Source organism: Peromyscus eremicus, chromosome 20, assembly GCF_949786415.1.
Source record: "Peromyscus eremicus chromosome 20, PerEre_H2_v1, whole genome shotgun sequence".
In the NCBI taxonomy this organism is placed as follows: domain Eukaryota; kingdom Metazoa; phylum Chordata; class Mammalia; order Rodentia; family Cricetidae; genus Peromyscus; species Peromyscus eremicus.
In genome coordinates, this window is record NC_081436.1 from 1,470,860 (window position 1) to 1,611,501 (window position 140,642).

General features: G+C 48.6%; 5 protein-coding genes across 8 annotated transcripts in view; 1 reads left to right on the forward strand and 4 right to left on the reverse strand.

Moving 5' to 3' along the window:
* Positions 1-5,681: 5,681 nt before the first annotated feature.
* On the reverse strand, positions 5,682-10,221 carry Igfbp6 (insulin like growth factor binding protein 6). Its single transcript, XM_059247691.1, has 4 exons — positions 9,695-10,221; positions 6,936-7,075; positions 6,698-6,820; positions 5,682-6,005 (listed from the first exon to the last, which is right to left on the reverse strand). The coding sequence occupies exons 1-4, from the start codon at positions 10,017-10,019 to the stop codon at positions 5,883-5,885; spliced, it is 711 nt and encodes a 236-aa protein (XP_059103674.1). The 5' UTR covers positions 10,020-10,221; the 3' UTR covers positions 5,682-5,882.
* Positions 10,222-20,635: 10,414 nt separating this feature from the next.
* Positions 20,636-39,041, forward strand: Spryd3 (SPRY domain containing 3). Its single transcript, XM_059248093.1, has 11 exons — positions 20,636-20,737; positions 23,327-23,473; positions 24,720-24,795; positions 26,129-26,253; positions 26,493-26,628; positions 28,232-28,417; positions 36,175-36,324; positions 36,676-36,733; positions 37,192-37,311; positions 37,398-37,567; positions 37,839-39,041. The coding sequence occupies exons 1-11, from the start codon at positions 20,715-20,717 to the stop codon at positions 37,971-37,973; spliced, it is 1,326 nt and encodes a 441-aa protein (XP_059104076.1). The 5' UTR covers positions 20,636-20,714; the 3' UTR covers positions 37,974-39,041.
* A 161-nt stretch (positions 39,042-39,202) lies between these two features.
* Positions 39,203-55,086, reverse strand: Tns2 (tensin 2). The gene is made up of 29 exons (XM_059248094.1): positions 55,012-55,086; positions 50,975-51,083; positions 50,529-50,566; positions 49,602-49,624; positions 49,253-49,307; positions 49,066-49,115; positions 48,684-48,855; positions 48,334-48,384; positions 47,952-48,074; positions 47,802-47,866; positions 46,943-47,026; positions 46,458-46,570; positions 46,308-46,368; positions 46,046-46,121; positions 45,670-45,799; positions 45,510-45,575; positions 45,315-45,428; positions 43,994-45,205; positions 43,716-43,863; positions 43,071-43,624; positions 42,879-42,968; positions 42,479-42,604; positions 42,180-42,272; positions 41,981-42,058; positions 41,752-41,829; positions 41,200-41,368; positions 40,033-40,101; positions 39,879-39,908; positions 39,203-39,763 (listed from the first exon to the last, which is right to left on the reverse strand). Exons 1-29 carry the CDS (start codon positions 55,084-55,086, stop codon positions 39,625-39,627), a joined length of 4,191 nt encoding a protein of 1,396 aa, XP_059104077.1. The 3' UTR covers positions 39,203-39,624.
* Positions 55,087-58,449: 3,363 nt separating this feature from the next.
* On the reverse strand, positions 58,450-84,640 carry Eif4b (eukaryotic translation initiation factor 4B). 2 transcript variants are annotated; one of them, XM_059247043.1, is made up of 15 exons: positions 84,319-84,640; positions 75,615-75,752; positions 73,516-73,724; positions 73,106-73,222; positions 71,734-71,788; positions 70,951-71,085; positions 68,150-68,287; positions 67,880-68,053; positions 64,912-65,140; positions 63,704-63,801; positions 62,423-62,636; positions 61,860-61,915; positions 60,971-61,076; positions 60,700-60,772; positions 58,450-60,327 (listed from the first exon to the last, which is right to left on the reverse strand). In XM_059247043.1, the coding sequence occupies exons 1-15, from the start codon at positions 84,329-84,331 to the stop codon at positions 60,247-60,249; spliced, it is 1,836 nt and encodes a 611-aa protein (XP_059103026.1). In that variant the 5' UTR covers positions 84,332-84,640; the 3' UTR covers positions 58,450-60,246. The 2 variants fall into 2 exon arrangements, with proteins under 2 accessions (XP_059103026.1, XP_059103025.1); XM_059247042.1 differs by having other exon boundaries at positions 63,689-63,801; positions 84,319-84,639.
* Positions 84,641-139,852: 55,212 nt separating this feature from the next.
* The window catches only part of Krt18 (keratin 18), a 4,011-nt gene continuing 3,221 nt past the window's right edge, over positions 139,853-140,642 (reverse strand). For all 3 annotated transcript variants that reach the window (XM_059247498.1, XM_059247496.1, XM_059247497.1), the window contains 2 exons: positions 140,357-140,580; positions 139,853-140,034 (listed from right to left, as the gene is read on the reverse strand). In XM_059247498.1, coding sequence (XP_059103481.1) covers positions 139,914-140,034; positions 140,357-140,580 — 345 coding nt within the window. In that variant the 3' untranslated portion in view covers positions 139,853-139,913. The remainder of the gene's footprint in view (positions 140,035-140,356; positions 140,581-140,642) is intronic.

The following is a 140,642-nucleotide window of genomic DNA, read 5'->3' on the forward strand; positions in this document are numbered from 1 at the left end:
GATGATAAGAACTGGTTGTAAAATCACAGATACAGTGTCTTGCTTCTGAACACCTCCACATGAATCTCATTGGTGCTTATGGATGTATGAATGTGAATGCACAGAAAACACTCTGTGGCAAATTCAAACTATTAAACAAAGAAATCCAGGCCTGCGGGTCTGTGGTGGCGCACACCTTTAATCCCAGCACTTGGGAGATAGAGGCAGGCAGATCTCTGTGAGTTCCAGGCCAGCCTGGTCTACAGAGTAAGTTCTAAGACAGCCAGGACTACACATAGAAACCCTGTCTTAAAACAAAACAAAACAAAAACAGACCAGGCCTGGTGGCTCTCACCTATAACCTTAGTTACTTGGCAGAAGGCAGAGACAGAGGATCAAAAGTTCTAGGCCAACCTAGGCTGGGGTGTGTGGCTCAGTGGTGCAATGTTTACCTACCACGGTGATCTTGCAGGTTTAATCCTCAGTGCACAGAAAAGTTAAGACCTGTTAGTTCTGGGGAGCACACTGGGATTGATGAAGGTGGCTAAGGACTGTATATTTGTGGTAAAATGTATATTTAAACTTTAGAGGTGATGCTGGAGGTAGAACCCTGGGCCTCATACTCAATAGTCAAGTGGTCTACTACTGAACAATATCTTCAGCCTGAGAAGGGTGTGGTGGTGCACGCCTTTGATCCCAGCACTCAGAAGACAGAGGCAGGTGGATCTCTGAGTTCCAGGCCAGCCTGGTCTCCAGAGCCAGTTCCAGGACAGCCAGAGTCACACAGAGAAACCCTGTCTCAAACAAACAAAATAACTTCAGCCTGATTTGACATTTTACTGAGATTTGATCCCTATAATAATACTCTTATTCTTTTATTTTTGTTTGTTTGTTTGAGATAGCCTCTTATTATGTAGCCCTGGCTGGCCTGGAACTTTCTACATAGACCAAGCTGGCCTGGAACTCATAGAGATCCACCTACCTCAACCTCCTGACTGCTGGGATTAAAGGTGTGCACTACTCGTATATTTAATAATAGGCATTTTACTAGAGTAAGGGCTTGTAGCTGAACCTGTAGGTCCTTCATCCTCTCCCTTTTACAACTCCTTAAGCCTGTCTTTGGGATAGGTTGGGAACACCAAAATACAGACCTCCAAGGGAAGGTCTTCCTCTGAGGTCTGTGTCTGTCAATCCTCTCCAAGGGATGGGAGGTAGTTCAAAGGTGGGGATGGACTTCACCCTCATCTATCTGGACCTGGCTTGTACTTGGTAGAAAGTCAATGGAAGTTACCTGAATTGAGTAGTTGAGAGCCTGTGTGTGTGTGTGTGTGTGTGTGTGTGTGTGTGTGTGTGTGTGTATGTGCATGCCTTACATCTGTTTTAAGGCAAGATTACCATGGAGAAGCATTTGAGAGGGTGTAGGCCATTCCAGGCTAGGGAAAGAAGGTTCAAGACAGGTATGGGAGGTAAGGGGGGGCATGTGATTAGGTCACTGTGTCTGTGGGAGGGACCTACCTGCCCTCATCAATGAAGTCAATGGCCAGGGTACTGATGATCAAGACACATAAACCCGCGATGAACATGTGGTAGATGGTTCGGAAATGCTGCACCTCCATCAGCTCACTGGAAGGAAGGAGTCCGAGAGTCAGGATGGAAGGGTCTTCAGCAGGACTGTACACGTGAGGGGTGTGGGGCCCCGGAATCCAGAACTCCCTGATGAGGGCAAGCCTGTGGCTGGGGCATCTCCTCCTGCTGATTTGTCTCCCTCGATAACACCGAGGCAGAGACCTCTCCAGACCCTCCCAGCAGACCACCGAAGCCCGTGCATGAGAACTGTGATGTCTGTGGGACCCCTAGTCAAACCTTTTCTTGTCCTTTGTCCTCCCCGCCACTTACTCGAGCAGTGACTTTCGGGTGATGAAAACTTTCCGTTTCACATGGGGTAATTCCCGGGTCCTAGATTGAGACAGTTTTCAGACCCCGGCCCCAAAGGAAGAGGGTGGAGGGCAGTGCCATGTGGACAGTAATAGGAGCAGGAGCGGTTTCAGGAGAAGGTCAGGGTTGGGGCAGAGCAAGACCTGAAAGATGGAAGCCAGCGCCGTGAAGACCGGGTAACCGGGGGAGCCAGGGAACGCTGAAGCCAGGGTCTCGCCAAGGCTGGCCAAGGGGCATACGGCCGGAAGGGCACCTGTGCGGGACCCTCAGACTCACTTGCTTGCGGTATCTGGGGCAGTGGAGGGAACTGGTCTGTCTTGGGGGTAAGCTTGCACAGCCTCCCACATGGCCCGATCCAGCAGCTCCGCCAACTGTCTCTGGGCTTGCTCCAGAAACTGGGTCTTCACAGCCTACAGGACAGAGCCTGGCTAGAGGCGTTGTTCCTCCCGCCAGCCATTCCTCCCTTGACCTGCATTTACTGAGCTGCTCTGAACCATGCAGTGTTTAAGTGCTAGGAACAGGAAGAGGTAAGCATGACCCCAGAGCTTCCCCAACTCTGTCTATCTTCTTGGCGCATCAGTGAGGACAAAGAGCCTTAGCAGAGGCTGAATATGGTAGCATACACCTGTAATCCCTGCTGCTCGGAGGCCGAGGCAGGAGGGTGATAAGTTTTTGTCCAGCTTGAGCGAGTGACTCATCTCAAAGAAAAAAAAAATGGCAGTAGGTGTGAGGCTGCCACTCACTGAGTCAGAATTTGAGACAGATCACCTCCAGTCCTCACTCCATAACCTCTGAACTCTAGCCACAATAACAGTAAGACCTCACCAGCGGACTCTTGGTCCTTGCCCAAAGACCTATGTTTTAAACAACTCTGTCTTAGCCCAATTATTTTTTCTCTCTCTTTTTTGTTTTTGTGTTTTGTTTTGTTTTCTGTGTAGCCCTGGCTGTTCTGGAACTCACCCCATAGACTAGATTGGCCTTGAACTCAAGAGTTCTGCCTGGGGGCTGGAGAGATGGCTCAGTGGTTAAGAGCACTGACTGTTCTTCCAGAGGACCCAGGTTCAATTTCCAGCACCCACATGGCAGCTCACAACTGTCTGTAACTCTAGTTCCAGGGGATCCGACACCTTCACACCAGACCACATAAAAATAAATAAATTAAAAAAAAAAAAAAGAGTTCTGCCTGCCTCTGCCTGCTGAATATTGGGATTAAAGGCGTGTGCTACCACCGCCTTGCTAGCCTGATTCTTTTTAATTTATAAGATGTAAACAAACCTAATAGATTATTTGTTTTAAATTGGGGGTGGGTGGGATCTAGGTTGGCATTATCTGAACAATGTTACCAGACAACTTAACTGAAGTTTTAAAATATTTATAACAAAAACTGGGGCTGGTGAGATGGCCCAGAAGGTAAAAGCATTTAAAGCATTTATTGTGCAAGCCTTGTGACTTGATTCTGATCCCGAACCCACAGTGGAGAGAACTGACTTCTGAAAATCTCTCTCTCTCTCTCTCTCACACACACACACACCACCACCACCACCACCACCACCACCACCACCACCAATTTTAAAAGAGAGGTCTTATCTCTGATTATTACTAGAAATTAATGAAAAAAAAAAAAAAAGCTAAGCAGTAACTGGTGATTTAGGCTTCAATGCCGCCCTCCAGTTAACCTTAATTCTAACTGTGAGTTTGAAAACTTTTTTTTTTTCTTTTCTGTGTAGCCCTGGCTGTCCGTGAACTTGTTCTGTAGGCCAGGGTAGTCTTGAACTCTCTAACTCAGAGATCCACCTGCCTCTGCCTCACAAGTGCTGGGATCAAAGGCACACACCACCACACCCAGTCTCAGGTAGCCCAGGCTGGTTTGGAAGTGTAGCCAAGGATGACCCCAAACTTCTGATCCTCCTGTCTCTACTTCCCAAGAGCTGGGATTATAGTTATATGCTGTCACATCAGGTTTATGTGGTGCTAGGACCAATCCCAGTCTTCATTACGATAGGTTAGCACTCTACCAGCTGAGCTCCAACCCCAGCCCAGACCACCCTCTGTGACCCTCACCTCCAAATGTCGGGTCCATTGCACCAAGTCTGGGGTTCTGTGCGTCTTAATGTTTCCTAGGAGGAAGAACCAAAAGGGATACCCCAGAGGGAGGAATTAGGGCTCTAGGCAGAGCTGACCTTGACCTGGAAAATGTGCTGTGTGCTCACCAGCCTCTGTTCCCCTGTCAATATTTAGAATCGTGAGTAGAGTCATTAAAAGGGGGAGTGATATGTGCAGTGAATGAGGCCATTGGCAAGAAAGAGCCTGAATCAGTTGCTGGAAACAGGGGACCCAGAACACAGGAGAGTACTCCATTCACCCTCAGTGAAGGCAAGGCCACGCTCTGAACATCTCTTTCCTCCATTGCCAGTCCTAGTAGTATGGGGGATAGTGCAGAAACCGCCTTCTCTGGCTTCCCAGGATAGCAAGGAAGGGGCTCCCAGCAGCACACCCAACTCTGCAAAGCAGGACACACCCACCTCAGGCCGGCGGGGGAGGGGCGGAGGGGGCTCACCTTCCCCACAGACTCCCTTCTGCTGCTCCTCCCCCAGCCCTTCTCTTCGCCGCAGTTGGGACCCCTTTGGCTCCATGGTGGCAGTCTGGAGTGGGTGGTGGGCAGCGGTCCTCTTCTTCCTTCCCTTCTCAGCCTACCTACGGAGCTCTTATCCCACTCGGAGAGCTGACAGCTCCAGAGACTAAAGTCCTCTCTGGAGGGGGCTGGGGGTTATAGGTTATCAGAAGGCAGCGCTTCTCAGATCCTGGCTCTCTGTCTGCTGCATGTCACAGCCTCTCTGCCCCCAACCAACAGCCAGGTTCATGCTTGCTATCTCACTTTCAGGGGTGAATCTGTGCCTAAGACTGGGTGGCAGGGGGACTTTGCCTCCCTGAGGCTTATCACGTAGCAGGGCACCTCCTGGCTCTCTCCATGAAAGCTGAAGGTCAGGGAGGGGCCAGAAACATCTTCATTCACCTCATATTCAGCTTTCTGAGGGTACACATCGAGGACTGTAGTTACATGTGTTCAACGGTATTTTTGTTGGGGGCTGCATTTGTAACTTGTGTGATGTTGAGGTCCCTCAATGCCCCTGAATGTCAGCTCTTCTGTACACCTTGGGTTCCCACGTGAGCAGAAAGGTCAGACGCACACTTATTCAACACTAAGTGGTGCCGGGATAGCCATGCCTACCTATGTAACTGCAGGAAAGTGGCCCAAATTTAAGTTTCTAAGGGGGGGGGGGAAATGGGGCACAAAGTCCCTACCTCATCAGGTGAGTGCCAGCATAAATAAGGTAGCCTGGGTAAACCACATAGAGCCTGAATAATTTGTTTCTTCCTTTTGGGTAGGAAGTAGGGCAGGTGAGCACTTTGGGACTCCCCTTTTGGCAAGTTCCTGCTAGGGATTAACCATTAATCCTTCGCCTCCATCAGTCCAAAGATCAGCAGTGGAAACAAGGCTGCGGCCACCACAATCTCACCGGTAATCAGGTGCGGCAGTACTGATTTGCATGCAGGCCATGATCTCAATCAGTCCCCACGAGGGAACTCCAGGTGGGTATCTGGATGAGGCTAGAGGGCTTGAGGCCCATGCCAGTGGCAGTCTACTGCATTTCTAGGACAGCAGAAGAGACCAGCAGTGGTCTGCTGGGAAGGCAGAATACTGGGAGTGATGGTAGAGAGCCTGGGGCTCCAGAGCTGTAAGGGAAGGATGGACGCAAAGATATAGACCAGAGGCGCCCCCAACACAGCTTTATTAGTACCCCAAGCCAACAACAATTTTTCTGACTAGATGTGAAAGGCCCAAGGGTGAGGGGAACAATGGTACAGGGCCTGAAGGCAGGTCTTGGGGCACAAAGCCCCTGAGTTACTCATCACCCCACACATAGTTCCTGTGCTCTGGAAAGTATCCTGGAGGCTCCCGCCCTGCTTTAGCCAGTGTTCCTGGCAGAGCACTGAGAGCTCCCATGGCCATCTGGAGACACGGGCAAGGGTCGGCCCGTTGGATCCACACACCAGCAGGGACCACGGCGATTCCCCAGAGAGGAACGGCACTGGAGAGAGAGGCACAGAGCAGGGTGAGGGCTGAGGCTTCCAGCAGGAGAAACAAATTAAGAGTTCTTAGTCCCTTCACCTGCTGAACAGGGCCCACCCTGCTGGGCCAGAACAATAGTCCCAAATCAACAGCACCCCGCATCTCCTTTGTGTTAGAAATGGGTGTTCTCAGCCTACCCCAGAAGGCCCAGTTAGAAGATGCAGATTGGGCTCCACCAGCTCACATGCCTCCAGAGGATTCCCAGGGCCCTCCTCTGACAGCCTCTGCCTAAAGGTGACTTCTAAGTCCTCTATTGAAATGGTTGGCTTTTTTCCCCCCTTTCAAATCATACTTCTTTCTGTTTTACCATTTGTTGTGAGGCAGAGGCTCACTGTTTTTAGGCCAGGCAGGCCTTGAACTTACAATCTCCCTGACTCTTTTCATGTCTCTATGGGTCTTAAAGTTGGAAGATCCTGAGAGGCAGGGGAAGTAGTTTGTGTGTGTGTGTGTGTGTGTGTGTGTGTGTGTGTGTGTGTGTGTGTCCTGGTTTGTTTGTTTCTGAGACAGGGACGAGCTCCTATCTACCTAGCATGCCCCAGCACATCCAATATCCTTTTTGTGGTTTTTTTTTTTTTTTTTTTTTTTTTTTTTTTTTTTTTTTTTTTTTGCAGCTTGGTAAGTTCTCTTTCTCCCTTCCCAGCTTCTTCTCACCTGCTGCTTTCTGTAGAAGCCTCTGAGGTCACAATTCGGCACATAGATCCCCTGTGCCCCGCCTCGGAAGACTTCAGTCTGGAGCTGCCGCAGTACTGAATCCAAGTGTCTGCGACAAGGGCCCTAGAAAGGAACAGGGGTGGGTGGGGGTGGTGCTCAGAATTCCAGGAGCCTGCCTGGTCCAGACTTCCCCAGGGAGAATCTCCAGTCCTCTGAACCCTACCAGCCCTGCACGAACCATCTCAGAGTCTTGAACACCCCCTGGATTGGGCCTTATAGGGGTGGTGGAGGTCCCTGGATTCTTCTGCCGGTCTCTGTGGCTTGCATCACGTTGGCGGGAGGCACCTCCGTGAGGTTTACTTTCCTTTGTAGTCTCTTCTGTGGTCACAAGAAGAATGGGAGAAGAAATCAGAAATCAGTCAAGGCCAAAGGCTAGTTCCACATGAGCCCTGGTGCATCTCTACTGGTTAAAATGAAAGCAACTGACAACTTTAGGAACTAAAAGTAGACAGTTTTTCTCCCAGCCTTATCCTGGCTGCTGTTTCTTCCTCTGACAGATAATTATATTGTTGGGTATGGTGGTGTGTGCCTATAATCCCAGCACTTGGGAGGCTAGGTAAGAGGACCGCCACAAGCTCGAGACTAGTCTGGTCTACTCAACAGGGGCTGGAGAGACTGTTCAGCAGTTAAGAGCACTGGCTACTCTTCCAGAGGACCAGAGTTCAATTCTCAGCATCCTCATGGTGTCTCACAGCAGCTGTCTGTGACTAGTTGCAGAGGATCCAAGCCCCCTTTGGGAACCCATGTGGTACACAGACATATGTGCAGGCAGAACATCCACACATGTGAAATAAAAATAAAATCCTACAGGGCTGGAGAGATGGCTCAGAGGTTAAGAGCACTGACTGCTCTTCCAAAGGTCTTGAGTTCAATTCCCAGCAACCACATGGTGGCTCACAACCATCTGTAATGAGATCTGGTGCCCTCTTCTGGCCTTCAGTCATATATGCTGTATATGTAATAAATAAATCTTTAAAAAAAAAAAATAAAAAAAATAAAAAAAAAATAAAATCCTACAAAACACAGTTAGGTTACTGCTCCTGATAATATTTCCCAAAGCAACCGCCTCCCCCCTCCCCTCACTCCTCCCCCGTTCCCCCCAACCCCCCCCCCCCAGGGTTTTTCTGTGTAGCCTTAGCTGTCCTGGATCTAGCTCTGTAGACCAGGCTGGCCTCGAACTCACAGAGCTCCACCAGCTTCTGCTTCCCGAGTGCTGGGATTAAAGGTGTGCGCCACCACCTCCCGGCCTCCCAGAACAATTTCAAGTCTTATAAGGGAGAACATCTTGGAAAGCAAAAACTTGGAGTGAACATGGAGCATAATTTCCAGCCTTTAGGCTTCCTGTGAAAAGACTTGCCTATTCCACTAGGGGCCAGAAGAGGGCACACCAAGCCAGGGAGATGGAAAGAAAAAGTGGCGTGTGGGGTGGGGGGAGTCAATAGGGACCCAGTGGAATGTGTGACCCTGTAGTGACCCCTCCAATGAGTCAGTCCGCCCCTCCCAGGCCTGAGATGTTACTTTGAGGGCCTTGCATAGGGACCTCTTCCTTTTTGTCCCTGTTCAACTCTAGTGGTCCAGGAGCCTCTGGATTCAACCTTTAACCAGGATGCCTTGAAGGCTGCAAAGGAGCAGGGAATAAGAGGCTTCCAACCTGCAGGTTGCACCTGGTTCTGGAGAGTTTCTGGGTGCTCAGGACTGGGAGGGGAGACAGAAGTAAGCCAGGGCTAGGACGAAGCTAGGGAAAGTACAGCAACGTGTCAAAAGATAAACTTTCATTTTTTAAAACTCCACTTCCTCTGTAGTCTTCTTAACCCTTATTCCCTGGGTACCACATGTTCCTCAGACCTTGTACCTTACACTCCGTGCATTTAGTGCAAACTGTGATGATGCTTCAAACTGCCTTTTCCAACCAAAACACACCTTCTAAGAGGAGCCCTAGAAGCCTGGGCTCTGACACCAAGGAATGGGACTCCAACCCCCTCCCACCCCTCACCCTGTGTGTGTGTGAGACAGGGTGTGTAGTTTGGGCTGGCCTGATATTATGTAGCCAAGGATGATGCTGAACTGACGACCTTCCTGCCTCCACCTCCTAAGTGCTGGAATTACAGGCATGCAGCACCATGCCCAGGGATCCAAATTAATTTCTCTTCGATTTCTATGGAAAAACCAAGGGCTCTTACTACCTTCCAGCGTCCAGTCGCCTCCTCACCCCCAGCTTTTGGGTGCTGACTCACTCTGGTCCCACCCACCCAATGACTCAGTCTCCTGTGCTCATCCCCGGGGGTAGTAGGGTGGGGCAGAGAGGGCACGCAATTCTGACCAGGTTTAAATAATAAGCCTGATTTGGTAGATTCCTTCTTTGCCCACCTGGCTCTCCCCGGGCCCTCCAGGGCCTGCCCACTGTGCCTGGTCTAGCCTGTTACTACTTAGTATCTTTTCTTCTAGACTTCGGGGATCAGGTGCTCCCAACACCGTCATTGAAAGAGGAGCAGGAGACATTTCTCAGTGTGGGGAACTCGAGTCTGAGGTTCCCTTTCCTCCTCCTCCATACGGAACCCACGTCCTGTCTCCATCACGGGCCATTAGTGATGGAGATGAGCCTGCCAGTTTACAAGGGATAGCTAAAACGAAAACTCTCCATCCTCTTCCTACATATGCCCCTTTCCCCCAGGAGAAAGTAAGTAGGGGAAAGGGAGAATGGAGAGTCCGGACATCTCCCTTCCGTGGTCTCAGGTGCCCCTAGCCACAGGCAGCCTCATAATTTTTCCCCTGATCTTTCCGCTTCACGTTCCACTCAAGGCCTGGGAGGAACCAATAGGCCGGTCCCAGAAAGCTCAAAGAGGCTGCCCATCTGCGTCGATCCAGGTTCTTACCAGGAAAGACTAACTTCTCCTATCTGAGGTGGGCAGGTGGACGGCGGGGTGGACATGAACTCACCCGACGGCCCCCTGGGGCGGAGACAGCGACCCTGGCCCATCAGCAGCGCCCGCAGAGGGGTCTCTTCGTTCTCTCGCGGTTGGCACTGCAGTCCTGGGGCACACTTAGGGATGTAGACCCCACACGGCTGCCCCTCTCTCCTGAGACAGCCCCCGGCTTCTGCACAGCCTTCTGCAGGCGACCCCGCGCCTTCCTCCTCCACGCAGCCCCCGCGACAGCTGCTGGCCTGCACCCCGCGCGTGGAGGCAGACCCTGAGCCCGCAGCCAGCAACAGAGTTAGCAGCAGCAGCAGCAGAGGCTGAGGGGGCAGCCTGTCCTGGGTCATGGTCAGAGGTTTTTGCCCAGTGCACTCCTTCCAGAGAGCGAGCGTAGCGCAGCGAGCCGCTGCTCCTCTGCTTTGTGAAGCAGCTGGCCGGGTCTGCCCTTAAAAGCCAGGTGAAAGGGGAGGGAAAGAGGGCAGGGGCATACCCTAGACTGGAGGGACTGGAGGGCCACCCACCTGGATCCACCCGGCTTTCCGCTCCCTCCTTCTTCTCAGCTGCTGTTTACTTCCAAAATTGTTCTGATTTTTTTTTTTTCTTCTTCTTCTTCTTCTTCTTGCTTTGTTCCTGGGAATCTCGCCCAGAATTTGGGAGCTGTACATCTGGCTAAAGGGACTGTGGGATAGGGGGGAGCGAAGGGGAGGACAGCGAACCTGAAATCCAGTTAGCATGCGTGTACGTACAGGAAGACGAAGGACCAGTAGGTACTCCTGCAGATAAGATGGGGGGCTGGGGGAAGCTAAATGTGAACCAAGAAGAGATCGTGATATGGGGGGGGGGGTCGGTAAGCGCTAGGAGAGACATAATTGGCATCTGGGCAGAAGTTCCTACCACAGGCAAGAAGTAGACCCAAGAGAGGAGAGAGAGGGTAAAATGGGGAAGGGGCAAAATAAAGTCTCCAGGCCTGTGTCTGTGAAAACAAAACAAAACAAAACAATAAAACCAGAGAATCTGGTCTGCGGAGATGATACAAAAGGTTGCCAGAGCAGCAGTGAGATGATGAATCAATCACCTTGAGTAAATTGTAGCAAACCCAGCACTGCCTGAGAGTGGGCTGAGCGCCCAGTTCAGGGAAAGGGGGTCCTGAACGCCTGCAGGGTGTGGGTAAAAGTAGGGGATTATATTCTAGATGCTTTTAGGGACAGTCATCTGGCCGCAGACCAGGTGTCCTCCTCCTCTCTGCCCTTCAAGCTAACTCGTCCCTCCATGACTCTCTCTTCCTCAAGCTTTCTCCTGTCTCTGGTCATTCCTTGGGTCTTCTGGATTTCTCAGACTGTTTTGTGTCCACAGGGTTTGGGAAGGGACTGGCCTGAGAATTTCAGTCCCTCTACACTCATTTGCCTGGCCATCTCCAGTGGGTCCATCCAAAGGCAGTGCCTGCTCATCCCAAGGCATATTTCCACCCTGGGCAGGGGTGAGCGAAGTCTCAGGGAAGAAGTGGGACCGCTGCATTGGTCCACCCCGCCAGCACAATCCTGAGTTATGCAACAGCAATCTCATTCTTTCCTAAAACAAGGGCTCCGGACAGTGACTAAGTTTAAATTCTGGGCCCCCAAGCAAGAATGTCAGCAAGGGCTTCCTGAGCTTTTAAGCAAATACAAAATAAAAAGAACCGCCCGTGGCTCCTCTGAGATTTTAGGACTAGCCGCGTTTGGAAAGTGATGATTTCCCGTTGCCAGGAGTTACGGACACAGATTGAACAGGCAGGAAAAAGTGACCACTATCTTCCACCAAGGCCCTGGAGCGCCTCCTCTGTGTTCTGACCCCAGAGCGTGGTTCCTGTCCAAACCTTTATCCCTATTATTTATTAACTTTTTTCCACTGCAAATGCTTCTGGCTAGGGCCTTTCTTATGGACTCCTGTTTGCTGCTTCTGAATATGACTGAAGAGCCTATGGGAAGTTGGGAAGGAGGAAGATGACTCCCTGCTGGGGTCTTCTCAGTGGGTCTTTTGAAGACGTTGTACTCCACTTTTGTAGAGAAACCCTATTATTCCGCTAATGTCTAACACCACTCCATCCTGGCGCTCCCCATTTCCCCTCCCTGTGATTCTCTGCTCATGGGGCTCTCTTGGTCCCTCTCTGCAGCACTACACAATGCAGGAATGCATTTATCCCGGCAGGAAAGTCCCCTTTCCTCATCCTTCCAGAGAGGCATGTTCATTCCTGCCTGGGCACAAGTCTCCTTGCAGGTCCTTGAATTCTGCTTTTCCTCCTTTTGGGATGCCATCTGCCTTAGCACCCAGAAAAGAGACGTGGAGCACATGGTGTGGGAGTCTGCATGAGAATCTTTGCTGAGAAGCTGGTGCCAGGGCTCACATAGATTAGCCTTGGCCTATGATATAGGTTTGTCCATAAACTTGGTAGGGACTCCTTTCACACACCACACACTTCTAATCACTGAAGCGCGAAGCTCCAACGTCCCGTGCATCCTCAGGCACGGACTTCCTTTTGATAACAGGAGGCAGAAGGAGAGGACTGTCTGGACTATTTTCAGCTTTAAGTTTGACAAGAAGGCTGCATACCTGGGCTAGGAAGACTCAGAGAGGAAGTGCAGGGAGAGAACATAGGTCTGGCTGGAGTACTGTGACAACCATAGCTGATGTCCAGCCTGTTTCCTGCCGTCTGGCCTCCCACAACCCTCAGCATGCTCTGCTGAAGTGCTGTCTTGGTTAAGTCTCCCCCTCAAAAGCCTTGAGGGGTACTCTATACAGATCCCCTCACCACAGAGCCCAGCTCTCATTTTGGCGTTCTTAACCCTGAGGGTGGAGCTCTGTAATTACAAACAGTTCGGCCGGCTATCTGGGTCACCTTCTCCAGCACTGTTTGACAGTTTCTCATCTTAGTTCTTGAATTGAGACAAGAGGAAGTGAAGGTGTGGTGTCATTGGTTTTTCAGGGGTAATTTCTTTCCCAAGTCTCCAAGCTTTAGGCTCAGGAGAACTAAACCCTTTCTGGGTTCTGCCACCTCTTGCCCATCTGTGTGGCCATTTTATATCTTTATACCTTTTTTTTTTTTTTTTTTGCTTTGTTTTTCGAGATAGAGTTTCTCTGTGTAGTCTTGGCTGTCCTGGAACTCGCTCTGTAGACCAGGCTGGCCTCGAACTCAGAGATCTGCCTGGTTCTGCCTCCCGAGTGCTGGGATTAAAGGCGTGCGCCACCACCGCCCAGCTACAACAGGGCTTTTTAATGAAGTCAGGAGAAAAGATGGGCAGGGCTTGTTGCTGTGGGGTGTTCTGTATGGCAAATGTGTTGCTAATTAGTCAATAAATAAAACACTGATTGGCCAGTGGCTAGGCAGGAAGTGTAGGCGGGACAAGGAGGAAAATAAAGCTGGGAAGTGGAAGGCTGAGTCAGAGAGACACTGCCAGCCGCCACGATGAGAAACAGCATATGAAGATGCCGGTAAGCCATGAGCCATGCGGCAAGGTATAGATTAATGGAAATGGATTAATTTAAGCTGTAAGAACAGTTAGCAAGAAGCCTGCCATGGCCATACAGTTTGTAACCAATATAAGTCTGTGTTTACTTGATCGGGTCTGAGGCTGTGGGACTGGCAGGTGATAGAGATTTGTCCTGACTGTGGGCCAGGCAGGAAAACTCTAGCTACAGCTTGTAACAGGTCATATATATATATATATATATATATATATATATATATATATATATATATATCACTAGTTCACTAGTTCTCGAATAATGACATGGAGAGTTTTTACTAATTATGAAATCTTGGCCTTAGCTTAGGCTTGTTCCCAACTAGCTCTTAAAACTTAAATTAACTCTTTTACATTCATCTCCGTTATGCCGCCTGGCTCATTACCTCGCCTCAGTGCCGTACGTCCAACTTCCTCCACATCTGGCTGGCGAATCTCGTGTCTGAGATTCTTTTCCAGAGTCCCTATCTCTCCCTGAAAGTCCTGCCTATGCTCTCCTGACTAGCTATTGGCCACTCAGCTCTTTTTTAAACCAATCAGAAGGTGCCTTAGCGGGTGAGGTTAAACAGAGACACTCTTCACGCAGCATATAAAAAGATTGTTCCAACAAGGGCTGGAAGGGCTGGAAGGGAACACAGGCAGAGAGTCCAAGGAAGACACAAAGGTGGAGGACGGGGAAACGGGGAAGTGCATATGTATGTACATGTGTGTGCTTAACACGTTCTAGGTTCCCAGGGCCTCGGAACATCAGAGAGAGGAGAGCTGAGAATGGAGCAGAGTTAAGCAGTTTGGAGTTGGGAATGATTAGTGAACAAAAAGTAGCTTGTGGGGATCTGGAACTTTCTTTTTGTGTAGTTAAATGAATAAAAGCAGATGCAATTATTTTTAATTGTAATTATTAAAATACATCTATAGAACATCTGTTTATGTGACTGTAACTGGGAGATGTGGACACAATAGGTTTGTGCTCCCAAGGAATTTAGTGTTGACATTTGTGTGGTGATATTATGTTCCCCAAAATATTGTGCACCCTAATAAACTTATCTGGGGTCAGTGAACAGAACAGCTACTAGATGGACATAGAGGCCAGAAAATAGTGACACATATGCCTTTAATCCTATCACTTGGGAGGCAGAGATCCATTCGGATCTCTGTGAATTCAAGGCCATACTGGAAACAGCCAGGCATGGTGACTCATGCCTTTAATCCCAGGAAGTGATGACAGGGAGCAGAAAGGTATATAACGCATGAAAACCAGGAACTAGGGCCAGTTAAGCTTTTAGGCTTTTGAGCTGAGACCCATTCGGATGAGGACAGAGGCTTCCTGTCTGAGGAATCAGGATCACCTGAGGAACTGTCAAGGTGAGGTGGCTGTGGCTTGTTCTGCTTCTCTGATCTTCCAGCGTTCTCCCCAATAACTGGCCTCAGGTTTGTTTTTATTAATAAGAACTTTTAAGATTCATGCTACACATTTGTCCATCCATTGCATACTTAAAAAATAAACATTGACTTAATTAATATGCTGTACATATTAATGGAGTGCCAGGTGAGATTTATTACATGTACATGCTGCTATTTGGCTAAAGAAATCTCTTCAAACATTTATCACTTCATTAGGACATAGATATTTGAAATCATTTCTTTTATCTTGTGGACATGTAGTATACAAGCTATACTCATCCACACAGGATAAACAGCTTAAAAACTCAGCTGGTGGCACTGGGGATGTAGCTCAGTGAAAAATAACTCACCTAACATGTATGAGGCCCTGTGCTTGAGCCCCAGGACTGAAAAATCATCTGTCTGGGATGCCAGAATATTCTGGGATAGAATGTAAAAAGTGACAAATTAATCTAACCATATTATACATTTATGACATAAACACACTGCAGGAGTAAGAATTGTTCTTACTGGAAACTGTCAGGCAGGAATGCTTTTTTTGTTTGTTTTGATTTTGTTTTTGGAGACAAGATTTTTCTGTGTAGCCCTGGCTGTCCTGGAACTCACTTTGCAGACCAGGCTGGCCTCAAACTCACAGAGATCTACCTGCCTCTGCTTCTCTGCTTCCCAAGTGCTGGAATTAAAGGTGTGCACCATCATCCCTGGTTTCTGGGTTAAATGTATTTACTTTGTGTGTGTGTGTGTATGTGTGTGTGTGTGTGTGTGTGTGTGTGTGTGTGCCTGCATATGTGTGAGACCATGCACGTGCCTGGTACCCTTGGAAGCCAGAGGAGGGCATCAGATCCCCTGAGCCTGGAGTTACAGATGGTTGTGAACTGCCATGTGGGTGCTGAGAATTCAATCTGGGTCCTCTAGAAGAGAAGTCAGTGCTCTTTTTTTTTTTTTTTTTTTTTTTTGGTTTTTCAAGACAGGGTTTCTCTGTGTAGCTTTGCGCCTTTTCCTGGAACTCACTTGGTAGCCCAGGCTGGCCTCGAACTCACAAAGATCCGCCTGGCTCTGCCTCCCAAGTGTTAAAGGCGTGCTCCACCACTGCCCGGTTTCTGTCTATCTTACTTTCACTGCTTCTCTGTGTCTGCCCGGCTTTTTGCCCTGAGCACCTCCCTCATTCTCTCCTCCTCCTCCTCCTCTTGAGCCTAGATTTCTCCTCCTATTTGTTCTCTCTTCCTGCCAGCCCTGCCTATTCTTTCTCTGCCTAGCTATTGGCAGTTCAGCTCTTTATTAGACCTAAGGTGCCTTAGGCAGGCAAGGGGAAACATATGTAACACATCTTTTCATAATTAAACAAATGCAGCATAAACAAAAGCAACACACCTTTACACAGTTAAAGTAATATTCCTCAGCATAAACAAATGTAGCACATCTTTGCCTAGTTAAAATAATATTCCACAACACATGTGATTCCCCAGGTGGTGCTGTTTTGGGAGGTCAAAGAACTTTTAAGTCTACCTATCAGGAGTGGGTTATTGGGCAGGCACAGTTCCTAAAATTGTTACCTGATTCTGGTGCGAGCCCAAGCTCTTTGCTTCCTCATCTCCAAGATGTGAGGAACACTGCCTCACACTCCCACCACCAGAGGCATTCCTGGTGCCAAGCCCTCCCTGCCATGATGGGCTACCAAGTTAAAGCTTATGATGGTTCCCAATCATCTATAATTCCAGTCCCAGGCTCTCCAAGGGCATCAGGCATGCATGTGGCACACACACGTAGACAAAACATCCATACACACAAAGTAAATAAATAAAATTTTAAAATATGTAAACAATTACATTTATTTAGTGTGCTTGTGTGTATACACGTGCACACGTGTGCTACATGTGTGAGGCAGTAAGAGAGCAACTTGTGGGAGTTGGTTCTTTCCTTCCACCTCGTGGGGTCCAGGACTCACACTCAGATCAACGGGCTTGGCTGCAAGTATCTTTACCCACTGAGCCATCCTGTGGGCCCCCTTTCCCCTTCTTAATTTATCTGTCATCTGCTACAATAATTGAAACTGTATGAGTGCACAGACTTGTACAACATGGACAAATCTCAAGATAACTGCGCTGAGTGAAAGAAAGCAGACACACCCACCAAAGACAGCAGTGTTCGATTTCTCTTACACAGAATTTTAGGAAAATGCAGGGCCAGGGAGATAGCTCAGCAGGTGGAGGCACTTGCTGCCAATCCTGATGGCCTGCGTTCTACCCCTGGGACCCAATGTTTGAAGGAGTGATCGCCTCCTGCAAGCTGTCCTCTGACCTCCATACCTGTTCCACAACGTACTTGTGTGTATGTGCATATGCACACACACATATAAACTCATGTACAGAACGAATAGCCGGGCGGTGGTGGCGCACGCCTTTAATCCCAGCACTTGGGAGGCAGAGGCAGGTGGATCTCTGTGAGTTTGAGGCTAGCCTGGGCCACAGAGTGAGTTCCAGGACAAGTGCAAAGCTACACAAAGAAACCCTGTCTTGAAAGAAAGAAAAAAAAGAAAAAAGAAAAAAATGAATAAATGAATAAATATGATTTTTTAAGCAAATGAGTGGTATCCTGAGGAAGGGGGTGGTAATGGAAGGGAGGGATTACAAAGGAGCACAAGGAGATCTTTGGGACTGATGACATGGTCGCCATCATGATTATGCCAACACTTTCTCTTTTCTTTTAAAAAATATTCAGAGAGCTAAAAACATATAGACCAGCCCAATGATGGGATCCTCAATTTTTAAAGATTTATTTATTTTATGTGCATTGATGCTTTGTGTGTGTGTGTGTGTGTGTGTGTGTGTGTGTGTGTGTGTGATGACTCCTGGAACTGGAGTTACAGACAGTTGTGAATTTCATGTGGCTTCTGGGAATTGAACCAGGGGACTCTTGAGGAAGTCAGTGCTCTTAACCACTGAGCCATCTCTCCAGCCTCTTTATTTTTTGACAAATTTTTATATACATACATACACTGATCAAACCCATCCCTAAATCCCCCTCTCCTTCTTCCAGGTTTATGGCTGAACTAGGAGGTGGGCTAGTTAATCTCTGTAGGGATAATGAAATAATTAAACAGGACTGGTGGTGCATAACCTCAAACTCAGCTCTTGGGAGGGAGGGGCAGGCAGATCTCTGAGTTCCAGGCCATTCTGGTCTACACAGTGAGTTTGAGGACAGCCAGGGATACAGTGAGGACTTGTCTCAAATTTTTTTCTTCTGTGCTTGGAATTGAACCCAGAGCCTTGAGCTTGAACTTTGAACTTGCTAGACAAGAGCACTCTGCTAGTAAGCTAGATCTCTAACTGTAATAATTCGTCTTTTTTTTTAAGATTTATTTATTTATTTAGTATGTAGACAGTGAGTGTTCTGCCTACAGGCCAGAAGAGGGCACCAGATCCCATTACAGATGGTTGCGAGCCACCATGTGGTTGCTGGGAATTGAACTCAGGATCTCTGGAAGAGCAGCCAGTGCTCTTAACCTCTGAGCCATCTCTCCAGCCCCTGTTTTTTGTTGTTCTTTGTTTTTGTTTTTGTGTAGCTGAAGTTTTCTCCAGTCCTGCCTGGCCCACAGTCAGGACAAATCTCTCTCACTCGCCAGTCCCGCAGCTGCTCAGACCCAACCAAGTAAACACAGAGACTTATATTGCTTACAAACTGTATGGCCGTGGCAGGCTTCTTGCTAACTGTTCTTATACCTTAAATCAACCCATTTCTATTAGTCTATAAGTTGCCACATGGCTCATGGCTTACCGGTACCTTACATCTCGCTTTTCATGGTAGTGGCTGGCAGCATCTCCCTGTCTCAGCCTTCCACTTCCCAGAATTCTCTTCTCTGCTTGTCCCACCTACACTTCCTGCCTGGCTACTGGCCAATCAGCATTTTATTTATAAATTGACTTTAATCAGTGAGGTGCTGGGTCTGGCGAGATGGATCAGAGGGTAAAGGGATTTGTTGCCAAACCTGAAGACCTGAGTTCAACCCCTGGACCCACCTGGTGGAAGGAAAGGACTGAGTCCTGCCAGTTGTCCTCTGAGCTGTACACTTGGGCCATGTCAGCATGCATTCTCACTCACCTCCAATAAATATTTAACAAAAAAGGGTGCATTTCACCACACCTGACATTAAAAAAAAATAAATATAGCCTGAGGTGCTGCAGAAGAGGGTATTAGGATGAGGCTGTGCTTGCTTTGAAGTTATTCTCTAGTGTGTAAAACAGTGGCTTTTAGGCTTTGTCTTGCCTTGCACAGCTCTTACAAGCATGATTTGGCTCCAGCTTGAGTGCAGAGGCAGGATGACTCTGCACATATATACCACCAGCACCACCCGTGAGACCTAGATTGATAACTTATTCCTAAGTGAAAAGGCTTCGCCAGAGAGATGACTCAGCGGTTAAGAGCACTGACTGCTCTTCCAGAGGACCAAGTTTCAATTGCCATCGTCCACATGGCAGCTCACAACTGTCTGTAACTCTCACATATGGTGCATAGATACATATGCAGGCAAAACACATAAACTAATTTTAAAAAAGTGAAAAGGTACCACCTATTAATGTATGCAAGTATAATAGATTGAGAACATATGCTCGGTATGTGTATTAAAATCACTCAAGTATCAGTAGGCTCAAGAACTTATCAAACATAATCAGACCTAGAAAGGGTGCAACACCCTCAGTGGGACCCCATAATGAGGAGGACATCTAACACTGAGATGACAATGGTCCCCACCCTACTGACCACTGTGTGTGTGCGGGGCTCAAAGGACAAGAGAGAAATCCTCACTGTTTCTGGGGCTTCAGCTCACTCAGCTCAGGTGCACTGTTGATGAAAACTACTTAGATTATCCAGAAAACCCAGTCCTGCATTTTGCCTCTGAGGCTGGGCTCAGCCCTGTGACCTGCTGCTTGGAGGTGAGGCAGCGGCTGTGGCTGCCTTCGAGGCTGTATCTCCGGCAGCTCTCTAGCTGGGTTTGTTCTCTGGCTGTGGGACCTGGTAACTTTGCCTTAACTTATCAGCTGTCTTGAATTATGCTGTGGCTTCTTTAACCCCTTTGTAGCCACAGTATAACCTACGTATGTCTACACGTGGTGTGTAATGTGTGACCCAAGAGTTAGTGATTAATATTAAAAAGAACCTGTGCTTGCTTTTTAGTCCATTATTCAGAGAAATCAGGACTAATTAGCAAATTGCGGCCAGTGGAACCGACATAGCTTGTTAATTGATTGATAGTCAATAAATTCAGATGTGGAAAGACACAAACATATTCGTTCATGTTTCTGACACAGGGTACTCAAGTCTCTCTGGAGAGAATATTCAGTCTTGGGAGCAAAACATGGAAGCCATCCAAGGATCCCAATTCCTCCTAAGCGCAATCCCACCCTTTATAGGAGATGCATGATAAATGTTGGTGTCCTTTCCAGCATATTCTGACCTGGCCTAACTTTCCTAGCAAGCCCTCTGTTCCCAAACAGCACTGGGTTTCATCTCACTGTGCTTTTTTTTTGCATCTGAAGTTCTCTCCTGTTCTGGAATGCCCTTCCTGGAGTGAACGCAAGGGATGCAAAGCGGTGCTCTGGAGAGAAAACCTAAGGTATCAGCTGAGGGCGGCCGCTGTGGAGCTCGGCCTCTGGCTCCTCACCTGTAAAAAGGAGATAAAATTAAGAATCCCCCCCACCCCACCCCGAAGGCTGTTACGTGTATCAAAAAACATTCCAGTAACGCTTTTAGCATCACTTCTTGCTCCAGTAACGTGACGCTAGCACGCGCGGGCACAGCGACCTGCTCCGCCCCAAGGGAGCCGCCCCTTGACCGCCTCCCGGAGCTCCTGGCGCCCACGGTGGCGTCGGTGCAGCCACGTCGCCTCTCCCACCCTGCCGACACCGGGGTTTCTCCGACGCCGCCGAGTGTTAGGTACCCGGCTCACCGGGCCGCGCCCCACACCGCCTGGGCCCTGCGATTGGCCGCTGTGGGTGCCCGTCTGCAGAGACCGCCGCAGATTGGTCAGATTCGGCGTGGAGGGGCGGGCCTCGCGGAGCATAGGAAGGGCGGGGACCCGGATGTGTGTGGTGGCGGCGGCGGCGGCGGCGGCCGAAGAGCTACAGCACGGAGCTGAGAGGCCTATGGATGAGGAGGACGCGGCGGCCCCGGTAGGCGGGGATCGGGGGCGGGGTCCCGGAGGCCCGGGTCTCTGCAGATCTCCAGGCGGGGGTCCTGGAAGGCGGCTCCGGGCTCAGGGGCGGGGCCAGGGGCTCCGGTCACTGGCGTTCCTCCCGCCGCGCACCCTCCCCTAGTGCAGGGCCTGCGGAGACCGGGCGTAGCCGCATTGACAGGTGAAGGCCGGGTGGCCCCTGGGTCTCCTCCGAGTGACCCGACCCTGCTGAGGCCGCGCCAGGCCCCAGCGCCGCTGCCGATGGTTGGTGCTGAGGCTGTCGGGTGCTCGAGGATCAGGTGCCTTCAAGTCTGGGGCTCCAGCTTCTACCTGGGTTCAAGGCCCGGCCCCGGGCCCAGGAGGGGCATCCTAGTGCTGTGCTACAGGTGTCTGCTCGCCTGGAGCGTGTGGTGATGTGTAGCTCCTTCAGAAGAGCCCTGATGTGCAACGTTGGAATCGAACTCCGCTAGCCTAGATTTGCTAAGCACCTACTGTGTGTGTGTGGTGTGGGGGCACTGTGCCAGGTGTTTGGGAATGGGAAGAACAGATTTCTTCATCGTTTTTCCATGTTTGGCTCTCTGGAAAATTTTATTCATTCATTCATTCGTTGGTCTTGAGGGTTGTCTAAATACCAAGAGAGTCCTGTGGTGGTATTGTATTCCCCTGAAATATTGTGCATGCTAATAAACTTATCTGGGGTCACAGAACAGAACAGCCACAATATTAAACATAGAGGATAGGCAGTGGTAGCACACGCCTTTAATCCTAGCATTCCAGAGGCAGAGATCCTCTGGATCTCTGTGAGTTCAAGGCCACATTGGAAACAGCCGGGCATGGTGACTCACACCTTTAATCTCATGAAGTGAGTCTTTAATCCCAGGGAGTGATGGCAGATAGCAGAAAGGTATATAAGGCATGAAGACCAGAAACTAGAAGCTTTTGGCTGGTTAAGCTTTCAGGCTTTTGAGCAGCAGTTCAGCTGAGAGCCATTTAGATGAGGACACAGAAGCTTCCAGTCTGAGGAAACAGGATCAGCTGGGGAATTGGCAAGGTGAGGTTAGCTGTGGCCTGTTCTGTCTCTCTGATCTTCCAGTGTTCACCCCAATACCTGGCTCCAGGTTTGTTTTTATCAATAAGACTCTTTAGGATTCATGCTACAGAGTCCCATTCCTTTTCTCCTCCTCCACTGCTGCCCTCCTGGTGGCTGCCACCCCGTGAACTGCTGTCACAACTGCCCTTGGGAATGAGAGTTAAGATCTGATACATTCTTTTTCTTTTGTTTGAGACAAGGGCTCACCACGTAGCCTTGGCTGGCCTGGCCTCCCGCTATGTAGACCAGGCTGTTCTAGAACTCAGAGGTCCATTTGCCTCTGCCTGGGATTAAAAGTGCTAGAAGGATTGCTTGGTGGTGGTGGTGGTACGTGATGCTAATCCCAGCACTCGGGAGGCAGAGGCAGGCGGTTCTCTGTGAGTTCGAGGCTAGCCTGGTCTACGCTGTGAGTTCCAGGACAGGAAGGGCTACTCAGAGAAGCCCAATCTCAAGCCCCACCTCCAGAAAAAGAGCACTGGCTTCTCTCCCAGAGGACCTAGGGTTCAGTTCCCAGCACCCACATGGCAGGTGGCTCACAACTGTAACTCCAGTTCCAGGGGCTCTGATGCCCTCTTCTGGTCTCTGAAGACACCAGGCATATACAGTATGCATAGACATACATACAGGAAAACACCCATACACATAAAAATAATACAAAATTTAAAAATTGCTAGGATTAAAGATGAGTATCACCATACCCAGCATGTTTTAAAATTATACCATTTCTTGTTTACAATTCCAATTTCTCGCTATCCTTGAAATAAAATTTAAACTCCTGACTGGGTAGTCTTTTGCCTTATCCTATTCTTTTTGGTTTTTCGAGACAGGGTTTCTCTGTGTAGCTTTGCACCTTTCCTGGAACTCGCTCTGTAGCCCAGGCTGGCCTTGAACTCACAGAGATCCGCCTGCCTCTGCCTCCCGAGTGCTGGGATTAAAGGCGTGCGCCACCACCGCCCGCCTGGTCCCTTATCCTATTCTTATTCACCTTCCCCACATACCAGCGGCTCTGGTCTTCTGTCTTTCTCTACGGTGACACCTTTCTTCTACCCAAGGCTCTGTGCCTGGACTGTTCCTCTGCCTCGAATGGTTTTTGTTGTATTGCCATTCATGCTGCCTGCCTGCCTTTCAGTCACACGCAGTCCCTCCAAGACTGTCCTCCTCCAGTGTCTGTTACATCTCTGTGCTTTTTTCTTCCACTGGCTAAAGTGGCCGTTTGTGCTTATTATCTGCTCTGCTTCCTCATGCCCACGAGATTGGAAACGAGAACATGAATCCCATCTGTCTTGCTCACAGCTTTGTTCCTAGCCTCGATGACAGTGCACATGGAAAAAGCCCAATAAATATCTAGTGACTGAGTGAGTGGCTGAGGCTGGAGTTATCGGGATGCATTTGGACATCCGGCCTCAAGTCGGGGGCACTCTGCACATTCAGGACTGAGCAGGCTGAGGTACTCTGTGCTGAGCCCCAGCTTCTCCTCAGTCATTTCTTTCCTCATAGGTTTGTTCTCATGAACAAGATGGATGACCTCAACTTGCACTACCGGTTTCTGAATTGGCGGAGGAGGATTCGGGAGATTCGAGAGGTCCGGGCTTTCCGGTATCAGGAGAGGTTCAAACATATCCTTGTGGATGGTGACACTTTGAGGTGAGTGCAGGGAAATGGTTCCACCTTGCCCCTTTCAGTGATTTTCCAGGTGTTTTGGAGGGAGGGCACCCCGGTGGCCTTTGTGCATTCCTTGCTGCCTCTGGTCACTCCGTGTGTCTCTCTCACTCGGGTTGTCCTTTGTTTTTGTTTATTCCGTGTGTGTACTGGGGGATGGCTGCTCAAGGACAGCTGGAGGAGGTTGGTCTTCTCAGGTCAGGCGGGACCCAGGGATCAGGCTGGTCATTAGACAAGTGCTTTATACTGAGCCATTTCACCGCCCTGTGCTTTGCGTTGTCTTTGAGACGGGCAGGTTGTCCTAAAACTTGCTGCAGCCCTTCTCCTCGGCTTCCCCAAAGCTGGGATTACAGGCATGTACCACCTCAGCCATCTTGGCTCGCTGTCTTCTGGTCTGGCAAGGAAAGGATCCAGAAAGGCCATGTTCTGATCTGGAAGTTCCCATGGCATGTGTAGGAGGCTGCCAAGACCTGCCAGGACGGTGGGTCTGTGTGGTCTGAGTCCCCGTCTGCCTACATTTCAAAGACGGGTTCAGCAGGGAGTGACTGGGGAGTGCCAGTTTATAGTACGCCATCACCCACCCTGTGCCTTTCTGGCCCTTTGGTTTGTATTTTTCTCTCTTGTCTGGAATCTTCCCTGCCTCCTTCCTGCCTCCTAGATAGTTATCATCTAAAAGGAGAAGGAAGTAGCTGAATTATGGGAACTGAGTGACTCTGCCAGTGGGAAGGCTAGTTGTCTAGCTCTACTGAGGACGGGGCTGAAGGGAAGGGCCAAAGTTGCAACGTGAGGGAGGGATTGAGGTTACACAAGACTATGGGACCCCTAAAACACAATTAAGGAAGGCTGTACATTTACCCCCTGAAAAACGAAGAAACTGGACTGGATTGATCTAGTATAGGTTGGGTCCTGGCTAGAGGCAGTGGGAAGGGGGAGTGTTTAAGTACCTCATGTGTGTGTGCATCCACACAGATTAATTTTCTCTGGATAGTCCTGGCTGTCCTGGAACTCGCTCTGTAGACCACACTGGCCTCGAACTCAGAGATCACCTACTACAGCCTCCCAAATGCTGGGATTAAAGGTGTGTGCCGCCATGCCTGGCTATGTGCCGATTTTCTGAAGCGTGCCTTGATGTTCTCTGTGCTAGTCCTCACAAGATTGGGGTTTGGAGTATTGGGACTTCCTCCTAATCCCTGGGCTTGCCTGCTCATAGAATGTTTCCATATTCCTTTAGTTACCATGGAAACTCTGGTGAAGTTGGCTGCTATGTGGCGTCTCGACCGCTGACCAAGGACAGCAATTATTTTGAGGTGATCAAGCAGTAGTTGGGCAGAGCTGGGGATCCGGGGTGCGGTGATGGGGTTGGTGATGAGGAGTGAGTATATTTGCTCCAAGGAGCTCTTCTCCTGGATTTATGACCTGGCCTTTGAAGTTTTCCATCAGTGTTATTTTGGGAGAAGGGTGCAGAGCAGCCTGACTTTTGATCTGAGAGACAGGCATCTTGGAGTCTCATCACCCTTTGCCCTTCTGCTCTGCTGTCCCCTTGCCTAGGGTGACTTTGACTCATGTCTCACTTTCCTAGCTCCTAATACAGTGGTCTTCAACCTTCCTAATGTTGCGACCCTTTAGTATAGTTCCTCATGTTGTGATGACTCCCAACCATAAAATTATTTTCATTGCTACTTCATAACTGTCATTTTGCTACTGTTATGAATTGTAATGTAAATATCTGTGTCTTCCGATGGTCTTAGGTGACCCCTGTGAAAGGGTCACTTGACCCCTAAGGGGTCAAGACCCACAGGTTGAAAACTGCTGCCCTAATAGAAGCCCAGAATTGATTGTGTGCCTAACTTCTTCTTCTTATTGTTACTATTATTATAAATGCTGTGTGTGGGTATGTGCATGTGAGTGTAGTACCCACAGAGGCTGGAAGTTAGAAGTGTCAGAGCCGGCAAGGAGCTGGGGTTACTGGTGGTTGTGAACTACCTGATGTGGGTCGTGGGGACCAAACTTAGGTCAGTATATACTCTTAACTACTGAGCCAGCTCTCCAGCTCCCCACCCCTACTTTTTTTTTGAGACAGGATCTCCCTAGATAGCCCTGGTTGGCCTGGAACTCTCCCTGTCTCTCTATGTATACCAGACTGGCCTGGAACTCTCCCTGTCTCTCTATGTATACCAGACTGGCCTGGAACTATCACCTGTCTCTGCATCTGGAGTGCTAGGATTAAGGATGTGAGCCATGATGCCCAACGAAGGCTTAAGAATGATTGTCTAGGGCTGGAAGATGGCTTAGTGGTTAAGAGCACTGACTGCTTTTCTAGAGGACCTGGGTTTAGTTCCCAGCACCCACATGGCAGCTCACAACTGTCTGTAACTCCAGGATCCAACCCCTCACACAGACATATATGCAGGCAAAACACCAATGTACACAAGATAAAAATAAATTTAAAAAAAAATTCACCTTAAAAAAAAAGTGATTGCCTCAATAACCATAGGAAAGGGGCCCTGCCCTCCCCTGTTCCCCCGGCAGGGCCTATCCTCTCACCCCCAGGTCTCTTTGAGCATAACCTCCCTTTGATCACTCCAGAAGTTCATTCAGTTTTCCGTCCCTGTGAACTGTTTCCTGCTCTCTTCCCTCCAGGTATCCATTGTGGACAGTGGCGTTCGGGGCACCATTGCTGTGGGGCTGGTCCCCCAGTACTACAGCTTGGATCACCAGCCTGGCTGGTTGCCTGACTCCGTAGCCTACCATGCTGATGATGGCAAGTGAGTGGGTCCTTTGCTGTGGAGTGGAAGTCTAGATATGAAGGGTAAACCACTTCTGAGTGCTTTTCTCCACCACTTCCTGTCTTGGGTCTTTTAATAAACTGAATTAGGTAAGGTGTGGGTGTCAGGGTGACGGAATACCAGGACAAAGGTGGATGCCATCAAGAGTGGAGCTACTGAGAAGATGTTGTAGAGGAGCAGGTGCCATAGTCCTGAGTCTTATGCCACTCTCTCCATAGGCTGTACAATGGCCGTGCCAAGGGGCGCCAGTTTGGCTCAAAGTGCAATTCTGGGGACCGGATTGGCTGTGGCATTGAGCCTGTGTCTTTTGATGTTCAGACTGCCCAGATCTTCTTCACCAAAAATGGGAAACGGGTGAGTGGGAAACCCTGTCTGAGAGGTTTCAATGGCTTGGATCTGCCTCAGGATCTGTGAGAGTGACAGTGGAGAGTGATGACTTCATTCCTGTTGCCTGTCTAGCCTCAGGCAGTCCCCTGGCAGCTGGAACATGACCCAGATCCTAAGGTTAGAAGGATGGGGACTATAGCCAGCAGGGGTAGAAGTACATGATTTGGAGGAAGACTTTTTCTTGTTTCTGTTTTTTTTTTTTTTTTTTTTTGGTTTTTCGAGACAGGGTTTCTCTGTGTAGCTTTGCGCCTTTCCTGGGACTCACTTGGTAGCCCAGGCTGGCCTCGAACTCACAGAGATCCACCTGGCTCTGCCTCCCCAGTGCTGGGATTAAAGGCGTGCGCCACCACCGCCCGGCTTTGTTTCTGTTTTTTGAGACAGAGATTCTTTGTGTAGTCCTGGCTATCCTGGAACTCACTCTAGACCAGGCTGGCCTCAAGCTCAGAGATCTGCCTGCCTCTGCCTCTGGGATTAAAGGCGTTCACCACCACTGCCCAACGGAGGAAGACTTTGAGCAGACAAAGGGAGGGAAAGAGTTTGTGACTGTAGCTCAGGTGGTAGGTAGTGTGTTTGCCTAGCATGCTTGAGCTCTGGGTTCAGCTCCCAGCACCGCATGGGCACTCAGGAGATGGATGATGCAGGAGAATCAGGAGTTCAAAGTCATTCTTGCTACATGATGAGTTCAAGGACAGTTTAGGTTACATGAAGCGCTATCTTTAAAAAAGTTTTCTTTTGGGACGTGGCCCCTGAGAGGCTGCTCATGCTCCAGTAGATGGCTCTGCGCCCTTGCACGTAATGCTAAGCTGGCTCAGTGGGTTTGAAAAAGACTACATGAAGTTAGGAGGGGGGTACATGGTCCGGGTGGGGGTAGGGAAGAAATTGGAGGGGAGGGAATGGGGTTGGGTTTGATCAAAGCACATTACGTGCATGTTTGAAATTCTCAAAAAATAAAAATGTAAAAAGCGGGGCTGAAGAGATGGCTCAGTGGTTAAGAGCACTGACTGCTTTTCCAGAGGACCCAGGTTCAATTCCCAGCACCCACATGGCAGCTCACAACTGTCTCTGACTCCTCCAGTTCCAGGGGGTCTGTGCTGTGTCAGCTGCAGGGTTTTGGGTTGGTTTGACTGTTTGGGGCAATATGTCCTTTGGTTTTCTTTTCTTTCTTTCACTCCGAGAATCCTTTTCTCTTCCGAGATGGTAGTTTTGGTGAGAGAGAAAGACACGCGACTCTCTCCCTCTTCTTCCCTCCTCCCACTCTGCTGGGGGAGATTGCTTCTCAAGGCAGGCAAGAGGGCAGCTCCCTTTGTAGCCTTGGCAGATGTGCATTGGTGCTGCTGTGGCGCTGACGCAGGTGTTTGCAGAGCCCGAGGCTTGACTTCTGGCTCCATGTAACTTGCTTGGCAAGGAGTACTTACCAATTGTTAAAACTCTCCAGGACCTCTGTCTGTCTTAAGTCTGTGGGTGTGTATGTGATAATAGTTGCATCATCTTGGAAATGCCCTTTTGAGAACTGGATGAGCTGTGGGAAGTGACCCACATGGCAGCTCCCTCCTCTCTCCCTGTGCTGCAGGTGGGCTCCACCATCATGCCCATGTCTCCAGATGGGCTCTTCCCAGCAGTTGGCATGCATTCCCTGGGTGAGGAGGTGAGGCTGCACCTCAACGCCGAGCTGGGCCGTGAGGATGACAGCGTCATGATGGTGGACAGCTATGAAGATGAATGGGGCCGGCTACATGATGTCAGAGTCTGTGGGACTGTAAGTAAAAGGCACTGAAGGTAAATGGGCTGGGCAGAACACAGGTGTGCATCTAAGGACATTGGTATTGCTTAGAATGAGGAGGAAGAACAGTGTTGCCCCTCGACCCCTGCCCCCACCATTCTTTCTTTGAGACAGGGTCTCATTGTGTAGCCCTAGCTGGCCTGGAACTTACAGAGATCCACCTGCCTCGGCCTCCGAGTGCTGGGATTAAAGGCGTGTGGCACCACCGCCCAGCCTGGCTCTTTTTCTTTATCTTGCTTGGCCTTGAGTTTGCATTCTGCCCACCTTGGCCTCTGGAGCATCAGTCCTGTGCTGCTGTACCCGGCAGAGGCTTTTGTGTGGCTTTGGGGGGTGGAAATTTGGGTAGAGCAGCACTGGGTAGGCCTTGGCGTGGTTCTTGGAGTCCAAACCTGTGTTAGGAGGCTAATCCCCTCCCCTCTTTCCCTTCCTTTGGGACCTCAGCTTGGTTGTTGATTCCCAGAATAAGTAGAAGCTCTCCTTTGCAGGCTCCTCTTTGTTCAGTGTGGGGATGGATTTGGAAGCCCACTTCTGCTTCCCTTTGGCTGGATTCAGCTCAGCTGGGCTCTCTGGTCGTAGAACTGAGGAACAGATGTGGAAAAAGACTCGAGGAGTTGGGTGTAGTCAGACTTTCTCTGCCAAATAATGACACGGAGACTTATTATTAATTAGGAAAGCTTGGCCTTAGCTTTAGGCATGTTCCCAACTAGCTCTTAAAACTTAAATTAACTCACCGGGCGGTGGTGGCGCACGCCTTTAATCCCAGCACTCGAGGCAGAGGCGGGCGGATCTCTGTGAGTTCAAGGCCAGCCTCCTCTACAGAGCAAGATCCAGGACAGGCTCCAAAGCTACACGGAGAAGCCCTATCTCAAAAAACAAAACAAAACAAAAACTTATATTAACTCGTTAATATTAATCTAGTTCTGCTGTGTGGCTTGTTACCTTTCCTCCATACTGAACATCCACATCTCTCTGGCAAGTTTCTGCTTCTCTGATTCCTTCCTAGAGTTCCTATCTCTGCCCGGAAGTCTCGCCTATCCTCTCCTATTGGCCTTTCAGCTCTTTACTAAACCAATCAGAAGGTGCCTTGGCAGAGACACATCTTCATAGTGTACAAAAAAATTATTCCACAACAGTTGGATTATTGTTGTTGTTGGGGACGTGTGTGTGTGTGTGTGTGTGTGTGTGTGTGTGTGTGTGTGTGTGTGTGTGTTGTGTGTGTGTGTGTGTGTGGTGTGTGTGTTGTGTTGTGTGTGTTGCTGGGTATTTGAAATAGAACATTGTACATGCTGAACAAGTTCTCTTCACCAAGCTGTATGTATCTCTAGCTCTTTCATTATTTTTTTGAGATAGGGTCTTAACTAAGCTGCCCTGGCTGGTGTCTGAACTCAGTCTCTAACACAGCCGGTCTTGAACTTTGAATTCACATGCCTCTGCCTTTCAAGTAGTAGTGGTTAGAAGCCTGCATGCAGGCCCAGTTTTGGGGATCACGAATAAACTTCAGTGTTAATCTCTTCTGTGTTTTTTGTAGAAGATGACAAGGCAGATGAATGATAAGTCAGGGGGGACCTGAAGCCTCCAAGCTTGCTTTCAAGCCTTTCTCTTCAGACCTGCAGTGTTCTCTCTTTGGGGTGTGAGCTTTCTTGGGAAGCTTGAGGAAGGAAGTCTTCCAGCCTATCCTCTGTACCTCTTGCTGGGTTGGGAGTGAATGGATTCAAGTCCGGAGTCTAACTCTGATCTCTTGTGAGATGCTTAGTCTTCCCACTTAGAATTCTTCTCTGCAGCCTTCTTACTGTTCCCAGCCTGGCCTTTGGCCTTCTCACCTCAACACAGCCTGTGATAGGAAAACAGGCAGTGGGGTGGAAGTGGGTTATGAGCAAGGCCTTTCCTTGTGGAGTTCAAGGTGAATTGAGCTCAGAGAACATGGTAGACTGTGCCCTCCTGCTGCTCTGATGCCCCACTTCCCTCTGGCCCTGGGGTGTGAGGGCTAGGTGGTTGTGAGCCAAGGCCTCAGATGCTCACGCCTTGATTCATCGCTTCTTTCTTTCTCCTTCTACCATCATTTTGACAACATCCACAGAGTTGCACTTGGGCCTGAGCCATGGCTGTGTTCCAGCTCTCATCTCTGACCTCTCCTCAGTGTTTTCCTGGCATCCTTTCCCTGCCTGGACCTGTCCCTACGCTACTCCCAGCTCCTCCCAGGCATCTTTTCTAACTGAGGTGGAGTCCTGTAGACATTATAAATAGCCTTCCTTCCTTCCCTCCCCTCAGGGTCCTCAGTCCACTCATTTAGGAATTTTCTTCCCTTAAGCATAGCTGTAGAGTTTGTTTGGCTGTTTTTAAACCCTCACCTCAGCTTAGGACTGCTGGCAGGGTAAGTCCACTGCACCGTGAACACAGGCTCCTCTGCAGTGGAGTCGGGCAGCTGTTTGTTTGTGTGTTTTGAGACAGTCAAAACTGAAGTCAGTCTGCCCTGGAACTTACTATTTAGCTCAGGCTGGCCTTGAATTCTTGACAGTCTTCCTACCTCAGCCTCCTGAGGTTACTGATGTGAGCCACCATGCCTGGCTAGCAGTCAGTCTCTTTCTCCCTCCAGTTTTCTAGTGTATCTTTTATTACATTTATTTATTAATTTGTTGTGTATTTGTATTGGTGTGTGCGCATGTGGAGGTCAGAAGACAAATGTGGGAACTGACTCTCCCTCTATCCTGTGGGTTCCAGGAACTGAACTTTGGTGGTTAGGCTTGGCAGCAAGTGCCCTTACCCCCTTAGCCATCTCTCCAGCCCTAGGGTGAGTCTCTTGGAGAATATAGGTCCTTCTAGGTTTGCCAACTGTGCCATCTTTCAAATGAGGATAACCTGCCTGGTTTTTTTCGTCTTCTCTTTTGTACCATCCACTGTATTTGTGGATGTCTTGGATCTGTGTTGTCTTGGAAGGAGAGTTTGTTCCTTTAGAGATGACTAGCGTACATTTTCATCCTTTGCCCTTGTTTTTTACATTCCTTGCTGTTGGGGACCCGCCCTTGTACCCAAGGCCTTCTTCTGGAGTGGATGGTGGTCTCAGTAGGATGTCCCATAACCATGGAGATTTGGGAAGGCCTCAAATCTGACCTAAAGTTTCTCAGAAGGACATAAGTGGTATTTTAGTTGGGACAGTTATTTTTTTTAACATTTCTTCATTCATTTGTGTGTGTGCACATGTGGACACATAACATGCATGTGGAAATCAGAGCCTGATTTATAGGAATCATCTCCTTCTACCACCACCATGTGGGTCTGGGGGTCCAGCTCAGGTCGTCAGGCTTGGCAGTGAGAGTCTTTACCTGCTGAGCCATCTTGCCAGCCCAGGACAGTTCTTTCATGTGCAGGACCGTGGGCATCTTTAGCATGCAGACACAAGTTATTGGTAGTGTTATGATAGTACAGCATGAACACACACATTTTCAAACATATTCTGTGGAGAGCAGTGTAGATGTAACAGTCTTATTAAATAAGAAACACAGAGCCAAATGCAGAGTTAAAAGCCCAAGAGGTCAGAGCAGTAGCTAAGATCTGAGACTTAAAACTGCCTTTCTTACCCTTCACTGCCGCTGCTGTCCTTCCCCTCAGAAAGAGACCTACTTCCTGTGTGTCTAACTTTTTGTTGACTTTCTGTTCTGCCTTCTTATTGGTTGTAAACCCAACCACATGACCTCCTCGTCACTGCCTTTCTGTATAGACCTCCAGGTCTTCTATGGTTGGTATTGAGATTAAAGGCGTGTGTCTCCATGCTGGCTGTATCCTTGAACACACAGAGTTCTGCCTGTCATGTGATCAGGATTAAAGGTGTGCGCCGCCGCCGCCGCCGCCGCCGCCGCCGCCGCCGCCGCCGCCACCACCACCACCCGGCTTCTGCTATTAGCTCTGACCCCCAGGCAACTTTATTTATTAACATACAAATAAAATCACATTTCAGTACAAATATAGTATCACCATAGAGCAGTCCCAGAGAAGTGCGAAGGGACTTGCTCAAATTGTCAAAGAGCCAATGAATAGGAAAAGTAGGCCCAGGTAGTCGTTCCTTGACCTATCTGTGGCCTTTTTGATAGTTTAATACTCATGGTCTTTGACTTAAGATTCTCCAGTTATGATGAGATGAGAACTGTATGCTTTCAGTAGAAGCTATAGTTCAGAGATGATGATGATGATTATTATTATTATTATTGGTATTATTATTATTTAGACAGGGTCTTACTTTGTAACCCTGGCTGGCCTGGAACTCTCTATTTCGATCAGGATGGCTTTGAAATCACAAGGATCCTCCAGCCTCAGTCTCCTGAATGCTGGGATTAAAGGCATGTGTAACCCTGCCAGACTGTACTTAAGATTTTGCATTTTGAGGTCGGTCACTGTCAAACATTTGCTTTGCGTGCATGAAGCCCTCAGTTCATTTACTTCCTAGTACTACAAGGGGGAAAAAGTAGATTTTGAATTTTGATCTTGTCCAAGGTCATGGTATTGGGCATTGACAGCAAGCTCCAGATTCCGGTCAGTGCGAACACGAGAGGAGTCAGCTGCAGCACACTGCGGGTGGTGCTCTGGTCAGGCGCAGTCAGTGCGCTTTCTTTTTTCTTCTTTTCTGGAGGCAGTGTCTCATGTAACCGAGGCTGGCCTTGAACCTGCTGTATAGCCGAAGCTGACCTTAACCTAATCCTCCTGCCTCCACCTCCAAAGTGCTGGGATTATCAGCACACCTGCTTTCTATGATGGTCAGGGATTGAACGCAGGACTTCATCAATGCTAGGCAGATACTGCCCCCTGAGCTACAGTTCCAGTCGGCCTGTCTGCCTTTCTTGGTGTTTTGCCTGTGTGTATATCTTTGTACCATGTGTGTGCCTGCTGCCCTTGGAGGTCATAAGAGGACAACGGATTCCCTGGAACTGCAGTTACAGATGGTTGTGAACCAACCTGTAGTTGCTGGGAACTGAACCTTCATCTTCTGGAAGAGCAGCAGGTGCTTTTAACTGAGCCATCTCATCTACCCCAGTTGTAGCTCATTAGAGTGAGTTCTTGACCTGCTGTCTGTAGCCTCAGTTTTCCCTGCTTTTAAAGAAGTCCTAGGTCCCCTTGCGCCACTCTCCCCCGCCCCCTCAGGGCTGAAGATGTTGAAGAATGGCTGCTGCCCCTAGGGCCTGCACAGTGAGGTCGTGTGGAGAGGGTTCTAGGAGCTGTCTGTACGTTTGCATTAGACTAATCTTGTCTTTGTTCACTGTCCATGGCTCTTGACACTCCTCCCAGTGGCAGCCTCGGTACACAAAAGGAGAGGGTCCTCCCTAGATTCAACTCGAGGAGTCTGTGTTGAGGCCTGAGCTGGGAGCTTGTGCTTGATTCCTGTTTCAGCTACTCTGGGCCCTCCAGGCTTGCTCCAGTTGAGAAGAATTAGTCCGTTCTGGCCAGCAATGAGAGAGTGGGAATCAACAAGAGAAAAGAGTGAGGAGGGCTTGGAGTGTAGACCGAGTTCTGATCTGCAGCGTCAACTAAGTACTCGGTGATCTGCAGTCCCTGTGACGGGGGATGGGTGGTGGAGGAGGTGGTGGTGGTGGTGGTGGTGGTGGTATACTTGAGGCTTCTGTGGAAAGGGTTCCCTCTACCCTCAGCTAAGATGCACAGGAGGGGTAATTGGGACTGTAGCTATCTCAGTAGAACTCTCAACTATGGTGCACAGTGCCTGGGTTTGATACCCTGCACCACAAATACCCATCCTGGTTGGCCTAAGGGTGGTTTGTTGCCCTAGTGGGAGGTACAGGCTGAAAGGTCATGGCCATTGTGATTGGTCAGTCCCCATTTCCTGACAGAATGTGCATTTTCATCAACTGGGTGTGGCAGGCTCCACTGACACCCTGATCTCATTTTATCTTATCTTTTTACTATTTTTGACAAAGTAGTATTGTCCCCATTTTACTGATGAAGACATTAAGGCTTTTTTCTTACATGAATGTATGATGTTCAAGCTTCATGGCAACCAAGCAACACTAGTTAGGGTTTGAACTTGGTCTTTCAAACTAAGAGGCAAACAAGGCATAGACTGAAGGACAAGTGAGGCTTTAGAAGCCAAATCTCCAGTTCCCAACAGTAGTACCCAGAAAGGATCTGCCAGAGAAGTGACTCCCTGCTCTGGCCTGTGCATGCCGAAGGCTCAGGAGGGCTTGCGGGGAGCAGGAGAGAGCCTGTGACTTTGGGTGGTTGCCCTGAGACGGGATGTTCCACTCTTGAAGAGGGCCTGTTGCTCAGGGCCAGAATGTCAGCAGACTGCCTCAGTGCTCTTCAGGAGCCTGTGGGTGTGGGTTGAAGTTCCATGTCAGGGCAGGTCATCCCCATGGCCTCTTGCCCTTAGGAAGTATCTCCACCCTGTCAGTAGAACTGTCTTCTGTGGGCTGAGGCAGAGGGAATGGTTGGGCGGGTTTTTCCCAAGGATGAGGATCTGGATCGGTTGCCTTTGGCCACGGAACTAGAGAACACCCTGTTTCCAGCATAGAGGCCAGTTGGATAGGATGGGTCAAGGGCAGCTGTGGGGTCCCTGATCCAGCTCTGCAGTACTGGGTGGAGAGAGTGGATCATAGGCTGCTAGATAGATGAGGTTAATAAACACTAATTGACCCTTCTCCTGATTCTGAGCAGAGCCAGGGAGCACTCTAAGGGTAGAATACATGGTGGGCTGGGTGTGGACCTGGTGGCTCCCATGTACCTCTGGCCCGTCTGCATCTGTCCTCTCTTGTCTTTAGAGGACAGGAGCGCAGACTAGGAGGTTCTGGAGCTGAGCAGAGTGAGATCTTCTTGTCCACTCTGAAGGGAGATGAGGAGGGCTGGCTTCTGCAGGAGATGCCTCCAGGCCTTCATGCTTTGCAGGCCCATTCAGGCAGGAATGTTAGTGGGGTGAGGCCATTGTCTTAAGGTTTGCTAGGGATTAGTGGAGGAGGTCCCAAGGAACATGTTTTTTTGTAGGGCTACAGGGCTTAAAGAGTAGAAGAAAAGTCTTGAGGGGCAGTTAGGTTGATTAAAAGGGAATTAAGGAGTCCTAGGTGATGCTAGGTGGGTGAAAGAAGAGCTGGGTCTGGGTCATAGCCCCGCTATTACTGTGACATCTGACAGGTAAAGTTTCCAGACCGAGGTTGTTACCCTGATGTACACCCAACTCCAGCCTGAGTGGGGGTCGGGAACTGGAGGACTGCCAATTGTCTTTGTTTTGACCTTTGCCCCGTGTAAAGTGAAGGGTGGAGTTGCCGTCTCCAGGCTCCTGGCTCCCTTGAGCACCTCCCTGACCCAGCAGTGAATGGCTCAGTTCAGGCCAAGGAGAGCAGGTCTTGAGAAACTATGCCAGTCCCGTCTGTGCAGCATTGGCTCCTGAGCCTGTCCCTTCCCCTCCTGTACCTGCGGTTGGCTCCTAACTTCTGCATACCCCTTGCTCTTCCCTCTTCCAGGAAGGCAGGCAGGCTTGGGGTTGTCCCAAGAATGGGATGTTCCAGCCTAAAGACCCCCAGGGGGCGTCCCAGACAGTGGCTCTGTAGGAATGTGTGAGACATCTCACACTAATCACCTTCTTTCTGCCATCCTTGTCCTCTGCCTGCCTAGAACTTGGAGTCCACTGTACCTTTAGAATCCCTTTCCATTCAGCCAGGGGATTCTGTCAGACTCAGAAAACTGTCCCGTGTCCAGGGAAGTGTCCACCTGACCCCTGACCTCTAGCTCTTGCTCCACAGCTGCTGGAATATTTGGGGAAGGGCAAGAGTATTGTGGACGTGGGGCTGGCTCAGGCTCGGCACCCACTCAGCACCCGTAGCCATTACTTCGAGGTGGAGATCGTGGACCCTGGAGAGAAATGCTACATCGCCTTGGGGCTGGCCAGGAAGGTGGGCGCAAGTACTGTCTTTGTCCCTGTGGGGTCAGTTTGGGGCTGTTGGGATGGGGCCAGGAAGTGCTGAGAAAACCTGGGCAAGGAGCCATAGAGGAAAGTTGTGAGCTGAGGCAGAGCATGGTTCTAAGTGTCTGTTTAGAGGACAGGCCTTGTGACGTAAGACACAGTGTCCTAAGTGTGTCACCTTGTCTGGTCCTCAGCCCCTTCCTGTTCTTGTTCCTGTAGCCCCCAGTTCCTGGCTGGGGACTGCCAGCTGTCTGGGTTGTCACAGAGTCAGATGCCCCTCTCTTCTGTCCTCTTTGGTCATGTGTGATGTCATAGATTTCCTTTTGTCTTCCTGCTGTAGGATTATCCCAAGAACAGGCACCCAGGCTGGAGCAGAGGGTCTGTGGCATACCACGCAGGTAAGTGGGACCTGCTGATGTGGAAACTGAGGGACACAGGGCCAGAGTCACCCACTCCCCTCTCACTCACATGGGACCTCTCCTTCCTTTGTCCAGGCTGCTCAGGCTTTCTCCTCATCTTGTTTTTTCTCTCAGTCCTGAAAGCTGGAGGCACAGGACAAGGCAGGAGAGCTGGGCCCAGAGTGAACACTCCAGGCCTCTGACTTGGCTCCCCTGTGCCCTTCCTGAAGATCACTCAGATTTCCTGTAGGGCTGGCTTCCTGAGAATACTGAGCCTTGTCGCCTGGACTCCCCTCCCTCCCTTCCCTGCTTGCTCATCCCTGTCCTTTCTTCAGACCAGTTCAGTCAGATGGACATTGCTTTCCTTTGTAAAGCCTAGTGTCCTTCCTGCATCTGCCTCCTCCCGAGGACTGTAGAGTCAGTCCCTTCAAGTGTGCCCTTTCCTCCCTCTCCAACAGATGATGGGAAGATCTTCCATGGCAGTGGTGTGGGGGACCCCTTTGGGCCACGCTGTTACAAGGGGGACATTATGGGCTGTGGAATCATGTTCCCCCGGGACTACATTCTGGACAGTGAGGGTGAGTGAGGTTGGGCAGCAGCCAGACTGCTCAGGGCAACTGGTGGTAGGTGCCGCACGCAGGAGCTCATGTTTCCTGTCTCCTAGGGGACAGTGATGACAGCTGTGATGCAGTGATCTTGTCCCCGACTGCCCGGGCTGTCCGGAACGTCCGCAATGTCATGTACCTGCACCAGGAAGGTGAAGAGGAAGAGGAGGAAGAGGAGGAGGAGGAGGAAGAGGAGATAGAGCAGGAGCATGAGGGCAAGAAGGTGGTGGTGAGTAGGAGGGGCCATTCTGGGGTCCTGGGGCGGACCACAGTGAGGACAGGGCCGACAGGTGGGTGGGGTGAGGGTCGGGTGAGGGCAAGATCTGGAGCTGCCCGGGCTGCAGTTCCGGCCTTTGTCCAGCCTCAACCCGCCCTCTTGTGGTTGCTTCCCGTATCACGCCAAGTGAATCCTAAAGCCTGTGGTGGGAGTCGGGGTGTCACTCTAAGTATCCCCAGGGAAGAGACCAGAGTCCACTCTCTTCTCTCCCCTCCACTACCAGGTTTTCTTCACCCGGAATGGCAAGATCATTGGGAAGAAGGATGCTGTTGTACCTTCTGGAGGCTTCTTTCCCACCATTGGGATGCTCAGTTGTGGGGAGAAGGTGAAAGTTGACCTGCACCCCTTAAGTGGCTAGAGGCTTCCCCAGCACATCCACCCTGCTCACCAGCAGGCTCTGGGAAGATATCACCCTGCCCCCACCAGCTCAGGGCCCAGTCAGGCTGGACCTTCTGTCTCTGGGCCCAAGCCTTTGGTGATGGGCAGAGAACAGTGTTGATATACGGGAGGGTCCCCATGCTTTGGTTAGTGGGGCACTCGGATCTCCTTGTACCTCACTGGATCCTGTGCGAGTTGAGAGGTGTGAGCCCACCTGCTATTTGGGCCAAGGGTAGAGTATAGGCAACCTGTCCCTATTCACCACATAGTTCCCCTGAAATCTCTTCACTCTCTGCCCTCCTGGGAGCCAGATGCTGCTGTCTCCCCCTGGCTGGGCTAGGGGGCCTGTCTTGGCCATCTCTCTCTCCTTTGACTGGCTGCTGTCCTAAATCACATCTAGGGTCTCCATTCTTTCCTCTGAGAGACAGCCCCACCCCCACACTCAAGCACCACAGAAAGCCTGAGCCTGGCTCCCTAACTGGCCACGTACAGATTGCTCAGTACGTGTGTGTGTGTGTGTGTGTGTGTGTGTGTGTGTGTGTGTGTGTGTGTGTTAGCATGGGACTGTGGCCTTTGCTCCCATCTCGTCTGCACTCTTCAAGGCACCCCTAGCCCTGGCTCCCTGAGATGGGGCTAAGGCACCAGGGCATGTATTATGTTGTGGCTGTCACTCAGAGCCACAGCTTGGCCCCTCACTCCCCTTTCCTGCCCGCCCCGACCCTGTGCCCAGCTTGGCCCCTCACTCCCCTTTCCTGCCCGCCCCGACCCTGTGCCCAGCTTGCTGCGTGTGCCAGTTGACTGTCTTGGCTTCAGTGTTTGATTCTAGCATCTACATAGACCCTGCCCCTGCAACCAAGCCCCTGTCTCCTCCCCCTTTTCAGGGGCTCTTGGTCTCAGTTTGCACAGAGGGTAGGACTGGGGTGGGGGGCTGTGCTGCTGGGGCTCCTCGGCCCCTCCTTCCGGGCCTGCACTATGATGTATGAAATGTATGTACAGACCAGAGATGTTTATACACCCAATAAAGACGGAGTTTCCGTATTTATCAGGATGGACAGAAAGGGAATCCTTTCCAGTCAGAGGGCCAGGGCGGGCAGGTAGAGACAGCTGAGGGTGGATGGCGTCAGGGTAGCTGTGGGACACAGGCCAGCAAGGGGAATGTCTCTGGGAGATGTGCGATTTCTTCTTCCTATGAAGTAATCAACTCAAAAGTTTATAGAAATTCTTTATTATTACACAAAAATAGACTCTCTTTTTTCCTCTGTTTGTGTGATCCCACTCTGGTCTCTGTTCAGAGGGGAGGAAGAAAGCTCCCATGCCTCTCCCCTCTCCCACCGTGATGGGACCTGCAGCTGGGTTGAGCTGGCAGGACCATTCCCCACCAGGCCTCCACTACTGATAGCTCCTCACGCCTCACACCTGTCTCTGCCATCTGCTCACATGCCACGTCATCTCATAGGCCCACTCACTTAGCTTAGCAGGCAAGGGCAGGAAAGAACAGTGCCCAGGCTGGTGCCACTACATTTTCGTAGGGTGGGCACCGGCTCTTAGGGCTCCTGGGTCCAGGCCAAGGCAGTGAGAGCTGGGTGCTGGGAGGGTGCAGTGTTGGTGTGGACTCAGCTTGCGGCCCTCCTTCACTTCCTCTGGCCCAGGAGGACTTTGGTGATGAAGGTGACAATAGCGCTGGCCGGCTGGTCTGGGTCAAGCTCCGCAAAGAGGTGGCACACGTTCTCCCAGGGACTTCCTGGCTTCTTGGCCACGAAGCCAAAGATCCTACATGGACAAAGCCAGGGGTGGGCTAGCCTTTGCACCCCTTTCGCAGGAGGATGTTGCTGGCCATGTGGGGTGGCTTGTGCCAGGACAGGGTTGGGCTCGCAGGGAGACTTACTTGGAGGTGGTTCCATCTGGGTTGGTCCATCTGTAAAGAGAGAGAGCGAGCCCTGAAGGAGTACAGCCCAGGACACGGCTCCGGAAGGGCGAGCTGGGGCTGGCTGAGGCTGGCAGGACCACAGGATGGGAAAGGGCTCTGAGGAGGGGCTCACCTGCGGTCCTGGGGGTCAGTGCTAGAGAAGGTAATGCTGTTCACTGGGTAATGGCGGCGAAAGAAGAGCCTGTGAGGAGTAGGTTGGGGAAGGAGTGTCACACTTAGAAATCCAGGTTTTGCCAGTGGTGGCGGCGGCGGTGGTGGCAGCAGCGCACACCTTTAATCCCAGCACTCGGAGGCAGAGGCAGGCTGATCTCTGAGTTCGAGGCTAGCCTGGTCTACAAAGTGAGTTCCGCCTTGAAAAATCAAGGGAGAAAAAGGAAAAATCCAGGTTTTGAAGCTGGAGAGAGAGATGGCTCAGAGGTTAGGAACACTGGCTGATCTTCCAGAGGACCCAGGTTCAATACCCAGCACCCACATGGTAGCTCACAACTGTTTGTAACTCCAGTTCAGGGGATACAACACCTCACACAGACACGCATGCAGGCAACACACCAGTGCACGTAAAAGTAAACACGTGAGTCCGGGTTCTGGGTTGGGGAGGCGGCCCAGAGACTCAAGTACTAGCCATGCAAGCAGGAGGACGAGTCTGAGTGCCAGAGCCCGTAATCCCGGCTTCGGAAGCAGAGCCAGAGTCCTAGGAGCAAGCTAGCAACAAGTCTAGCACATCTGTGACTTCTGGGTTTGACTGAGAGACCCTGTCTGCCTCAGTAAGGAGGAAGAGTAACCAGAGAGATTTTTTTGTTTTTGTTTTTGTTTTTTCAAGATTTCTCTGTAACCCTGGCTGTCTGTCCTGGAACTCATTATGTAGACCAGGCTGGCCTCGAACTCAGAGATCCACCTGCCTCTGCCTCCTGAGTACTGGGATAAAAGTCATGTGCCACCACTACTTGGGACCAGAAAGATTCTTTTTTTTTTTTTTTTTTTTTTTGGTTTTTCGAGACAGGGTTTCTCTGTGTAGCTTTGCGCCTTTCCTGGAACTCACTTGGTAGCCTAGGCCGGCCTTGAACTCACAGAGATCCGCCTGGCTCTGCCTCCCGAGTGCTGGGATTAAAGGCGTGCGCCACCACCGCCCGGCCAGAAAGATTCTTAATTATCAAACTGGAGCCTTCACACATAAATGCAAACATGTATGTACACACACCACACACACACATGAAAAGGAAAAAAAAATCCAGGCCCCCGGTCATCCTTGGGACTTGGGGAGGCTGGTGCCTGGGCTCACTTCCTCTGGTTGTCTGTCAGTGTGATGCCTTGAGCTGAAACCTTGAAGTGGACAATGGCTGGGACTGGGTTGGGGCTGCAGCTCAGAGCTGCAGAGCTGGCCCTGGCCACAGCTGGAGGGCCAGTCAGTGACTCTGTCTCCACGGAGGTCAGGTAGAGCACGCTGCAGGCTAAAGAGACAGGAAGTAGGTTGAGCTAGCGTGGCTTTGCCAGGACCAGGACTTCTCACCCAATCATCCCATGCATTTCTCTGATGCGTGCCGTCTGAATGCACTAGCATCACATCCTGGCAAGTTAGAGAGGCAACTCAGACTCCAAGGGGTCTACAGCCAGCAAGAATGGGAGTTCTTGCCTCTGCTGCAGCTGTGACTCCTGTATTGTGCACCCTGAGAACTTAGCCTGTGACCCCCTTCCCTGCCTCCTGGAAAGATGGGGCTCCTCTGCCTTTGCAGGTTAAATGTATCTTATCTTCTGGGTCTATCTCCCACAGGCCTGTCCATGCCCCTCCCCTCCCTCTGGACCACCAGGGAGAGGGAGGGGAGCGAGTCTCTACCTGCTCCCTGACGCAGGAGGTCTGCTGCTGTGCTCATGTTGGAGGGCACTGGGGCCTCTGGGGCCTCTTCCAGAGGATCTGAGGAGATGAGGGCCACCAAGGAAGGTCAAGAGGGGGAGGCTTCCTAGGTGCTAGAGGACTTCCTTAGCCACCCTAAGGGAAGCGGGGGTGGTGGGGTTGGAGGGGGGACCCAACCTCTGTATTTGGCTATAGGGGTGACATCACACACCTTTACTGGGGATTTGCAGGCAGCAGGGCAGGGAGATGGGAGAGATGGAGTGTTGAGAGACCAGGGCAGAGAGGCTGCCTGCAAGGGGAGGGAAAAAACACCCTGAAGGATGCACGGATAACCAGGGCTTTCTCTCCCGCCCTCTTGAGGCTTCTCCCTTAACTGACCCCTAGAGCCCTCTCAGACTCTTGTTTCTCACCAAAATAGGGCTCAGTAGGACAACCCTTTATCTTCACGCCTTTGGGCCCAGTCTCAATGAGGAAATGACGAACCAGCTGTTCTGAGGGGTCTCCTGAGAGGAGGGCGGGGTGATGAAAGTGAAGCTTTCCTGGATTCCAGGATCTCAGCCCCCCTCCCCCCCCACTCTTTCCTAGGCTGGGGTGGGGGCCGCTTTCCTTGCCCCTTCCCTTCATGGAGATGTCCTGTGCATCTCTCTGCTCTTGGTTCTGCAGCTTCTCCCCTGTCCACACCTGCTCCCTCAGCTTGAGCAGTCTGTACCTTTCCAGGGCTGGGCGCTGGGTGGGGGTGTAGCCACCTTGAGGGCTAGCCCATAGGCTCCTTGGAATGAATGGCTGTCCCTGATCAGGAAGGCCCCAGGGTCCTTTTCTTTCAGCAGGGCAATGGCTGCAGGGCAAGAATTAGAGATGGCTGCAGCCCACAGAGCCCCACTGGCAGGGTCCCAAGTCTGTCACTCCAGCAGCTGTGTGGACGGCAGGACGCTGGGACCATGGGTCATAGGACTTAGGACTAGTCCGAGGCCAAAGCTTAGAGTCGCTGCTGGTGAGCAACTCGGCCAAGAGCTGAGACAGAAGCAACCAAAGCCCCACCAGGGTGAGACAGCCACGACAGGCCTTGGAGGGGGGGCGGGATGGGCACACTACCGTTTCTGGCTTCATACCCTGGTCCCGGGACAGGTGCGGCTTGTACCAAAATTTGGATGTGTCCTGGACGAACTTGGCGTTGCTTTGGTTCTCTTGTAAAGGGTTCTCTAGGAGAGGGAGGGACTGAGTTCAGACCCCAGGGGTCCCCACGGTCTCTCTCTGGGAGGTGAGGTTCTTTAAAGGACACCTGATGTCCTACACCCTTATACCTGGGGGTTGGGTGACGTCTGGGAGAGGAGGCGCAAAGGTGACATGTTGGTTGGCGGCCCTGGCTGGTGGTGATGGCTGTTGCCCAGACCCGGGCAGGTGTCGTTTTTCAGGGAGTGGTGGCTGAGTGGGACCATTGGCATCATAGGAGGCAGCCAGTGGGAAGGCGGGGGTGGACGAGCTCTGGGGTGGCTCTGGGCTGGCCACAAGCCAAGGCATCTGGGTAGGCACAGGAGTAAGGGGGGAGCCATCTGGGCTGTCTGGGGGACCCCGCCAGGGGGCATGGCGGAGTCCGGGCAAGGTGGTTGGCACAGGACCTCGAGGACTGGCACTGTTGGAGTGACCCCCTGGGCTCCTTTCCTGAGGCCAGCCATTGGGTGAGCTGGGTGGGGAGGTCTGGGAGAAAGGGCTAGGGTCTGGCGGCTCGGGCCTGGTGCTGGCCGGCAGCTCAGGGGCCTTTTCAGTGCCTCCCTGGACAACAGGAGGTAAGGCCTCGCCAGGACTGAGTCTCTGAGTTGGTGCCGAGGAGGGAGACCTGGTGTCCGGCCGTCGGGCGCTGCAGGGGGAAATGAAGATGGTCACACGGCCCTGCTTCGGGCTGCTGACACCCATAGAATGTGCCCAAGCAGCCTTGGCCCTCTGTGTACCTCTCTTTGCCCTGGACTGGGCTGCTGGTGTGCAGGGGCGTGGAGGGCCCAGACAGCTCGGAAGACGCACTGCATTGGGCATCTCGGGGAGACCGAGGCAGTGTGGTGTGCCCACTGGAGCCATCCCTCCAGGATAGCTCAGGTGACTCTGCGGTAGGGAGAGGGCTCTGTGAACAGGAGCCTGCTTTCTTTCTGGCCCAGTTCCCTCCCACCATAGCATCCACAGTAGCATTTAGAATCCTCCTCTACCCTGGACAGTACCACTGTAGTGTGCTCACCTGTAGCTGTCAAGGGTCCTGTTGTGGCCAGGTGCCCAGGCAATGGGTACTTGTCCCTTCCATCCTCTGCAGGAATCTCATAACCCAGCTTCCTGGACTGCAGGTAGGGTGGACTTCCCGGGGACACAGAACCAGCCCGTGGTGAGTGGGCACCAGGGCTAGGATACCCTCTGCCCTCGCCTGGGGATCCACAACTGTGAGGTGCCCGGCCATATGCTGGGCAGTAACTGGGAACTGCTCCTCCATAGCCATAGGTTACCAGGGCAGGGTACCCTGGATGCCCATACCTGCCTTCAGGGCATATGGCATAAGAACAGCCATCATGCCCTTCTTCACCCACCTTGGGTGGCTTCAGGCAGCTGTAGTCAGGCATTGGGGCATGGTGATGCCCACAAGCAGGCACCAGCAGAGGCAACGGGTGTCCAGGCCTCACTGGGTGCAGGAGAGGCTTGCCTGCTTCGCTGGCCCACCCCTCTCCAGCCTCCCTCTCTAGTCGCAGTCCATACAGGGCTGCCGTGGGCAGTGCCAGCTTCTCCTCACAGGCTGGGCATGAGCATAAAGCAGGTGCTCCAGGGTCCTCCAGGATCACCACCTCCCGGTAGCCTGCTGAGCGGTAGCCAAAGTCCCCATTGGCTGGTTTCCCTAGCTCAGATGCATAGGGGTATGGCCCTTCTGACAGTGACCTGCAGAGGCGCCTCTTCTCCACAGAGGCTTCTGCGTAGCCCTGGGGGTGTCCCTCATAGCCCCCATAGGGCAGTCTTCGTCTCTCCAGGGTCCCCTCAGGCCGGTAGTAGCCCCCATTGGGGACTGCACAAGGCTCCCGGTAACCTTGCCGGCAGGAACAGTGGCGGCTGAGGCCAGGCCTATGGCCCGGATACACCCCAAGGTGCAGGCCCCCACCTACAGAGGGCTGCTCTTCGTCATCGAGGATGGCTGTCTCACGCCCAGCTCCACGGCCCCCACTGGCCACTCCACAGCCCCCCAGCAGACGATCCAGCTCCTGACGTTCAGCAGCGGTCGGGGGTGGTCGGCCAGGGGATTCTGCTGTGGGTTCTGTGGTGAGTGTGGATGAATGGCCAGAGTCACTGCTGACAGAAAGCATGGGGGGTGGGGGGAGCTCTGGAGAAGGTGCTGGTGGAGTCTGGCGGGGGACCCGCTGCACCTGGGCGTAAGGACTGCCATCCAGGGGGCCCCTTGTGTGGGCCAAGGAGCCTGGGTGGAGAAGAATTAGTGAGTGGGGACAGCACTAATGCCCTAGTGTGCCTCCCCCCACAAGCCACAAAGCTCTTATCTCCCGTCTGCCCACCACCACCCCACACACCATCCATGCTGTCCTCATGGCGCTGGTTGAAATTCTCGTAGGAGTCCCAGCGTACGGCGGGCTCCGCTGTGTTGTAATCCACCGAGACAGAGGGGTCGTTCCGTGGGGTACTGCCTGTGGAGAACCACCTGGGTGCTGAGGATCAGGGGACCCCCAACACCTTCAGCACCCTACCCCTCCAGCTCCCACTCTTACCTTTGACCTTCTCAGGGCTGGAGGAGAAGACAAACTCCACTGAGGCTTGGAAAGGGAACCGCTCGTCTGTGGAGGTGGTGGTGGTGGTGGTGGTGAGGAGCCAGGCCCTGTTGGCATCCCCTTCCCTGCCCACTTGCCCCTTCACTGGCCTCTGACTCACCAGCCCAGGCCTCATCTAGCTGGTCCTTGGGGAAGGTGAGCCGTGATCCATGGATGGTACACGTGTGGAACTGAACCCGGAACACAAGGGTCCGGTCTGTCCCCTGGCCACCCTTGTGATAGCAGGTTACCTGAAGGAGGGCAGGAGGCTGGGGGTCAGGCCTTCACATCCATTTTGCCTTATTTGTGCCTTTACCCCAAGGGCTGCCAGGTCACAGCTTCTGCAGTGCCCTAATCTCAAGGTGAACTCTCTTGGGATAGCAGGGTAGGATTCCCTTTGGGCCCTCCAGTCCTGCTTGAACCGATGACTGGTCAGCTGACTACATGGCTAGAAGCCTCCACTCCATTGCAGTCCCCATCCTCAGGATCCCCCTCACCATGACATCGCCTTTGAGGAGGAGAGCTGGCTCTAGGCTGATGCAAAGTTGCTGGGGTCCTGGGCCTGCAATGTGGCTTTGGGCAGAGAGAAGGGCAGAAAGTCAGAGGCATCCAGGGAGGGCTCAGAGGTGGCTATGCAGAGTCAGCCCCCAGGGGGTACTTCAGCATCCCTGGCTGGAGCCAGAAGGCTGGACCTGGGGAGGCTGGGGGCGGATGCAGCAGGCACAGGCAGGTATCAGGGCCTGGGAACAGAGCACTCACTAGACTCCAGATGTGTAGACCAGCTGCATAGATTGGTAGATCTTGAGGAAGGGCTGGAAGCCTGGAGGGGTGGAGGAGGATGTGAGGGGCATGGGGTGAAGTGGGTCAGGAAGTGGCTGTCCCCACGGGATGCATCTCAGGTGGACTCACCTGTGTTGGGCTCAAAGGCTGGCAGCATGGGCACAAACACGTAGTGCAGGAAGAGCGGGCTGCTGTTCATTCTGATGGAGCCAGACAGCAGCCCGCTGAAGTAGCTGACGTAGCTGGGGAGACGCCCAGGAAAACATCAGCACCACCATCCTCACACCAGCCCAACGATGCAGACCCTCCCCCCAGCCTTGGGAGACGGAGAATGTTCTACACTTCAAGGAGGCAAGCTCCGCTCGTCCTGTGATGCCCTTCTTACAAGCCTCTGCTTTACTTTCTTCACAGACCCTGTCATCGGCTAGAATGATCTAGTCTGTTTACGCACAGCTTCTTGCCTTCCACGCCACTAGCAAAGGAATGCCACGAGAGCCCGACCCTGTGTGTCCTGAGTTCCCACAACTTGGCCCGGTGCCTGGCTCCCTTGCATTGTGGGATTCAGGTGTGCTGCCTGAGCCAGAGTACCCGCCCTTCCCCACTGGGCTGCTCACCGGCGCTGGGATGGCTGCAGTTCGGTGGCCACCTTGTCCTCACAGAATTTTCTCATGGTGAGAGTTGCCAGTGCCTGGTCTGCCCTGGGGAGAGCAGGGCAGGTGGGGTGCTTAGGGAACAGTCTCATTCTGGCCTTCCATGCCTAAGCCCCGGGGCAGGGAAGGAGGAACCATGAGATCCCTCAGTGCAGAGGGGACCCCATGGAGAAGAGAGCTAGAAGCCCTGTAGTACAGTTTCCCAGTTGTTGGGCCTCAGGCAACCGTTCCCCGAATCTGACTTTCCTCATCTGTAAAATGGGGGCAGCTAGACAACCTAATGGGCTGAGTGGTGTCCCTCCCCCAGAGAAATGTACCTCAGAGGGGGCCTTATTTAGAAAGAGGGTCTCTGCAGACGTGATTAGATAGGTTAAGCTGAGATCATGCAGGAGCATCAGGGTCCTTAGAAGAGGAGAAACAGAAACAGACGCACAAAGAGAACACCATGTGATCACGATTGCCACTGCAAGCCAAGAACTGCCAAGAACTGCTAAGAACTGCCAAGAACTGCCAGCCACCACCAGAAGCTGGAAAGAGGCAAGGAAGGTGTCTGCCTAGAGTCACAGGGAGAGCAAAGGCCTGCTGACACCCTGACTTCGGAGTTTTAACATCTTAGAACAGGGAGACAGTTCTCTTCCGCCAGTTTGTGGCGTTTTTGCTGACAGCCCTAGGAAACTAGCCCAGCTCATCTGTTGCAGAGGGCTGGGCACCCAAGTGGAGACAGGTGATATCACACCAAATTCATGGTGTAGGACTCTCTGACTACAGGGAGAAGCTCAGACAGAGCCAGATGAGGGAAGGCCACCGGGCCAGGGAAACTCACCCTGCAGAGATCCTGCTATAATGCATATAGGCAGAGACAATGACGCCGAGCTTGCCCTTGCTCCCCTGAGAGAGAAAGAGGGAGGGTGTGGGACCTGTGAGTTCTAGGTGGAGGCTGCCTCAGCCCTATGACCCCAAGGTCCCAGCCCACCTTGCAGTACAACACGACCACGTGCTGAGGGTCAGCACTGAGCCACGTCTCCATGGCTTTGCAGATGGAACACAGTTTGTCCAGAGGCGGGGCATGCAGCTCAGGCCAGCCAAAGTCCTGCACCTGGGGAAGTAGAGGGTACAACTGTGTGTGCGGGGACAGGAACAAGGAGGTGAGGGGGATAACAAGGGGCCCCGAGGCAAGGTGGGGCTTCCTAGCCGTCACCAGTAGCCTGGACACTTCTCAGCCATACTACACCACGTTTGCAGGTATCTTAAATGGTATGTCCTCTAGGAGAGTGCTTAAGAGTAAAGTGGATGTCAGCCGCTGCTAATCACAAGGAGGCAGAGTCTTCTCACAGGGTTGGCCATTTTCCCCCTACCTTAGGGTTCAGGCGGGTCAGGTCATGCCGTTTCTCTGAAAGGTTGAAGAGCTGAAATAAAGGGAAGCCTTAATAAATAAATAAAGGCAACCTCAGACAGAGGTGCTGGAGGTGGGCCCTCAATGAGAACCTAACTCTGAAACTGCAGTCCTCTGGAGCTGGATTCTCCGGAGCTGCTGCGTGCGGGACTGAGCTCAGGCTCCGCCCCGCCCGCCCCGCCCCGCCCCGCCTTTGCACACTAACACCGCCCTCTGCCAGTCACATCTCAGGGATGGATGGCAAACAGTAGCCTTGCCTATTTGGACCTCCCAGCCTTCTCATTGGTTGAATCTGGCCGACCCGCTCCTCACCAGGTACTTGTCCCGGTGCTTGGACTGCAGCACGTGGGCTAGCTCGCGCAGGTGGCCCCGGTGTCGCTGCTCGTCCGGCCGTGCGGGGAAAGCCGCAGCCAAGATCCGCTCGGTCACATAGGTGAGGTCCAAGTCCCAGCGACGCTCCATGAGCGGATCCAGGCTGAAGCTCCTGAGAGAGGTCGCAAAGCTGACTTAGGGGACAGAGGCGAGGCGCCCCACGGGGCTAGTATAATGAGAAGGGTCTTGGGGAGCGCTGGGAGGCCCTGCTAACTCCTGAGGGTGCGTGGTCCAGAGGTGTTTATTGGGGGCCACTGCCATGAGCTGAGTGGGGGGTCCCGGGGAGAGTGCCCACGTGGGGTCGCCGGGCGCCCTCACTCACCTGGGTAGAGTGCTGCGTTGCTTTGAGTGATTCAGAGACTTGGTGGACCCCTGGTGGATGAGAAACCGTAGTAGACATCTCTTCGATGTATCTCTTCTAGGCTTCCCAGTCCAAAGTTCCACAAACCGTGGTCTGCCAGAGCGTGCCCACGTGCCCCCTCCCCGCCCAGGCCCCTAGCATCCCTTACCAGGTGTTCTATGCGCCGGACGGGGCCGTGTTTCTCCGCTAGAAAAATGGGGGGTGGTTAGGGCCAGGGCAATGACTAGTCTGGACCTGGGGGTGGGGGTGGGAGGGCGTGTCTGCGTCTACTCCCTGGGGTAAAAGAGAGGACTCCAGCCCCCCCAGCAGGCCCTAGTAGACAATGACAGCGAAGAGCTGGAAGTCCATCTGTTCGGATGGCTGACCAATAACCAACAGCGCTCAGTCTAGGTAACCTCCTGGAGACCCCGCTCCGAGACCACCAGACCTCTGGACGCTGGTCAGGTTCCTGCCCTCCCTGCCCCATCCTAGAGTACACTCACCAGCTCCGCAGGGGCAAGGCCTGACAGGATGAGGTCACCTGGAGGGAGATGGGAGTAAGGACCGAAGCGGGTGAAATGGGGTGCCCGGCTTCAGCAGGAAGGTGGAGGGCTGTCAGCTGATGAGTACAGGCTCCAGCGGAGGTTCCGCTATTTAAGGGAGCCTTGCTTCTGGCCTCCCGGTCCCCCACCTCTCAGGCCCCCTGCTTGTTGCTCTTGGCTCTCAGCCCCTGGCCCAAACAGACCCCCATTCATCCAGCTGCAGGACAGGGAGTTATATATAGAGGCAGGCAGGCAATGGCCAGGGGTGGACACTAGCCTCTTTCACCGTTGAGACCCCCACCCATGGGCACATACTCCCCCAAGCTAACTTGAGGCCCTGGGACTGACTACCCCCCTGCACGGAAGGAGGAGAACCAGGAATGTTCCTCAGAGATGGGGCTGTCTTGGTGGACAGTGGGTACCACCTACAGTATGTATGTACCTGAAGAGGCCCAGCCCTGCCAGCACCCAGGATAAGACCAACTCAAGCATCCTGAGGACCCTTCCCCAGAGGAAAGGCACAGCCTAGCCCCGTGCCTGGTCTCTGAAACTCTGCTCCCTCTCTATCCACCCCGCCCTTCCTCCTCCTCCTTCTCCCCCCCCCCCCCCCATCCTCTCGCCAGCTGCAGCCTGGGCACAGCACCAAGACAAACGCTGTCTCACTGTCCACCCTCCTAGGCCACCCCTCCAGGGGTGGAGTAGGGTGGTTCTTAAAGGGCCCAGCACAACACCCCTGCCACCCAGGAGGGGTCTCTAGGAATGACATGGGACTGAGTGGAAGAACCATGCCAGTGTGGCTAAAGAAGACTGTTTGTCTGGGCAGTGAAAGGACTCGATCCCCCTCAGCTAGTGTCTGGGCAGTGAAAGGACTCTATCCCCCCTCAGCTAGGACCAGGTACCCACCTTTGCTTCGCATTTTCTGTGTGTGGCCACCTTGCAGACTAGAGAGGGAAGAGAGGAAAGAGGTTAGCAGAGGCTTATGGGAGCAGGGAAAGGGCCATCCTCCACTTCCCCAGGTCCTGAAGGCCAACCCTGGGGCAACACTAGATTGCCGGAGTTGTGAGCAGGGCAGCGCATCAACAGGTTCTGCTCCCGGGTCAGGGAAGAGGGCCAGAGGTTGTGGCCTAGGACGAATGGAGGTGAGGAGGAAGGAAAGCCCCTAATCATAGGTGAGGATGGGAAGGTGGCAGAGTCACAAATCTCCTGATTTGTGACTCCTGATTTGTGCAAGGTGGATGTTTCGGTGAGAGGGGGCATTGTTTCTGCTCTGTGGATCTGCCTGCTCCTGGAGCCGCACAGCACAGTGGCATTGAGTGGAGGGCTCAGAGTACACGGGAAGAGCACCTCACCTCGGCACGAGACACCGGTCCCATCGATGGTCACTTTACACACCGCACACACCGGAGCTTTCTTCCGGAAAACCTTCTCCCGGAAGCTGTGTGGTTCTGCTTTCCTAGGCTGCGGGTGGGATGACAGACAGACAGAGGTATGAGTTCCTAGTGGGCCCATCTCCAAGGCTGGGTAGGAACCCTGCCTTAGAACAACGCTGCTTCCCTCTCTTCTAGTTCAAAGCCTCTGAACTCTCAGGCACACTTGGCCACAGCTGTTCCAGGGTAGTCATGGGGCCTGTCCTCTACACGGCTTGGAATGTGACCCCTTGCGTCACCTTGGCTGGGTCAACTCCTCCCTAAGGGATCACTTGGGCCCATCACGTGGCGCTGCTATGTGATGTCCTGGTCACTGCCACTTCAAATGTGCGGGCTTTCCGAACCTTGGCAGAGTGGGGGGAGGGGGTCTGACTCTCTTCCCATCCTGCCCTCCCCAGATGAGGCTTGTATACTGTGAGCTGACAGCCCAGACACACATGCACATTGTCACATAACACCCAGACTGGCTTCAGCCAGTCCTGAGCCCCTGGTTCTCAGTGTCCCCACGCTCCAGGCAGCTGACATGCCCTCCCTCCTCCATGGTCAGAACAACATGTTTACTCTTTGTGCTTCAAGGCGGCCAGGCAGCAGTTGTATAAGACGGGGGTGGCCATGCTGGAAGGAGGGTTGACAGTAGGGACAGACAAGCAGCTGTCTTGCCGCCTCTGTATGTCCCCTCCCCACCCAGTGGTAGCGAGGCCAGCAGCTGGGCAGCTTCCAGCCGCCCAGGCCTACTTCAGTCCCTCCCACCCTAGTCCATCCCGCCTGCCCTGTGTCTGTGGACAGTCTCCCTCCATGTGCGGATTTTTCACCTCTGTATTCAAGCTCCCGCTGTTCCCTCCTCCCCCTGGATCTGCCCACCACAGCGTTAACATGGGGCAGCTTTGGTCCCTCGACTCTCCAGAACGCCTCTGGACTGGAGGTGGGACCTGCTGGGACACTGGGACTCACTTGTTGATAACATCATGTGCAGATGACGTCAGTGGACAGCAACCTCCCAGCTAGAGTGCCTGGAGACCTGGCCTCCTCCCTACCTTTCACTGCATTCTCCCCATCCCTTTACTCTTGAGCTTCCCTGGGAGGTCAGGACTTACGTTCTTAGCCCCCGCCCGCCTCCCGGGCTTACACAAGCTCAAGCCGGGAAATACACAGAGATGGAAGTACACTGAGGCAGGATCACACTACCACCTTGGCTACCTCAGGGGGCCAGAAGAATGAGGGGGAATACTGAGGCAGGGTGAGGAGCAGGAGAAGAGGCTGAGACTAGCAAGAGGGTCTGGCCTGAGTCCTGACCCTCCCCCCTTGTCCGCACCTCCACCCTCCCCACCTTCGCCCAGCTGGTGGGCACTCCTACCCTGCTGGTGGCCCGGCTGCTGTCCCTCTTCCCCAGGGCTCTGAGCAACCTTTCCACCGGGCTGCTGGACTTCATGGTGTCTGGCTGGCTGCGCTCTTGGCTGCAGGGCCTGAACAATGCTGGGGCCTGGCCTGGGGCTTCCTGGAAGCAGCCTGGCCGAGGCAGCCGCTTCCCTTGGGTGGAGGGGAGGCTGTCTGGCTGGTGTGTGGAGAAGCCTGGCCCTGGAAGTGGAGGGAAGTGCAGGCGGGAAGGGGGCAGGTCGCTGCTCCAGGAAGTGGGGTGGGGGAGGATGTGGGGGAGGCCAGGAGATCAGATTCCCAGGATCTACCCTGCTGGGAGTGTCAGCCCAAGATCTTTGGCTCTCCCCATCTCCTCTGGAACTGCCTCTCACCCGGTGGGCCACCCTGTCTAGGGGTCTGTGGTCCTGAGATCCAGCCCTGGAATCAGCCAGCGGGGCAGGGTGGGAATTCAGGTCTCAGGGCAGGGCTCGAGGGCCAGAGGAGAACACTGTGTCCCTAGCCAGTCTCTAGCCTGGACTCTTATGCTCCCTTGGGACTTCCTGTGGGAAGGGAGTGGAGCTGGGAACCAGTACCCCTGGCAGCCCAGGACTCAAAATCCTCAGGGTGAAAGAAAGTAGGAATGAAGGCCAGCTTCCTTGTTAGACGGGAAAGGATCATGCAGTGCCCTCCTCAAGGCCAAGTTCCAGCCAGAAGGCCCAGCTGCCCACAGTAGTGGTCCATCCTGCTGCAGCCCAAAGCAGTGGAAGGCACCACCTGAAGACCCAGCTACTGTGCCCCGGATAAAACTCAAAGCTTCTGGCTTAGTCCCCTGCACCCGGGACCCCACCCACCCAAACCTGAGCACTACCTTCATGGCTCTTCTGGGCCTGGCTCTCCTTCCTCTGTGGCTGTCACTGGGCCTGAGGACTGGACAGGAGGGCCCCCTCCCAACACATACTCCACCCCCTCTAGGGCCTCCTGCTTCCCTCCTGGGAATAGGGCCAACTTCCTGTCCCAGGAGTCAAGGGAAGGAGGTGGATGGGGCCTTGGAAAGGATGGAACAATCTTCCTAAACAAGGGTCAATGGCCTGGGGGTTCTCAGCCAGCGCCCTGGACAGCAGCCTTTGGAATGCTGTGGCTGTCACTTGAAAGAATGTACAACGTTGTCATCGTCATTTGCACGGTATTTGCTGAATGCCCCAGCGAGACTGCTCCAGCCCTGGCTATACAGGGTCCCACAGGAGTTCCCTCCTCCTCTGCCTCATGCTCCCGGGGACACCGCAGAAGACCTATCAGTCCCAGGAAGCCTCTTCTTACACGCTCCAATTCTCTAGGAAGCCTGTCACCTGTGTACCCTGGCTAGAAGGTGGCACCTGAGTGGCAAGGTGTGTGCCCCCATCCTGTAACTGGAGAGCGCCAGTGGCTCTGTAATCCCTACCCGAGTCCTGGCTGTGTCCCAGGACATTCCAGGCCGATGGCCAGGTGGGCAACTGGGCCTGGCCTGATTCAGCACCCGGCCCTGCTGGGGGAGATGGGTCATCGTAGTGCCTGGCTGAGTGTGGCTTCTCCCATCCAGTATTTTTCCTCTGCACCTATGGCACATAGCCCTACTTCTTAAAGTCCTACTTTTAAGTCCCCTCCTCTGGGAAAGGTCCCCAAACATCCTCCAGCCCCATTGAACTTTCACTGTCCACCCAGACCTAGAAGTGTCCATTCAATGACTGCAACAGGAGCTGTGGGCTAAGTAAGCACTATGTGGGCTGGTCAAGAGCCCTTCGGGGAGTGGGGTACTTCTGGAAGGAGATGGGGGCAACCTATGCCTGAGGGACGGCTGGGATGGCATTACCTGAGCCTGTGGATCCTCACTTCCCACCTCCTGCCTGGAATATTCCAGAGCTTTTTTTTTTTGCTTCTCCTCAGCAGGGCCCCCTCTTACTCTGAAGCCTGGGGTTTGTTTGGAGAAACCCCTCCACCCACCCACACACCCCTCCTTCCTGGAAATAGCTGTGGTTGGATGAGAAGCTGGGAGCTGGGCCACAGTGAAGTGAGGCCCAGGAAAGACGGGAGGGGAATGGAGGTAGGATTCAGGGTGTATCCAAAGGGACCTAGGGGGTGTCTAGGCGGGGCAGAAGTAGAAGAGGGCATAGGAGGGGTCAGCTTCATCTGTGCCTGCACTGTGCCTCAATGTCCCAGACAGGGAACATGAGAAGAAAACGCTTGCATGCCCTCTGCCAGGCCAGGGCCGGGGCACAGCTGCCAGCTGCCACGGGCATCTTGTGCTCCAAGTGCGCTTGTCTGACCTGGGGATGTATGCAGAGAGTGGCCCGACCCAACCGTAGTGCGCAGTGAGTCGCGGGAAGGCGTGGCGGCCTGAGCTTAGGACCACAGCCGTGCCCCGCCCCCTGGTCACCTCCAGGATCTCCACCTGCCCCCTAGCTCACCGCGACCCGGAGGGCGCTGGCCCGAGTCCCAGCCTCGGGCTCCTGCTGTTCCCGGACCCCCGGTGGCTCCGCGCTCCCCTGGCGCCCGCCCCCGGGCTCGGGCCGCGCGCTGTGACGCAGAGGGCCGCCGCCCGCGTTCCCGCTCGGCGTGGCGCGGCCACTCACCTGTGGGGGGCGCCCGGAGGGCCGGGGGCGCGGCGGGCCGGGGCAGCAGCAGGGGGCGCCCCCGGGCCAGCCCATCCCGGCCTGCCGCGCCGCGACACGCGGAGGCGGCGGCGGGCGGCGGCGGCAGCGGCGGCGGGCCGGGCACTCAGCTGGCTCCCTCCCTCCCTCGGCGCCCTGCGCCCGCCACCTCCTCCCGCCCTCTGGCTCCCTCCTTCTTCCCGGGCTCCAATCGCCACCTTCCACCCGCTCCCCGCCCGCGCCGCCTCTTTTCTCCCTCCTCTCCTCCCACTGTCCTTCCCGCGAACGGCTCAGCTCGCGGAGGCAGGCTCCAGCCGAGACGCGCAGACGGACGGAGCTGGCAGCCCGAGCCGGGGAGGGACTGGCAGCCAGATCCCCGGGAAGTCTCAGACCGAGAGGCTGCAGAGGGAGAGGGACGCGGGCGGAGAGAGCCGCGTGAGCCGCACAGACTCCTAAAAGAAGGGTACAGAGAACAGCGGGGGGCCTCGGCATCTCCGCCGCCTCCTTAACGCCCCGAGCCGGATGCGGGATCTCGTCTGAACCAGGCCTGGCCTGGTGGGGGCGCCAGACTTAGACACCCAATGTTACCGGTGTCCCCGGTCGTAGGACACCGCTTGCTGGTGCTCTGCCCCACGGGAGCTGTGTCATCTTTTCTCCCAAAGGACTCAGGGCTGAGGACCCACCGAAGGTTCAAGACTCCCACCCCTGGACGGCTTCAGTCATCGCCCCGGAGTTCTTGGGTTTTCCCAATGCAAGTTCTTCTGATGGTGTAATCCCATTCCCTTCTTTTAAAGGCTGATGTTGGATAGGAACGTCTGGAATTAAACTAATGGGCCGTGGTGCTGGTTTGAGTTGTGACGCTCTGAGGGAAGGTGGAGGGTAGGGATGTGGTCCTAGAGTCTTTGAACCTACTGCCGTTCCCACCTTCCCAGCATTCTTTAGCAGATCCTAAACTCTTCTGCGGTTACGCTCCCCACTGGAATTTCCATAATGGAAGTTGGTGGAGCCAGAGGATCTCCATGCTGAGAAGTGGGAAGTGCCTGGAGTTCAAGGGTAGGGTAGGTGCCCAAAGCAACCCAGCACTCCCTGCTCAAGCCCTCTGGGTCTGCCTGCCTGCCCCATCTCAGCAGAGTTCTGGGCTCATCCTGTCTATGGCAAAGGCTGTGTCTGGCGGTCTGGTTCTGATTACTGGGTGATGGAGCACCTGACTCTAATCTGGCAGCTGGGAAGAGGCTGGAAGCAAGGCTACGGTTCTTACAGTCCAGTGGCTGGACTCCTGGGGGACCAGAGGAAGAGCTGGAGAGGCGCTGGGAGGGAGGGGTCGCACTGAAGGTGAAGAGAGAGAGCAGCAGAGGTTAGAAGACAGTGTCAGGGACTGGAGGCTGAGGGTCATGCTGTGGCGAGATTGGATTATGCAATTAATCTGCAATATGAAAATATACTTATTTGATGCCTGCAGCTAGCTCTTTTAACATCCAGACCTTTTCAGAATGTCCCAGGCTTTAGCTGGAACTCGCTTTGTAGACCAGGCTGGCCTTGAACTCACAGAGATCCAACTGCTTCTACCACCCGAGTGCTGGGATCAAAGGCAGGGACCACCTCCGAGGGGTGGATATAGGTTTTAATTGATAACGTCACCAGTGAGTGAGCAAGACTGATTGGACTAGAACTTCACACCAAGCTGATATCCTACCCTGCCTAAGCAGCCACCAAGAGGAACTTGAAAGGTTCCTAGGAATTGGAGGGGAAAGAGGAGTCACAAGACGGGTAGCTGGATTCTCAGCTCAAGCTTGATCACCACTCTCTGGTACCAACTGAGGGAAAGGGATCTAAAGCAGGCTACCTGGTGGGATAGGGTAAAAGAGTGGGGATTGGGGAGCCAGCCAGGCGTTGTGATTGCCAGCTCTCAGGAGGAGAGAGCCAGGCCACTATGGATAAAGGTGTTCACCCACTTACCCTCCCTCCATGCAGATATTCTTACCCTGACTATACAGAAAGACGTCCATCTTGGCACTGAAGGAAGAACCCCCTCTTCCACAGCCTGAGACCTCATGCCCATGACTGATGCACTCAGTTTCATGGGGTGGGTCTTGAGAGTGTGGGTCTGTCCTGGCTGAAAAGCACTGGGTCAGGAGAACTTCAGTCTGGGCTCTAAGAACCAGGAAGAGCAGTGTGGGGTAAGGGGCAGAACCAACTCCAGAGGCAGGTCTCCTGGGAGGACAGAGTGAGCATTGTCCAACCAGGAGGTTGCTGCAGCTGGGCGGGGACAGCATTCTCTTCCAAACTTTCTGTGGAGGCGGGAAAGCTAGTCCCCCTTCACTTGTAGCCCTAGGGGCTATAATGGTTGCTGAGAAACGAAGCTTGTTTGTTGAATGTTGCTTCCCAGAAGCAGATGTGAAGCTAGTGAAGAGCTTGAGGTGACATCCTTAGCATGAACTTGGGCCCTCACTACCTCAGGTTCCAGAGCACAGCGCCTGCTCTGATAGGAGAAAGCAAGTGTGTGTGGCCTGGAGTATACCCAGCCTAGTCTCAGCATCCTGTTTGCATTCTGCTGGCTGACAGGGGCAGCCAGGCAGTGAGGACTGATTAGCCCTGTCCCTGCAACTAGGTTTCTGAGTCTCTTCTCAGACCTTGGTTGCTCCCAGTTGGACAGCTATTAGGTCTATGGAGACCAGCTTCTGGGGTGAAGCCTAGGAAACCCTTTATCTAGTCACACTGAAAAGCTCTCACAGCACAGCCACTCATAGATCCCTACCCAACTCTGCCAGTTTTGGACTTGTTAGAAAATAGGCAGTAGTGGCACACACCTTTAGTCCTAGTACTCAGGAGGCAGAGGCAGGATGATCTACAGGAGTTTGAGCCAGCCTGGTCTACAGAGCAAATTCCAGGATAGCCAAAGCTACACAGAGAAACCTTGTTTCAAAACAAAATAAACCACACACACACACACACACACACACACACACACACACACACACACACACAAAAGCAGCTGCTCTTAATGGCCAGCAGCCAGTGCTACATCATTCTTGGATACAACTCCCTCAAATGTGTTCCAATTCCTTTTGACTCCAGAGGCTGTCTCTGTCCTAACCCTTTTTCCTGCTTTCCAGTAACCACCAGTTCTGTCTGGAAAACTTAAATTTGAGGTATCTCGAAGGACAGTGGTTTCTGCATTGCCGTGTGCAGCTCTAGTCAGTGTGGATGGCACCACTTGGCCTCATGGACGGCTGAGTTTAAGGAGGCATGGGTGTTAACACTAGTCAAAAGGCTGGGGACCGAAGCAAGTGACCATGGCACCAAACCTTGGCCTTATGGACTGAGGCCCTCCTCCACTGCTCCATAAAACCCAAGGGCTGGAGACGTGGAAGAGGCAAGGACAATTCAAACACAGGAGTGTCCAAAAACTGCAGCAGTAACTTCAACTTTAAAGACTGGATTTATTTGGAGAAAAACAAAAAACCCTCAACCCAAAGGATGGGATTTTACATCTCAAGACATCTCCCAAGTAATGTCTACAGATTACAAATCATTTTCATAGAAGATATTTTTGTACAAATTTTACATGTATTCAGGAGCGGGACATAAGTCAACCCCTGCTTTTATTTTAACAGAGGAGCAAAGTAGGAGAGTAGGACAGAACAGCTTTCTTCTGGTGCAACTATCTGAAAGGGAAATAGACATGAAGAGGGCAAACTACCTTTTCATTGTCTACAACCAACGGCTTTAAAAAAACCCATTCAACCGTGGGTCTCTCTCTAAAAGCCCACTTTCTAGCTACTAGCCAATCAAGTCCACTGGGTAAGCGACTTGCTATGCCCACCGCTGCAGCACACCAAACCAGCCTCCTGCACAGCAGGCCTAGGACTTGCACATTAAGACCAAGGTCTCATCTGCCTGCAGGTACCCTGCGGTCCCACAACAGGGAAGCTTGCCGACTTTGGAGCTGACCCCTACACAAAGGTGCAGACCAAAGCAGACAGGTCAAGCTACTGTGCAAGAGAAGCCAGGACTTTATTCAATAGTTCTTTGCATTATCCTTTATTCTTGAGGGAAGTCCAGAAACCAACCCCCTCTCAGCAGAAAACCACAGTCTAGGTCACATTACAAACGCAAGCACTAGCATGGGGTTCCAGTGAAGAAAAGGATAGAAACACCCCAATCCAGGCTGAAGACCTTTAACTCAACTCTCCCCATCTATGTACCCCTATTCACCACCCCAGTCCATCAACTGAAATACTCTGACCTCCAAGGGGGTGGTGAAAGCAGCAGGAGCAGACAGGGGCAGGAATCAACAATACCACAGAGCCTCAGGCCACAGCTTCTGGTGACCACAATAAAATGCCTGTGAGAGCAGAGACTGCTTTTGGAAGGCTGACAGCGTCATCAAGAACATGAGACGACCAGAGTGACAAGGTTTTGAAAGAATGTGGATATATTCGAACCTTTAGAAAGGACAGATTTTGGATGACGAATTAATTTCCCACACCCGCTACGTGCTTCCTCATCTGGGAAACGATCCTTCTATTCATTTGTTTATCGGAGGTCATGCCATTTCCCTTACTACCTGGTATAAAATAACTGATCACTCCCTCAAAGCTTTTCAAACCACGATTGAGTTTCCCGTTCATTTTGGTCCCCAAGCGGTACTACTTGTTAGTGGCCTGTAGACTCACTCCCAATTACCCCCTTGGGGGGTAAAAAACAAAAAACAATTCCCCCTAGGCTGGCCCCAGTTAAGTCAGAATTAAAGTAGAAGGACTGGCAGCCTCCTGGAGACTAAAGAACTTGAGAGACTAAATCTACCTTTCCAAGGATGGGAAATTTATTCAGATGATGTTCGGGAATTCATAGGTACCACCACAGAATAAGAATTAAAAGGCAGACATCTCACTCTTCCTTGTACCTTTCTCTACTGCCTCACTGTCACTACATTTCTGCTGAATGGAGCCCCAGGTAGCCGCTTGGTATCAGAACACATCACAACTTCCCCATTCAAAAGCGGTAGCCACATCTCTGGCTACAATGGTGATTCTCCAGTTACTTCAATACTTTAAAAGGCTGCAGCAGCATGCAAAACAATTTCATTTCATTAAAAAAAAGTTAAGAAAGGTCTTCAGGAGATGGTGAGTTTTATTTTTCTTGTCTGGATAGAGGTTTGATTTGCTCTTGAATGTTCCGGGGTGGAGACTAGAAGAAAGCACAGCATGTGGAGGTCTACTCAGTGTGGTCGTCTCCCTCATTCTCATCCTCACCATCCACGGAGAGAGCAGCATACTTGCTTGCAGAACTGAACTTCTGTAACAGAGGAGAGGGACAAGGTAGTGGAGCCTGCTGAGATTCTCCTACCAAATACCTAGACGCAGAAGGTCAATGTTTTGGCATAGCTGAGCTCAGAGCACAGGAACTCTCTAAGGGTAGCATGTTCCTCTGCAGCAGTCATGGAGGGCCAGGGTCACAGGTGAGCTCACCAGCCATACACATACTCTCTCTATTTTCCAAGAGGATGAGGGCTCAGAAAGGTTGGCTCATCAGCAAAAAGCCCATCTTAGCTTTTTTCACTAATTTGAACAAACACCACTGACTCATTCCCAACTTCTCCAGTCTCAAGAGAACAGGAGCCCAGTGCAAACCTGAGCTAGGAAGTGGATGAAAGCACATGACACTTACAGAGGCTGGATTCTCCTCAGATTTCTTTGGCTCAGGTGCAGATCTGGAGTCTTGATCTTTTTTGCCATCTTTCCTGCAGACAAAGCACAGACCACTATTCAACAGCGTTACTAGGACAGCGCAGAAACTTCAGACACCTCAAATTAACTGTGACTTGAGTTTGTTCAGTGGTAGACCTGGTAACACTTGGGAAAGCCAAGAACTTCTTTGCAAAAGCCCCTGCATCTAACATCAAAAGATTCATAAATGGGTAAGAGGAAACTATACATACCTATCCAACTCCTTCCAGTGGTCTTTGTTCCCTCCTTCTCCAGGACCACGACTGGAGGTCCCAGTTTGGCCTTTTGAGACACTCATCCCATCTATTTTATTTTCATCTGTTTAAGCAGAAATACAAAATCAAATTCAAGTCATATAAAGTAACCTATCTCTCTATCCTAGCTTTCCTTTAAGCCAAAGAAAACATGCACTATGGGAAAGTAACCCCACTCCAAACCAGCCTCCAAAGGCCTTCTCCCCAAGTTCCTGTATAACACACATGCACACCAAACAAGACCTATTCAAAAGTCCCACTGTAGTGAATGCCAGCTGGAAAAGCAATACAGAAATAAGGACTAGAAGCCAGGTGGTGGTGCTGGTGGTGGTGCACGCCTTTAATCCCAGTACTGGTGAGACAGAGGCAGGGAGATCTGAGTTCCAGGCCAGCCTGGTCTATGGAGTGAGTTCCAGGACAGCCAGAGCTACATGGAAAAACTGAAAAAATATCGCAGTATTTAAAAAAAAAAAAAAAAAAAAAAAAATCTTCCCAGGGGTGGCTCACACCTTTAGTCCCTGCACTCAAGAGGCAGAAAAAGGCAGATCTCTGTGAGACCAGCTTGTCTATAGAGCGAGTTCCAGGGCTACACAGAGAAACCTGGTCTTGAAAAACAAAAGTTTATTTGGGCAAGGTGCTTAATTCTGGAATTTTTCTTTAAAGTTATTTTTATTTCATGAGTATTGCCTACATGTATGTGCACCACCTACGTCTGATGCTTGTGGAGGACAGAAGAGGGCATCAAATGCCCTGGAAGAAACTGGAGATCTGAACGGTTATGACCCACCATAGGAGCTCTGGGAACTGAACTTGTAAACTCCTGGATATGTTTGTATTCAAGGCTCACCTTTCCTCGATGGTCCGTCCTCAGAGGGCTGAGTTGGAGCCACCTTCCCTCCACCACTAGAGAAGCGAGCAATCAACCATCAGTTTATACAGAAAGACAACACAAGCTCATCCCTTACAGAAACCCACAAGAGCCTGCATTTTCAACACTAATAGTTAAGTACAGGAAAGACAACAGATGCAGTCATTCCCACACTCAAGTGCCATACGCTTTGGAATTTACAACCCAGGTTAGCAGTAGTCTTCTCTTCGTAAATATTGAGAAAATTTAAGAGAACCTTAAGTCACGTTAAGTGACATGACCTTTCAAGGTTACACTAACAGTAGTCTCAGGGCAAAGCCCACTATACATGTCTACAGATTTGTGGTATAAATGCTCCCATCATAGCTGATTTCAACCCATCAAAATGATGCCAACCGGCTAACAAAAATCAAGAAAACAGACACTGTTATGAGACACCCGAGTATGAATTATACAGGAGGCAACCTCATCTGTGACACTACAAAGGCCAGCACCCCTCGGGGCACCTTCCAGCTAAGCAGCTGCTGTTGCAGGCTACTCACCTTGTAGGGGACTGCTGCTCTGTGTCTGAGCTCTGAGATCGAGCAGGAGGGTTAGAGCTTCGCTTCACCCACGCATTCTCCTTTGGTGGAGGGGCTGGCATTACCTTTAGAGGCTGATCAGGTTTAGGAGGTTTGGAGGTTGGAGAGTGACAGTCTTCTTCTTTATTGAGGGTTTCATTTTCTAGAGACTTCTCACTCTCTCTCCTGCGTGTATCTGGGGGAGAGGGGAGACTCGCTGTCTACACACTGCAAGCGTTCACGTGGACTGACTGCGCAGCACAGGAGGGGACGTATCTCCACCTCAGTCCTTCCCATCAGTAGAGACTGCTCTGACTAACAGTTACAAGTACACAAAAACCAATGGCTCAAAGTCATCCGGAAAAAAATGCATTATGGACACAGAAAAGGGAAAAATCTGTGTAAAGGAGACAACTGCCTTTACAGGACAAAAACCAGACACACTTGTGCTTGCATGAAAGTTTTCTGGAACTGTGGACCCTGACTTGCCAGGTGCCTCCTACCTTTGAAGTACAAGCGCCATCCAAAGGCTACACAAACCAACACCACACTTAACCTACCACAAGGACCACATGTTACTGGGATACTCCAAATGTGAAACATTTCCAGAAAACTCTTACAATACTTGGCTCAATTTACAAATCACTTTGGCCTTGAGCTCTTTTAAAATATCAAGTACAAGTAAACTTGGAGGTAGGAGAGTTTAGGCAACACTGGGTCACAGTATGGGAAGGGGCGGGAAGCTGTACTGAAACACTAGCTGTGCTTGTGAGTGGCTCTGAAGAAACAACATCCACTAGTGAGACAGAGAACAGGGGCTGGCAAGGTGGCTCAGCAGGTATGGGCACTTCTTACCAAGACCTGCTAATAAATGAATTCAATCAGTGCCAAGAACACTCATGGTGGAGAAACAGACTTCTGCAAAATTTCCTCTGACCTCAAGGCATGACATGAATCCCCACTCTTCCACAAAATAAATGTTAAAAAACAAGACAAATCTATCAGTCAAGTATTGTCTTTAGTGATGGGTAGTCAACAGATCATTTAAGTCTATTCTGGTGCCTGTTCCTCAGGCTTTTGAAGGTACGATGTGAAAACCCACCAGGCCTTGCTTAACACTACTGGTTCAAGGTCGGTCTAGTCTATGAAGTTTCAGGATACCTAAGGCTATGTAGAGGCCTTGTCTGAAGAAAACACTGCAAAATCCCTGCATACTCTGGTTATGGAAACAGCAATACTGATACCCACCCTGGTCTGACTTACTTCTGCCAGATGTGGCTGAGGTCCCAGTCTGCGATGACTCACTTCCTGTCCTCGACCGTTCTCTTTCCTGAGTTTCTTCACTTCGCCAACTTGGGTGTCTGCACAATGGAGATTAAAAAAAGACAGAGAAAAATGGTGTTTAGTTCACTTAAGGCCACCATGAACCTGACACAAACTGTTGATAGAAAATGACAGCTATAAGCTGGGTAGTATTGGTGCACCCTTTAATCCCAGCACTCAGGAGCCAGAGGCAGGCAGATCTGAGTTTGAGACCAGCCTGGTCTACAAAACAAGTTCCAGGACAGCCAGGGCTACACAGACTCTGTCACAAACAAACAAACAAATAACAAAACACTTTAATTCTTACTATCTCTGAAACAAACAAGTAACACACAAGCACACAAAAAGGCAAAGTAATTCTGGGCTCCCTCCCTCTCCCCCAGTAACAGAACAATGAAGGCAGGTGGCTGTGGAGGCTTGTGCTGCAGCTCCCACACCCGGGCAGCAGAGGCAGGAAGGAGCACAAAGCTTGTCTCACGCAGTGATTTCTGGACTGGCCTGTGAGACTCTTTCAAAAACCAAAAGTATGTATAATCTTTTTGCTGCTGCTGTGTTTTGTAGACGAGGAAACTCATGGCAATTCTCCTGCCTCAGCTTGAGTGCTGAAATTATTGCAGGCATGAGTTACCACGATCAGCACTTTCTGGTTTCTACTTATCCCACCATCTACTTGAAACTCTTCCTAAAAGACAGAAAAAAATTTCTTTTTCTGTGTATGTGTGTGGTTTTTTTTTTTTTTTTTTAAGGAGTCACATAGACCAGGCTGGTCTTGAGAGAAGAAATCAGTCTGCCTGTCTCCCAAAGGAGCATACCACCACACCCGGCTTGGGATTATGTAGGACTGGTGAGATGACTTGGTGGGTAAAGGCACTTCCAGCCAAGTCTGAGGATCTGGTTTTTGTGTCCCAGGATCCACACAACTGCCCTCTGATCTCTACATGGGCACCCACACAAATACAATAACAACAGGTATGATGTATTTACTTCTGTGCCCAAGTGCCACCAGTGTCTGTCTACGGCAAGTGTAGCACAGGTCCTCAAGTGTGTGCCACTCTCTCACTCTGCAGACTCTGCACACCCTGCCCCATTCCCCAAATGCACCCTTTCTCAGCAGCAGGAAGGAAACCCCTAATCCGAGGCAGCCTCACCTCTCCCGTGGCCGGCGGTCTAGTTTCGGCTCCTCCAGCTGCCGCTGCAACTTCTCCTGCTCCTTCTGCAGCCGTTCCTCAACTTCTCGCTCTCTAGCAGCCGTGTCCACAGGTTTCGCCCCTCCAAAGATAGAAGCCGCTCGGCTGGACTGGGAGGTGCTAGCAGAGGAATCATCTTCCTTAGGAGTACTCCGAGGCTTTAGATTCAGTTTGGGTCTTTGAGGGGGACCTAAGTTAAATGAAACTCTAAGTAACAGTTTCCAAATAATCAGAAGGTGAATGCTGAAAGCCAGACTCCAGACACAGCTCTTCTGATCTTACTCAAGGATCTGGTCTGGAAAATGAGTGACAGGGAAGATTCTAGGAGTGTGTACGTGTTTGCACACATTGTGTGTGTGTGAGAACACGAATGTCAAGGCCAGAGAGCTCCGAGGATCTACCTATACACATTCAATCACCCTATTATAGGCGCAGGTGAACACACCCAGTTTACCATTTTCTTAAATGACGTGCAGGAGATCTGAACTCATCAAGACTCTCATTACCTACACAGCAGGCACTTTACATACAGATAAGCTATATTCCCAGCCAAGGAGACTCTATGTAGTTCTTACATTTTTGTATGAAATTCTAAGTAGTCCGATATCTTATCTTTCCATGTTGTCAGAGTACTTTCAGAATGAACCTAAAATTGGTTATAACCTTAGTTTAGAAAACTGATATGAAAGGTATAGTGACTAGAAAGAAAGCCAGGGAGTGCAACTACCGGGTTTAAGTAATAAATCAATACATGCCCACCTGCACTGCCTTCTCACAATAAATGCTAAATTTCTTTTTTTAAGATTTATTTATGTATTATGTATACAGAAGAGGGAGCCAGATCTCATTACAGATGGTTGTGAGCCACCATGTGGTTGCTGGGAATTGAACTCAGGACCTCTGGAAGAACAGTCAGTGCTCTTAACCTCTGAGCCATCTCTCTAGCCCTAATAAATGCTAAATTTTGTCTTTATACCTTTATTACATGTGTCCATGTATTGAAATAATGTACTATTTAGCTTTTGTGTGTGCGTTTGTGTAGAAGCCAGAAGTCGACCTTGGGACACTCATTTCTTAAGCACTGTCTACCTTTTCTGAACAGGGTCTCTGATTGACCCAGAGCTCATTAAATAAGGTAGGATGGCCGTCCAGTGAGCTCTAGGAATCTGCCTGGCTTTTTTCTTCTTATGTGTAGTGTTTTGCGTGCATGTGTGTGTAGCACATGTGTGCCTGGTGACTTCTTAGGTCCCAGAGGCAACAGATCCCCTGGAACTGGAGTTTTGGTAGTTGAGAGTCACCATGTGGGTGCTGAGAACTGAACCTAGATCCTCTACAAGAGTGTTCTTAACTGCTTAGCCAGCTCTTCCAGCCCCTTGCCCAGTTTTTTATGTGGTGTTGGGACAGAACTCAGTTCCTCCTGCTTGCATAGCAACACGGCCCATGAACCATTTCCAGGCCTTCTATGAGAGATGTAAGGCCACAGTTTCTACAACTGCTCAAACTTGTTAGGGAGCAATTATCTTTACATTCAAGATAAAATGGGCTCACCAAACACACAGCCAATACTTGGCATAATAGACACTGGAACAATATAATTTACCGACCTCCACTGGTCCTCCCATTATAGCATTTCCTTTCCTTCAAAATTTCCATGTATTGACAAACTCAAGAGCTGAGCACATAGATGTTTAGATAGTATGCAAAAAGCTACAAGGATAGGTGATGGCCTCTGCGTACAATAAGCCAAATTTGGTAGGACAATCAGATTTAAAAAGAATACTGCATGCATGTTAAGTATCACAAAAATAAGTTCTTTTTAAAGATATGGCAGGTTGCTGAGGAAGCTCAGCAATTAAAGATGCTTACTGCTAAGCCTGACAACCTGACTTTGATTTCCTGGACACTCATGGTAGAGACTGGACTCCCAAATTGTCCTCAATCAACCTCCATGCATGCAAGCACACACAAGAGTGCATGAGTGTGAGTGTGTATGTGTATCTGATACAGATATAGAAAAGAGCCAGACGTGGCTGGCCTAGAAAGCATACAGATCTACTGCCTGCCTCGGACTCCCGAGTGCTGGGATTGAATGTATGCACTACCAGTAACAACAGCTTTTAAGATACCCTACTAAGACTTTGTTCATAGCAGCTGAGGGAATCATCAAGACTGAGCATGCACCCAAAAGGACAGATGTGGAAGACGGGGGAGACACCAGGGCAGGGAAGGGACCATGTAAAAGAGAATACCAAAAGTCAAAGACAACCGAGACTATACTTTGCTCACTTATTAGATTTACCTTTCTTTCTCAAACGTGGCTTAAATGACAAAACATTCAGAACTATTACAAGATGTCAAAAAATTAGAACAATTTCTTTTTAGGCCAGATAAACTAGCCTTCAGATAGCTTCATCAGACTTAAGAATATAAGTGGTTGTTATTTAAGCACACTAATAAAATCAGTAATATTCGCTTTCAACATTATTATACCAATTACTGGCTGGGACTTTCATTTTCTTCATTTGAAAGATAGAATGCTTACTTTTCTACTGCTTATAAAAATCTTTTGGCTTTTTTTTTTTTTTTTTTTGGAGACAGGATTTTTCTGTACAGCTCTGGCCGTCCTGAACTGAACTCCCTCTGTAGACCAGGGTGGCTTCGAACTCACGGAGATCCCAGTCCTGGGATTAAAGGTGTGCACAAACCACCACCTGGCTGTTCTTTAAATTCTAACTGAAGCATCTACTATATGCGAAGGCTTTTAAGATGAGCAGATTCTGTGCATTTCCACCATGTCACCCACATCCAACTGTCCACTGGGCCCTGCTACCTCCTTTACACCCCACAACTGTGTCAAAGCTGAAGTGGGTAAGGTATTTATAACTTTCCAACTTTCTGCCCCACAATGAAAGGATAAGAAAATGAGTACCTCTGTCATCGCGCCTATAGTCGTCCCGAGAGTAATCATCCCTGGAGCTCCATGATCGATCGTCCCTTCTCTCATACCGGTCTTCATAGCGGTCCCCACCTCCTCTGTAGTCATCATCCCTACGGTACCCACTACCAAATGCTCTCCTGCCACTGCCTATCCTGGAGTCATAGCCTGTAAACAGATCTCAAATTGTGGTCACAAAGAAAGGGAAAAAAGCAAAAAACCAAATTCTTGAAGAACTTTTACGGATAATGTTACTGTGACTACCTCGGTCATAGTCTCTGCTGCCTCGGTCATCATATCGATCCCGGCCCCCATAGCGGTCCATATCTCGACGTGGGCCGTCCCGGTACCCATCCCGGTATCCATCCCGGTACCGGTCTGAATCGTAACGATCTCGATACTCTAGAGAGAAAAGAATATACGTAACATCACTCCCCCTCCCAGCAGTTGATAGAATGTGGGAGCTCGGGCTGGAGAGATGGCTCAGAGGTTAAGAGCACTGGACTGCTCTTCCAGAGGTCCTGAGTTCAATTCCCAGCAACCACATGGTGGCTCACAACCATCTGTAATGAGAGCTGGCACCCTCTTCTGTATACATAATAAATAAATAAATCTTTTTTTTTTTTTTTTTTTTTTTTGGTTTTTTGAGACAGGGTTTCTCTGTGTAGCTTTGAGCCTCTCTGGAACTCACTTGGTAGCCCAGGCTGGCCTCGAACTCACAGAGATCCTCCTGGCTCTGCCTCCCGAGTGCTGGGATTAAAGGCGTGCGCCACCACCGCCCGGCTAAATAAATAAATCTTAAAAAAAAAAAAAAAAAAAAAAAAAAAAAAAAAAAAAAAGAATGTGGGAGCTCACTCGATCAACTTGGCTTAATGAGTTCTATTCACTACGATTCAGGTTTTATAGTTCAATCACACCTCCAAATAAGAACCATTTGTACTGAATTAAAAATTTCTTAGTAGTTAATTATTTCATAAAAACCAAAACAAAACAGCCCCCCCCCCCCAATAGGTGTTAAGAATGGAGCTCACGGCAGAATGCTTGCCCTAGGAACAACACTTGAGAGGTATAAGCAGGAGGACTGAGTTTAAGGTTATCTTCCTGTCAAAATCAAACGAAAACACATCCACAAAATGACAGCTATAGGATGTTACCCTGATGAAATTTTGCTGGGTTAAAGTGGTTTTTTTTTCCCCCTTGGGTGGGTGGGGTGATGATAAAAATATATATTCCATAACAAATTCTAGAATATGATGTTTAAATACATGTAAGCATAAAACAAAATACAGCTGGGATTTTCTATGCTCGATACAAAACCACCAAAGACTGGTTCAAAAAGTTTAGCGTGAGGACCAGGGCAGCAAGATGGTTCAGCATATAAGGGCTCTTGCCTCTAAGCCTGACCACCTGAGTTCCATTCTGAGGACCCATCTAGAGGACGGATGACAGACTGGGGGGGGGGGGGGGGGGGGTGGTGCCTGGAGAGATGGCTCAGCATTAAGAGCACTGGCTGTTCTTACAGAGGACCTAAGTTCGATTCCCAGTGTCCAAATGGCAGGTCACATTGGTCTGCATTTCTAGTTCCAGGGTACCCGAGACCCCCTACACATACATGCAGACAAACACCAATGCACATAAAATAAATCATACAAAAAAGAAAAAGGGGGTGGGTACTGGGCTGGAGAGATGGCTCTGAGGTTAAGAGCCCTGGTCATTCTTCCAGAGGTCCTGAGTTCAGTTCCCAGCACTGACATGGGTGCTCACAACCATCTGTAATGAGATCTGGTGCCCTCTGCTGGCCTGCAGGGACACATGCAGGCAGAACACTGCATAATAAATAAATCTTAATAAGCTGTGGTGGCTGGAGAGAGTGACCCAGTTGTAGGAGTCACTCTCTCCGGAGTGCTCACGGCTCTTCCAGAGGACCTGAGTTTGGTTCCTACACCAGGTGGATGACAACTGTTTCTTTAACTGTGGCTCAGTGTCCAATGTTTCACTCTCTGCAGACACTATACTTGGGTGCAAACCCCACTGAAAAGTGTGCAAACCCAATTAAAAATAAAAAAAAATTTTTTTGAGACAGGGTTTCGGTGTAGACCAGGCTAATCTTCGTTCGAACTCAGAGATCCACCTGCTTCTGCCTCCCAAGTGCTGGGACTAAAGGCATGACCACACCTGACAAAAATAAAAAAGCTGTCACAGTCTCAGCACACAGGAGGGAGATGCAGACACAGACTCAGGCCAGCTAGGACTACACAGTGAAACCACCTCAAACAAAACTTAACTCAGCACAGTGCTGCTTTCAAATTTGTTTTTTTCCCCTTAAATTTTATTCTTGCTATTACATACATGTTATAATATGAAGAAGTCTATTATCTTCAAATCTTTATGAAGTGTTGATCCTTTTTCATATATGTAAGAAAGGTGAATCACTTTATCTATAGTTTCCCCCTGGATTTAGGTGGCAAATATGGGCATTGTTTCCTCTGCCCTCTCACACCGCACTCCCAATCTCTCTTCCACTGTCACCAACGTCTGGTGAAGACCAGACTCTTTGCACATTGCCTTCAGCACTAAGTGCAGCCGCTATATTTTTTGAATGAACAAATTTCAAGTTCTCTGAAAGTCATCCTTGGGTTTGTCCCTCAGATACCGTTCATCTTGATTTTTGGAGACAGGGTCCCTCTCACTGGCCCGCAGCACACCCATTAAGAGCCTGGACAGCAGATTCCAGCGATCTGCCTACTTTTACCTCCCCACACCTGGCTTTTTAACAGGGTACTAGGAGTCCACCCTGGGCTCTCCCCCGGTGTGGTATTACTTGGCACTTAATGATCGAGCCACATCTCTCGCCAGTTATGCTTCTTTACAAACAATCATGTTCTGCTAAGTCTTTTTAATAGGAGCTTAATGAATCCTTTTCTGCATCTGTCAACAAAACAAAAACCAAACACCTCCCACATAACCAGGAACAACAACTCTATTTCTAAGTCACACCCTAACTTCTAACTGCCAATGTTCTATTACAAAGAGACCCGAGAGTGAATTCCAACAACTGAACTTACTGTCTCCAAAGCTATCGTCACCTCTTCTGGGCGGGTAGTCATCAAAGCTGTCGGTGGCAGGACGGGCCCTCCAGTCTGTGTCTGTTTTGTCAGAATCCCGATTTCTATCTCGACCAAAAGAGCGATCATCCCGGTCTGCAGAGAAAACAAGTTAGCTGAGACCCTGCTCACGTCTCACATCACGTCTCGCTGGCTTCTATTTTCTACTGCACTAGCATCACAAGTGGCCCAGGTCTTGCAGTTGCCCTCTCTAAGTAACTGATCTATTCTTTTCTTCAAATGGGTTTTTATTAATTTAATATTTATCTGTTTCATAATACAGATTAAGCAAATCTAATTATAGATTTAAGGTCCAATTAGGCTAGTCAGTGCTTTGAAATTTTTTAACTATATAATTAATTTTTATTTTATGTTTATGGTGTTTTGCCTGCATGTCTGTGTGAGGGTGCCAGAAGCCCTGGAACTGGAGTTAGACAGGTGTGGGACAGGTGCTGGGTCCTCTGGAAGAGCAGCCAGAGCTCTTACTTAACTACTGAGCTCTCTCCAGGACCTGTGCTTTGAAATCTCAACCCACTGACATTGTGGGTTGGGAATTCTCTGAGGTACAGACAGGATGACTCTCTGGATTGCATCTACCAGTTATCAGCTGTAGTCATTTATCTGTGGCAAATCTCCTTTAACACTGCCTCACATGGAGCAAAACTAGTTGAGAACTTTTATTATAGGATTCTACTTCCCTGGATCACTGCCAACTTGGTTGGAATGTTGTACCAGTTTTCTCACCTTTATCCTGTGCTTGATCAGCAACGTCCACTCGAATTCTCCTGTTACCTAGAGACTGAGAGCATAGGACCCTATTAACCAACCCTGGTTGACTTAAAAAAAAAAAATCCTTTATAAAGATTTGAAAGATTAAAATAAACTTAGAAGAATTAACAAAGTTGGCCTTAAATGAATACAAAACCAATCTTTTTGTTTTCCCAAAGCCCAATTTCATATATTGGAATTAACTCTAGCAGTTTGTTAAGCATACTGAGAGGAATTCTCAATCAGTTAACATGCTTATAATTACAGCCCTCAGGAGGCAGAGGCCAGAGTCACTCCAGGTTCCAGCCCAGAATACACAGGAAGAGACCCACCTTCAAAAGGGGGGGGGGGGGGGGGAGACAACTAAAATGTAACCAATCGCAAGGTGGTGGGTGATGACACACACTTTTAATCCCAGCACTCCTGAGGCAGAGGCAGGCAGATCTGTGAGTTTGAGTTCAGCCTGGTCTACAGAGTGAGTTCCAGGATAGCCAGAGTGGTTACAGAGAAACCATGTCTTGGAAAACCAAACCAAACCAAACCAAAAAAAAAAAAAAAAAAAAACAACTCACAACCACTCTAGCATGATTAGTACCAAAGCAATTGATTCAAACAGGACAACGCACAGCAGCCAGGATGTTGTCTACTCCTCACTGTTTTCACTCAGTATTTCTGTATACCCGACTTCCTTTTTCTAAATTGCCTTTTAAATACTGACCCAAAGCTGAGATTACAGGTATGAACCAGTGTGTCTGGCTGTACCTATGAATTTTTACCACTATCTGATACAGATTACGACATTCAATCACTATTCAGTGAAAGTATTTCTAAGAGCTGTTTATTTACAATTATACCAAATGTAGGTTTAGACTATGGAATGTGGCAGAGGAAATGGGTTTCTCAGAAGTGATCAGAGGTTTCTGGGGTTAAACACCTCCAGCCCTGAAAAAAAATGCCCTTTAATATAAACTGGATTACTTTTCTATCTGCACCCCCCCCCCCCACAGGGTTTCTCTGTGTAGTTTTGCACCTTTCCTGGAACTCACTTTGTAGACCAGCCTCTGTCTCCCGAGTGCTGGGACTAAAGGCGTGTGCCACCACTGCCCGGATCTATCTGCCTTTATCAGGACAGTTTATCTTGAAAAAAGTAAAACCTTAGAGCTGAGACAAAGTATTAAGCAGGTTTTAGAAACCTGGCACATGATACATCTCTTCTTCCCTAAAATTTCATCAAAGTGTTTCCCCTAACTAATGGAAACCACTGTAGTTCAAACGACGTGAGTGTGACTTGGTCTGGTGGAAGTGAAGCTCGCCCTCCACCACGGCCCTGCCCCCACTGTCTCTTTACCTCTTCATTGAGACTCAGAGCACTGAGCAGAGAATCCAGGTCCTCAAACTCTGCATAGCCAAAGCCTTTCAACCTGTCTGGATTGCTGGGTTCACGTGGTAAGCGTACAGCGCTGATCTGAGAGAACAAGGAAAGGAATGACAGGGACAACAGCAAACCGCAGTGGTCAGTACAAATGTAATTGATTTCTCTGAGAACATCCAAGTATCTGCAAGTCTCCAGGGGGAGAACTGGTGAAGAAGGCTAGAAAACAGACTACTCTATAGTCGACCGTTCAAATCCTATCACTTTAATTCTTAAAAAATTAATGTATTCTTCCCATCTTGGACTCTGCTGCCTTCCACTATCAGTTTACTTCAGGTACTATTCTCAACATCCCATACGTAAAAGTCTAACATTAAGACACTCACATTTAGTCCTCTAAAGAATTCCTTAATGGAGTCTTCTGTCACATCATAGGGCAGGTTCCCCAGGAAAGCAGTGTAGGGTGGCGATTTGGGAAGACGGCTCCGGTCGATATTGGGTTCCCGAGCAGCCCGTGGAGCAGTGGGAAGGATGGATCGGTCAATTGGAGGTGCCCTGTACACATCGTCATCGTTACTGTGCCAGGTTGTTGACACTAGGACAGAAGAGCAGACAGAAGGGATTAAGAAGCCAGGCATGGTAGAGCACCTGGGAGGATGGAACAGCAGGACTGATGTGAGAGCAAGGCCAGCCTGGGCTACAGAACAAGACACTCAAACAACCCAAACCCCAGCAGGCAGAGGCAGAGGCTGGCTCAAAGTTTGAGACCAGCCTGGTATTACAGTAAATTCCAGGCCAGTCAAAACTATAAAGTGATGTTGTCTCAAAAAGCACCCACACAAACAAATGAAAAAAGAATTAAGAGGAATACTCCCTTATAACTGGTGTCATAGAACCAGAGATTCATGCCAACACCAGCCCAAGCCACAACAAGGCTGTACCACTGAAGCACAAGACAATAATGGGTGTGCTTTAGCAATGGAAAAAGACAAGGAAAATGCTTCTAAGGTGTTATGCTTAAGAGTGAGGCTGGGAAGATGGCTCAGGAGTTAAGAGCACTTGTTGTTCTTGCAGGACTCAGGTTTAATTATTATAACCATCTGTAATCCCAGTTCTGGGGCATCCAACAGGTACACAAGCAAAATATTCATAGTTAGAGAAAAGCAGGAGTAATGAGCACTCACATCTGTTTTGATGTACATAAACCATTATTGACTGACAGCTCTTCCACGCCCTACAACGGGGCTGGACCTTGTGTTTTCTGCCCCTCCACCTCTGCTTTTTGGAGACAGTGTTATGTAACCCAGGCTTTAGGTCCTTCTGTCCCCACTCCTACTGCAGGGATTACAGGTATGTACCACCTCACCAGGCTTCCTTCAAGGTTTACCTCCCCCTGCCCAAACACAAACAAAACCAACTATTCTAGTCCTGGTCCCTGAATTTGTATTTAGTTTCGACATTTACAGAAGGTATAAGCTATATGACATTTCCTATGTTTATTATAAAAATGGGCAACACACAAAGTAATCAGTTTGTAATAAGTTTTAAGGGAAAAGGAGGAAGAAAGGTGGTTAGACTGACGTGCCCCAATAACTACAAAGAAGTTCTGAGGTGGTGGTGCACCCTGTACCCCAGTACTGGGGGCGGTGAGCAGATCTCTGAAAGCTTGAGGTCAGTCAGTCTATATAGCAAGACAGTTTTACAGAGACCTTGTCTGAAATAAATATGTAACAAACAGCAACAGAAACATACATGCACCCCAACCAAAAACAAAGCCAGGCACAGCAGCACAGGCTTTTAATCCTAGCACTCCAGAGGCAAAGGCAGATGGATCTCTATGGATTCCAGGTCAGTTAAGGCTGCATAGAGAAATCACACAAACTCTCCACACCAACCAACCAATTAAAACACCACAAACAAACAAGTTTTATGTTTCTTTTAGGTATAGGATTTTATTATCCCCAAAGGTGATGCTGCAATGCAATCTGCTAAATTATGAATACTATAATATAATTATGTGTGAAAATACAGAATATCTTGTACATTCAAACAGTAGCCAGCAACAGACAGGACCTGGGACTAAAGGTGTGCATCACCACACCTAACCACTCAATTTTTTTTTTTTTTAAAGACAAGGTTTCTGTGTAGCCCTGGCTGTCCTGGAACTCGCTCTGCAGAGCAGGTTGGTCTTTCAACTCAAGACATCTGCCTGCCTCTGCCTCCCAAGTGTTGGGATTAAAGGCGAGTGCTACCACCACCCAGCTAGCTACTCAATCTTAATGCAGCCAGTAGGTATTCTGAAAGTTCTTTTCAGTTTGAGAGCCAACCACAGAGTAAACTCAACATCCCAAAACACACAAAAAATTTCAGGCTCTACAAAGTAAGATCCTTTCCAATCACAAATGAGGCAAATTATGGAAAATGACTGTGAAATAGTGAAAATTTAAGCATGATAGTTCTAAGGACAATGACAAAGGGATATTACCATCTCCTTCCAGATCGTCTGTTTCATCAGCCCAGCTGACTGGTTTGGGGACATAGGTGCTTCCTCCACCGGTACCCCCATCCTCAGCTAGAAAGTCTGTTAGGGAGATGGTCTTCCCCTTCTTATTCTTCTTTTTTGCTGAAAAGAGAAAGATTATATTCAATGACAGTCAAGTATTTAGACTTTTTTTTGGCTTTCAAGACAGGATTTCTCTGTGTGCCCTTGGCTGTCCTGAAACTTGCTCCAACTCACTGAGATCTGCCCATCTCTGTCTCCCAAGTGCTAGGACTTAAGGCGTAGACACCACTGCCCCACAAATATTTAGACTTTTATCCTGCACCATTAAAGACATTCTAAGAAATCAACAAAGACTGGTCAGATGACTGGATTATGAAATTGACATGAAACAATGTTATGCAGGTACAAGAAAAAGACCCCCAAAGGGAGTGGCACCATCAGGAGGTGTGGCCTTGTTGTAGGAAGCCTGTCACTGTCGGGGTGGGCTGAGGTCTCTCTTCTCAGCTTCACTCAAGTGTGACAGTCAGTGATTTCCTGTTGCCCACAAGATATGGCACTCTCAGCTTCAGCACCACATCTGCCCGCATGCTGCCATGCTCCCCTTCACAGTGATGGACTGAACCTCTGAAAATGCACAGCTAGTACCAAGTCCTGGCTTCAGTCCTTAACACCATATAAACTGAGTGTGGCAGGATATACTCGAAATCAGGAAGATCACAAGTTAAAGACTATCCTCAGCTACACAATGAGTCTGAAGCTAGCCTGGGATACATGAGACCCTGTCCCACAAACTAATATAACAAAGAGATAGATAAATGCTTATGTCTATAAGCATATTTAGGTACAGAAAGGGAAGTAAGGTATAGAAAGTAATGCCCTCCAGGAAATACGGTTGTGAGATGTTTTCTACTGTATTATTCACCCACCTGGGGCCTAACGCACAAGTAAGGCAAAGGGGGTGGGGGTGGAGCGCCAAACCAACCCAACAAAATCCCACATGGCTGGGTTGGCACTGGCCTGTAATTGTAGCATCATGAAGGCTGAAACAGGATGATTACAAGTTCGAAGCCAGCCTTGGTAAACAGTGACTGTTCCCCCTCCTCCAAAAGTTAAGCAACTTTGTTGTGTCAACTCTCAGCTTCATAGCTGTTTTTTGAGACAGGCTCTCACTATGCAGCCCAGGCTAGTTGAGATTTACCCACCTCTGGCTTCTAAGTGCTGGGGTTAAAGGGATATGCCACCATGGCCAGCAGCTTCACGGTTTTTAACAATCATGAGTTCTTCCTCCATCTTCCAATTCTTACCTAATTTTCAACTCAAGAGGAATAATCTAACTTGATACACCAATGCTTAACAGAAAGTTGCTTTCTCAAATTCAACTGTCAAGAAAGTAAAGGTGCCCTGCCTACTATGAATGCTACAGACAACATTATGGACATAATTAACCACCTCAAATCAAGCATTACGGTTTGAATGCTCAAACCAAATGAACATGCCACAAAAACATAGAGAAGATGGCTATAAATCAGTAGTTTCTTAAGCGACTTAACACTAATATGGCTCTACAATGGACAATTTATCAGCCAGATCACATAATTCTCTCAGTCCCTTCTGTTCCTCTAAGGCTAGAGTGCCAAGGCCTGGCCACAAACTGAGCTACAGTCGGGAACTTTCCTACTCTTTGAAAATAGTTAAGCAGAGGGTTCTAAAGCACTCACATTGCTCCAATTCACATGCAGTTTTAAGTTTGCCATATGCCTCCCTCATTGAGACAAGGTTGGTCTCTAACTGCCCCCATGTAGCCAAGGATGACCTGATTCTCTTGTCCCCAACTTCTCCCTCAGTGCTGTGACACGGGAATGCACACCAGGTTGACCGGTGACTGAACTCAGGAGCTTTGTGCATGCTAGGCCAGAACTAACAAACGATAAGATCACCTGAATGCGATACAAGATGGAACACTTTAGATTTATGCCTGTAGAAGCTAGTACAAAGTCTTGGGTCCCCTGAACCCAGAGTCACAGATAGAGAGCCACCATGTAGGAGCTGGGAATTGAACACGGGTCCTCTGCAAGTACTCTTAACCACTCTGTCATCTCTAGCCACATTATTTTAGTCCTGATTTTATACTTTTTAATTAAAAACAAAACAAAACAAAACAACCTGGGGTTAGAATGATGCCCGACGGAGATTCTGATCCTCATCTGGCTACTACCATTAGCTAATATCTATTCATTAGTCTATTTTGGCCACGTGGAGTAAACACTGGTGGTGGTCAAGCCAAGATAATCAAGTTCAACAGAATAGTAAGAATTTAAGGTATTCCCCCTCCCATTGTTCTGTATACATCATCTTATATACCACCACAGCATTAATTTGGTATTAATCTACCCTCTGAAATGATAGGGCTTAAATCAACTTTGTAGATCAGGGTTTCTCAACTCTTAACCTCTTGATTTCAACAAGAGACAAACAAGTCTCAGTCTTCATTAATGTTATGTGATATTTCAAAAATTAGCTAAAAAAGTATTAATAAAACATTAAAACTAGTTACTTTAAAAATACTTTTGAATCACTTATTTCCTTTATGATCCTTATGGCTCCCTGCCACCCAAATCTGGCCAAGAAATCACTGTTAGATGAGGTAAAAGGCTTCAAAAGACAGGCTAAAATTTCCTTAAAAGATCTCTTACTTAAATGTAGCTGCCACAATAACTCATACATAAGCAGCAGTTTTTTGTTTTTAGTAGACCCTGAAAAGAAAATAAATTGGTATAGCAATGTTTGTCCCACTCCATTTTACTCTACTGACAAGTTATCAAAATCCTCCCGTGCCCTTTGCTCTTCTAAAATCCAGGGCTCTGCATGTTTAAAAGATTTCAACTGTGGAGGGCTGGAACGATGGATCAGTGGTAGAAATTGTGGACTGCTTTTGCAGGGGACTCAAGTTTAGTCCCCACCACCCAGCTCAGGCAGCCCAGAACAACATCTAACTCCAGCTACAGAGAAAGTCGGATGCCTGGCTACCTGTACTCATGTGCATATACCCACATTTAGACACACATACACAAAAATAAAAAGATTTTAAGGCTGGGTGTGGTTGCACATATCTTTTATTTCCAGCACCCAGGAGGTAGAGGCAGAAAGCTCTCTCTGAGTTCGAGGCCGGCCTGGTCTACAAAGCTCCAGGACAGACAGAACTACACAAAGATAGACTCTGTCTCAAAAAAAAAAAAAAAAAAAAAAAAAAAAAAGCCAATAATATAAAGTCTTTGACACAATGATTCCCCAACCCCAAATCTTGCATGAATTAGTTAACAAATCAATCAACTCACGAAGCAAACTTCTTCTAATTTCTAAAGCTAAGTCCAATCCAAGGAGAGGTATTATATACCTGAAGCTCTTTACCTGCCTGGTAAAGTTAAATATAAGAATTTAAAATCATCTCCCAAATTAGTTTTAAAGCATAGAAGACCTTATAAGAGACAATATATTGGGGGAGGGGCTAGTGGTTCAGGAATTTAAGATTCATTCTTCTGGTTCAACTTTCCAGGTACAAGACAGGTGTGCAATATACTCTGTTGTATCTTGCTTTATTGTGAAGTACTGTGGATTGAATCTAGGGCTTTGCACATGCTAGGTAAGCACTCTATGGCTTCCAGCACCTGCAGTGGTCCAATAGGTTCTTACTAAAAAAACAAAACAAAACAAAAAAAACCCCAGAACATACGGAGCTAAGGAAACAGTTCAGAGGTTAAGGTACTGGCTGTCCTTCCAGAGAACCCTGGTTTGATTCCCAGCACCTAGATGGAAGCTAACAGCAGTCAGTAACTCAGCTCCAAGTCATCTGATGCCTCCTTCTGGCCTCCCCAGGAACTGTAGGCACATGTAAGATAAACAGAAAAACGCCCATACACATAAAATAAATCTTGACTTAATCCCAGCACTTGGGAAGCAGAGTTCTGGGGCCAGCATGGTCTACAAAGCGACTTCCAGGATGGCCAGAGCTGTTACACAGAGAAATCCTGTGTAAATAAATAAATAAATAAAATGAACAAGAACCAAACCAACAAAATAACCCAAATAAATGTTGAAAAACAAACAAACAAACAAAAACACAAAACAAAAAAACACATTCAATTGTGTTTGAAATTGGAGAGGCCTGGGGGATCAGCTCAATTCTTCAATCAGGATATTTCTCAACTTTCCTTTTCTCTCCCCTGACCCCCACCCCTTTGAGGCAGGTTCTCACTGTGTAGCCCTGGCTGTCCTAGAATTCACAGCAATCCTGTCCCTGCCCCCCAAGCACTGAGATGACAGGCATCTGCTACTGAGCAGTTCAAGCTTTGTTGTTTTCTGGCTTCATGCATGCTAGACAAACACTCACCACTGAGCTCTACCTTATCTCTAGTCTGAGAAACACTGCTCAGGTGACATTTTCACTTCAGTAAATAAAAGGCTCAGGAGAGGCAGAGGCAGGAAGGCTGCTGAAGGCCAGACTGAGCCACATAAAGAATCGACCCAAGGGTGTGTGTGTGTGTGTGTGTGTGTAAAAGGTAAATCCTAAAACTTGGGAGGCTCAGGCAATATCAATTACCAGACTGAGCTACATAGCTTAACACCTCCTGCCCCACCCCAAGTATATACAACTAAGCTTATTTGTATATAGCAACCTTCTGCACCTTTTTTTTGTGGGGTGAGGTGGGGTAGGAGAGACAGAGGCTCACTATGTAGCCCTTCACTGGCCTGAAATTCATGAAAATCTGCCTGCCTCTGCCTTCCAAATGCTAGATGCTAGACTTAAAGGCAAGCCTTAAAACACACAAACAGTTCTCTTGTGAATCACATCTCAAAGCTATTATCAAAATGAACACACATACCTTTTCCATATGAAACACTTTTCCTTCAATTGACAATACTCACAATTTGACTTTATTAGTGTTTTTAATCTTGGCCATCTAAATCTAAGTATCCTTGCAATGCAACAAATACTCTGTACAGGATGGGATTTGCAAAGGTGATTTGTATACATGTAACTACAGCCATTGAAACTGTTTAACTATAAAGATCAGCACTTTATAAAAGCAACCATTTAACACCATTTTCTCACTATAAATCCAAAGAAATACCTCACAGCACAATGAGTGTTATGTTAAAGTCCTAAGCACATCTTACATACACTAGCTACAATTTTAATGTAACATACCAAATTATAATATAAAAATATTATGATTCCTATTGCCAAGAGATCTGCAGATAAACTATGTCCATTTATAAATGAAGAAACTCACACTAGGTAAAGAGGCAGCCCACTTTAACAACTCAAATAGCCACAATAAAAACTTAAAAAAAGCCGGGCAGTGTTGGCGCAAGCCTTTAATCCCAGCACTTGGGAGGCAGAGGCAGGCGGATCTCTGTGAATTCGAGGCCAGCCTGGGCTACCAAGTGAGTTCCAGGAAAGGCGCAAAGCTACACAGAGAAACCCTGTCTTGAAAAAACCAAAAAAAAACCAAAAAAAAAAAAAAAAAAAAAAAAAGGAGAGAGAGAGAGAGAGAGAGAGAGAGAGAGAGAGAGAGAGAGAGAGAAAAGTCCTTTTCTCTGAGGCAGAATCTCACTGTATTCAGGCTAGTCTGGAACTCATGGCAATCCTCCAGTCTCAACCTCCTGAGTGCTGGGATGACAAAGGTAAGCCACCATATTCAGCTAAAATCTCATAGATTGAAGTTTTTTTTTTTTTTTAAATGACATTCCCACCTTGGCTCAAGTTTTCTAGAATCTTAAACAGTCTCATTTGTCAGTCAGCTCTGAGACACTAAGATACTGAAGGTCAGCAAGGGGTCACATGGAAACTGGTATTGCCTCAATAACTTTTTTTTTTTCAGAGAACTCAAGACCCATTTCCAGCTCTGGGTATACTGGCCACTCAAAGTTGGTGTAATTGGAAGAAATGTGGTCAATTCCAAACTCTTGAAAGGCCAGAGGTAAAATTGTGCTGAGCTAACAAATCAAGTTACATTTCCTGAGCTGAATTTAAAGAGGGGGGTCTTCCTGGGAGGGTATCATAGATATGGAAGAAAAAGGGGTAGATATTACTAGGCAAACCTTTTAAAGAATTCGAATCACACACGAATACAACGAAAGACAGCTTACTGTGATGTCTTCTAACTTCTGACTATTGTTTGATAGCACACAGGTAGAGGACAACTTGCAGGAATCTGGAGTCTGCTCTGGCTTCCACTATGTGGATTGTGGGAACTAAACTCAACCTGTCAGCCTTGGCAGCAAGTGCCCCTAGCCTGCGCCATATCCTCAGTTCAGCTATGTCGTCCACAACCAAGAATTTCCTAAAAGGGAAATCCACCTAGACTTTTCACCCAGTTAAGACACTAAACTGACAAGGTAGTAACTAGACCAATGAGTATTTTTCACCAATTAAAACAGTTTTGTAAGTTTTAGATGTTGTTTGATAGCAACTTCAACTTAGTGTGGCATTTTAGTACTTCTCATCTTAATAAGCCCAAGAGCCTGGAGTCTCCAGGATTTTGACCCTGCTCTGCTACCTGCAAGCAATGTGGCCTTAAACAAATCTTTAAGCATTTTTTCAGCTGTGAGAAACCACCAATTCTTTACATTATCTCACGGGCTTCTTCAATTAAGTGCTATACTAACAAAAGCTGTTATATCCGGGGTTGGGGATACAACTTACTTAAGTGTTGAGAGTGCTTGCGTAAACAGGTGGTGGCACACGCCTTTGATCTGAGTGTTTGAGGGAGAGGCAGGGGGATCCAACCAGGACTAGGCAGAGAAATCCTACCTCCAAAAACCAAAATTTTTTTAAAAAAAGGGAGGGGGATGGGAGTGGGCACTTGCTTACCATGTCTAAGTTCCCTTGTAGTAGAAAAGATGGGATTTCTTTTCTCTTCTTTTTCAAGACAAGGTTTTTCTGTGTAGCTTTTGGAGCCTATCCTGGAACTCACTCTGTAGAGCAGGCTGGCCTTGAACTCACAGAGATCCACCTGCCTCTGCCTGGTACTGGTTTAAAGGCTTGGCACCACCACCAACCAGCAAAGACGGGATTTCTGATGAACTGCCTGGTGTGCTGTTACCTTTAGTCCCAGCATTTGAGAGGCAGAGGCAGGCGGATCTGAGTTGGAGGCTAGCCTGGTGTATGAAGCAATCCAGGACAGCCAAGGCTACAAAGAGAAACCCCAGTCCTGAAAGGGGAAGGGGGGGGGGGGGAGAGGCATGGCCGGGCGGATTTTTGTGAGTTCGAGGCCAGCCTGGTCTACAGAGCGAGATCCAGGAAAAGCACAAAGCTACACAGAGAAACCCTGTCTCGAAAAACAAAACAAACAAACAAAAAAACAAAAACAAAAACAAACAAACAAAAAACCCCAAGGCTTTGAGTGTTGCCTTTAAATCCTAGCATCTGGAGGAAGTGGATCTCTGTGAGTTCAGGGTCTACTTAGTTCCAGGACAGTCAAAGCTAAATAATAGAGACCCTTTCTCAAAGTTTAGAGGCAGCAATCCACAAAGTATTTTTTATAGACTAGAGGGTCATACTAGAGAAAATAAGCTGTACTTCCCAAACTAAAGCTAGGTGTTTAAAAGCCACACTGACATTCTTACAGGTCCATTGCAAATGCAAAAACAAAACAAAACCACTTGCAATGCAGTGACATACACACCCCACTTAAAAAAATAAGAGCTAGAAAACCACAGAACCTCTAGCCATTATTTTAATAGCACCTTTTGGAAGTTTCCCAATTATCTAGGAAAATGACAAGAGCAAGCTGAATCCCGACACTCGAACTACCAAAAAGCCAACCAATGGAAGCTGATCTTGTTCCCCACTCGTGCCTGGCATAGTCTGCATTGAGTAAATACTGTTGAATTAGAGTTGGAAAGAAAACCGCATAGGAGATAGGTGTCCGTCCCTACAGCTCCTCCCTAACACGTGGGCGCACACTAGGCTCCCTACCCCCAACGGTAGTAGCACCAACCTCCAAACCTAACATGCGTTCTCCTGGAGTACAGAGGCCGGGTCACACTCCAAGACCAACCAGAGCCTAAGGTACAAGGTCACCAACGAGCAAAGCCCAGGCCCATCAAAGCTTCCCATCTGGACTCCGGCGCACGCTTCCGAGGCGCGCCTTCTCCACCTCGCCTCGGCCCCCTTGTCGCGCAAGCGCACCCGCACCGCGGCGCTCCTCCGCCCCTCCACCGACTCGCGCTCTAACTGCCCCCCCCACCCCCTGCCCCCGCTAGGGTCCGCAACGGCCTCGCGCCTCGGGAGTCCCCGGTCGCATGCGCTCCGGTCCGCGCGCCAACCGCCTCCTTCCGTCCTCCGCGCCGCGGCGCGGGCGCAGGGCTTCCCGTCTACGAGCGGGCCTCGCGCCTCCCGCACCTCTCCCCGCGCTACCTCCTCCGGTGGAAGCCGAAGTCCACCATTACTGCCCACTCCAACCTCGCGCAACGGGGTGAAAAGGGTGTGAGGGGGAGGGGAATCCCCTCCCCCTAGACATCCCGGGGCAGTAACCTAAAAGCGGCCGTGCCGCCCGCCTGCCGCAGCCCCCAGGCCCGAAAGGTGCCGGTGCCACCTGTCCCCCGACTCCAGCAAGGAGCGGATCAAGCCCGGAGGCTGTTTCGGAGCCTGGTCCCTGGCCACGCTCGGCCGCTCACTCACCTGAGGCCGCCATGTTGGGAGAGGGAGAGAGAACGCAAAGGACCCGGATGAGGCAATCACGTGATTATAGCGGGCGCGACGGGCTTGGAGACGCGAAACCAGGAGGGGGCGGGGAAGTGAGGACGGAGGCAGGAGGCGGGGCGCCGCCGCGCTAGGTTCGTAAAGCAGCGCGAGGAGGTGGCGCGGCGTCCGGCCGGAAGACCTGCGCGACATGTGGCCGGAGGGGTGGAGTCTGAGCTGTCGCGAAACCCTACGCTTTACGTTGGGCCCGGCGCGGCCGTCGGGTCGGATGGGCGCCGGGGCGGGGTCTCCTGGCGCACAGACTTCTGGGTGGTAGGTCCCTCGCGAAGGGCGGGGCCGCGCTTGCTGGTTCCATGGAACCGAGTGGGCTTGGAATCTCGAATGGGTGTGCCACAATTGTTATTTTAGAGAAGATTCTGAGTGTGGTTGATATATTGTGTACCCCAATACACTTATCTGGGGTCAGAGGAGCAGGACGAGCCATAGCCAACCTCGCCTGACAGCTCCTCATCCGAGCCTGTTCCCGCAAGGAATCCTCAGACTGAAAGCGTCCACCCCAATGGATCTCAGCTGAACTGCTGCTAAAAGCCTAAAAGTTTAAAAGCCTGTAGTTCCTGGTCCTCACGCCTTATATACCTTCCTGCTTCCTGCCATCACTTCCTGGGATTAAAAGTGTGAGCCACCATGCCTGGCTCTGTTTCCAGTGTGGCCTTGAACTCACAGAGATCTGGATGGATCTCTGCCTCTGGAATGCAAGGATTCAGGGTGTGTGTGCCACCACCGTCTGGCCTCTGTTTAATCTAGTGGCTGTTCTGTTCTCTGACCCCAGATAAGTTTTATTAGGGTGCACAATATATTGGGAGACACAATATATCACCACATCTGAGTTTTGTTTTTTTGTTGTTGTTGTTTGTTTTTGGGTTTTTGAGACAGGGTTTCTCTGTGTAGCTTTGGAGCCTTTCCTGGAACTCACTCTGTAGCCCAGGCTGGCCTCGAACTCACAGAGACCGCCTGGCTCTGCCTCCCAAGTGCTGGGATTAAAGGCGTGCACCACCACCGCTTCTGAGTTTCTTTTTAAGTCACTTTTTGTAAAGGCAAAGCAAATGCAACGTTCTGTAAATGGTTTCAATTAAACGTGCTTAGAAGAAAAAAGAGGTAACATTTGAACGTGTTAGGGCCATGGACTTTAGCTCCTCATATAACCCTCCAATTTACCGACAAGGTCCAGCGCCAAGTGCTAACCACATTCTTCCAGCCAATGCTCCGTTTTCACTATATGTCACTAAGTAAAACCGTTGAGCACCAACCATGTGTCAGGCAGAGATTTGTGGATAGAACAGAACAAAATTGAATTAAATATTACAAATGATAAACACTACAGGTAAGTAAGGGAAGAGTAAAAGGTGGTTGGATGCAACTCTAGATTCCTGCTTAGGGAAGGTCTCTGAGGAAGTGATGTTTAGAATGAGCACGGTGGTGCAGGCCTCTTGAGGCTAAGGCAGGAGAGTTGTGAGACCTGGAGGCCTTTCTGAACTACATAATGGGTACCAGGTCAGTTTGGAATACGGAGTGAATCCTTCCGTGCTATTAACAAACGGGAGCTGGCGAGCTCAGTAAGAGGACTTGCTGCTCAAGCATAAATAAGGGTCTTAGTCCTCGTCCCTTGTAGCCACATGTTTTTTTGTTTGTTTGTTTTGTTTTTGGTTTTTTTTGTTTGTTTGTTTGTTTTGGTTTTTCGAGACAGGGTTTTTCTGTGTAGCTTTGCGCCTTTCCCGGAACTCACTCTGTAGCCCAGGTTGGCCTCGAACTCACAGAGATCCGCCTGGCTCTGCCTCTGAGTGCTGGGATTAAAGGCTTGTGCTGCCACCGCCCGGCATGTTTTGTTTTTTAAAAGAGGTGATCCATGGTTGGAGGAGGGTTGGCCTGTAACTCTAGCATTGTGGAAGGCAGAGACAATGGAGTTGCAGGGCTTACTGGCCAGCTGCCTAACACCAGGTTCAGTGAGAGATTGTTTTAAGGGAATGAGGCAGGATACCTGGCATAGTCTCCTGTACTGCCGGGGTGGGCATCATCGGCACCTACATGGATGGGCACCCACACAGGTATACCTCCCACAAAACAAAACAGAAACAAAAAAGCTGTGGGCCCCAGGAATGTCTTCATAATACCTTCAGAAAACAGGATACAAAGGGTTGAAGATGTGGCTCAGTGGTAGAACACAGCCTAAAATGCAAGAAGCTCAGTCTCCAGGACTACAGCAGCAGCAGAATGCACACTTCAGATCTGTGCTCTTTATTTAAGCCACACTTTAATTAGAAATAAGATTACTCAGGACCAGTGAAATGGCTCAGCAAGTAAAGGTGCTTAGCTCCAGGCCTGATGACCCGAGCTCATCCCCGGAGCCCACATGATGGAGGGAGAGCGCTGACTCCTGTAAGTTGTCTTTGGACCTCCAGAAGTGTCCTGTGGTACAGGCATGCCTACACTCACACATGTCTCTCCCCCACAACACACACACACACACGCAGGTTACAGACTATTGGGTAGGAGAGTGAACTATGTATGTGCAGTAATGGTAAAGGCCAATTAAAAGTCACTGCCGGGCTACATAGTGACTCACGGTGAGCTCTGGATACTTTTGCCTAGACTACAAAAACTCAATTAAAAAACCCCAAGTTTTCATTATTAGTGCATGGGTGAGGCAGAGCAAACTTGTAGGGCTACACAGACTCAGCTTCTCAGACTTCCTTTCTTCTGTGCTTACAGATCACCTGGGAGATTTGTTGGAAATCACCCTGACTAGTAGGACTGGAGTGATACTTGAGATCCTATTTTTTTTTTTTTTCTGTTGTGGACCAATAAAATGTAATGATCCTAGAGTTAAGGTGATTATTGAAATTAATTCCAGCACTTGGGAGGCAGAGGCAGGGGGATCACTGAGTTTGGAGGTTAGCCTGGTCTACAGAGCTAGTTCTAGGATAGCCAGAGTTGCACAGAGATACCGTGTTGGGGGAGGACCCCCCCCCCCAAACAAAACAAAACAACAAAATGACTTAAATTGAATTGAGAGTTAAGTTGTCCATTGGAGGCAGTGAATTTCAGAAAGTTCAGAGAAACACCAAATAAGAGAGATGAGTGGGGTAGGGAGATGTGCAGTTACTGAGCACCTATAATCTCCCAGTGTTAGGCCACTTAACATGGCTTATTTAGTACTAACAGTGGTCCTACAATGTTGATTATTAGTGACCTCGTTTTTCAGTTATGACCCAAAACTCAGAAACAGTAATTACTCCACTCAAGCACACAACCGGCAAAGCAGCAGGGCCTCTCCTTGTCAGGTCCGTGTTCTTCACGAGTTTTCACAGACTTTCTTTTTTTAAGGAAAGAAAACTAGGGCTGGAGAGTTGGCTTGGGGGTAAAGGATACTGGTTGCTCCTGGTGAAGAGTCAGATTTGGTTCCCAGCACCCACATGGCAGTTACTAACAATCAGAAACTCCAGTCCCAGGAGATCCAATGCCATCTGACCTGTGAGGGCACCAGGCGTGCACATAGCACACATGTATACATACACATCATACATATCATACATAAAATCTAAAGTTTTTAAATATTTAAATGTGTGTGTGTGCCTGAGTATATTGTGTATTTGCTCCATATTAGTGCAGGAGAGAACAAAATCATTTCTCAAGACTTGTTATTCACAGTACCCCACATCTTCTCTAATTGTCTGTTGCTTTTCCGTGGTGTTTCTCATGCTGACCACTGTATTAGCCTCCTAACCAGGCGCCTTGCCTGCAGGCTCTATCTCCTGCAATGCATGTAGTCCATGGCGCCACATGTTTTCCTAAAGGAGAGATCTGAACAGCTGCTGAGAAATATGCCAAAATTTGACATGACCTAAATAGACTTTTTTTTTTGAGTGTGTGTGTGACAGAGAGAGAGAGAGAGAGAGAGAGAGAGAGAGAGAGAGAGAGAGAGAGAGAGAGTTATGAGGTCTCTATTTTGTCTTTGGATGTTCTGGACCTTACTATGTAGACCAGGCTGGCCTTGAACCCAGAGATCGACCTCCTTCTGCCTTCCAAGTGCTGGATTAAAGCTAAATAGACCTTTAAGGCTGTGTTTACCCTAGTCCCCAGTCACTAGTCTAAACTGACTTCCGTCCATCCTCCCTTGACTCCTCGCTCCCTCCCTCCCCCACTTCTTCTTCCTCCTCCTCCTCCTCTCTCTCTCTCTCTCTCTCTCTCTCTCTCTCTCTTTCTTTTTGTTGTTTTTGAGAAAAGATCTCACTATGTAGCCCCAGCTAGCATAGAACTTGCTCTGTAGACCAGGCTGGCCTGGAATTCAGCGATCCCCTCCTGCCTCTGTCTTCTAAGCATTGGGATTAAAGAAGTATGCAACACTACATCTAGCTCTTTCTTTAAAAAAAAAAAAAAAAAAAAAAAAAAAGATTTATTTTATTTTATGTATATGAATGTTTTGCTTGTGTATATGTTAAGTGCTCTGAGTGCATGCCTGGTGCCCATGGAGGTCAGAAGAGGGCACCAGATCCCCTGGAACTGGACTTACAGGCTGTTTTAAGCTGCCCCGGGGAAGTTGGAAACAGAACCTGTGTCTTCTGCAAAAGCAGTAAGTACTCATAACGTCTGAGCTATCTCCAGTCCCATCTCGTCACCTTTTTTTTTTTTTTTAAGACAGTGTCTGTCTGCAATCCTGGAACTCACTATCTAGACCAGGCCTTGAACTCACAGAGATTCTCTTGCCTCTGCCTCCTGAGTGCTGGGATTAAAGGTGTGGAAATCATGTGGACTACCACACCTGGCTGAATTTGTGGTCCTCTAATCTAGCTTCCCAAGTAGTCAACTTTTCTTTCTTTTTTCTTTTAAGACTGGCTTTGAACTCCTGATTTTCCTGCCTCTACCTCCTATGTGCTGGTGCTGGAATCCTGGGATTCCAGGCATGTGTCATCATGCTAGAAAAAAAACAAAACTGTTTACTTGTTTATTATGTGTGTGGGGGAGTGCTCCTGCTATCGCACACCTGTGGAAGACATGATAACCTGTGTGAGAGCCAGGGACGGAGCTCAGACATTGCTGTGAGAGCCAGGGACGGAGCTCAGACCATTGGTGTGAGAGCCAGGGACGGAGCTCAGACCATTGGTGTGAGAGCCAGGGACGGAGCTCAGACCATTGGTGTGAGAGCCGGGGACAGAGCTCAGACATTGGTGTGAGAGCCGGGGACAGAGCTCAGACATTGCTGTGAGAGCCGGGGACGGAGCTCAGACATTGCTGTGAGAGCCAGGGACGGAGCTCAGACCATTGGTGTGAGAGCCAGGGACGGAGCTCAGACCATTGGTGGCACCTTTATCCTTGGAGCTATGGTGCTGTCCAGATCTTCCTTCCTCTCTGTCTTCCAAGATTTTCCTTTCTTTTTTCTTTCAAGTTTTCTTTAAATGTGTTTGAATGTGTGCATGTATGTATGTGTACCACATGTGTGTCTTGTGACCGAGTAGGCCAGAAGAGGGTGCAGGATTCCCCCAACCCCAAACTGTTGTTACAGGCAACTATAACTGTAAGCTGCTATGTGGTTGCTAAGAACCAAACCTAAGTCCTTGCAAGAGCAAGTGCTCTTAACCACTGAGCCGTGCTCCAACCCTCCCAGATTTTCTTTATATAATTAACTTGTATAAAAATGTATGTTTAGCCGGGTGGTGGTGGCACACGCCTTTAATCCCAGCACTCGGGAGGCAGAGCCAGGCGGATCTCTCTGAGTTCGAGGCCAGCCTGGGCTACCAAGTGAGTTCCAGGAAAGGCGCAAAGCTACACAGAGAAACCCTGTCTCGAAAAACCAAAAAAAAAAAAAAAAAAAAAAAAAAAAAAAAAAAAAGTATGTTTATAGGCCAGGTGGTGGTGGTGCATGCCTTTAGTCCCAGCTCGGAAGGAAGAGGCAGGTGGATCTCTGTGAGTTCGAGGCCAGCCTGGGCTACAGAGTGAGTTCCAGGAAAGACACAAAGCTACACAGAGAAATCCTGTCTCAAAAAAACAAAAAAGAAATATTACGTTTATTTCTAAAATTACATAACTATGCTTGGCAGTTTAACACATTTTAAATCTTAATTGCTTTAGTTAATACATTTTAGTTAGAACCTTTAATCTTTTCTGAGCCTTAGAATTTTAGTCTGTAAAACAAGATTACTACATTGTGTGCTATGTCATTTTATGAGTATGTGATAGTAATTACAGACATTGTCATATTCCTAGTAAAACTGGCTAAGGTGTTCCTCACCTGACAGGATTAAGCTGGCCCAGAGATGGATGGAATGTTACAAGCCTGTTACTTCTGCTTTGTTAAGCTTTGGTAACTAAGTAATTTCTTATTGTTTTCTGCTTTGCTTCCCCATGGGACAGGCAAAATTATGTCACTGATTTCATCATGCACATGTCTCAAAGTAAAACTCCTTTATAGAATTTTGTTGTTCTCTTTGACACCGGGTCTCACTGTGTAGCCCTGGCTGTCCTGGAACTCACTATGTAGACTAGGCTGGCCTCAGACTTAGAGATCCACCTGCCTCTGCCTCCTGAGTGCTGGGATTAAAGGTGTGTGTATCAGGCTTTCTTTGGGGCCACCAACCAGCTCCCAAATAAAGACATGGAGACTCATTATCATTTAGGCTTATAACTAATATAAGGAAAATTATATCCAGTAAGTATATACTAGATATAATATACACAGTCAAGATTACATTAATGATGTCTAGTCCATTAACATTTGACAGATTCAGATAAAAAACTCCATTAATATATAACAATGTCCAGTCCAGTAACATTTGATAAACTCAGACAAAAAATTTTCATTACTTATCTTATTTAAAACAAGTAGCTCCTTTTTAAAAGTAGATTCCATAATCTCCCTTTTTATCTTATCATAACCAGCACACTGCTTGGTGGTAGCATGAACCCCAAAACTTCCCAGAATTGGGGCAGTAAATGTACCTCTGCCATAAGACTAGCCTCTCAAGGAACCAAGGAATGGGGTGGAGCCAGCTGTCAGAGCTGCCACTTTGGTCCTAGCCATGCTTCTTAGCAGTTTAAAGACTCATGTGGTCAGCAAAAGATAGCGATATCCAGAAAAGACAGATTCAGAAAAAAACAAAATTCAAGCTGCTAAATGGGTTGCAGTGTGTTTAAAAGTATATGTAGGCTTAGGAGAGAAAAAAAAAAAAGGTAGAGAAAGTCTTTAAAAAAGGAATAGAGTAGTAAAAAAAATAAGCCACATAAAGATGGAAAATACACAGAGAATCTGGATTAGTATATTATTGTGTTGTCTTTAAATTTTTTGGTTGCGCCAGGCAGTGGTTGCACATGCCTTTAATTGTGACACTAGGGAGGCAGAGGCAGGTGGATCTCTGTGAGTTTGAGGCCAGCCTGGGCTACAGAGTGAGTTTCAGCACAGCCAGGGATACACAGAGAAACTCTTGAAAAACAAAAACAAAACAAAAAAAAAATTTAAGTAAAAGGATATGTTACTTTGGGGGAGAAGTTATGCTTTTGTTTCCACAGGAAATGAGAGGTTGTGCATTCATTCCAGTTTGAGAAAAATCAGGTTTGATCAAGGAAGACCCCCTGAAAAATCTTGATGGGAATGGATGACCCAGATATCCAACATTTCAGAGCACCTCTGTTGCAGTTTCCTCTGAGTTCTGCATTCAGAACAGCTTCACAGCTGCTGGCTAAGATGATCCAGCCTCACAGAATACTCAACCTCTGAGTGTTTACTTGGGTCTGAGCAGTTTTGGGACTGGGTGGGACACAGGAAAACTTTTTACTACAATATTCCAGTCAGTACTTGATCATAATCCTAAATTTTCTCAGGGTTCCCTCAAAGATTACCATCTCCCTCAATCAGCAGGAAGTAGTCTAGAGAACTACACCCACATTCCCAAAAATAAATTATGAATGTTTGTCATTGTTTAGGGGAGTTGCTTACAAGTTGTTATGGATAATGGTCAGGAAAAAAGCTAAACAAAGGAGATTAGATTCAGGAATCTTGTTCTGAAAAGAAAAAGGGGGGATATAGAAAGGATAAAAGGGTAGATTATTGAGTCCACTTTAATTCAAAAAATAACTATTAATCTTACATATTTTGTATTGGTTTGGATTTTTGTTTATTGATACAAATTTAAAATTATTTCTGTTATGCTGTATTATGTTTCTACTCTTGTTTAGGATATTGTGCTTATACAGCTCACTTAAAAATATAATGCATAATTAAATATAGATTAATAGTCACCTATAATAGTCAAACTTATAGTCGTGTTATATATGTTTTCAAGGTCATACAGAAATATATTTCAAATAAATAGATGGTCCTCAAACACTTCAAAGACCTATAGAATGTGGCATTTAATATGTTTAATAACCTAAGGCTTTTCATGACAGACAGGTCTGATCCTGGCAACACCAATCTACCTCAAAGATGATGGCCATCAAAGAAACTCCATATGGTGTTTACATTCTTTATGGCAAAAGTTAGCCACTGGGCAAAGAAACTGCCCTTGTCTTAATTGCTGACAGTTACTATCCAAACTGGACCAGCAGGGGACAAGAAAGATGACTGCCAAACTTTGCCAAGACAAGGTAGGACAGTCCTTCAGAATTCCCTGCTTCACAGAAAGTCTGTCAGATATGCTAGGCCTGTAGGCCAGAGTTGGATGCTCCAATGTCAGAGAAACTGACATTGGGTGACTGTCCAGGCAGCTTGATGTCCCTGTTATTAGGTGACATTACATCCTTCTGGGGTCTTTGATAGAGTTGAAGAGTATATTGTAATAATATAGTTTTCTTTAGTTATGATAAAAGATAAATTAGGTACAAAACTTTGGACTCACAAAGATAAGATAAATAATGGAGTTTTTTCTCTAATTAATAGAGTGGATATTGTAACTGTAATTCTTACTTGATAACTTTATGTTGTTATATACTATGTTAAAGTTAAAACCTTTCTTTTTAATTAGACAAAAGGGGGAAAATGTTGTGGAATAATCCTGTTGTATACGATAAAGATTTATCACTTGAATTGTTTTAATAAAATGCTGATTGGTCAGTAGCCAGGCAGGAAGTATAGGCAGGGCAACCAAACTAAGGACGATGAGAAGGAGAAGGTCTGAGTGAGGAGTTGCCAACCAGATGCAGAGGGAGCAGGAGATGAACATGCCATGCTAATAAAGGTACCACCATGTGGCAAAGGATAAATAGAAATATGGGTTAATTTAAATGGAAGAGTTAGCTAGTAACAAGCCTGAGCTATTGGCTGAGCATTTATAATTCATATAAGCCTCTGTGTGTTTATTTGGGACTGGGTGGTCAGGACAGGAAATGTCTGTTTACACCCAAATGCTGGGATTAAAGGCATGCACCACCACACCCAGCCTGCTGCCACAGGATAAAGATGTAACGCTTTCTGGCTACTTCTCCAGCACCACACCTGCCTGTGTGTTGTCATGCTCCATGCCCTGATGATAATGAACTAAACCTCTGAAACTGTAAGCCAGCCCCCAATTAATCCTTTATAAGAGTTGCTGTGGTCACGGTGTCCCTTCACATAGAACAGTGACTAAGACCAGGGTTAGAGAGATGGCTTGTCAATTAAGGGCACTGGCTGCTTTTCCAGAGGACTCATATTCAATTCCCAGCACCCATACGGAAGCTCACAACCATCTGTAACTCCAGTTCCAGGGCATCTGACTTCTTCTGATCTCCGGACACACATGTGGTGTACAGACATACATGCAGGCCAAACACTCATACATATAAAATAAAAAAAAAAATGATTAAAAAAACTAGACAGTGTGTGTATGTGTGTGTGTGTGTGTGTGTGTGTGTGTGTGCGTGCGCGTGTGTGTGCGCGCGTGCGTGCGTGCGTGTGTGTGTGTGTGTGTGTGTGTGTGTGTGTATACACACCCTGTGGAGTCCAAATAAAATCACCTGGAGCCAGTGTAGCCATGGTTAGCATGGGTCCCCGTGGGGCTTCACTGCTCTCCGGAAAGACAAAGTGAGTCCCAAAGCCTCCGCTGCTGTTCTCACTCAGACGGAAACAAAGCTGATCTCAGGGCCACAGTGAACTGAGCAGGGCCACAGTGAACTGAGCAGGGCCACAGTGAAGAACTGAGCAGGGCCACAGTGAAGAACTGAGCAGGACCACAGTGAAGAACTGAGCAGGACCACAGTGAAGAACTGAGCAAGGCCACAGTGAAGAACTGAGCAGGACCACAGTGAAGAACTGAGCAGGGCCACAGTGAAGAACTGAGCAGGGCCACAGTGAAGAACTGAGCAGGACCACAGTGAAGAACTGAGCAGGGCCACAGTGAAGAACTGAGCAGGGCCACAGTGAACAACTGAGCAGGGCCACAGTGAACAACTGAGCAGGGCCACAGTGAACAACTGAGCAGGGCCACAGTGAACAACTGAGCAGGGCCTCCCGACTCAGCTCTAGCTGCTGGAGTGTGACTGGGAGTATAACGGTCGTAGTCCGCCTGCCTTTCTCAGGAGAAGCCTTGCCCTGTGTACCCTAATAAAAATTGCTTGATGATCAGAGGACAGAACACGCCACTAGATTAAACACAGAGGCTGGGCAGTAAGTGCCTTCATCTGCTGAGTTCTCTCTCTGGTGTCTGTTTTAAACACCAAACGTTATTCAGATGACACATGCAGTGGCAGAACTGCACAGGTCAAGTGGCATTTCTCTACAGTCACTGTGCATGGCTGTAGTTTGTTTCTCACGTGCTGCTCAAACCAGAAAACACATCTTGGTGCTAGAGAGATGGATATGTGGTTAAAAGCACTGGTCGTCCTTTCGGAGGATCTGGGTTCGGTTTCCAGCACACACATAGCAGCTCACAGCCATCTGTAGCTTCAGTTCTGGAGAAATGGACACCCTACAATTGCCTCCCTGTGCGTATATGGATGTAGTGCACTTCATACACACAGGCAGAACAATCACACATGAAAACCGTGAACAAGATCTGGGGCTGCAGAGATGGCTCAGCTGTTAAGAACTTACTGATCTTACAGAGGACCCAAGTTCAGTTCTCAGGATCCACATCAGAGAGTTCACAACCTCTTGGAATTCTAGCTCCAGGTGATCTGATGCTTTCTTGTGGCCTCTGAGGGTACAAGCATTCATGTGCATGCCATAGACATGCATGTGGGAAAGCGTGTGTGTGTGTGTGTGTGTGTGTGTGTGTGTGTGTGTGTGTACATACACCAACTAAAAGTAAATTTTTATATAGATAAATATTTTAAAAAGCAATCATTAAAAAATATAAATGAAGCCAGGCAGTGGTGGCGCATGCCTTTAATCCCAGCACTCGGGAGGCAGAGGCAGGGGGATCTCTGTGAGTTCGAGGCCAGCCTGGGCTACAGAGTGAGTTCCAGGAAAGGCTCCAAAGCTACAGAGAGAAACTCTGTCTCTAAATAAATAAATAACTCCATCTTGTTCTAAGCTGTGGCTGCAAGAGTGCTCTGAAGTGTTGAAGGTGTGGTCTCAGAAGCACTGGTACAGACCCTGGTGGCCCAGCGGGCAGAGGCACCTGCCACCAAGACTGACCGCCTGAGTTTGATCTCTTGAGCTCACATAGAGCAAGGAGGGAACAGACTCCTGAAAGTTTTCTTCTGACCTCCACATGCCATGGAAAGCATATGCTCACAAACAAATATATACACAAATAAACTATTGTTAAAAATGGATAGATGTAGAAAAACTTTGGGTGGCCTCTGAATTGACCCCCATATGGACCACAATGTTTTCTAAAAGGTAAGTAATCAAAGCATGTTCACTGGGCTTTGAATTTATTGTTAAAACTACACTAGCTGGGCATGAGCTACCTGTGATCCTAGCAGTGTGTGTGTGTGTGTGGGGGGGGCGTGCTGAGGCAGAATCGTGGGTTTGAGGCTAGCCTGGTTGCATATCTCTCTGTTAACATCCTGTCTCAAAAGAAAGGAAGGAATCTCCCCCTTGCCCCTCCTCCCCAGGAGTATTTTATCTCTGGTCTTATTTAGAATGGCCCGCATGGTGATACTAAAAGACAGCTTGACTTTTAGTCACTTTTACTATTTTAAAATCGACTACAGATAGAGCAGTCCCGTATTCTCCAAGTCAAGATGGACTCTCTGACCATCCTGGAACGACACCACTTGCCTTATAAGCCCCTTGTTAAAAGTCAGACGATATATTTTCAGGGATCTCAAGTTCAAATACTGTCAAGTATCTGTAGGCAAGTGTGTGGAGCTGTATGCAGACTCTGGAAGATGGAAGATACAGGCTTGAAGGCACGCACTCACATTAATCTTCCTGTTTGACATCTGTCTACTGAGTTATCTAACGGTTTGTGACACTACTAACCAACCCACAGGTCAATGACTCCGGAACTCTTTCTGCTGGGCCCGGAACTTCAGTTTTATCTTTTGTATCGCGATCACCTATTACCTATCCACACGTGCTTAAGGACAACTTAGTAAAATTCATAGCGCAGTACTGGCACACAGTAAGCACTCAAGAGGAGCAGCTCTGTATCAAACAAGTCATCGCTGGGAGTTTAGCTCAGCTGATAGGTGCTTGACTAGCATGCACAAGGGCCTGAGTTGGATTCCCGCAAATCTGGGGTCATCCTTGGCTACATAATAAGTTTGAGACCAGCCTGGGCTACACGAGACTCTCACAAAATAGAACACGTGATAAAATGCAAGACATTATACAAAGACTTTGAGTACGATTTGGAAATGACAACACAGGAGTTAGAAAGTGCCTTCCTTTTACACTAACCCCAGATGAAGTCAGATGGAAGCTGATTTCTGTGCCAGGTGAGAAGACAGCAAGAAACTTGAGAGTCCTGGAAGGCAGAGAACCAGAGTAGACAGGCTGCAAATGAGAAGTGACTCCAAGTGCTTCCTGGTGTGAGACGACTGGCCTGAAATGACCCAGTCTGAGAGTGTGGCTTTGCATGAAGGGGAAGAATAGCCTCACTGTTTGCATCAGGTCATCACACTTGAATGGTAAGCATGCCTTCCACAGGGATATTTGCAATGCAAAACGACTTTTAAGCTGTCAGGCCCAGCTGGGGATGTAGCTCAGTAGCATAGTGCTTGCCTAGCATAGGAAGGTCTTTGGCTCAAACTCCAGGTACAAATATGTGCATCCACGCATACACACAGCCAGAAAAATGCTTGTTGGAGTTCAGTTTATGAAGGCAGTAAATTAAAAGCAATATAAATATGCAAAAATAGGGACTAGTTAAATAAAATTATGTGAAATTCATTGAGGAAATAGTGTTTAATCCTGAAAAAAAAATGTGTCGATAGGATTCAGTTAGGCGAGACTCAACATGAAAGGATGCCCATGTTCCACATACAAGTGGGATCTGGACTGACAACATAGTGGATCCAAGTCAACTTTACCATTTTGAAATAATCACAAAGCATATGTTAAAGGTTAAAGATCTTGTCTGTGAAAGATCTAGACATAGAGGCTGGAAAGATGCTGTGGGATGGTCTGTATGTCAAGTGTGTTGCTGATTGGTCAATAAATAAATCACTGATTGGCCAGTGGCCAGGAAGGAAGTATAGGCGGGACAAGGAGGAGAATAAAGCTGGGAAGTGGAAGGCTGAGAGAGAGACACTGCCAGCCGCCATGATGACAAACAGCATGTGAAGATGCTGGTAAGCCACGAGCCACGTGGCAAGGTATAGATTTATAGAAATGGATTAATTTAAGCTGTAAGAACAGTTAGCAAGAAGCCTGCCACGGCCATACAGTTTGTAACAATATAAATCTCTGTGTTTACTTGGTTGGGTCTGAGCGGCTGTGGGACTGGCAGGTGAGAGAGATTTGTCCTGACTGTGGGCCAGGCAGGAAAACTCTAGCTACAGTACTGGCTGGTTTTGTGTGTCAACTTGACACAAGCTAGAGTCATCAGAGAGGAAGGAGCCTCAGCTGAGGAAATGCCTCCATGAGGTCCAGCTGTAAGGTATTTTCTCAATTAGTGATCAGGGGGGGGGGGGGGGAAGGGCCCAGCTCATGTGGGTGGGGCCATCCCTGGGCTGCTGGTCCTGAGTTCTACAAGGAAGCAGGCTGAGCAAGCCGTGAGGAACAAGCCAGTGAGCAGCACTTCCCCGTGGCCTCTGCATCAGTTTCTGCTTCAGGGATCCTGCCCTGCTTGAGTTCCTGTCCTGACGTCCTTCAGTGATGAACAGCAATGCTGAAGTGTAAGCCTAATAAACCCTTTCCTCCCCAACTTGCCTTTTGGTCCTGGTGTTTCGTCGCAGCAATAGAAACCCTGACTAAGACAGATGGCTCTGCTGTTAGAAGTGCACACTGCTCTTCCAGAGGACCTTTTGGTTCCCAGCGCCCACATCTGCCAGCTGCCTGTAGCTCCGGCTCCGGGGCTCCCATTCCTCTTCCGGTTCCTGCGGACATTGCGCTCCTGAGCACAAACCCACACACAGACGTAAATATGCACACAGTTTAAAAAACTGTTTTTCTTAAAGAACATGGTGGCTCTTGCCAGTAATCCTGAGCATCTGAGGCAGGAGAATTGCTCAGCTGCCAGCCTGGGTTACAGAGACCCTGTCTGGAAAAAAAAAAAAAAAAAACCAGAGGGAAAAATCGAAGATCTTGAAGGATACATATCACAGCCTTTTTAAAAAATTATTTTTTGTTTTTGTTTTTTAAAATATGCATTGGTGTCTTGCCTGCATGTATGTCTGTGTGAGGGTGTCAGATCTTGGAGTTACAGACAGTGTGAGCTGCCATGTGGGTACTGGGAATTGAACTTGGGTCCTCTGGAAGAACATTCAGTGCTCCCACATATCACAGTCTTAACAATGCTTCTCCTCAAGCTAGGCTTGGTGGTGCCCAATTTTATTCTCAGGACTTGGAAGGCAGAGGCAGCTAGATCTCTGTGGGTTCAAAGCCAGCCTGGTCCTGCATAGTGAGTTTCAGGCCCGTCAGAGCTACATAGCTGAGACCCTGTCTCAAAATAAATAAATAAATAAATAAATAAATAAATAAATAAATAAATAAATAAATAAATAATAAATAAAACACAAAACAACAACTCTCTCTAGACAATAGCATCCGAGAGGTCCTTGATTTCTTTATTTCTGCTCATCTGTTTCTAACTTTCCACAATGAACATGTCCTGCCTTTGTCTTTTTCTTTTTTAAATTTAAAATTTACACTTGGAGGACTGAAAGACGACCCAGTGGTTAAGAGCACTGGCTGCCCTTCCACAGGGCCTGGGTTTAATTCCCAGCACCCACATGGAACATGGAGGCTCACAACTGTAATTCCCAGTTCCAGAGGATCTAATGCTCTCTTCTGCCCACCTTGGACACTGGGTGTCTTAGTCAGGGTTTCTATTGCTGCGACAAAACACCAGGACCAAAAGGCAAGTTGGGGAGGAAAGGGTTTATTAGGCTTACACTTCAGCATTGCTGTTCATCACTGAAGGAAGTCAGGATAGGAACTCAAACAGGGCAGGATCCCTGAGGCAGAAGCTGATGCAAAGGCCATGGAGGGGTGCTGCTCACTTGGCTTGCTCCCCATGGCTTACTCAGCCCGTTTTCTTACAGAACCCAGGACCAGCAGCCCAGGGATGGCCCCACCTCCCATGGGCTAGGCCCTCCCTCATTGATCACTGATTGAGAAAATGCCTTACAGCTGGACCTCAAGGAGGGCATTTCCTCAGGTGAGGCTCCTTCCTCTGATGACTCCAGATTGTGTCAAGTTGACACAAAACCACCTGAGCACACCAGCCACAAACATGGTGCACAGACATACACGCAGGCAAAACAGTCACACGTAGGAATAAATAAATAAAAACTAAATTAAATTACATCTGGGAGGCAGAGGCAGGTGGATCTCTGTGAGTTAGAGGCCAGGCTGGTCTACAAAGCGAGTTCCAGGTCAGCCAGGACTGCACTGAGAGATTCTGTCTTAAAAATATTTATTTTTCTGCGTACATACACATGCATGTACTGCGGCACACATGTGAAAGAGAGCAGCTTTCAGGAGTTGGTTTTCCTCTTTCCATGGTGTGAGTCCTCCGATTGGACTTAGGTCATCAGACTCGGGCGGCAGACGCCTTCACCAGCAGCGCCTTCACCAGCAGCGCCGTCTCCCTGGTCCCGGCTTTTTGCTTTGCTCTGCTTTTGTTTGTTTGTTTGAAACATCATCTCTCATCTCTCTATATAGCCTGGCTATGCTGGAACTCACTCTCTAGACCAGGCTGTCCCTTGAACTCACAGAGATCCTCCTGCCTCTGCCTCCTGAGTGCTGGGATCAAAGGTGTGCACCACCACCGGCCCAGTCCAGGGCCCTGCCTTTTGTAATAAAGAACAACCAAGGGCTCGAGAGATGGCTCAGCTGTTAAGGAGAATTTTCTGCTCTTGCAGAGGACCTGGGTTTGACCAGCACCCACAGGGCAGCTCACAACTGTCTGTCATGCCCTCCTCTGGCCTCTGTGGACGTCAGACAATCATACACTTGGTTCACACAAAGACATGCAGGCAAACACTCATGCACATATAAACTAAGATAAATCTTTAAAACTGACATTCATTGTTTGTGTGGTGATGGATGGGCAGAGATCAGAAGGCAGGAGGACTGAGGTGGTAGGAAGCGGTACAGAGGGAATGTTGTGCCCCGTGCTGGAGTGCTGGAGTGCGGAGGCGTTGGAGCGGGCACAGGTGAGATGACAGAGACTGGGAATCATAGCCAGTTCCCTGACTCCCAGTCACTTGCGTGCTATCCACACCTCTAGCATGGCCGTTCACGGTAGACCAGCAGGCATGAAGCTCTGGAGGGGCGTTTAGATCCATTGATGTTGCCCGTACTGAGTGTACTCCACCAGCGGAAGATTGGAAATGAATGTGGGACGGAGCAGCCGCCTGTTAGTAGAACTGGCCACTTGGTGGCGCTACAAGCCAGGAAATCATAGGGCTGCGCGGCGGCTCCTGGTTAGAAAGAAGCAGCTGTGTTTGCAGGTAAAGGCCACCAGGGGGCAGAGCGAGGTAAGGAAGTCACAGGACCGTAGCTGTCATTCAGTAAAAAGGAAGGTGATAATGAAGACGTACCAGGACAAAACAGAATGAACAGGTACAGAGTTTGGAATGGAATGTCTGAAGAGACAGTTCGAATGGCGGTTCAAAGTCAAGATTCGGACTTTCTGTCCGCACACACGTTCTTACTGCAGACCTTGTTCTCTTCCCATGCTCGTCCTCCCGTCCTTCTGTCTCCCTTTCACCGCGCCTACGGAGACACCCATGAGGATGGGTAGGAGGGATAAAATGGTGTGTGTATGGGTATACATTAGATTTGTGTTGAGCAACTATCCGAGAGGACCAAGTCCAAGGAAAAGTGTGGCTGTTCAGAACCCAGCACCCCTTTGTGGCTGAAGGCTGATCAACACAGTGGCAGGGCTGGAGGGAGCCAGGGGACTGCTACCTTGTTTGGATACTTCCTAGACCACTGAGGGATTCTGAGTAAATGATGGACACTAAGTTTTTTTTTGTTTTTTAGAAGATTCTGCTGGCTAGTGTGTGGAGAAAGGCAGAAAGGTCACTAGGGCCCACGAGGAGACGTTGTTGGATGTGGCGGTAATACTGAGGACAGGTGAGTGCAACCTGGACACAGTGGGCAGATGGAAAGATTAGGACACACTTTGGAAGTAGAGTGAGTAATTCATTACAGGGAAGTCAGGTAAGAGAGATGGAGGTGTGAAATAAGATTCCCAGGTTTCCAGTATGAACAACTGGACGGAGAGTTTGTCATTTTTCTAAGTGACCAATGATCAAGGAGCTGTGGAGGCTAAAATCAGTGATTTAGCTTTGAGCAGGCTAACTTTAAAATGACCAGAGATGTCTAGAAGGGGCAACAGCCAGGGATGGTGTTGCATGCCTACATTCCTGAAACTTGAGAGAGAGGCAGGAGTGTAGCAGGCTTGCTTTTGGGCCACCAACCAGCTCCCAAATCGTGACACAGACTGATTAGTTATGAATGAATGCACAGCCTTATCTTACACTTGTCCCACTGGCTCTTATAACTTAATTTAACCCGTTTCTCTTCATCTACATTTTCCCTCAGGGCTTTTTACCTTTATTTCATTCTGTATGTTCTACTCCATGTCTGTCTGTCCTTCTGGTGGCTACCTGGCTGACTGGCCCATGGGGTCTCCCTCTTTTTCTCCCTCATTCTCTCTCTAGATTCCTCCTCCTACTTATTCTCTCTTCACGCCAGCCCCGCCTATCCCTCTACTGCCTTGCTATTGGCCATTCAGCTTTTTATTAGACCATTAGGCAGGCAAGGTAAAACAGCAACACATCTTTACATGGTTAAACAAATGCAGCGTAAACAAATGTAACACACCTTTAGATAGTTAAAGTAATATTCAACACAGGAGGATCACCTCAAGTTCAAGGCCAGCTTAGTCTACATAGTAAGTTCCAGGCCAGCCAGAGCTACACAATTAGTACTGTCTGTTTGGGAGCTCAGAAGATGGGGTGAACATCTAAACGTGGAAGCCTTTGGAAAAAAAATATGCAAGACGCCAAACTCATAGCACTGGACGCAACAACTCGGAGAAAGAAATAGTATAAGAGAGTCCAGGAAAATGGTGGTTCAGGCAGGCAGTGAAGTGCTAGCTGCCCGAGTGTGAGAGTCTGAGTTTTATTTCCAGAACTTACGTTAAAAAGCCACCCACAGGCCAGGTGTGGTGGTGCACGCTGTTAACCTCGGGGCTCAGGAGGCAGAAGTAGGTGGATCTCTGTGAGTTCAAGGCCAACCTGCTTCATATAGGGATTTCCAGGCTAACCAGGGTTATGTGGTAGGACCCTGACTCAAGAGAAAGAAAAGAAAAGAAAGAAAGAAAGCCACAAGCTTGTACCCCAAGAGTGGAGGAAGCTGAGACAGAAGGGTCCTAGGGCTCGCTTAACCATCCTGCCTACTTACCTGATTCTCTCTCTCTCTCTCTCTCTCTCTCTCTCTCTCTCTCTCTCTCTCTCTCTCTCTCTCACACACACACACACACACACACATACACACACACGTTTATATCCTCACAGAAATGGTACAGGACAGAAGAGAATCTAGGACCAGCCGCTAAGAATCTCAGTATTTGGCCAGGCCATACACCTTCAATCCTAGCACTTGGCAGGAGGCAGAGGCAGATGGATTTCTATGAATTTGAGGCCAGCTTGATCTACAGAGCGAGTTCCAGGACAGCCAGGAACACACACACACACACACACACACAATCTCAAAAAACCAAAATAAAATAAAATAAATATTTATAGTCAAGTAGAAGAGGGTCAGCTGGGTGGAGATGGAGAAACCATGGAGACCAGGGACCACAGCTTCATGGGCATGGAGCATCAAAGAGACTAGGGGACCATTTTTAGGAGGACAGAGGGAGCATTTGGCGTCTGGAACCTGGAGTCCAGGAACATAGGGATGGCCAGTGGCTGCTGATGTGGAGGCTTCTGGCTAACACAGCTGCTGTGGAGAAACAGGAATTGGGCTATCCTTAAGTTGGCCGGAGAGAGAGTAGGGTGAGCAGGAGAGAGGCTGTGTGTAGACCTCTATATGGTATAACATGAGCCACTTAGCTATGAGAATTGTCAGCTGGGGAAGGAGCTGGAGAGAGACATGTGTCTTCGTTAGGGTTTCTATTGCTGTGATGAAACACCATGATCAAAAAGCAAGTTGGGGAGGAAAAGTTTTATTTCAGCTTTCACTTTTAGCTAACAGTCCATCACTGAAGGAAGTCAGGGCAGACACCTGGAGGCAGGAGCTGATGCAGAGGCCATGGGGGAGCTGCTTACTGGCTTGCTCCTCATGGTTTGCTCAATCTCAACCTGCCTTCTTATGGAACCCAGGACCACCAGCCTAGGATTGGCCCCACCCACCGTGGGCTGGGCCCTCCCCCAACAGTCACTAATTGGGAAAATGCCTTAGAGCCTGATCTTGGGGAGGCATTTCCTCAGTGGAGGTGACTCTAGCTTGTGCCAAGTTAACATAAAACCAACAAGCACGGCATGTCTAGGGAGCACTTTCAAGGTGGGAAACCCTGGAACATGTCCAAGCGCTGATGGAAGGGATGTAGAGGAGCAGTAGGAAGAACAGCTGTCGATGAGAAGAGGGGCGGGTCCCGACCTTGCCAGGTCTCCCCTTCTGCCCAGGATGCACTTTTACGGTACCATGCTCTTTCCTACCCAATGGGTCCCTCAAGGGCCAACTCAAAGGTCACCGCTTTCTTGTGACCTTTCCTAATTCCCCAAGGCAACTTGGTCTCTCCTGTTGTGAGACATTTTAATAGCTGCATCATAGTTTATATCACTGGCTACTGCGTATAAACATGTCACACCAGTGTCTACACCAGCATGGTGTCTGGCCTGTGCGCGATCCAACAGACACAGGTGGGCTAACTGAAGAAGCGTTGATTCCCTTCATCTTACTTTCGATTTCTTTTTTTTCCTCCTTTTTCTTTCTTTCTTTTTCTTTTCTTTTTTGTTCTTCCTTCCTTCCTTTCTTTCTTTCTTTCTTTCTTTCTTTCTTTCTTTCTTTCTTTCTTTCTTTCTTCACACAGAGTTTCTCTGTGTAGCTCTAGATGTCCTGGAACTCGCTTTGTAGACCAGGCTGGCCTTGAACTCACAGAGATCCGCCTGCCTCTGCCTCCCGAGTGCTGGGATTAAAGGCGTGTGCCGCCACCACCCGGCCTCATCCTTCTTTGCAAAGGAGATTTGTTGTGTTTTAGATGGTGTGTATGTATGCGTCTGTGTGTGGGAATTTTACTCGAGCAAAGGTGCCTCAGAGACAAGAGGTGTTGGATCTCCCCAGACCCGAGTTGCAGGAGTTGTGAGCTCTCTGATGTGGATGCAGGTAACTCTGAAAGAGCAGCAAGCACTCTTAACTCACTGCTCTCTCCTGCCCTGACCTCCAAGATCTCACTGTGGTGTGGGGTGCAGAGAGACTCGGCTATTTCCCTCAGTGGCTATTTCTGGTATTTTGTGTGTGAGTGTTCACGTGTGTGCTCGGGTGTGTGCGTGCCTCTGTGTGTGAGTGTGTGTGTGCGCGCATGCGTGCGTGCGTGCATATCCTTTCAGTGTCTTCCATGTCTTCCAGCCCTTCTCATGTAATCTCAGGGAATGCGTTTCAAGGCGTGAGTTTAGAGTTAGACAAGAGAAAATGAAGGTGGGATCTTGGCTTCCCCAGTCGTCCCTCTCCATCCCCCCAGCCAGACAGCAGGCCGGAGGTGAAGGGGAGCAGGCTGAGGGAGATGCCCGAATCTCTCTGCCTGGTATATGAGGGACACCCTGCAGGTATTTTCTCACGAAGATGAGAAGCTGCAGGGCTCTCTGGAATGTAAACATCAGATAAGGCTGCCCCCCTCCAAGTAAACTTCCATTTTCTTTAATCTGAACAGACACCATGTTCTTTCCCATGGTTTCGGTCCCGCTGTAGTCAGGTTCCTAATCCACCACTGCCCATTCCTCTGCCTCTGTTTTCCTCTTTGGGCCTCACCTTACCTCCCTTATGGTCTCCTTTTGTACACAACCTGAGCATCTGGACTTGGAGGGGCCTTGCTTTTAGATCAGTGTGTAGATAGCTCTCGAGCTCTAGGTTTTGGCCCCTCCCATTGTGGGATTCTCTCTTCTGTCTCTTTTGGGAAGAGAGAGCAGGCACCTCATGCCACCAATACAGGGTTCATTCAAATAATTGATGCCCCTGATTAACAAGCTAAGGGTCATGGTCACCCGCCAGCTGTGAGGCCAGGCTCCCCAAGTGACAGAACAGTTTCCCTGAGTGTGTCCGGAGTAGTAGAGGTGTCAGAGGAGGAGAGAGCCCAGGAGCTGAGACTTACGGGAGGAAAGCTTTGAGGAGGAGAGTGTGGGCTGTGGACAAGGAGCCGGAAGAAGTCCTGGCAGGAGGTGCATTAGGCGGCGCTGTCTGGGGGTCCCGGACTCAAGGGGACTGGAAGAATTAAGGAAGGAGCCAAAAATGGGGGCAGGGGAGATGGAATGTGGGATAAGATTAGATTTTCTGTTTTTAAACTGCAAAGCTATAATGATGTTTACAGAGCTGGGAGGGAGCGCAGACAGAGGTCCTGGGGTTTAAAGATAACCCCAGGAGAGCATTGTGGACTGTAATCAGCACAGCAGAGGAGAAGGGTCATCCACTGACCTCCCGCTCCTCCTCCTCCTCCTCCTCCTCCTCCTCCTCCTCCTCCTCCTCCTCCTCCTCCTCCTCCTCCTCCTCCTCGCTCTCAGTTGTTGTCCCCACAGAGCTCCCGGGTGCCTTGAGCGAGGACCAGGATGAGATACTCCCTCCTCCCTCTCTCAGTCATGGGACTAGCCGGGGCCACGTTTCCACTCTTGACTAAGGGTTCTTCCCACACTGGAGCTGGGGCCTAAAGCCCTTCCTACCTCTGAGATAGCGCAGGACAGAAAGAACTGTTCTGGGCTGGAGGGCTTGGCACCGCCCAGGCACGGATTCTCTTCCCCGGATGCCGCCTGGCGTCTGTGTACTCTCACCTCCGCTCGCTCAAGGCTGGTGGGAGTAGAGAACGCAAAAGCTGGAAGGCCGACGTTCGTTGGAGTAAAGAGGGTGCTTTAGAACAAGCCCACCGGCCCGGTCCGGCCTGTGTGGGGACATCCTAGGGCTCGGTCCACTCAGAGGCTCCCAGTATTGCCTTTCTGTCATGTGACTGGCCCTCGGACCACCATGGCCTTGCTAATTCTGACCCCAAACCCTGGAAGTGAGGTTCTGGGGCGAGGCACCTAGGAGCGTAGGTTCACACGGAACTGAACGCAGCAGGAGGATTTAAGGGTGCAAAGATCTTGGTGACAGGGACAGGAATGGCTGCAATGTACTCCCATGGCCATTTCTGTGGCTGTTTGAGAGAGAGACATTGCTCCAGAAGCTGGAACCTGGCGGTTTGTAGCCACTGTTTCAGGAACGGAGATAAAATTGAGTGTAAATACAGGGCTCCCCGACGCCGGAGTTTTCATCCACCCTTCTGTCTCAGGGCAGGCGGCTGGACCTTTAATTGCATCCTCTCTTCACACCCCCACATGCCCAAATTCTTCTGCTGGACAGGACTGGAGCGGTGAGGGATGCCAACTCCGAGGTTGGTTCACCTGGGTATGACGTGAGGCGCATACCGAGGGAGGGGTACTCACAGGACAAGGAAGACACAAACGCACCTACCCGCAGGCCACGCAGTATCGGGGCTGGTCATTTGGCCTGTCCATGGCTCGTGAACCACAAGTGTACTTTTCCTTGAAAAAATCTTCACATTATTTGTTCATTTGATGGGGGTGGGAGGGGTCGGTGCCAGGGTGTGCGTGTGGAAGTAAGAGGGAACCTTGCAGGAGCCAGCTCTTACCTCCCACCATGAGGGTCCCAGGGACTGAGCTCAGGCCACTAGCCTTGGTGGCCGGCGCTTTTATCCACAGCCCAGACACCCGCCTGCGTATATCAATGTGTGTGTCATGCTTCTACATGTGGGAAGAGGAAATTGTGTGTATATATATATATATATATATATATATATATATATATATACACATATACATATATACATATATATGATTTATTGATTATGTATACAGTGTTCTGTCTGCATATATGCCTGCAGGTCAGAAGAGGGCACCAGATCTCATTAGAGATGGTTGTAAGCCACCATGTGGATGCTGGGAATTGAACTCAGAACCTACTGGAAGAACAGCCAGTGCTCTTAACCCCTGAGCCATCTCTCCAGCCTGCAATTCTATATTTTTAAACCATCTCCACTCCATAACATTGGCCCCCCTCCAAAAATGGCTCCCACTTTAGTTCTAGAGAGGAAGTCTTTCCTGGACCCAGCCAGATGACTCTGAGACCCTCAGGGCACCTGGCCTTGTCCCTTGTCCCTTGTTGCACCCTCTGCTGTTCTTACTAATCAGCATGCTGCCCACCACCCCCAGGAAGCCAGCTCCCCTTCCTTCTCCCAGTGACCTCCACCTCTGCAATGCTGGGCACAACCCTTTGTCTCTGGCGACAGAGAAGAGCTGGACCGCAGTCTCCTGGTGTTTCCTGTGGGCAAGTCTGCCTGGTGTTTGCAAAGCCAAGTTTTACACTCAGACAGCCAGGCTGCACCTCCTCCATAGGGCTTTGACTACAGGAAAGAGGAGGGGAGCTTGTGTTAGGGATCCGAAAGAGAAGAGAGGTGTGTGTGTGTGTGTGTGTGTGTGTGTGTGTGTGTGTGTGTGAGAGAGAGAGAGAGAGAGAGACAGAGAGACAGAGACAGAGACAGAGACAAAGAGACAGACAGAGACACAGAGACAGAGACAGACCGACAGAGACAGAAAGAGAGAGACAGAGAAGGAACAGGGGCAGAAATTCCCAGTTAGAGGTGGGTGGGACCTAAGGACAAGGTCTCCTCCTCCCCCAACATAGCCAGTCTTTGTTGCCTACCACTAGCCCACCTCACTGTGGCTGCTCTATTTATTGTGTACTTTACTTCTCTATTATTACTACTATTTTGTGTGTGCATGTGTGTGCGGTGTAAGGTGTCAAACCCAGGGCCTCATATATACTAAGCAAGTGATCGACCACGGAGCTGCAACACCCTCTCCAGAGAGAGAGAGTGCGCGAGAGTGCGAGAGCGCAAAACAGCTCGTCCTACTTGTCTAGTAAGCGCCCTTGACTCAGACCTAGTCCTCCAGCTGTGCCCAGGGCACTTTCTTTCTGCCCAGACTGTTTTCCTCCAGGTTAGCCTCTCTTCAGAAACCTTGCTCTAGTCTTCTCAGTCCGAGTTACGTCTGTGCACACTCTGCTCTCCTCTTTGAGTCTCCTGGAGACCAACATTCACGTTGCCCACCACCCACAGGGTGTTGTCTCATCCATGGGCCTTACAACATGGCCAAGAATTACTCCCTGGGTGAAGGAATAATGAAAGTGGAGTTCCTGAAGTGTGTACTGTGTGTAGCTCCTTCGTCCGCACCGATGCTGAGGGCAGGGGATGTCCTTCAAAGGCTAGGAGGCTCCAGAGGCGTGTGGAGCTCCAGGTGCAGCTACAGCAAGAGATAGGCAAGGCCGTGGCTGATGAGCAAGGGTCTGCTCCTGGGCATGCTGGTGAGAACACACAGACACTGCAATTCTGTACCTGTGTATCAGCTGGCCAGTGGCCCCTGACCTGTGCAGTCCAGGTCCCCGACCCTTCCTTTCCCCTCTGTCGTCATCCTTCTCCTCATCAGCTCCAAAGCATCTCCAGGCCCAGAAGGCATGTAAGGTCCCAGGCTCTAAACTTAAGCCTAGATCTTGGTTACACATCCACCATCCCTTAAAGGAACCCTGGAACCTATGGAGTCATAATGATCTTGATTTTAGAAAGGAAATGTGGTGTACAAAACATTTTATAATGAAAAACCACAGGGAGTTTCGAGGTGACACTCGGAATCACAGAATTAGCTACATTTAATATTTCTGTGATTAAACACAGGAATGTTTGCAATACACAGGGTGTGCATAACTATAGTCACATGACAGCTTTTATGTGAGTTACCAAGAGCTTTCTGGAACCTGGAATGTTTGCTTAAGAGATTGAATAGGGGCTGGAGAGATGGTTCTCAGTTAAGAAATCTTCCCGTTCTTGCAGGGGACCAGAATTGAGTTCCTAGCACCCACATCTGGTGGCTTACAACTACTATAACTCCACTCCAGGGGGCCCAATCCCCCTCTTATGGTCTCCATGGGCACCTCCAGTCATGTTCAAATTCACACACACAGGCACACACTTAAACATGTAATTAAAAACTAGAATAAATCTTCCAAAAAGAGTTTGGATAATAGTGTGATGCCTTCCGTGTTGTGCTGGAGAATGAACCAGGAGCCTCCTGCGTGCTAGGCAAACGCGCTCTGAGATCCGTCACTAAGCTTATTGTGCTCTTTAAACATGGTTTGGTTTTCCTTAGAAGGGACTCGAATGGCTGGAGAACTTGCTAGGAAGACCTGGAGTGGGGTGAAAAATACCCAGAAATGGGGCATGTGAGAGTTGGCTCCAGAAAAAATCAGGAAGGCTTCAGTTTGATCAGAGTTAGATTGACCAACCAAAAGACAGGCTTCAGAGCCCTCAAGAGTGCCCCGTGACTGGGTCTAAAGATCGTGCCCCCTGGGCATCAGGGTTCTGAGAGCTCACCTGGGCAGAGCCACGTTCTTCAGGTAGGTGCTGTCCCTTGTCCAGGCCCAGGCCTGGGCCGCTGGAAGGTTGGCATTCCCTGATAACAGGTGCAGGGACAAGACCCCTTTGTTAGTGCTCTTGGCTCAGCTTGGCCCCACTGTAAGACTGGCTGTTCCTGCCAGCCAAGGTTATCTCCCCGGTGATGTACTGACTGGGGCTTGGCATTTGCCTGCCCACGATCTATCTCTTGCTACTGCTGCAGCCAAGAGCAAGGATTTAGTTTCTGGGACCCCAGTCACTCAGGAAAGCCAGTGAGCTTGCATTTATTGAGTCCTGTGATGTGCAAGACAAATGGTGGCATCTCGAGAGTTCTGTTCCCTCTTCTCATTCGGAGTGTGCACCTCTGTCCTTGCACAAGTCTCAGGTTCTACTCCTACCACAAATCCCGATCACCGTCTCCCCCGGAACAGCTCCCAGCAGCCTTTGCGGCTGGGCTGTCTCTTGGCTGTGAACTCAACCTTTGTTACATCTTTGCCTTGTGTTTTGTCACTTGAATTTTTGGTTGAGGGCTCGGTGTTCTGAGTGAGGGCTGAAACCCAGGGACTGAGCTTGGGGCCAAGCTGTTCCTTTACTAGGCACCAGCTTTTCCTTCCTTGAACATGTAGAGAATGTGGGAGTGACCCCAGGGGCAAAGAGGAGATGTTAAGTGGTGCCTGGGGCCTATAAATATTTGTACTGAGCCAATAAAAGACTGCAAAATTTATAGTTGTAGCAACTAAGAGACTGTTTGGATAACTGAGAAACACCAGGTGATATTAATACCTAGAAAACCACTCTCTCTCCTAAGTGCTTGGATTACAGGCATGAGTCACTATGCCCAGCACACCTGTGTAGGCTTTAATGCTCGTTCAGTAGCTTTCATAATATGTGGATCTTTTCTCTGGCTGCCATGACAGAGGCTGAGACCTGCTCTCAGGCTTTTGGGGTTTCTGCAAGCTGGGGTATATAGACGGAGAGTGTTACAGCTTGAGGAAACTCAACCGTTCTCCCACTAGGTTCTGCTTGTTGGGACTAAGAGGAGCTACAGGTGTGGGAAGCAGCTGGACATTTGGAGCACGCTTGCAGTTTTACTACTCAGAAGGCAGAGACAGTTGGACTGGTCAAAGTTCAAAGCCAGTCTGGTCTACATCTGAGATTCTGTCTCAGAGAACAAAACAAAGCAAGCCAGACATCATGGCAAACACCATTAGTCCCAGCACTCAGGAGGCAGAGACAAGGGGATCTCTGAATTTGAGGCCAGGTTGGTCTACAGAGTGAGTTCCAAGACAGCCAGGGTGACACAGAGAAACCCTGTCTTGGAAAACCCAAACAAAGCCTGGAGAGATGGCTCAGTGGTTGAGAATGCTGTCTGTCCTCCCAGGGGACCCAGGTTTTAGTCCCACATGGCGGCTCATAACTGACTGTTACTCCAGTCCCAGGTGATCCAGTGACATCTTCTGCCTTCCGTGGGCACTTCATGCACATGGTTCACAGGCATACATGAAGGCAAAGCACCCATACACACACACACACACACACACACACACACACACACACACATATATATATATACAAAACAAAGTAAAATAAAAAAGCAAAGCAAAGATGGAAGAGAGGACTGCAATGGAAAGGCACCTGCTCCAAGCCTGCCCACCTGAGCTCAATCTCTGGAACCTGCATGGTGGAAGAAAAGAATCAAGCCGGGCGGCGGTGGCACATGCCTTTAATCCCAGCACTCAGAGGAGAGGCAGGCGGATCTCTGTGAGTTCGAGGCCAGCCTGGTCTACAGAGTGAGTTCCAGGACAGTCAGGGCTGTTGCACAGAGAAACCCTGTCTCAACACCAAAGGGAAAAAAAGAAAGAAAAAGGAAAGAACCAACTCCCACATGCTGTGGTTGGCTTTTACCCCCATGCAAACAAGCACACAAAATTTGTGGTTTTGAGACACAGTCTCTATGTATCCTGGGCTGTCCTGGAACTCATAGATCAGGTTGGGATCAAATTGAACTTGAAATAAATAAAAAATTTAAAAAGTAGTAAAACAGTCTTCCTTTCAAACTTAAAACACAAACAACAACAACAACAACAAACCAAAATTAGAAAGATGCCTATGATGTTTAAATATTGTTTGTTTTCTTTTTTCTTGTTTTGGGGATGGGGGTGGGTCTCGCTATTATAGCCTTGGCCGGCCTGGAGCTTGCTGTATATACCAGGCTGACCTCAAACTCATGGGTGAAGGCTTCCTGCCTCTGCCTCCTGCATGCTGGCCTTGCAGGCATGTACCACCATACCCAATGAACATCCTAAACAAGCCTCTGATCTTGTTCTGCCTCCTTGGATGTTTGGCGGCAGAGCCCCAGCTCAGCAGGCAATCTGCCTCACTATTCATTCATTCATTCATTTGCATATGCAAAGTTGGCAGGAGACCGTCAGATTCAGAAATTTGCAGTAATTAATGCAATTCAATTAAATTGGATCGGCCATGGTAGGAATATTTGTACCACGGAAACTGGCAGACACTACAGGCCAGGGCAATTTTTTTCCTTTTTCTTTTAAAATGAAATCATATTAAGGAGGGTGTGTAATGAGACACTTGTAATCCTAGCAATGGAGGAGCTGTAGGGCAGGAGGTCCATCCCAAGTTCAAGGCTGGTTTACATAGAGAGACCCTGTCTCAAAAAAGTCAAAACACAAATCAACCAAAAAGCTAAAGCCACTCAAAACTAAAGTGCTAAAAACTTACTGCTTATTGGTGACTTAACACAGCGTGGAACGAAGTTAAGTCCAGGATGTGATACTGAGCAAGCCCATCTCTGCTCATGGAAGCTTATAGCCTGAGGCTGCACTGAGTTGCTTCATGGAATGACTATTAGCTCCTAGCTACTGCTGACATGCGTTTTAAAATTTAGAATAAATGTCATTCTAAAATCGTCTCCTCGTTCCTACACCTCATTGTAAGCCAAATATGGTCAGTGACTGTTAAACAGCACAAAGTCCATTATTACAGAACGTTCCAGGGGAGGCGCTGCAGCCGGGGGCATGAGGAAGAGGAAGAACAGGTTTGGTAGATGGGTCGAGTGCCCTGATCCAGAACAGACCTAGCAAACTTGAGTGCTATAGATTGCTGCCCCACACCACTACCCTGCATCAGGGGTGGAGCCCAGGGCCTTGAACACAAGTTGGCCACTGAGCTACACTTTCACCCTTCACTGGGGATTCTAAAGGTTTGAGGCCAGCCTGGTCTACAGAGCGAGTTCCAGGACAGCCAGGGCTGCATAGAGAAGCCCTGTCTCAAAACAAAACAAAACAAAACAAAATTAGAATACACATATATGGGGCTGGCGAGATGGCTCCATGGTTAAGAGCACTTGTTTTTGTAGAGGACTTGGATTTGGTTCCCAGCATCCACACAGTGGTTTACAACTAACTCTTACCCAGTTTCAGGGGATCTGACCCACTCTTCTGACTCACATCAGGAGCCAGACAATCATACACATAAAGTAAAATAAAATACACAAGCATATGTATATATAATACACATATGTGTACGTATATACACATAAAATATATGTATAAAATAAACATAAAAAATATATGTATGTATATACACACAAAAATACATATATGAATATTGTTATTTTATGAAAATGCGTATATGTTTTTCATAAAACAACAATATTCATTTTGTGACACAGTATGTATTCTGGTATATCTTACTTTATTATATACATTTTTTACCAAAAACACAATTTTTATTCATATTTTCATGTTTGTATGGAGGCCAGAGGTCAATCTCAAAGTTTATTCCCCAGGAGCCATCCCCCTTCTTTTCTTTGTTAGTTTATTTTGTGTGTATGGATGTTTTGTGTGTGTGGATGTTTTGTGTGTGTGGATGTTTTGTGTGTGTGGATGTTTTGTGTGTGTGGATGTTTTGTGTGTGTGGATGTTTTGTGTGTGTGGATGTTTTGTGTGTGTGGATGTTTGTTTTGTGTGTGTGGATGTTTTGTGTGTGTGGATGTTTGTTTTGTGTGTGTGGATGTTTTGTGTGTGTGGATGTTTTGTGTGTGGATGTTTGTTTTGTGTGTGTGGATGTTTTGTGTGTGTGGATGTTTGTTTTGTGTGTGTGGATGTTTTGTGTGTGTGGATGTTTTGTGTGTGTGGATGTTTTGTGTGTGTGGATGTTTTGTGTGTGTGGATGTTTTGTGTGTGTGGATGTTTTGTGTATGTGGATGTTTTGTGTGTGTGGATGTTTTGTGTGTGTGGATGTTTTGTGTGTATGAGTGTTTGCCTGCATGTATGTATATGTACCACATGAGTGTCTGGCTCCTGACGTGAGTCAGAAGAAGGTGTCAGATCTCCTGGAACTGGAGTTATGGATGGTTGTGAACCACCACGTGGGTGCCAGAACTAAAGCCTGGGTCCTCTGCAAGAGCAACAAGTGGTCTAAACCACAGAGCCGACTTTCCAGCCCCATTCATTCTGTCTTTTGTTTGTTTGTTTGTTTGTTTGTTTGGAGACAGGGTTTCTCTGTGTAGCTTTGGAGCCTGTCCTGGAACTCACTCTGTAGACCAGGCTGGCCTCAAACTCACAGAGTCATTTTGTCACTTTTGAGATAGGGTCTCTCACTGGCCTGGAGCTGACTGAATGACTAGGCCAGCTGGCCAGGCAGCCCTAGAGATTTACTTGTCTCTGTCCACAAGGCTGGAATTACAGGTGGGCGCTACCATGGCTGGCTTTTTACCTGGGTTCTGGGATCAAACTCAGGACTTCAGGCTTGTGCAGCAAGCACTTTACCAGCTGAGCTTTCTCCCCAGGCCCTGGAAAACATATCACGGCCTGTGTCTTTTCCTACTGAGCCACGCTGCAGGTCCAGAAAAACACATTTATACAGCCTACTTTTCTGGTATGCTCAACAGTTTGAAAAAAATTCTGCTTAAAAAAAAATGATAAAGGAGCCAGGCAGTGGCGCACGCCTTTAATCCCAGCACTCGGGAGGCAGAGCCAGGCAGATCTCTGTGAGTTCAAGGCCAGCCTGGGCTACCAGGTGAGTTCCAGGAAAGGTGCAAAGCTACAAAGAGAAACCCTGTGTGTGTGTGTGTGTGTGGGGGGGGGGGGATCAAGGAAAAACAAAATGAAACTTTGTTTTGTTTTAGAAACACATAAGTGGGGCTGGACAGAGAATGCTTCCTGGGGGGAGGAGGGTAGCATTCAGGAGGAGTAAGTGGGGTGCGACCTCGGGGTGTACCACAGGGTTACTCTCTGTACCTGGTGGTTTTCTATATCTCCCCCTTTCCCCTCTCTCGCCTACCTGGGCTCCCTAGCCCTTCAGTATGGCCTTGAGTGTAAATCATTATCTTTAGCAGGGAATACAGAGCAGGCCTCAGCCACAGACGTGTGGGAAGGGCCTGGGAGATCTTCAGGTCTGCAGAAAGTGGGCCATGGGGGGAAGGTTGTCAGTCTGGCAGGGGTCCCTCTGACCCTGGCGTCTGTTGCCCCAGAAGTTCTGTGTGCTTTGGGCCTAGGGCCTGGTAATGTGCTCCGTCTCCCAGTGGTTTATGTTACCCTAAGGCCTTACCGCGGCAGCACCAGCTACTCCAACACGTCCTGACCAGGCCGTCAGTAGGAACAGTCCTCCCGAGACCTGAAAGTTCTATAGTTCTAATCCCTCTGCTCCCGGGCAGAGCGTGCTCTCCTGGTTTACTCAGGCCTGCAAGGAACTTGTCCCCACACAGGTGGGATCCATGCCGGAAGTGGAGCTAAATCCTGGGACATGCTTGGGGCTTCCTCCACACGGGTTAGGCATGACTTTGAAATCCCTCCTAAAGGAAATCTATGCAGGAGAGAACTCTGCTCCGTTCCAGTAGGAATCTAGTTGGAGACTGATTGCGGCCCAGTAGGAGGGGTCGTTTTATGGTAACCACAGTGTTCAACAGGGGACTACCTATTGAACTTCATATGGAGGACAAATATCAGGAAGGGCCACAAAGAGGGTATAGACGTGGCGCTTTACTATGTGCCAGATCTGCGCTGGATGGAATCACGTCTGAGAATGATGCAAACAAGAAATTCGTTGCCACCATGGCCTGGGCAGATGGAACCTCTCACTACCCTCAACCTTGGCTGGGCGGGGTTGTGGGGAAGGAGACTAGAAGAGAAGGCGACTCGTGTCCCCGTGGGACCCTTCCTTAGAGCCATTTCCAAGATTAAAACAGGATAGGAGAGGGCGCTGTGCCCAAGCTGAGCTGGACTCTCCTGGAGCGAGGCAGCCGGGCTGCGAGGCCGCACTCGCTTACCGAGCAGCCTGGGCTCGGCGCCACCCGACTCGCTGCCCCAGCGAACCGCGTGGGGAAGCCGCGTCCCTGCCGGTGGCCTCCTTTTTCCTCGCCGCGTCCTCGGACCCTGGCAACCGAGTGCACCGTGGGCCCGCTGCTGCGCGGCTCCTGCGCGGCTCCTGCGCGCGTGCGCTGAGTCAGCAGGTGGCGCCCGGACGCTCCATCCCCGGGTCCCAGCGCGGCCGCAGCTCAGCAACCCGAGGTTCCAGGTCCCCTGAGCCCTACCGGAACTCGGAATACAGGCTCTCCTTTCTTCGCTTCCCGGCAGCCCCAAGCTGGAAGAATCTCCTGGTTTCCAGACAGCTCTGGGACTCGCGGGGGGAACATTCGTGGCGAGACCCTGCACCCACACGACCCAATCCAATCTCCCAAGAAAAGATCGTGGGAACTCTTTTCCATGATTCTCAGAAGGAATAAAAATTTTTTGAAGTGTGGGCTCACGTAAGGGTTATTAAAAAAGTTGATCTCGTGGCACAGGACTGAAAATCCCACCCGCCCCCCAAGCATGTGGAGCCAGGAGGAGAGGTTCTGGGTCATCGTGGCTATGGAAACCAGTTCAAGACCAGCCTAGGCAGCAAAATATCCTGTCTCAAAAACAAATTCTGTTTTAGTTGGGCAAGGGCTGTGAGCTCGAGTCTCAGAAGCTGGGGGTATGAGATGAACACAAAATATTTATACACTTTCAATTTTTAATTTGAATTTTATTATTAAAAATTTAAATTACGCCAGGTGGTGGTGGAGCACGCCTTTAATCCCAGTACTCAGGAGGCAGAGGCAGGCAGATAGATCTCTGTGAGTTCGAGGCCAGCCTGGTCTACAGAGTGAGTTCCAGGAAAGGCGCAAAGCTACACAGAGAAACCCTGTCTCTTTCGAAAAACCAAAAAAAAACCCAACCCCCCCCCCCCGCCCCCATGGAGGCCAAAAGGGGATCTTGGATCCTCTGGAGCTGGAGTTACAGGCAGTTGTGAGCCACCTGAGGCGGGTGTTGGGAATCTAACTCAGATCCTCTGGAAGAGCAGCAAGTACTCTTACCTTGGCATCTCTCCAGCCTTGATAATGTATTTTCAAAATTAAAAATTTAATTTTATTGTAAAGAGAGACATGCAGTCGTAAGAGGTAAAAGAGGGATCCATGTACCCTTTCTCCCAATTTTATGTATGTATTTTTGTAAATAGGTTTTGGTTTAGCCAAAAGATGTGCCTGAATTCCCTACAGGGGCTTAGATTGGCCTTGAAATCCTAATCCTCCTGCCTCCATCTCTGGAATGCTGGACCTGATGCTAACATCCTGGAAAATTATAGTACAAATCACAAGATATTGACATGGATAAAGATCTTAATATTCAGGCCAGGTGTGGTGGCACACGTCTATAATCTCAGCACCTGAGAGGCAGAGGCAGGTGGATCTCTATGAGTTCAAGGCCAGCCTGGTCTACACATGCAGTTACAAGGCTACATAGTGAGACCCTGTCTCAAAAACAACAAAAGACCCCAACATTCCCATTACCCGCCACAAGGACCTCACTGTTGGCCCAGTATAATGGCACAGACCTTTCTCTGACCCTGCCTCCTGAGTTCATTAGGCTGTTTCCGTTTCAAGAATGTTACCTAAACAGAATTATGCAGCATTCAGACTTTGGAGGTTGGCTTTTCTCAATCAGCTAATTCTCTGGAGATTTACCTAGGCTCTCGCTAATATCAATAGTTCATTTCTTTTCATTGTTGAGTATTCCACAGGATGGTTGGACTCCAGTTTGTTTAACCATTCATCTGTTGAAGGACATCTGGATTAGTTCTGGTTTTTACTTAGTTAGAATAAAGCTGTTATTCTTGTAGAGGTTTTTTTTTTGTGTGTGTGTATGTGTGTGTGTGTGTGTGTGTGTGTGTGTGTGTGTGTGTGTGTATGAGTATAAGTTTTTATTTTTCTAGGATAAATGCCCAGAAACACAATTGTTGTATTGTATATTTGGTTTTAAAGAAATTGCCAAAACATTTTCCACAGTGACGGTGACACTTTACATTCTGACCTGTGATGGTATAAGGGATTCAGTTTTCCCACATCTTCTCCAGAATTTGCTGTTGTTTTTTAAATTTTTATTTTATATGTATGTGTGTTTTACATGTGTGTATGTCTGTGCACCCTGTGTGTACAATGTTCTCAGAGGCCAGAAGAGGACACTGGATCCTCTGGAACTGGAGTTGCAGATGGTTATGAGCTGCCATGTGGGTGTTAGGAGCAAGCGCTCTTAAGTGATGAGCCATCTCTAGACCCTTTTACCATTTTTTATTATAGCCATTTTCATAGGCATATGCTGATACCTCTTTGTGACTTTATTACACATTTCTCTAGTGACCGATGATACCAAGCATCTTCTTACGCATTTATTTGTCATTTCTGTGTTCTCTGGGAACATTTTTGTGGTGGCTAGTAATGCCTCAATAGGAATGGGCTGTGAGGCATTTTCTTAATTAGTGATCAATGGGGGAGGGCCCGGTCATTCTGAGTGGTGGTCCTGGGATGGTGGTCCTGGGTTCTATAAGAAAGCAGGCTGAGCAAGCCATGAGGAGCAAGCCAATAAGTAGCACTCCTCCATGGCCTCTGCATCAGCTCCTGCCTCAGGGATCCTGCCCTGTGTAAGTTCCTGCCCTCACTGCTTCTGATGAGGAACTGTTACATGGAGCTGTGAGTGAAATAAACTCTTTCCTCCCCAAGTTGATTTTGGTCATGGTGTTTCATTGCAGCAATAGAAAACCTAACTAGGACAAATTGGTACCAGCATAGTAGGATACTGCTGTGACAGATCTGACTGTCTGTGACTTCGGAACTTTGGGCTAGAAAAGCCATTGAGGATCGAGAGCTCAGGGGGCCTGGAAGATAAGCAGTGCAGACAACCGGGCCAGGCTTGTGAAGCTTCAGAAGGAAGTTTAAAGACTCCATTAGGGCTGTTTGCTATAAGATTCTGTTGTTCTGGTCTGCTGGGGCTGAAGAATCAGTCATGTTTAATAAGGGACCAGCACCACTGAAGTGAAACCTTTGTATTACTGGGACAAAGGGTTAGCTGGAGCTAAGAAATGAGTGGTGATTAAGAAGAGACCGGAATCATTGAGGTGAAGTCTTCTGGGAAGTGTTTCCTCAGGGTCAGCACACAGAAGCTCTGTTCCAGAAGAGGCTGAGGTTGTAACTCGTGCTGGCAGCTGAACTTGGTAGTATATGCATCGCCCAGGTGGTACTGATTTTGAAGGCATGGAGGGGTCATGCATGGAGAGCAGCTGAGGTTTGGCACTGTGTGGCAGGGTCGGAGTCCCTGAAGAGAGCCCAGGAGAGGTGATTGGCGATAGTGCAGCCCAGTTGCAGTAGCATTTTGGAGATGCCAGGACCGTGGGACGACCACTGAGAACAGCAGCAGCTGTGGAGCCTGCTGGACCCTAGAAGACGAGCTGTGTGTGCTGCAGAGGGCAGAGCTGGAGAAGTGACCCAAGCCCCATGGAGGAGCCCAGAACATCATGAGTGGATCCCAGACAATTGGACATTGAGTTATTAACGTTGTTAGAGTTTGGTTTTGCTTTGTTCAGTTTGTAACTGTGCCCTGGTTCTTCCCTCTTGAAGAAAGTATTTAACTTGATTTTTATTTTTATAGAATCCTACATCTGAAAGACTTTGAACTTTTACAAGAGATTTTGGATTTTTAAAGAGATTGGATATTTTAAAATTATTTATTATTTATTTTTATTGTATGTGGATGGTGTTTTGCCTGTGTGTGTGCCTATATAGTGTGTGCATGTAGTGTATACATAGTCTAGGTCCCCTGGAACTGGAGTTATAGACAGTTGTTAGCTGTCTTGTGGATGGGGGAAATTCCTTGGTCCTCTGGAAGAGCAGCCAGTGCTCTTAACCACTAATCCATCTCTCTAGCCCCAAGAGTGCATATTTTAAAGAGACTGAACTTTTAATGTGTTTGAATTTTTTCTTTTTTTTTTTTTTTTAAGATTTATTTATTTATTTTGTATACAGCATGTATGACCAGAAGAGGGCACCAGATCTCATTACAGATGGTTGTGAGCCACCATGTGGTTGCTGGGAGTTGAACTCAGAACCTCTGGAAGAGCAGTCAGTGCTCTTAACCTCTGAGCCATCTCTCCAGCCCAATGTGTTTGAATTTTTAAGGACTGGGACTTTTAAAGTTATTTATGTTTTATATTGTGATAGTAATATTGATGTTCCATCTTGGGGGTAAATGAGAAAGGAAAGGTTCTAATTAAAAAGTGATGTGCTTGTGTGTCAGGTTGATGAGGGGTCAGCCATATTGGCTGCTTTAATGTCAACTCAACACAAGCTAGAGTCATCAGAGAGGGGAGAGTCTCAACTGAGAAAATGCTTCCATAAGATTGGCCTATAGCCAGGCAGTGGCGGCGCACACCTTCAATCCCAGCATTTGGGAGGCAGAGGCAGGTGATCTCAGTGAGTTCGAGGCCAGTGTGGTCTATAAAGTGAGTTCTAGGATGTGCTCCAAAGCTATACAGAGAAACCCTGTCTCAAAAGAAAAGAAAAGAAAGTGAATTTTTTTTGTAGACAGTGTGTAATTGAGTCATGCATTTTGAGACTGGGGATTGGTTTTGTTATTGTTTGTTTGAGACAGGGTTTAAATATCCAGACTGGCTTCAAACTCGCTTTGCAACTGAGAATCCTTGAACTTCTGATCCTCCTGCCTCTGCTTCATGAATGCTGGAAGGACAGCCGTAGACCACCACATCTTGTTTTATGTGGAGCTGTGGATGGAACCCAGAGCTTCTCACACGCTAAGCAGGCGCTCTCCTGATGGAGGTGCATCTCTAGCCCCAATGACCTGAATTTTCTCTGTATACTTTAAAAACACATCAGATGGTGCTATAAGTTTTGCTTCAGACACCAAACATAATTTAGGGAGGTCAGCGTGCGGAAGATGTATTTACCCGAATTTTTCCTCTTTTTCTGTCCTTTCTTCCTAATCTTACAAAATTCTTCCTTTTATCATTTCCTATATTCCCAGAAAAACTTTAATTATTCTTTTAGGGAAATACCTCCAACACAGCTACACTTACCCTTTCCCATCTCCACACCTAGGGTTTGGGACAGAACACTATTCAGTGGCGTTGTTATTGTAATTATGAAAACGTAACTCTATGGATTCTGTACAGGATGCCATGGTGACACTTGCTTTTCTATATTCCTTTGTTTGTTTGTTTGATTTTTGTGTTTTGAGACAAGGCTTCTCTGTGTAGCCCTGGTTGTCCTGGAACTCACTCTGTAGACCAGGCTGGCCTCGAACTCACATAGATCTGCCTGCCTCTGCCTTGGAGTGCTGGGATCTATATCCTTAAAAACCCCAGATATGTCACATCACTGAACATGGGAATCACAAAAAACTAACCAGAATAAAAGGTTTCTGAATACACAATGGCAAAACCAAACCAAACTCCTGGAACAAACCAAGCAAACTAAAACCCAATGGGACTAGTGTGGAGTGTGGCATGGAGGCCCTTGCTTGTAATCCCAGCACTCAGGAGAGAAGCTGAGGTAGGGGCATCCAAGAGTTCAATGCTGGTCTGGGCTACCTACTGAGTTACAGGTTACTCTGGACCACAGTGTGATACTCTGTCTCAACAAACTTACCAACTCAAACATCAAACACAAACAGTCGCAAACAAAGAATCAAGTGACTATTGAAGCCGCTTCCGGCAGCACCTGTGCATGGCCTAGTCTGACTTTGCAGGCTTGGTTCTAAACCCACAGTGTGTGTTCTTTGCGCTAAGCAAGCCATCACACAAGGTATTATCAACAAACAGCCAGAAACACCTGGGCCAGGAGAGGGCTCAGGGGCTTAGGCCATCAACGGTTTGTTGATTCGTGTGCAATCCCCAGGGCACACAGAGGAAGGAGAGAACTGAATCCTGCAAGCTGTCCCCTGATCATCACACTCACCACGGCAGGCGCGCACCCCACCCCCACATACACGTACAAAGTACAATGAAACAAACAAAAAATTAATTGAAAGAAAAAAAAAACACCTCTGCTTAAATTCAAGGCAACTGAATGTTGAGTTGCCGTGTTTCTTCTGTGCCTGTGCAGTTTCTGCTCTGATTGAAACATAAGGTTTAACTGTGGGAAACTGAGTTTCAAGATTTTCCTATCATCACTCCTCACCATGGATCAAATTAGCACATCTTTTGATTGTATTGTGTTAGTGAATGGAAAGAAAGGAAGAAAGGAAGGAAGGAAGGAAGGAAGAAAGGAAGGAAGAGAGGGAGGAAACAAGGAAAGGGTCTCAGGCCGAGGCAGGTGAGGGTGGACTGCCCCGCCTACGGGGAGGCTCGAGAAAGGGTACAAATATATTGCAGGGGGAAGTCGAGAGGCTTTTGGGAAAAAGGAGACAGTAAGTTTCTTTAGTAGAGACACGTGCCCAGAGGGGTGTAGCAGGCCAGAGATGAGTGCCCAGGAGGCATCTCAGGCTGCAGGAGTCGGAGAGACATTTACAGAGGAGGAGATGACCAGTGAGAAGGCAGTTGAAGAGACAAATCCTAGAATTTGGAGTCCAATTTGGTGGGTGGCCGAAGCCCACAGAAACAAACGATCTGCACACGTCTTAAAGTGAAATCAGCAGCTTGGTTCGGAGCTGCCAAGTCCCTTGGAAAGGAGCTCACTGATGCCACCCCGGTGGTTTAGACACCAGATGAATGAGAAATGGAATGAGGACATGTTGATGCTGAGGGAGGCTGTGGCACACATCCACATTGACATTTTAATAGGCGCCTCAGTTAGCAGTTTGTCCTGGGTTTGAGACTGAACAGAATGTATGAATTTTAAAATTGCTATTTGAGGGGCTGGAGAGATGGCTCAGTGGCTAAAAACAAATAAGATTTTTATTTTTTTATTTTTTTTTCCGGTTTTTTGAGACAGGGTTTCTCTGTGTAGCTTTGTGCCTTTCCTGGAACTCGCTTTGGAGACTAGGCTGGCCTCGAACTCACAGAGATCTGCCTGCCTCTGCCTCCCGAGTGCTGGGATTAAAGGCGTGTGCCACCACCGCCTGGCTAAATCAGATTTTTAAGAGGATGTATTGTTTGGGACTGGAGAGATGGTTCAGTGGTTAAGGAGGAGGACCAGAGGACCTGGGTCCAATTCCTAGCACTCCTATGGTGCCTCACAACTGTAACTCCAGTCCCAGGGGATCTAACACCCTTTCTGACCTCCATAGGAAACAGGCATGCACTTGGTACACATGTATACAGACAGGCAAATCATACATATAAAATAAATAAACCTAAAAAAATGTTTTTAGTTGGGCATGGTGGTGCATGCCTTTGATTCCAGCACTCAGGGGTCGGGGAGGGGGCAGAGACAGGCCAGCAGCTTGGTCTACAGAGTTAGTTCCAGGACAGCCAGGGACACACAGAGAAACCCTGTCTCAAGAAAGCCCAAAAAAAAAAAAAAAAATTTTTTTTTTAAATTGCTATTTGAGTTGCTGACTTGAGTTTTATAAAAAAAATTGTTAAATAAATTTTGATTTAGAATTAGGACAAAATTTTCACAATTCATGAAAAGACACTAAACACACGTCTGTGGTTATATTATGTGTTTGTTGGAATGTCATCAGCGTGGATGATTATAAGATCACAATAATGATTGACCCTGGAAACCAGTGAAATGCTCTGATTCCTGCATTGTTAAAGCTTCAGCTGAGATTTATTTGTTTATGTAAAAAGGAACAAGCAGTAGCCAGGTGTGGTAGTGCACACCTGTAATCCTGGCACATAGGAGGCACAAGTAGGGGGATCAGGAGTTCAAGGCCAGCTACGGGAAATCTTGTCTCAAAAACTAAAAAATAAGAGTAAAATAAACAAGTACATTCAGCAAATTACCATGCAAACTTGCTTTTGTTTTTTTTTTTTTTTAAGATTTATTTATTTATTATGTATACAGTGTTCTGTCTGCATATACACCTGCAAGTCAGAAGAGGGCACCTGATCTCTTTGTGGATGGTTGTTAGCCACCATGTGGTTGCTGGTAATTGAACTCAGGATCTCTGGAAGAGCAGCCAGTGCTCTTAACCTCTGAGCCATCTCTCCAGCCCTTGCTTTTGTTTTTAATATGTATACTGAAGAATTATTTTAAATACATTTCTTTGTGATCTTTTAGTAAATGTTTGATTTAGAGACCCATTTTCTATACCTATGTAGCCTGGTTATATAAAATTTTCTTGGGCGAATACAGTCATGAGTGGGAGTTAATTTTTTATTTATTTTTTGTTTTTCAAGTCAGAGTTTCTCTGTGAAGTTCTGGCTGTCCTGGAACTCACTCTGTAGACCACACTGGCTGGCTTCGAACTCAGACTTCTGTCTGCCTCTGGAACTCACTCTGTAGACCACACTGGCTGGCTTCGAACTCAGAGTTCTGTCTGCCTCTGCCTCTCCCTCTCGAGTGCTGGGATTAAAGGTGTATGCCACTACAATTGTCTATGAGTGGGAGTTTAATAAACAGTGTCCTACACTACTTTTCTCAGAGATATTTGTTGTTTGCATGAAATTTTAGTTGTTGTTTGTTTGTTTATTTTTGAAATGGGGTTTTGCTGTGTAGCCCCGGCTGGCCTGGAACTCACTACGTAGACCAGGCTGGCCTTGAACTGGCTGGTATTCTTGCCTTTACATCCTAGATACTGGAATTATAAGTGTACATCACCATGCCCAGTTAATAGTTTTTATTTGTTTGTTTAGATAAAGTCTCCTATAGCCCAGGCCGGCCTCAACTCACTATGTAGGCAAGGATGACCTTGAACTTCTGATCCTCCTGCCTCTGCCTCCTGGATGCTAGGGTTCCAGCTGTGTACCACCACACCAGGTTTGTGCTATGCTGGGGATAAAACAGCTGCCTTCCCAGCTCGACTTTCGTCTTTTCTGTGGCACAGCTTGCTACCTCATACACCATTCTCAGTCTGTCTCTACCTCTGTCCCATTAGCCACAGGCACATCACCTGCATAACTGGAATTGAGTTGCCTCCATTTCCTGCTACTATTGTGACGAGTCATCTCAACCTTAAAGCAAAAACACATTTTTCATCTCTCAGTTCTGTAGGTCTGAAGTCTGGCCCATGACTCACTGGACTGTAATCAAGGTGAGGCTCTGGATGCCTTTCTGTCTGGATTCTCCATGAGACTGTCCAGAAGCAATGCTATCTGAGGTGCTGTGACGGCAAATACGATATTTACCATCTAAGGACATACTGAACGTCGTCTGTGTCCGGGGTATCTCTGTCAGAGACGACAAATCACTGTATCTCTCATGATAAAAAGATGTAGTAGTCTCTGTCCTTGTTACCATGGCTACTGTGTTCATCCCACGGGAGCAAAGCCAGAGGTGCTGAGCAGGAGCTTGCCTATAGCACCAGGTCAGCGCATGTGATGAGTAGGGTATTAAATTCTTTGTCTCCCATGGAGACCTCCCTTGGTGAACATTCACAGTATATGAGAATAGTCTTACATTTTTAGCCTACTTTGAGATTTCAATCCGTACCCCCATTTCCCAGAACTCTTGGTCATCAATCCCCCAGTCTTCCAAGTCCACAAACATCTGGCAAAAATATTAGTCATGACTCAGGAATCAATATAGATCTTACCTCTGGCCACCTCTCTCTCCAAACCTGAGGATGGGGATGAATCAGGAACCGTAGGGTCTCTGCTCTCTGGCTGTGAAGCTGCTGAGTGCGCCTGTCTCTAAGGCTTTAGACCGAGTCTCACTTGTTTTGGGTTACACTTAAGTCACTCTCACTTGATGTCCGGTGGTTGGATGTTGAATTTTCACAGGTGTGTAGGAGGCAACCAGGAGCCATTTGTTGAAAGGAAGGTCATGAGGCCTCCTGGCTGCTGCACTGTGGGCTGGGCCAGCCGCACACTCATACATCAAAGCTCTCTGTCTTTTGGGTTGCTTGGCGACTGGGTAGAGCAGGTGTTTTCTTTGTTTTGTGCTTCTTTCTTAGTGGTAGGGACTCTAAAGTCCACAGTCTGCAGGAGCTGTCTGGCATTCTCCATGTCTGAACTCCAGAATCTTTACTAGACTTGAAGTCTTTTTTTTTTTTTTTTTAAAGACAGGGTTTCTCTGTGTAGTTTTAGTGCCTGTCCTGGATCTCCCTCTGTAGACCAGGCTGGCCTCGAACTCACAGAGATGCACCTGGTTCTGCCTCCAGAGTGCTGGGATTAAAGGCGTGTGCCACTGCAGCCCGGCTTAGACTTGAAGTCTTTTGAGTTTTCCCAGGCTTATTCCTTCCCACTGGCATGTTGTTTATCTAGCCAAGACATCTAGGGCCTATTAGCAAGCACGCTATGATCAATGTAATATGCTAGAATATATAGCCTTACAAGATGATGGGGCACTCAGAGTTCTTTTTTTTTAATGATTTGTTTTTATTTATATTTTTTATTTTTTGTTTGGTTTTTTTTTTTTTTTGAAGATTTATTTATTATGTATACAGTCTGTCTTTATACCAGAACTGGGTACCAGATCTCATTACAAATGGCTGTGAGGCACGATGTGGTTGCTGGGAATTGAACTCAGGACGTCTGCAAGAGCAGACCTCTTAACCTCTGAGCCATCTCTCCAGTCCTGATTTATTTTTATTTTATGTGCATTGGTGTTTTGCCTGCATGTATGTCTGACTGTGTGAGCATGTCATATCCCCTGACACTGGAATTACAGACAGTTGTGATCTCCCATGTAGGTACTGGGAATTGAATCCAGGTCCTCTGGAAGAGCAGTTAGTGCTCTTAACCTCTGAGCCATCCCTCCAGCCCCAGTGAATTTTTCCCCCCACAAAACAAGGTTTCTCTGTGTAGCCCTGGCTGTCCTGGAACTCACTTAGTAGACCAGGCTGGCCTTGAGCTCAGAGATATGCCTGCCTTTGGCTCTTAATCACTGTCATCAAAGGCATGCACCACCACACCCCGCCAAGTTCTTGCTGGGGGAAACCTAATATTCCCCTGATGATTTTTTTTTTTTTTGCTTATCAGTAAACAGGGGAAAAATAATTCACTAGCTTAATAGTACTAATTAGTTAATTAATTTTTGTGCATGCATGCACAATGTGTGTATTTGTGTATTCATGTGTGTGAATGTGGGCACACATGTGCCACAGCACATGTGTGGAGGTCAGAGAGCAACCTGGGGTGTCAGTCCTCATCCTCTGCCTGGTTTTCAGACCATCTCTGTTGTCCCTCTCCTGTACACACCAGGCTAGCTGGCCCTAAAGCTTCTGGGGATTCTCCTGTCTCCATCTCTCGTCTTCCCATAGGGATCCTGGAGTTACAGACACTCATGCTACTCACTTCTGTAGATGGAAGTTCCTCTCCCACCTGCCTGTTCCCAGATACCCAGCAGCTGCTTCCCAAATGATTGACTCGGAAGCTTAATACTGTTTATAAATGCTTGGCCAGTAGCTCAGGCTTATTACTGACTAGCTCTTACACTTAAATTAACCCATAATTCTCATCTATGTCTAGCCACGTGGCTTGGTAGCTTTTCTCAGTGAGGCATTCTCATCTTGCTTCCTCTGCATCTGGCTGGCAACTCTTGACTCCACCTCCTTCTTCCCAGCATTCTTAGTTTAGCTTTCTCACCTATCTTCCTGCGCAGCTACCAGCCAATCAGTGGGTTTTTTTTTTTTTTAATTTTTAATTTTTTTTGGGTTTTTCGAGACAGGGTTTCTCTGTGTAGTTTTGGTGCCTGTCCTGGATCTTGCTCTGTAGATCAGGCTGGCCTCAAACTCACAGAGATTTGCCTGGCTCCGCCTGGCCACCAATCAGTGTTTTATTAAACTAATTCGGGTAACAAATCTTTACAGTGTACAAGAGGATTATTCCACAGCACACTTGGTTTTTTACTTTTTATTTTATGTGTATGAATGTCTGTATGTGTGTATGTGCCTACAGAGGCCAGAAGAGAGGGTCAGATCCCCTGGAACTGGAGTTACAAATGACTGTGAGCCAAAGAGCTGGACATGGGTGCTGGGACCTTAACCAGGGTTCTCTGCAAGAGCAGTAAGTACTCTTTAACTACTGAGCCATCTTTTCAGCCCCTACACCCAGCTTTTTCATGGGTTCTGGGGATTTAAACCGAGGTCCTCATACTTGCATGGCAAGTCTTTTTTCACCCAGTGAGTGGTCTCCCCAACCCTATTTTGTTTTTTAAATAGTGAACAGTGTCTTAGAACACTGTGTAGTTCAGGCTAGCCCTAAAGGCATTTCAGCCTCCTGAATGCTACTAATCGTCTTTCAAAGTCTCTGGGAGACAGGTATGGCAGCTGATAAATGTACTAGCACTTGGAAGTGGGTTAGATGTTAAAGGCCATCCTGAGCTACATAGCAAACTCAGGATCAATCTGGCATACACAAAACCTTATCACAGAAGTAAAATGAAAGTTTTGGGGACCCCTTGATCTGCCCTAGAAAAGTTTGTACATCTGGAACAGCAGCTTCAACTGAAGCTGTGGGCCCAGCATATATGGGCATACCACACTTTAATAGTCCCTGTACTCTGGAGGTGAAAGCTGGAGGATTAGGTGTTCAAGGTCATCCTTGGCGACATAGCAAGTTTGAGATACTATTCTGCCTCAAAGAAGAAACAATTATCACAACAAAAAAAAATTTGGAATCTTGGTCTGCTTGTGTTTACAATATGAGTTATCAGGCGAGAGAGCTCATTTCAACAGGATTACAGCAGGAAGGGCCATCCCTGTACCTTTCCTGTCTGTGTTGGTGTTGGTAACATTGTGTTGGTAACCTTGATTTACTACTGTAGAATAGGTTAGTTTCAGTCAGGGCAGTCCTGTTGTTTTGTTTTTTGTTTTTGTTTTCCCACAATAGTCATTTTTTTATGGGTTATAGAGCCAAAGCGGAGCTTCTGCAGTTAACTGTTTCAGCTAAGCATCAGGAGCTATGGAAGCGGTACAAGGATATCCTGATGGATCCTAGCCGATGTCGTAGGATTAACCAAAACTGCCTTTAGCAACAAATACCCTTTCTGTGTTAGCCTCCCATCCTCACTGGTGGGCCATAGTTCTGGAAGAATTCCTTTAGACCGGTCCCCCAGTGACACACCTCCTCCAACAAGGCCACACCTCCTGATCCTTTCTAAACAGTCCACCAACTAGAAACCGAACATTCCAGTATATGAGTCTGTGGGGGCCATGCCCATTCCAACCTCCATCTTCCCATTCATATGATAGATGGCCTGAGGTACCTTGGAAAGCTGAGAATTGCAATATAGACCTGTGGTATCTTCCCTATAGAATTAGAGTTCTCTACCTAACCCCACCCCTTTTTAAGGTGCTCTGGGTTTGGGAATAAAGACAGTATATCCTATAACAGTGACTCAACAGGACTCCACCTCATTACACCTGGCGTTACTTTGGTTTGATCAATTTTTTTTTTTGTTGTTTTCCCACCAGACAGTCTGGGTTTGAATTCTGACTTTGCCTCGTCTTCAGCTGTGAGACTCTGGGAAAGATATGCAGGGGCTGGAGCAATGACTCAGTGGATAAGAGTGTGTCTTGTTCTTTTTTTTTTTTTTTTTTTTGGTTTTTCAAGATAGGGTTTCTCTGTGTAGCTTTGGTGCCTGTCCTGGAACTCACTCTGTAGCCCAGGCTGGCCTCGAACTCACAGAGATCCGCCTGCCTCTGCCTCTTGAGTGCTGGGATTGAAAGTGTGTGCCACCACCGCTTGGCTGTGTGTATTGTTCTTGCAGAGGACCCAAGTTCAATAGCACCCACATCAGGTAGCTCACAAGTGCCTGTAACTCCAATTACAGGGATCTGGCATCCCTCTAACCTCTTTGGACACATACACACACACACACACACACACACACACACACACACACAAATAATAATAATAATAATAATAATAATAATAATAATAATAATAACTTAAAAAATTTTAAAAACAGATATTTTAGCTAGGTGTTGGGGGATATACCAGTAATCCTTGATCTTGGAAGGCTGAGGCAGGAGGATTCTAAGTTTCAGGCCAGCCTGGGCTATATAGTGAGATTCTATATCAAAAAAGAAAGAAAAGAAGCCCACTGCAGTGGTGCATAGTGCATACCTTTAATCCCAGTACCCAGGAGGTGGATCTTTACATAGCAAGTTCCAGACCAGACCCCCAAGAACTACATAGTAAGATCTTGTCTCAGAGAAGAAGACAAAAAAGATGTGGTGGTGAGCACCTGTAATCCCTATACTCCTAAGAGGAACGGGAGGCAGAGCCAGGAGATTTCCCTGAAAGCTTGCCAGCAGACAGGCAAGCCAGGAATGGCAGAGCCTTGGTACAACCAACGAGAAAGATGCCGTCTTAACAAGGTAGGAGAGAGCTGACTCATGAGGGCTGTCTTTTGACAACTGACACACACACACCATCAAACACGCACACACTAGTAATAAACTGACATACACATACCATCAAACACGCACACACTAGTAATAAACTGACACACACACACCATCAAACACGCACACACTAGTAATAAACTGACACACACACACACCATCAAACATGCACACACTAGTAACAAATGCAATGCTTTACAGTTATTTATTTTGTGTGTATGAATATCTTGCCTGTATGTGTATGTGTACCATGTACATGCCTGGAGCCCGTGGAGGCTAGAAAAGAGTTAGTGCCCCCGGAGCTAGAGTTACAGACCTCTGTGAGCTGCCATGTGGGTGCTGGGAACTGAACCAAGGTCTTCTGCAAGAGCAGTGAGTGCTCTTAACTGCTAAGCCATCTCTCCAGCACCTATACATTTTTTTTTTAAGACTGTCAGTGGTGGCGCACGCCTTTAATCCAAACACTCAGGAGGCAGAGGCAGGTGGATCTCTGAGTTCGAGGCCAGCCTGGTCTATACAGTGAGTTCCAGGACAGCCAGGGCTACACAGAGTAACCCTATCTTGAAAAAAATATATTTATTTTAAAGAAAAGATACTTTATCTCTCTGAGCCTTACAGTTCCTTCATCTGCAAAATGAGAGTATCATACTGCCTAATTTACAGAGTTGTTAGAACTGAGCAAATTAACACAGAACACGTCAAGCACTAGGTGTGGTGGCTGATACCGAAAGGGCTCACTTGACTCTGGCTGTTGTGACTACAGTTATTTGATGACTACAGTTATTGCCGCTGTTACAACACTTCCAGGATGACAAAGGGATGAATAACACACTATTTATCTTCCCGGTGTCTATAATCTCCTGGGAAAGGTGAGATTAAATAGCCAAGTGTGTCACGCTGTACAATAAAACCAAAGCGGCTGAAAAATACAAATCGGAAGCTCAAGAAAAAGAGCGGGAGGGATGGAGATGGGGGATTTCTCAGTGATTAAGAACACCTGCTACTCTTCCACAGGGCTAGAGTTTTAATCCAGCATCAACATCAAGTGACTTACAGCTCCAGAGCCCTCCTCTGGCCTCTGTATACATACATACATACACACACACACACACACACACACACACACACACACACACACATCATAAAAAATAAAAAAAGCAATAGGCCCAGACATAAACTGGTTACCCAGGGAGAAGAGTGGCTGGGACAGCCCATGAAGCCAGGGTTCAGAGGGCTAACAAAGGAGGCAGACAGGCAGAGGTGGGGGCCAGGAGTGAAGTGATGTTGGTGCTCAGAGAAGGTTCCAGAGTCGTGGAGGTTGGAAAGACAGACACAGCAGAAGCTGCTGGATCCCATGGTGTTGCTTGGTCAGTGTAGAGTTCAGGAGAGACAGGGAGAGAACTATGAGGTAGGGTATGCGCACAGTCTACCCTTTCTTTATAATGTCCTGAGGGTCCCAAGGAAGGAAGAGCATGGTGAATCTAACAAGAAGGGATGAGGGCAGAGGATACTGGCTTACACCCAGGGTCACGTCCGCCCTTATTGCTGTACCAGGGCTACACTCCTACCTCCTCCAGTCCTGATTCAAATGTCACCTTCTACCCAGTCAACCCTGCCTAACGGTCTCCTCCCCCAAGATATCAACGCCCTAATCCCCGGAGCCTGAGAACATGTTACCTGACCTGGTAAAAGAGACTGTGCCATGTAAATCAAGCATCTTGAAATGCAAAGATTGTTCTGGGTGGTTATGGTCCATGCCTATAATCCTAGCACTTGGGAGGTGGAGTCAATAGGATCAGGAGTTCAAGGTCAGCCTCTATTATATACTGAGAGCAAATTTGGAGTTTGAAGCCAATTTGGGCTACCTGAGACCTGGTCTTAAAACATACCTTCTGAAAAATTCTAGGTTGTCTGGATGGATCAGAGGTAATTAAAAGATTACATCCCTACTCATCCTGGATGAATTATAACAACAATATGACAATAACCATAGTAATCACATAATTACAGCCACAATAGCCAACATTTAGTGTTCACTATCTGTCAAATACTTCTGCAAGGGCTTTACATGTGCTGTGTTATTTCTCTTAATTCTAACAACCCTTTGAACTGGGAAGTATTATAATATAAAACTCAGGCCAAGTGGTGGTGGTGCACACCTTTAATGCCAGCACTCGGGAGGCAGAGGGAGGCAGATCTCTGAGTTCAAGGCCAGCCTGGTCTACGGAGCAAGTTCTAGGATGGCCAGAGCTACACAGAGAAACCCTGTCCCAAAAATCAAATAAACTACTAGTAGTAATAATATAAAACTCATTTTATAGAAGAAAAAACTGGGGCTCAGAGAGATAAAGCACCTCTATTCCGTTCTACTCCCCCTCCATTTTTGTTGTTGTTACTGTTGGGAATGTAGCTCAGGCTGGGTGCTTGCAGAGCGTGCCCAAAGCCCTGGATTCAATCCCAAGTCTATATACGCATATGAACACACATAAACAGCCAGATGAAGAGAAATACAATGCAAGGTCTGGCTCAGGGAGTGCATGCCTGTCATCCCAGCATGAGGGAGGAGATCAGGACCAGCAAAGGCTACATGGTGAGTTTGAGGCCAACCTGAACTATTAGAGACTATGGGACCCTGTCTTTCTCTCTTTCATGAACAACATAACAAAACAGAAAACAACAGGCTGGAGAAACGGCTCGGCAGTTAAGAGCACTGCTTGCTCTTCCAGAGGACCCGGGTTCAAATCCCAGCACCCACATGGCAGCTCACAACTGTCTGTAACTCCATTTCCAGGGGATCCGACACCCTCACACAGACCTACACGCAGGCAAAGCATCAATGTACATGAAATAAAAACAAAACAAAACAAAACCAAGCCGGGCTGTGGTGGCACACGCCTTTAATCCCAGCACTCGGGAGGCAGAGGCAGTCGGATCTTTGTGAGTTCGAGGCCAGCCTGGTCTACAGAGCAAGATCCAGGAAAGGCACAAAGCTACACAGAGAAACCCTGTCTCGAAAAACCAAAGAAAAATAAAATAATAAATAAATAAATAAATAAATAAATAAATAAATAAATAAAAACAACAAAAAACTTACAGGAAGGAAGGAGGCAGGAGGGTGGAGGCAGGGAAGGAAATGCGATGGTAGGGGGGTGGGGAGAGAGACTGACTGATTTAAAGATATTGTGATGGGGGACTAGGTTATAGATCAGTGGTAAAGCATTTACCTAGTAAGCACAAGGCTCTTGGTTCAAATCCCAGCACCACCCAAAACCTATCAAGTGTTGGTTTAAGTCACCATTTTTTTTTCCCTCTGTGTGTTGCGTTGGCTGTCCTGAAACTCGCTCTGTAGATCAGGCTGACCTCGAACTCACAGAGATCCACCTGCCTCTGCCTCCCAAATGGTGGGATCAAAGGTGTGTGCTATCACTGCCCAACTTAAGCCACCACTTTTAATGGTAAGTTTTTTGGTTGGTTTGTTTGTGGTTCATTTTCTATGTTTTTGAAACAATCCTTGCTATGTAACCCTGGCAGGCCTGGAACTTACTGTGTGTTCCAGGTGGGTTTCAGACTTGCAGCCATCCTCCTGACTCTGCTTCCTGAATGTTGGGATTACAGGTGTGGCATCGCCACACCTGGCTTTGGGGCAAATGTTTACAGTGACAGCAAACTGATGTCACCCACAGCTCCTGACTTCCCAGTCTGGCTCCACTTTCTCTCCACAATACTTAACTTTCTGACATACTATACAATTTATTCATTTCCTTTATCTTGTATCGTATCCCTATCTGCTAGGATGCGAGCTCCGCAATAGCTATACATATAGACTATATATATATGGTTATAAGATTTGGCATGGCTGGCTTTGGGAGCTGTTTGGGGGGCTAAGGCAGGAAGACCACAAATCCAAGGCTTGCCTGGGCTACAGGGTAAGTTCAAGACCGGCCTGAGTAACTTAAGCAAGACCCCCAAGCTCAAATTAAAATGGGCAGGGGGGGGGCGGGGGGGAGAATTGGTGATGTAGCTCAGTGGTATATTGTTTACCTAGCATGTAGCAGTCCCCAGGCCCAGTAGTACTTTTGTTTGTTTGTTTGTTTGTTTTGAGACAGAGTCTCACGATGTAGACCAGGATGGGCTGGAGCTCACAGAGATCTTTGCTTCTGTCTCTTAAGTGCTGGGATTAAAGGCAAACACCACTATACCCAGTTTAGTATCTTTATGTGTATGTGTGTATTATATAAACTATATATATATATTACATATAATATATTGTAGCTAGAGTTTTCCTGCTTTGTCCACAGTTAGGACAAATCTCTGTCACCCGCCAGTCCCACAGCCACTCAGACCCAACCAAGTAAACACAGAGACTTATATTGCTTACAAACTGTATGGCCATGGCAGGCTTCTTGCTAGCTGTTCTTATAGCTTAAATTAATCTATTTCTATAAATCTATACCTTGCCATGTAGCTCGTGGCTTACCGGCATCTTCACATGCTGTTTGTCATCGTGGCAGCTGGCAGTGTCTCTGACTCAGCCTTCCACTTCCCAGCTTTATTCTCCTCCTTGTCCCGCCTATATTTCCTGCCCGGCCACTGGCCAATCAGTGATTTATTTATTGACCAATCAGCAACACACTTGACATACAGACCATCCCACAGCAATATATATGTGCAGAAAACTCTACCCCCCCACCCCCATCTTTAAAAAAAATTGTATTAGAAGTCAGGTGTAGTGGTGCATGCTTTTAATCCCAGCATTCAGAAGGCAGAGGCAGCCTGATCTCTGTGAGTTCAAGGCTAACCTGGTCTACACAATGAGTTCCAAGATAGCCAAGACTATTACACAAGGAAACCCTGTCTCAAAAAACAAAACAAAACAAAACAAAACAAATTTGTATTAGTAATAACTGATTTGGAAGATGTTGGCAGACACAGATTTGGAAACAAGCTTCCCTCCCCCCATTACTTCCTACACCAAATCCCCCCTCAAATGCAACTGTTAATTCCAGTTTCTTTGGGTATCCTTCGGGAGATCTTTGCATATACATATGAATTCACTTAACTATGTTTTTATTGTTGCCCAAGGGACATCATATGATACCTGCTGCCTGTAGTTTTCAGCACTATCTGCTAGTTTATTACCTGGGCTAGGTGGAATGGGACACGTACAGTTTAGGACAGGTGACTCTCCACCGTCATCTTCCCTTGATGCTCTCAGGACAAAATGGGCTGCCCTGCAGGCAGCTGCCTTTCCCTGCTGGGGAATGAGGGGAATTGCCAAGTGGCCTTGGGCTTCTGCAGCAGGGTGTCATTTAATTAGAAGAGGCACAGCTTGACCTGCAGCAGGAAAGAATGCCAGGGTGCAGACCCTAGGGACCACATGGGCCTGCCTCTTAATCTGGGCTGCCTGTTAGGATCACCAAGGGAGATTTTCAAATATTTCCCTTGAGCCCTGGGGCCTCACCCGTGAACAACTGAGTTAGAATCTCCGAGTCTGAGGACTCAAGCCTCAGGAGTGTGTTGTAGGGTTCTCTGTTTGAACCTGCTCAGCCTGCCATTAAGTCAGGGTACACCATCCAGGGGTCGTGGTGTGTGACACCATCCCAGCACACAATCTTGGCAGGAAGGAAGCAGGAACTGGAGGGTCGCAGCAAATCCAAGGGCCAGGTAGGGCTACATAGAGAGACTGTAAAGCCAAAATCACCACACACACACACACACACACACACACACACACACACACACACCCCAAAATCCACCCACCCAACAAAACAGAAACATCAAGGTAGACGCACTCCAGAAAGAACATGGAGACGTGACTTCACTCCTGCCTCAAGCTCCTATCTCTGAAAACGCAGGGGATTGATGGGTCACGTGATGTCTGTGGACTTCAGTGTCCAAACTCTGATCCAGAGCCAATAACAGCCGCTGCCTCGCATACCTCACAGGATTGTAATGAGGATCAGATGGTAAGAGCCCTGGGAACTCTGAAGCCTTGTCTGTGTGGGGAGGGATAATCATATCAGGTGCCTCGTCTCGGGTTTCTCGGACCAGCTGTATTCAGCTGCAAACACCACTCAGGCTCTGCCAGGGACTTTCTGTTTAGTTTTGGCAGGTTGGCACCTGGTTTGAGAAAACACATTCAATGTCATACCTGCATATGTAGAAGACAGTAAAGAGGGAGGGGCAAGGAAACCATCTCAACTGCTCTTCCCACACAGTATAGCTCAGCCACCTCTCCTGCAGCTCTGTCTCCTGCAGACCCCTGCAGGGGTGAGAGGACAAAGCAATGGCTGGGGTGGGGTGGGGGGAATGGAAGGGATCTGTGGGTCAAATGATTGACTGCTGTGTTTACTCAGGGGAGGCAGGTGTAAAGAGTTATGAGTCATCTTTCCTTGCTCTCAAGTAGAATGTTTTCTCTGGAAGTCTGATGGCAGGGGCTCTTCCCACAGAAACTTCCAGTTACCCTCTTGTGTAACTCAGACCTTGCTCGGCAAAGGCCGCCCTGTCTCCGTCCACTGAACATCCTCCCCTGACTCTTCTGGTCTCGGGGCCCCACTAGTGTGTACCTGTCCTGGGGGCTCATGCCAGGGGTTTTCTGAGCTAATGCTGTCCTCTGGGGTTCAAGAAGCAAAGGTCTCAAAGGGCTTTACTACTCAGGACACCCTGAACACACTGTTCTTCTCAGGCAAACACTTTTCCCTTCAGCTGTGACCACTACTCTCCCCTTTTCCTGACACTCCACTTCCAAGGCTCTGGGGCTGCTTCTCTCCAGTCCGTAATGCTCAACCGCCTCTGCACATCTTTTTATTTATTTATTTGTTTGTTTATTTATTTATTTAGAGACAGGGTTTCTCTGTGGAGTTTTGGAGCCTATCCTGGATCTTGCTATGCAGACCAGGCTGGCCTCGAACTCACAGAGATCCGCCTGGCTCTGCCTCCCGAGTGCTGGGATCAAAGGCGTGCGCCACCACCGCCCGGCTCAACCACCTCTGAAGTGCCGAGTAATTTGGCTTCTTATTTTCTTTATTGGCTTTTGTTCTTTACCATCACCATAACGTAATTTCCACAGAGATAACAAGGGTTCTGTCTGTGGTGTCCCAAGCGCCAAGCAGAATGGTTGTTGCTCGTAATGGGTGCTCAGCACTTGTTGAAAGAACGAGTAGAAATGTCTGTGCCTTTGGTCTCTCTCTAGCTGTGAGTTTTGTAAGGGAGAACTAACAGGTATTTTATGCACTATGTACATCCTGAAGCCTAGCACAGGGCCTAGCCGGGGGAAGCCCTCCGTATGTGTGTGTAGATGGCCCAATTTTGCTGACTTAATCCACAGACATGCTCACGGAGTGCAAAAGTACACATGGACATGGACTGCAGCCTTTTGCTAAACAAAGCTACGAGGGACCAAGACATTTCTACTTGAATATCTGGGCTAAGTAACTTTGTGCTCCACACTGTAGCTTAGGCAGCTGTTCAAGAGAGGGAGACAAGGCCTTACTTTGTAGCCAGACTGGTCTTGAACTCAGGGTAATTTTCCTACTTTAGCCTCCAGAGTAGTGGCGTTACAGACCTGAGCCACCACACGCCCACCATGCTTGGGTTTACCAAGTTCCTCACTAGGCCCCTTTTTTTTTTTTTTTTTTTTTGGTTTTTCGAGACAGGGTTTCTCTGTGTAGCTTTGTGCCTTTCCTGGGACTCACTTGGTAGTCCAGGCTGGCCTTGAACTCACAGAGATCCGCCTGGCTCTGCCTCCCGAGTGCTGGGATTAAAGGCGTGCGCCGCCACTGCCCGGCCAAGGCCCCTTTTTTGAGACAAGGTCTCAAATAGCCAAGGTTAGCTTCAGATTTGCTGTGTAGTGGATGATGACCTTGAATTCCTGGTCCTCTTGACGCTACTGATCTCTGGGATTTTAGAAGTGCACCCCCACACCCAGCTGTTGTTGTTTTTGTTTTATCGGGACATTGGCATGTGATGTAGGCTGCCCTGGAACTTGCTATATAACCCAGACCGGCCTCGAACCTAAATCACGATCTTATGTGCACAGCACTATGCCTGGCTTCTTCACCAGGTCCCTGGAGCGGAGATTCCACAGCTTTATTCTACTTTCACCTGTACCTAGGACAGTCATATCTCCTACTTCATCTGCTTTTAGGTGTTTTAAGAACCCAGACTTGGGGCTGGAGAGCCCGCTCAGCGCTTAAGAGCACTGACTGCTCTTCCAGAGGACCTGGGTTCAATTCCCAGCATCCATATGGCAGCTCACAACTGTCTGCAACTCCAAGATCTGACACCTTCACACAGACATATATGCAGGCAAAGCACCAATGAACATAAAAAAACAAACAAACAAACAAACAAACAAAAAACAAAACAAAACAAAAAAACCAAAAAAACCCAACCCAGACTCTTCCTCTCCCACTGCCCAGTCCATGTGAAACCCCTAGGGTCAAGAGACTTCTGTCTGACCCAGGGTAGGACTTTAGACTCAACATCCACGTGCACAAGCAGGAAGATTGCCAAGGAAGACACAAAGTGATGTCCAGAGACTTCTCAACTTTTATTGGTCCCTTAGTCCCCAGGGGTCACCTCCTTGTCAGCCTCAGTGCCTCAGAACTCTGGTGTCGTTGGTCTCAGACACCACTTTGCCATCCACGACCTTGCGGGAGGTTGTCCTCTGGACAGTCTGCAAGGAGTTACTGGAGTCCAGGGCATCGTTGAGACTGTAACAGATAACCAAGCCTTAGTTATAAACAGCCCCAGAGTAGAGAGTGGGAATTCAGAACAAGCTTTCCCTGACTCTTGTCTTTACATCCAAACTTTCCTCAGCCATTTCTTCCAGAAAAAGGAAACTCAAGGCTGAACTTTTATCCCAAGTACAGCTAGGGACAATACTTAAGTCATTTTTTTCTCATGAGATAGAACCTGTGACTCACTGTTTTGTAGCCACTGCTCAGGGGTCACCAACAAACATCTTGGAACTTCCCAAAGTTCCAAAAGTGGAGAAGAGACCCTCACTTGTGTGGTTAGGAGGATACCACTCACCTGAAGTCTTCCCCATCTTCCAGCAAGCGGCGGTAAGTGGCAATCTCAGCCTCAAGCTTGACCTTGATGTTCAGCAGGGCTTCATATTCCTGGGTCTGGCGCTGCCCCTCTGCCCGGGTTTGGGCCAGCTCTGACTCCAGGTGCAGAAGGACCCCATTAAGCTGCTCCATCTGCATGCTGTATCGGGCTTCCACATCCCTAAGGCTGTTCTCCAAGCTGATCTTCTGCAGGGCACAGAAAAATGGGAGAGTGAGTCCCAAGTCCTAGCCTGCTCAGCCCTTCATTC

Excerpts from the sequence above, each read along its gene's own strand:
- Spryd3 (XM_059248093.1), top strand. The coding sequence starts at position 20,715 with ATGAGGAGGACGCGGCGGCCCCG. Across the intron at positions 36,325-36,675 it reads CCTTGGGGCTGGCCAGGAAG|GATTATCCCAAGAACAGGCA; the intron begins GTGGGCGCAAGT and ends TTCCTGCTGTAG. Across the intron at positions 37,568-37,838 it reads ATGAGGGCAAGAAGGTGGTG|GTTTTCTTCACCCGGAATGG; the intron begins GTGAGTAGGAGG and ends CTCCACTACCAG.
- Tns2 (XM_059248094.1), bottom strand. The coding sequence starts at position 55,086 with ATGGGCTGGCCCGGGGGCGCCCCCTGCTGCTGCCCCGGCCCGCCGCGC. Across the intron at positions 48,385-48,683 it reads AGCACCGGGACAAGTACCTG|CTCTTCAACCTTTCAGAGAA; the intron begins GTGAGGAGCGGG and ends CCTTTATTTCAG. Across the intron at positions 42,969-43,070 it reads AGACGTCACCCAACCCCCAG|AGAACCCTTTACAAGAGAAC; the intron begins GTATAAGGGTGT and ends TCCCTCTCCTAG.
- Igfbp6 (XM_059247691.1), bottom strand. The coding sequence starts at position 10,019 with ATGACCCAGGACAGGCTGCCCCCTCAGCCTCTGCTGCTGCTGCTGCTA. Across the intron at positions 7,076-9,694 it reads CCGCCCCAGGGGGCCGTCGG|AAGAGACTACAAAGGAAAGT; the intron begins GTGAGTTCATGT and ends TTGTGACCACAG. Across the intron at positions 6,821-6,935 it reads GTGTTCAAGACTCTGAGATG|GGCCCTTGTCGCAGACACTT; the intron begins GTTCGTGCAGGG and ends GTTCCTTTCTAG.
- Eif4b (XM_059247042.1), bottom strand. Across the intron at positions 73,725-75,614 it reads AGACGATCTGGAAGGAGATG|TGTCAACAACCTGGCACAGT; the intron begins GTAATATCCCTT and ends CTTCTGTCCTAG. Across the intron at positions 65,141-67,879 it reads CTATAGGCGCGATGACAGAG|GTCCCCCTCAAAGACCCAAA; the intron begins GTACTCATTTTC and ends CATTTAACTTAG.